The 144179-nt window shown below is 44.4% G+C and overlaps 2 protein-coding genes across 2 annotated transcripts; both read left to right on the forward strand.

Moving 5' to 3' along the window:
- The first annotated feature begins 33696 nt into the window (after positions 1-33696).
- LOC311222837 (uncharacterized protein) lies at positions 33697-51857 on the forward strand. The gene is made up of 9 exons (XM_084307472.1): positions 33697-33837; positions 36604-36646; positions 36761-36910; positions 41067-41187; positions 44235-44447; positions 45319-45402; positions 46155-46296; positions 48781-48943; positions 51418-51857. Coding segments are annotated over exons 2-9 (1110 nt in total). The 5' UTR covers positions 33697-33837; positions 36604-36644; the 3' UTR covers positions 51653-51857.
- A 7849-nt stretch (positions 51858-59706) lies between these two features.
- eef2l2 (eukaryotic translation elongation factor 2, like 2) lies at positions 59707-98515 on the forward strand. The gene is made up of 15 exons (XM_084307528.1): positions 59707-59825; positions 67327-67541; positions 71930-72111; positions 75771-75982; positions 78327-78502; positions 78868-78973; positions 79080-79193; positions 80537-80675; positions 82075-82270; positions 83483-83741; positions 83961-84068; positions 86007-86360; positions 86703-86885; positions 91203-91335; positions 98103-98515. The coding sequence occupies exons 1-15, from the start codon at positions 59823-59825 to the stop codon at positions 98294-98296; spliced, it is 2574 nt and encodes an 857-aa protein (XP_084163654.1). The 5' UTR covers positions 59707-59822; the 3' UTR covers positions 98297-98515.
- The last annotated feature ends 45664 nt before the right edge of the window (positions 98516-144179 follow it).

Raw genomic sequence — 144179 nt, forward strand, 5'->3', positions numbered from 1 at the left:
AAGCGCTCGCCCTGTTTGATCCGCTCGCTTCACGCACAGCGCTCTGGTGAGTTTTTGCAAGACAGTCTTTGGACTCAATCATTTTTCGTGTGTGTAAAGCACTGAAGAGATCCTGTTTTTCGTTCAGACTGTCTCTCACCCTTTTTGCCTGTTTTGGATATTCACTTGGATTTATTATTGTTTGGACATTGCTCACTGTGTGTCTCACACCGAAGATTCTGTCACTTGGATTTATTGTTTTGGACATTGCTCACTGTGTGTTTCACACCGAAGATTCTGTCACTTGGATTTATCTGTTTGGACAAGTCACTTCACCTGTCACCTGTCAGTTTCCAATTGTTCGCTGAGCTAACCCGCTCTCTCTCTCTCCCTGTTCCGCCACCACCCCGGAATACATGCTGGGAGGATTCTGCAGAGCGGCTCTGACGTCACAGACAGATTCCTCAAACGTAACCCCCCGGGAGAAGCTGCAGAGCAGCAAACATTCCTCACATGCTTGTTTCCCAGTTTGTTCTGTTCTCCACCAAGTTCTTTCTGTTTACTCTGTAAATAAACAAGCCATAGATTTTGGCTAACTCTGAAACTACTCTCTCTGTGCCGTTTGCGTTTGGGGTCGGTGTCAAACCATAACAAGTACAGTACAGCTCAATACACACAATTGTTAAGGGGATGCAAGACTTTCATCTTGTTTACATCAGGGTCCCCCATTTTCAATTCATGACATTTATGACATACACAACATACAGATATAAGAATCTAATCTAATCATCTAAACAAATCTAATCATGACTTAAGAAATGCATGACATACATATATATATATATATATATATATATATATATATATATATATATATATATCTGACTCTGAGCACCTGAAGACTGTGCTATTAAACCAGGAAGTGCAGCACTACGTCAGCAGAGTAGACCCTCAGGGTGCAAACCATGGGGGAGTTGGGGGAGCCATGGCTCCCCTATATGAGACATCAGCCCCCCTGAAAACATGATTTGTGAATTTTTGGGGGGGTCTCTAAAATACTGACAATAAATGCTATTTTTGCCATGCATTTCTCATTTTTCTGTAATTTTCTGTATCGTCATCATCGTGTATAATAATAAAATTAGGCTATTTTGATGTATGATTAATGATTTGCGCACTAATTCACCGTAATATACAATAGCATAAATATATGGGGTTGCGGCACTGCAGATATATCCTACTCGTAATAGATGGCATGCTATTATTGCGTTTACCATTCGGAGCGTGGCGGTGCTGCAGCCTGCAGGCACAAATCAAACTTCACCCGCCGTTTAAAAAAAACAAAATACAGGTATTCAGGTCAGATAATGTCGAAAGTTAAAACGAAATATCAAAGAGGTAAGCCTTCTAACCAATTTTGGTTTTACAAAGAAGGCGAAGCAGCCTGCTGCGGGGACTACTGTGACATGCAGATTTTGAGAATTGGGCAGATCTTCACCATCAGGTGGGTGGCGATAATGTTGCATTTGCCTAGTATAATAATGTTAGACTCGATGTGTTTGGTCGTGGACTTGTTGTTCGGTATTGGTTCATCCATGTGTTTATGTGTAAATAGGACTGTTGTGTGTGAATTTTTGTGTTGGATCAGAGGGGTTAATCTGAGCATGTGTATTTCAATATGTGCATCTTCATCATGCATGCAGACCTGTGTGGTGTGGACTATGTGTGGTTCTGTAACGTTACTCATACCTATAGCCTATGTCAGCAAGCGTCACAGTAAAATACTCCCTGTGGATTATTTGGCCGCCAAACAAACTATCAAAACGTACACGGACCGCGGTCTCACGTTGACTGAGTCGCTTGTGTTGTGGCTGTGTCAGACTCTGGAGGCAACCGCCCACCTCTACCTTTGATTGGCTTACCCCAATCGCGCTGAGGTTGGCTGAGAAGGACAGAATGCCTCTCGGCGCAGAGTAAGTAAGTAAGTAAGTAAGTAAGTATTTATAAAGCACCTTTCATACATGTCATGTAGCTCAAAGTGCTGTACACAAACATAGGTGTTGTGAAGGATCAGATTAAACCGAATATATATATTTATTTATGGATATATATTGAATAGTATTTGTATATCGTTTGATATCCCTTGTATATTCCTTGTACATATACACGGAATATCCCTTTAGTCTACTATAGCCCATAATAGTTCATTCTCTTATTGGACAAGGACCTGGCGCCAGGAGACAAGCCCCTTTGAGTCAAGTTCAATGGTACCAACGAGACATGTCCCTACTAGCCCCGGCTCTGCGCAGGAATACGGCTACCGAAAAGAGAGTGGCACTATTTGTTCACCGTGCATATAAATATGGCGCAAGTAAATGTAGAAGTCCTCTTATCCCTTAGTCCTTTACCCTTCTACCCAACTAAGTAACAGAACGTGAAGCCTCACCCGACGATACCGCGTGCGGTGTAGTATGGCCTGTTTGGCCTTAGAATAGCATTGAGACCTTGTGTGAATTAATAGCTGAATTGTCAGAGTTTGGCACCGTATTTCTATTAAGTAATAATAGTCTATTATGTATGGTGCATCGTGCGGTTAGAGTTCTAAAGTGAGCAGCACCCCCATCGCTTCCTCGTGTTATCTAGAGTCTTAACCAGGTTGGGCAGACCACACGTGGTGCTTTCATCCGAGGAGTTCTAGGCGAGGACCGAGTGGACCTGTACATTGGATTACCTACCCGACGACTGCTGAGCCCTATGCGGCATGGAATATATATTTGCTTTGGTACTTTGATTTGTGGAGCGGATAATCGCCAACACCGGTGAGTGTTGGATTTACCCCGAGAGGAGTCAAGGTGAGACGGCGCTCAGACCAGACTGAGGTCGCCTCGCTTCTTCTTCACTGTGGAGCTACAGCTACAGCTACAGCCTACAAGAGAGCCAAGGTGTATTCATCTGTGGATCAAGATTCTACTGCACTGTCTTCTGTACCTGAAGTCTCCCTAGACATCGTTGACCAGACGGGATACTGCCGACGGCTCTCCTACCCCCCCTACCGGCTTACAACCGGGAGGACCCCTACAGTATATCCAGCTATAATCATTAAGTGTGCCATCGTTATAATTCCCTAAGAGCCAGGTTGTATACTTGCTTCCTGCGTAACCAGAGATTGGACATTCAGTGTTGATTTGCCTACGAGTACTCATTTGCCTTACAAGTGCATTCAAATCATAAACGTAATAGTAACTATTATATGTACCCTTTGCTATATATTAAATATTTGATTATTACCTTTGTGTGGACCCGATTTCATTGTGGGAAAGTGTTCATCATATTTAGATATCGTGTACTGTATGGCCAGTAGTTAAAGTACATAAAGCGGTAGTGGTTTAATGATACCATACTTATCAATACAGTCAGGGAATTGTACCCCTCAGTTACAATTGGTCCTTCGAGCCGGAGGGTAATTAGCGTAATATTAATATAGTGGTATTAATATTGAAATGGCCTATGATGAACACTCCACGAAACGGTCCTCCTAAAGTAGAACGCCCGCAGCGTAGACGACAGCCACCTCAGTACTTAGAGGATTACGCTGCCAGTATACTACCTAGCCTTCTACAAACGGTAAACGCGGTAAAAGTAGAAAGTAAAATTATGTCCGACCCTATCAACCAGGATACCCCGAACACAGAGGCCCTAGTGGGTTCTAATGTAACTGACCAAGCTCACGGTGGGGACCAGGAGGGAACTGACACGACTTTACCCCCCGCCAAGACCGAAGAAGTAGTCCCCCAAGAGCTCCGGGAGGAAGACAACCCTTCAGAGATGGAACTCTGCACGGAACAAGATGAGGAGAGCGCCGAGGAGATAGAACTCCAGGACTCCCCGCAGGGGAACGCATCCCCAACGGGTACTGCCAGGAGCGGATCACCTCAACAAGCGTCTTCCCCCAGCGAGGCAGAGAGGATGCTGTCACAGGCGTTCCTCGCCACCCTGGCAGCCTCTACCGAACGCGATCGACTTCAGGGTGAACGCGATCAACTTCAGGGTGAACGCGATCGACTCCAAACACAGCAACCGAGCGAAGAAGAGCACATACGTCTGGAGCTGAGACGCCTTCAGACGGAAGAGAATATGGCAAGAGACCGAGCCGACACCCAGCGTGCCGCTGCCGGTGCCCAAAGAGAAGCAGATCTCACCAAGCGCGAAGCCAAGCGCGACAGACTACAAGCGCAGCTAATGGAGCAGCTGATCACCAGGGCAACACCCCCTCCCTCCACAAGGGGTTCCAGGGCCTCGTCAAGACACGGGTCGAGGGCACCCTCCCCTAACCGATTAAGCGACCCTGAGCCCGACCGCCAGAGAGAGCCCACACCCCCCTCCGAACTCCTTCCCCGACCGGTCCAAGTGAGACCCAGCTACAAGGAAGGAACAGCGGACACCGCGGAGAGGCTAAATAGACGACTACAGGATCTAGAAGACCTGGCAGAGGAAGAAGAGGGAGAAGAGGAGAGTCAAGCCCGACAGCAGCACATTACTCCACAGGACCAGGAGGTCCAGTACAGCCCAGGCTATACCCCCGCGGCTCTGCGCTACAGACCCCCGACTCGATTCACGGGTGAGCATGACGCACGACCAGTCCCGAGGAATAGCACCTGGACCAGCGGGCCATGGTACCCTGCCAGTACCAGCCCACCGAGAGGCGTAAGAGGAGACTCGCCCAGGAGGCCTCTCTTCCAACGCTCACCGATGTGCCAGCCATCCACGGCGTCATACATTGGCACACCGACGTTTCCAGACTTCACCCATGAGAACCGAGCACAGTACACGGAGCTACGGATGTGCTTAGAGACAATGATGGTGGATGTAGCTGATGAACGCCACAAGTATGCGATCCTATTGAAGCACCTGAAAGTGCCCAGAGCGCACAACATAGCGCTGGCCTATGCCACCTCTACTACCCCATACACAGCGGCTCTAGCAGCACTAGACCAAAGATATGGACGTATATGGGATTACGTAATACAAGAGATAAGGCATATTGACCGCCTACCCCCAGCAACAGACAATCGCTCACTAGACGACCTGTCTATCAAAGTACAATCCCTGGTAGGGATGCTGGGGGCGCAACGAGAAAAGGGTATGCACGAACTATACGCAAACTCGAACGTCGAGAGGATTTTAGAGAAGCTGCCGCCCGCCCGACAGGAGCGCTTCAGGCGGCAAAGAGACCACCGTGATCCTAACGGTCCCGAGCCATCCCTCCTAGACCTAGCCGACTTCCTGGCGAGAGAAGTCAGCAGCCTACGGCTGGATACGTTCGTGCGGAGCACACCAAGCTCCAGAGAGGGACCTAGGAGAGTAAACGATGGCCGAAGATCGGTGACTGTCATGCACCAATCAGAATCAGTACCGAGCAGCAAGAACCACAGTACCCCCTCGATGAAAGAGAAGTGGAAGATGGTGTGCCCGTACTGCGAGAAGGAACACTGGTTGTCACAATGTGACCAGTTCAAGAACATGACCGCTGAAGAAGTGAGTCACTGGATAAAGTCCAACAGGCGCTGTTACCGATGTGTGCGCAGTCACATGGCAGCCGAGTGCCGCCTCAAGAAGAGGTGTAGTCGGTGTGACGGAGCCCACCTAGATGTCCTACACGACAGTAACAAAAGAAAGCCTGCACCATCCAGCAGCACAAAGGCAAGTGTTATGTACATTGACCCCGCTAGCAGCAGCGGCGCCCAGGTGCTCTTAAAGGTGGTCCGTGTAACACTGAGTTACCAAGATAAGGTCATGGACACTTACGCCGTCCTTGATGACGGGTCAGAGAAGACCCTTCTCCTCGCGTCCGCTGCGGCCCAGCTGGGGCTGCGGGGGAGCGAGAACCAGATGACGATTCGGACAATAAGAAGAGATCTAAAGACGATAAAGGGCGAGAATGTATCCTTCACTATCGCAGCAAGCGGGCAGCCCGAGAGACGGTATAGGATTACTAATGCTTTCACCAGCCAAGAAATAGGACTATCGCAGTACACCTACCCCATCGCCAAGCTGATGGATAAATATGTGCACCTGCGTCAACTCCCTATCCCGCTCATAGACGGTGCCACCCCGACCCTGCTGATAGGCTCCGACCATGCAGACCTCATAGTCCCGATAGACCGGGTCCATACAGGACCCCGAGGTTGCCCTGCAGCAGTCGAGACCCGCCTAGGATGGACATTACAAGGCCCCCTCGCCAAGTCTCTTAACCGAACAGCAGCCACTAGCTACCTCCACTCCAGAGCGACAGAAGGAGACACCACACTCCTGCAGCATGTCGAGAGGCTATGGACACTAGAGACAATGCCCTTTAAGAACGAAAAGAAAGACATTCGTTCTAAGGAAGATATCTACGCTATAGCCCTCCTCGAGCACGGGACAAAGAGTCAACGTCAACGGAGTGATGAGATACGCAACTCCACTCCTGAGGCGAGAGGGAATGCCCACCTTTCACGCCACAAAAGAGGCGACGGAGCGGTATCTATTGAACACAGAGCGGCGCCTAGCCAAAGACCCCGCTCAAGAGGCTGTGTACCGCGCTGAGATTAACAAGCTAATCACAGCGGGACACATAAAGAAAATTGACTGGCGACGTCGTGCACTGCTCCGCGCCTCCCTGATCAAAGACGGCTTTGATCTCCGGCAGCGGGCCAGCAGCGACCCCCCAGTATTGCGCAGCCTCTCCCCCGAGGACAAGGCAGCGAGCAGCGACACCTGGATGGCGACCATCCCAGGAGAAGCCCAAGAAATGACACTAGGACTAGTCTGGCGCTTCAAAACAGACTCGCTCCATTATAGACACAAACCCCTGACCAAGGAGCAGGGAAGGTCGACGGCAATACCGACCACCAGACGGAGTGTATACAGAACACTCGCCAGACAATATGACCCGTTGGGATGTATTCTACCTTACACCACCAGGGCAAAGATGATTGTAAGAGCGCTATGGGACAAGGACCAGGGCTGGGACGATCCCATACCCGAACACCTTGCATCCACATGGAGAGAGTGGGAGACGGAACTCCGCTCACTCCCAGGTGTTAATATACGCCGCAGCTACTTCCCACCCACAGTGAGGCCAGAGACATGCAAGATCGACCTGCACGTATTCAGCGACGCCTCCGAAGTAGCCTACGGTTCGGTGGCCTACTTGCGTGCCCGAGAGGAGGGAGGAGAAATACATACTGCTTTCATCCTGGCTCGCTCAAGAGTAGCCCCACGAAAGCAACAATCTATCCCGCGTCTAGAGCTCTGCGCAGCCCTAGCAGGAGCGCAGCTCGCCACGTTAATCCAACGTGAACTCACCATCCCGGTGCAAAGAACAATCTTGTGGTCAGACTCCACGACCGTACTCACATGGATCCGGTCTGATTCGTGCAGATACAAGGTCTTCGTGGGAGTCAGAGTCACCGAGATTCAAGAGTTAACAGAAGTAGCGAGCTGGAGGTATGTGGACACCAAACACAACCCAGCTGACGTCATCACCCGGGGAATGTCCCTGGATGACCTCACCCGTCACAACCTCTACAGTGACGGACCAGAGTTTCTCAAGCTCCCCGAAGAAGAGTGGCCTACACCCACCCCACGGGAGGCGAGTAAAGAGGAGGCAGAAAACAAGAAACCTATGTTCTGTGGGTTGACACACACACTCGTCCCCACAGACCCCGATCTAGACGATTGCCTCACCCTACAGAGTGCGCAGCTAAAGACATTTCTGTGGCACCACCCAGAGGTTCAGCCCACCACTGACATTTCAGCAGCTGACTACGAAGAAGCAGAACTTCTTCTATTACAACGAGCCCAGAGAGACTCGTTCCCCGATGAGCTAGCCTGTCTACAGGGAGCAAAGCCCGTCCCATCAGACAGCAGACTGCTCCACCTAGCCCCCGAGAGCGACGCCCATAATCTCATCAGAGTGGGTGGTCGTCTGCGGAGAGCCCCAGACTTACCGGATGACGTCAAGTACCCGATAGTCTTGAACAGCCGACACAAGGTCACAGAGCTGATCATAAAGAAATACGACGAGGATGTGCACCACGCAGGGGCAGAGAGAGTCTTCGCGGAGATCAGACGTCGTTATTGGATACTGCAAGGGAGAGAAGCAGTGCGGCGCTTCCAGCGAACCTGTCTAGACTGTCGTAAGTGGCGAGCCCAGCCCAGTATACCCCGGATGGCTGACCTACCTCCCTGTCGCCTCCGACTCGGCGACAAGCCTTTTCACTCCACCGGTATGGACTGTTTCGGCCCGCTGTATATAAAGAAAGGAAGAGGAACCGAGAAGCGGTGGGGTATTGTATTCAAATGCATGACCACCAGAGCGATACATATCGAACTCCTTCCAACCATGAGCACAGACTCATTCCTTATGGCCTTCCGAAGATTCACATCACGGAAAGGAAAACCGTCTACATTATTGTCTGATCACGGGACAAACTTCAAAGGCGGAGAAAGAGAGCTGAGAGAGAGCTTCCAAGCTATGGGCCCAGAACTTAAGACCCACCTCGCTCCATCCCAGATTGACTTCCAGTTTAATCCCCCGAACGCACCTCACTTCGGTGGAACCTGGGAACGAGAAGTACGTTCCATAAAGACAGCCCTGTACGCCGTGCTTGGGGCCCAGACCGTGGCGGAAGAAGTCCTAATGACAGTCCTCACGGAGATCGAGGGAGTATTGAACTCAAAGCCCCTCGGTTACGTCTCAAGTGATGTAGCAGATGTCGACCCAGTCACCCCCAACACACTCTTGATGGGGCGGCTGGACCCCGCGCTACCCCAGACAATGTACAGGCCTGAAGAAGCGAACGGCCGAAGAATGTGGAGGTACAGTCAAGTACTGGCTGACAAGTTTTGGAACAGCTTCCTACTCCACTACCTACCGTCTCTACAGACCCGCCAGAAATGGGTGAAAGAGAGAGACAATTTGACAGAAGGAACAGTCGTCATGATTATCGACCAGTCACTACCCCGAGCTATGTGGCCGGCTGGCCGCGTAAGCAAAGTGATCACCGGTGCCGATGGAAAGGTCCGAGCAGCTGAAGTGCTCGTCCAAGGACGGACTTACACCCGACCCGTGGCGAGGCTAATAGAACTGCCAAGGCTCCCCGATACTATCGATGACGACCATGACCCCATGACTTTGTGAGTTGACTGACCCTCACAGCGGACATTGAGTAGTGGACAGTGCGGTTAATCTGTCTCTGTTTAGCTAATTAGGTGGGACTAATTAGGGGGCGGCTGTTGTGAAGGATCAGATTAAACCGAATATATATATTTATTTATGGATATATATTGAATAGTATTTGTATATTGTTTGATATCCCTTGTATATTCCTTGTACATATACACGGAATATCCCTTTAGTCTACTATAGCCCATAATAGTTCATTCTCTTATTGGACAAGGACCTGGCGCCAGGAGACAAGCCCCTTTGAGTCAAGTTCAATGGTACCGACGAGACATGTCCCTACTAGCCCCGGCTCTGCGCAGGAATACGGCTACCGAAAAGAGAGTGGCACTATTTGTTCACCGTGCATATAAATATGGCGCAAGTAAATGTAGAAGTCCTCTTATCCCTTAGTCCTTTACCCTTCTACCCAACTAAGTAACAGAACGTGAAGCCTCACCCCACGATACCGCGTGCGGTGTAGTATGGCCTGTTTGGCCTTAGAATAGCATTGAGACCTCGTGCGAATTAATAGCTGAATTGTCAGAGTTTGGCACCGTATTTCTATTAAGTAATAATAGTCTATTATGTATGGTGCATCGTGCGGTTAGAGTTCTAAAGTGAGCAGCACCCCCATCGCTTCCTCGTGTTATCTAGAGTCTTAACCAGGTTGGGCAGACCACACGTGGTGCTTTCATCCGAGGAGTTCTAGGCGAGGACCGAGTGGACCTGTACATTGGATTACCTACCCGACGACTGCTGAGCCCTATGCGGCATGGAATATATATTTGCTTTGGTACTTTGATTTGTGGAGCGGATAATCGCCAACACCGGTGAGTGTTGGATTTACCCCGAGAGGAGTCAAGGTGAGACGGCGCTCAGACCAGACTGAGGTCGCCTCGCTTCTTCTTCACTGTGGAGCTACAGCTACAGCTACAGCCTACAAGAGAGCCAAGGTGTATTCATCTGTGGATCAAGATTCTACTGCACTGTCTTCTGTACCTGAAGTCTCCCTAGACATCGTTGACCAGACGGGATACTGCCGACGGCTCTCCTACCCCCCCTACCGGCTTACAACCGGGAGGACCCCTACAGTATATCCAGCTATAATCATTAAGTGTGCCATCGTTATAATTCCCTAAGAGCCAGGTTGTATACTTGCTTCCTGCGTAACCAGAGATTGGACATTCAGTGTTGATTTGCCTACGAGTACTCATTTGCCTTACAAGTGCATTCAAATCATAAACGTAATAGTAACTATTATATGTACCCTTTGCTATATATTAAATATTTGATTATTACCTTTGTGTGGACCCGATTTCATTGTGGGAAAGTGTTCATCATATTTAGATATCGTGTACTGTATGGCCAGTAGTTAAAGTACATAAAGCGGTAGTGGTTTAATGATACCATACTTATCAATACAGTCAGGGAATTGTACCCCTCAGTTACAATTGGTCCTTCGAGCCGGAGGGTAATTAGCGTAATATTAATATAGTGGTATTAATATTGAAATGGCCTATGATAAACACTCCACGAAACGGTCCTCCTAAAGTAGAACGCCCGCAGCGTAGACGACAGCCACCTCAGTACTTAGAGGATTACGCTGCCAGTATACTACCTAGCCTTCTACAAACGGTAAACGCGGTAAAAGTAGAAAGTAAAATTATGTCCGACCCTATCAACCAGGATACCCCGAACACAGAGGCCCTAGTGGGTTCTAATGTAACTGACCAAGCTCACGGTGGGGACCAGGAGGGAACTGACACGACTTTACCCCCCGCCAAGACCGAAGAAGTAGTCCCCCAAGAGCTCCGGGAGGAAGACAACCCTTCAGAGATGGAACTCTGCACGGAACAAGATGAGGAGAGCGCCGAGGAGATAGAACTCCAGGACTCCCCGCAGGGGAACGCAACGTTTAATGATACCATACTTATCAATACAGTCAGGGAATTGTACCCCTCAGTTACAATAGGCATATAACGATAAAAGCAATAAAGTCACAGTGATCAGTTAAGATCAATGGTTAAAAAATGTTTTTTTTTCTTTTTTTCTTTTTCTTTTTTTTTAAAAAGAGATCAACCTTTTAAAGGAACATGAAAAGGATACCTTAAAGGAAACATATGAAAAGGATAAACCTTTCAGGAAACATATGTAAAGATAAACCTTTTAAGGAAACATATGTAAAGATAAACCTTTTAAAACACAAGCTAAAACGCACCACACAACATGATCTGTCTGATGAAAAAAACAGCTTCAATCATAGACAGTAACGCGCCGCATTTTTTGGCAGTAACGGTAACAGCGTTATTAAGATTGGAAGAGTAATCCGTTAGATTACTCGTTACTGAAAAAACTAACGCCGTTAGTAACGCCGTTCTTTATAACGCTGTTACTCCCATCACTGATAGCCTACGCACGTAATGAATGAACGCAGTATAGGCTTATTATTCCATTAATGACTTGTTTCATTAGGATTTAGTACTATATATATGCTCTGCCCTACGTACAGTATAAGTACAGACTGTACTTATACTGTATGTAGGGCAGAGCATATATAGTATCTACTAAATCCTAATGAAACAAGTAATTAGAATAATATAAGCCTATATACTGTTCATTCATTAGACACGTAGGCCATGGCGCACACAAGACTTATGGAATATTAATGCAGTCTGTTTCCACATGATTAGCTTTAGTTCTTATTTATTTATTTATCCAGTCATTTCAGTGTTGGTGTATAGGCTATATAGTGTATTTCAATATAAGTTTAATTGATTAATGATATATTCGAAGGAATGCAGGTTTATAGCTATATCAAACAAAGGTATGTCCCATTGTATACCAATCAATGGGATATATTGCATGTTGACCTGCATTCTTTCAAATGTATATAATTAATCATTAAAACAGATAATGTAACAAATAAGAAATACAAATTCCACAGAAGGCATTAAATAATTATTATTTTCAACCATTTCACAATAATTGCATAATTGTGTTTGAATATCTGAGTAATTAAAGTAATTATACATTTGTCCAAAATAGCTGGTTCAGATATGGTCAATCCAGCTGCCCTGTGATCAGATGAATCCATATTATAAATTTTTCCGACATCAAATGTGTAATTTCTTATCATACAAATATTGTCATATTTATTTTAATTATGATTAAGTAATTAATTCCAAAGAGGCCTGTAGCGTTGACATGAAGGAATCACTATGAGAACACAGTCTGTCAAGTTAATAAAATGTTCAATTAGTCAATCAATCATAAGTGTGCTCCTCAGCACTCTTAAATCTGCTCTCAGCCACGCTCAAATCTGATCTCAGGAAAATTTGGGGAATCGCGCTACCAGCCCTAATATGTCTTAAAATTCTGTATAGCCTACGCATACGCCCGTAATGAATGAGTGCAGTAGGCTTATTATTCCATTAATGACTTGTTTCATTAGGATTTAGTAGATACTATATATATGCTCTGCCCTACGTACAGTATAGGTACAGTCGTAGGGCAGAGCATATATAGTATCTACTCAATCCTAATGAAACAAGTAATTCGAATAATATAAGCCTATATACTGTTCATTCATTAGACACGTATAGGCTATACTGGCGCACACAAGACTTATGGAATATTAATGCAGTCTATTTCCACACGATTAGCTTTAGTTCTTATTTATTTATTTATCCACTGTCATTTCAGTGCTGGTGTATAGGCTATATAGTGTATTTCAATATAAGTTTAATTGATTAATGATATATTCGAAGGAATGCAGGTTTATATCAAACAAAGGTATGTCCCATTGTATACCAATCAATGGGATATATTGCATGTTGACCTGCATTCTTTCAAATGTATATAATTAATCATTAAAACAGATAATGTAACAAATAAGAAATGAAAATTCCACAGAAGGCATTAAATAATAATTATTTTCAACCATTTCACAATAATTGCATAATTGTGTTTGAATATCTGAGTAATTAAAGTAATTATACATTTGTCCAAAATAGCTGGTTCAGATAGGGTCAATCCAGCTGCCCTGTGATCAGATGAATCCATATTATTTATTTTCCAACATCAAATGCGTAAATTCTTATCGTACAAATATTGTCATATTTATTTTAATTATGATTAAGTAATTAATTCCAAGGAGGCCTGTAGCGTTGACATGAAGGAATCACTATGAGAACACAGTCTGTCAAGTTAATAAAATGTTCAATTAGTCAATCAATCATAAGTGTGCTCCTCAGCACTCTTAAATCTCCTCTCAGCCACGCTCAAATCTGATCTCAGGAAAATTTGGGGAATCGCGCTACCAGCCCTAATAGGTCTTAAATGGGCAGAAATCTGCCTAAGAGGACATTTTTGGTCGTAAATCCGTTCGGGAATGAGACCTGTTGTTGTTGTTGTTGTTGTTGTTGTTGTTGTTGTTGTTGTTGTTGTTGTTGTTGTTGTTGTTGTTGTTTTCGGGTGGGGGGGGGTGTTACATCCTTGTGAACCAACTTGTGAACTTTGTGAAAATGTCCACTTACGATGTTGTGAAAACCATAACAGAGAGCCCCGTTACAAAAAAGTTTTGTACCTGGCAATCGACAGCTTGGGCACTGGATGGCAAAAAGGGACATTTCCCAAAGAAACTATTTTCTTGTCTTGTGAGATTTAAAATGTGAAAATAAAGTACCTTGTTATACTTAAGATAATATATTCCTTTATTGATCCCCTTCAATAAAGGAAAGACATGTTGGCATCATACCAGCACAGGGGAGAGGAGGTACAGGTATGGGCAGGGGAGGGGAGGTATAGGTATGGTCTGGGCATCATACCAGCACAGGGGAGGGGAGGTACAGGTATGGGCAGGGCAATAGTAGAAATACATAAAGATAGGCAATAAGAAACACTTTGATCGCCGGGGTTAAATTCATAATTTACCATCCCTCGCCAGCCCTATTTAACATGGAGAAGTTCCCCTTCTTTGCAGGGCTATAACTTTTTAAATTGTATTGCTAAATTGACATTACTATGGCCCATTCAACGTCCTATATCTATTGTTCAGGGTGTAGCAACGTTATACTTTTTCATTCACATATTCATACTAAAATACGGTCTAAAGTATAAGTATGTTTTTATCGTTTTCTGCAGATTTCTCCAGAACTTGATTTATAGCCCTAAATGCATTATATTGATGATCAAATACAGTTTGGTAGGAATCTGTGCGAGATAAAAAATGTCAACTGGATGTGCTTCTAGGAGTTACTACGTATGATCTGATGTTGACCGGATGGGGGGGGGGGTCGTTTATAATTCCGTGGGCAACGTTATATCATTCATCTAGTGTGGGTGATATGATCATTAGAGCAGTTAGTATCGAAGACGTTAACAAATAACGCTGAAACTCACCGTAGCTTCCTCGTAGCGTTGGGAGATGAGCGTGGAACAGACATTTTTCTATTATGGGATGTCGAAATATCCGATCCATTTCCAGGTTGTATAATAGTATATACGTCCAAATCATGTTGTTTATCGAGTTATTGGTAACGGATCACTATCCGTTGTGATCAGCTCGAGTCCTGGGACTATTAGCGAGTGATCGGACCGAATTGAAATGAGCACCAGCTTCCACTTCCTGTTTCTGCCCTGGGCGATCCACCGATCGGCCACCAGATGGCGCTCTTGAACCGTTGTAGAGTTGAGAGGGGCTCAACAGTACACCTCATGTCTCCGGGGGAGAAATATGATTTCGATCACAGATTTTTGAAATATTGATATCAAAGACGCTGTCCAGCGTCTTCGGCAGAATGAGCATGGCGGGGAAAGACGTGTTTCAGCGTTTCCGGCGATTAAAGTGTTTATGAGGAAAATAAACAATATAATTAGCTCTGAATATAAAATACAAGACAAATAAACATAAACAACGTAAATAAAGGTGCAGAGATGAGGGTCTGTGTGCCCTATTGGTTATAATATACGTTACAATAAATATAGGCAATACAAAATAAATAATCTGGATATATACTATGAGTAAAAGTAAACAGTATGAATAACAGTATTCCTTTCATCTGCTGTGTCTGTGTTGCTGTCAGGGAACCTACTACCTGGGGATTCTTTTTAAGTACAAAGGTCGATGGTCGACCTGTGACACAAACACAAGTTTTAACAAACGACAACAAAAGCAATAGTTATCTAAATCACATTTAACATAAATGTAACCAGATTATTTGTTTATTTTCTATCCCTACAAGATCATCAAAAGCCAGACTGTAACTTCCGCACTTTATAAGCAGCGAGTGAAGCACAGATTTTGAGTTGATATAATGGGCATTTGAATTTGTGTGTATAAATGAATGAACCTAAATATGTAGTTTGACTGATAAGATACACAAAATGGGTTTATTTATGTTGATTTAATTTAGTTGTGTTGATATTTCCATTTTTGCAAAATGGGTATATTCTGTTTGGTTTTACGCAATAAGTCTATCAGTGTGCTGTATGTGTGTAGGGGCAGGTATATGATTTTTTCTTCTTCCTGTTCCTTTCGGCCATGGGATTTGGTGGATTATATTAATATGTACTGTTGGACTGTGGTAATTCCATGTACGAATAAATAAAAATGATGATGATGATGATGATGAATTTAAATAAACGCGACGGTACGATGAGCAAAAGATTCAACAATGTCAAACTAAGCATGTTTTTTTTGCCATGTGGGTTTTGTTAGGGTACTTGTTGCAGGTGCACAACAGCATTGAAATAGACTGTAGAAACAGAAATACAGAAAATATTATTTCCCATTGTATGTTATTATCCCATTAATATATCCCATTGAGCATATATTTTGCATTTAGCATTTTTAGATTATATATATTAGATTAGATAGTAGTTATTAGATTATATATATATATATTGTAACTATATTGATTGTAGGGCAAATATAACTGAGAGGGCATACATACCCTCATCTTGCACCTTGACCTTTTTACACTGCCTACTTGCCCATATGCACATGTCCAGAGTTATATATATACATATATATTATATTGTTATATTGTTTACACTGCCTATTTTTATTCTATTAAAATGTTTACTTCTCCACTGTACTATAATTCTATGACCTGTATCATGTCTTCTACCTGTACCCCCCCCCCCCCCCTCCCCCTCCCCCATGCTGCTATGATGCCTGAATTCCCCCCAAGGGATTCAATAAAGGAATATCTTATTTTATCTAATCTTATGTTGCCTCACTTTCATATGTACAAACTTGTATTATCATGGAACTTAAAAAAAAAAAAAAATACAGACCGAATGAAATGTATGTCTGTAAATATCGGTTATAAGTCTTAGGTCTCTGAAGTTCTACTAAAGTGAAATATACCTTTAAACCTTTTTTTATTTTTATTTTAATTGAAAGAATTTAATCATTCTCGATTATTAAAGAGAATGAAGATAGACACTAATCAGAAGCAGTATAATCTGAAACATCATATACAGCTGGACTGAGATCACTTTCTATCAAATCACATCAGAGAGTATTAGAGATATTCTTCAAAATTAAAATATTGAAATACTTTTAGGAAGAAGACGATTATATTGAGAAGCATGCAGCTGCAGAGCCGCAGAGCCAGCGGCGCTCTCAGGGCCACGCTCTGACGGCCGCGCTGTGAGGGCCGCTCAGTGTGTAGCCTTTTTACAACGCATCCGCGTTTCCGGCGTTCTGATTGGCCAGGTCATGTGACATATGCGCCCAATAGCGCGTTTGCCCATTTCCGCGTCGAACAGCCTGCAAACTACCTGGCGTTCTATCGCCATGCTCTAAGACAAACTCTAACCTTAACCAACTTCGAAAGAGTGCCTAAGCTTAACCGTCGAAAGAACTTGCCGTCACGCTCTAAGACAAACTCTAATCATAACCAACTTCGAAGAGTGCCTTAACCAGTGTAGAAACTTGCCGTCCAAAGATTGGCGCTCATGTCACATGACCTGGCCAATCAGAGCGCAAAACGGGAACCCGAAAACGCGGATGCGTTGTAAAAAGGCTTCAAGCGGTCGCTCAGCAGCGCCACCCACCCAATAGACCACCGCAACACTTCCGGGATTCGGAAATCGGGGAGGAGATAGCGGGGGGAGCAAATTAATGAATGTGGATGAGAGCCTTGATGTAAGTGATTGCAGATACGGCTGTGGGGGTGCTAGAGACATGATCAAATAGACTTGTATGCGCCTGAATCTCCTGAACACGGTGCGACCCATTCCTAATCGATCAGAACTAAATCGGCAGAGAAAAAGCCCATTTTTAAGCACCTATTCCCCATGCACATGCGCAGATTGCCCACGGATTGTGACGCCACGCACACCTGCCCTGGAATGTTCCATTAGAGGGGGTCTTGTGGTGAGAATGTGAGCGGCAGGTTACGATATTTAAAAAATGGCTAGCTATATGAGTACCTTGCCAGCTGCTGAAAAGTGCCGGTATTTGAACAAAATTGCCTGCTTTGGTTTGTTCTGTTGTTAGTAGTTGATGCTCCGATTGCCGCTCACATTCTCACCACATGCAAGACCCCCTCTAATGGAACATTCCAGGGCGCCTGAATACTTTCGACAACAAATGTTTGTTTCCGCGTCTCTGATTGGCCACACGCGTTTCTGGTCATGTGACATGTGCGCCAATCGTGGGACCGCAAGTTTCTACACTGGTTAAGCTTAGGCGCTCTTTCGAAGTTGGTTATGGTTAGAGTTTGTCTTAGAGCATGGCAATAGAACGCCTGCCCTTCTTTCGACGGTTAAGCTTAGGCACTCTTTCGAAGTTGGTTATGGTTAGAGTTTGTCTTAGAGCATGGCGATAGAACGGCAGGTAGTTTGCAGGCTGTTAGACCCAGAAATAGGCGCAGAACTTGCTGTCCCACGATTGGCGCACATGTCACATGACCTGGCCAATCAGAGCGCAAAACTCGATCGCGGAAACAAACATTTGTTGTCGAAAGTATACACGCTTCCAGGGCGGGTGTGCGTGGCGCAGGCCCGGACTGGCCATCGGGAGCACCGGGAGCTTTCCCGGTGGCCTGGCCTGCACAGATAAAAAAACAAAAAAAATCCTGGTGGGGGACCCCCAGACCCCCCGCTTAAAAAGTGGCCTGATTGGTGCTATATTTCGCGCTATATCTCCCGGTATGAATTATTTCCCCAGTCCGGCCCTGGCGTGGCGTCACAATCCGTGGGCAATCTGCGCATGTGCATGGGGAATAGGTGCTTAAAAATTGGCTTTTTCTCTGCCGATTCTGATCAATTAGGAATGGGTCGCGCCGTGTTCAGGAGATTCAGGCGCATACAAGTCTATTCGATCATGTCTCTAGCACCCCCCCAGCCGTAGCTGCAACCACTTACATCATGGCTCTCATCCACATTCATTCATTTGCTCCCCCTGCAATCTCCTCTCCGATTTCAATGTAACGCGGAAGTGTAGTATTCTATTTTAATTTTTACTTCTCCACTACTATAATTCTATGACCTGTATCATGTCTTCTACCTGTACCCCCCCTCCCCCTCCCCCATGCTGCTATGATGCCTGAATTCCCCCCAAGGGGATCAATAAAGGAATATCTTATCTTATCTAATCTTATGTTGCCTCACTTTCATATGTACAAACTTGTATTATCATGGAACTTAAAAAAAATAAAAATACAGACCGAATGAAATGTATGTCTGTAAATATCGGTTATAAGTCTTAGGTCTCTGAAGTTCTACTAAAGTGAAATATCCCTTTAAATTTTTTATTTTTATTTTAATTGAAAGAATTTAATCATTCTCGATTATAAAGAGAATGAAGATAGACACTAATCAGAAGCAGTATAATCTGAAACATCATACAGCTGGAATGGGATCACTTTCTATCAAATCACATCAGAGAGTATTAGAGATATTCTTCAAAATTAAAATATTGAAATACTTTTAGGAAGAAGACGATTATATTGAGAAGAATGCAGCTGCAGAGCCGCAGAGCCAGCGGCGCTCTCAGGGCCACGCTCTGACGGCCGCGCTGTGAGGACCGCTCAGCAGCGCCACCCACCCAATGGCTGAATTGCCAATGGCTGAATTGGAGTATTGCACTGTGCGGGCACAGCTGTGAGATCCGCGCGAGGCCAGAGGATGTACATACTGTATGAGTAAATTAACTATACTTTTGCTCACACAATATCTTGAATGAATGCGTTTATTTATTTCGAACATAAATTGAAAATAAATAATAATAAAAAACAAGTAATAAACAGATTAAAAAACAAACAAGCAGGAGTAGGAGGATGAAGTGTAAATGTATGTATTCCTTGATTGATTGATTGATGGATTGATTGATTGATTGATTGATTGATTGATTGATTGATTGATTGAAAACTTTATTAACATATTGCAGAATGGGTACAATATACAGTACGGCTCAATACACACAATTGTTAAGGGGATGCAGACCAGAGAAAGACTTTCATCTTGTTTACATCAGGGTCCCCCATTTTCAATTCATCATAACATATAATCAAAGCAGGGTAGCCGGACCAGCACTCACAGGTTCAATGTTTTTTATTGGCAGCCTGAATCAAAAGCAGACATGTTTCGGACAATGTCCTTCATCAGTGGTATGGCTAGCACTGGAAATGCATTCAAGGTGATGGTTAAATACACCTGGCAGGTAAATGACATGGCAGGAAATTACATCACAACGCAGGTGTGCCTATGCTATGCAATATGACTAAATGGATGACCTATCAAATAGAGTCCAATCATAATTTATACATATGTATAGATATATCTATATCTATCATCAATAAATATTTATAAACAATACAATACAAAACAAAACAAAACAAAATTACCAGAAACTTGATAACATATAGCATGCCCTTTAATTTATAGGGCTAATTGAGCCACTTTACGTAATTGAATTAATTAATTTCAAATTATCCATTGGGCATCTTTGTGAATCATGCCTCTAGTTTGGCAACAAACAACATCTTTAATCAGACCAGAAATAACAATGTGGGAGTAAGGAGGTTAAAGGAAACAGGTTAAGACGTTTTCTTCATTCATTCCTTTAGGTTCGATACAATTGAACAGGTGGATATAATAACATTCACGTTGCAGCAGCAGCTTGTGTCTGTCTCCACCTCGCGCTGGCCTGAGTACTAACTCTAGTCCTATATATTTGAGGTTGTTGACGGTATGCTTACACTTAGAGAAATGTCGAGCTACCGATGACTTGACATCTGAATTCCTCACAGCACATTTGTGTTCACTTATTCTTGATTTAAAGGCTCTCGTTGTTTTGCCCACATAGGAAAAATTACAAGGACATTTTAGCAAATACACCAGATTGGACGAATTACACGTAATCCGTCCTTTGACTGGGATATTTTTCCCCGTTTTTGGATGTGCGAAAAATGTATCTTTAATCATACCCTGGCACTGAACACAGGATTGGCAGGGAAAATTTCCATCTGGGATGTTGGACATAAAATGAGAAGGTTTCTTTAAGAGCAAATCAGTTTTGACTAGGAGATTAGATAAATTCGCTTGTCTCTTGTAAAAATAGTTAGGCGAATGCTGAAACGCTGTCCCTATGAGAGGGTCGGACTGCAGAATACTGCAGAATATAAAGAAAATGTTTATTGACAATACTCCGCGTGTCTCTCGTAATAGGGCTGTAAGTAGACACGAAAGATACTTTGTCAGGTTTATCTTCTTTCTTTCGTGTAGTGGTTAACACTGTCGCCTCACAGCAAGAAGGTCCAGGGTTCGATTCCCGCTTGGGGACCAGGTTTCCATGATGCCAGGTACCCAGGTGGGGTATCTCCCAGGCCTTTCTGTGTGGAGTTTGCATGTTCTCCCCGTGCTCGCAAGGGTTTCCCCCCCGATAAGATAAACCCAATGGAAAAACATGCACAACAACAGATTGTTAACGCTGTGCCGTCCTTGACGAAGACGGACAGGAGCACTTGGATTGGTCCCCTGGCGCGGCTCACGTTGACGCCTGTCTGCTCCCGGCTGCCCTTGGGGGGGAAGGACGACGGGATGGGTTAATCGCAGAGACGAATCGCATCGGCGATTCTAAAGAGACAATGCATGCGTGTGTGTTCCGGTGTGTGTGCTAAAAACTAACCGCTGTGTGTACCACTAAAACATTGAGTGTCGTTGCATGCCGAATAAAGACCTCTGCAACAGGTCCTGCATTAAACGTGGCCCTGTCGATATGCTTGGTTTTATTAAAGGCTTTTAGTGTCAAATCAGCACTATATCCTCTCTCGTGGAAACTGCCATAACATATAATGACATACATGACAGATAGACAGTATTCAGTATACCTTCACACTCTATTATCTTATGCAACTCATATTCACTCCACAAACTGAAATATACATACATTGTTGAATGAACAGCCTGTTTCTTGAAGTTAGACTCTCCTCTAAATTGTAGCCCCCCTCTCTATAACAGAATTTTTGGATGTTACCCGGGAGTGAATTGTTTTGTGCTTTAAACATGATTTGTGCAGTCTTAAATTCAGCCAGGTCCCCGAGTTTCATGGCATGTGATTTAAAAAATAGTGTGTTTGTGTGTTCCAGATATCCTACCTTATTGATAATCAAATCAAAATCAAATGTATTTGTAAGGCCCGACAACACACGTGAATGTCCCCATAGGCCAGGTAACAGTATACTTTTGCTATGCTATACACTAGAGTCTATGTGATGTGGGTATGATGGTAATTAAGGAATGGTGAATATTATGTTTAATGTAAATATGTGTATACTGGATATGAACAGCAGTATTATAGGCCTACAGCAGTATTGTACATCAGTATTGTACAGCCAGCAATATTATACATTATTATACATGACTATTCTATGCAAGTAGGCTATATCTAAGCTATTTTACAATGTTATACATGAACTATGTGCAATTATGCATAAGACACTATATGTGGGTATGTCAGGTGGTCAGGTGGTCAGAGTTATGTCTGTGGAATAAAAATTGTTGGTGTTGTGAAGGATCAGATTAAACCGAATATGTATATTTATTTATATATATTTAATTGTATTTGTATATCGTTTGATATCCCCTGTATATTCCTTGTACAATATGCATTGAATATCCCCGTTTCTACTAAACAGCCCATAATAGTTTCATTCTACCATTGGACGAGAACCTGGCGCCAGGTTGCCATACCCCTAGGTCCAAGTTCAATCGTGCCGCCTAACATGTCGAGGCAACCCCCGGTTCCGCGCAGTAATATGCCGGGCGAAATACGAATGGTACTATTTGTTCATAGCGCATATATATATGGCGCTCGTAAAGTAGAACTTTCTTTTAGTCCAGTTCTTTACCCTCCAACAGAGTGACAGACGCAAAAGCCTCCCCACGACGCACGTGCGGTGTAGTAAGGCCTACTTGGCCCAGAATAGGCATTGAGATATCGTGTATATTAATAGTTGAATGGTCATAGTTTGGCACCATACCGTCGAGTTGGACGTATTCTATTAAGCTAATAATAGTCTATTTATGTATGGTGCATCGTTCGGTTAGAGTTCTACAGTTATCAGTACCCCCCATCGTTCCTGACGTTATCTGGACGCTTAACCAGGCTGGTCAGACCCCTAGTGGTGATTGCATCCGAGGAGCTCCGGGCCAAGAGCGACTGGACCTGTATATTGGATTACTCTACCCAGACGACGGCGAGCCTTCCACGGCTCTTGGATTATGCTTTGTGTGCTTTGATTATTCCATGGATAAAGGCCAACACTGCCGAGTGTTGGAATTACCCCCCGGAGAGGACTCCAGGTGAGGCGGCGCTCTACACGTGAGGTCGCACCACGTCTCTCCGTTGTGGACCGGCAGATACCGTTCCACAGAGGGTCCAGCTGTATTCGTCTGCGGCCCGAGGTTCTGTGGGCACCGTGTCCAATACTTTGGATTCTCCCAAGACACCGTCGGCCAGATGGGATACCGCCAGCGGCTTCTCTAACCCCCCCCCCCTCCTACTGTCTTACAACCAGCGGGACCCCCCCCCCCCCCTTTAGTGTATCCAGCTATAATCATTTAAGTACCATCGCTATCGTTTCCTAAATATTCCAGGTTGTATACTTACTCCCTGCGCAACCAGAGATTGGACATTCAATGTTGATTTACCTACGAATACTCATTTGCCATAAAAGTGCATATTCCATATTTCAAATCATAAATGTAATTAAGTGATCGTTGTATACACCCTTTGCTGTATTAAACTTTCGATTTGGTACATTTGTGTTGGTTCGTTTCATCAGGTGGGAAAGTGTTCATCATACTTATATCTTGTACTGGGTGGCCAGAAGTTAAAGTACATGAGGTAGTGGTATTAAATATCATATCTAACAATACAGTCAGGGAATTGTACCCCTCAGTTACAATTGGTCCTTCGAGCCGGAGGGTAACTAGTGTAATATTAATATAGTGTTATTAATATCGAAATGGCCTATGATGAACACTCCACGAAACGATCCTCCTAACCTAGAACGCCCGCGGCGCAGACAACAGACACCTCAGTACTTAGAGGCTTACACTGTCAGTCAACTACCTAGCCTTCGACAAACGGTAAACGTGGTAAAAGTAGAAAGTAAAATTATGTCTGACCTTAACGACCAGGTTTCCCCGACCACAGAGGCCCTAGTAGGTCCTAATGTAACTGACCAAGCCCACGGTGGGGACCAGGAGGGAATTGACATGCCTTTACCCCCCGCCACTACTAAAGAAGTAGTCCCCGACAAGCCCCGGGAGGAAGACAACCCTACAGAGAGAGAACTCTGCACGGAGGAAGAGGAGGAGAGCGCCGAGGAACTAGAGCTCCAGGACTCCCCAACGAGTACCCCCAGGAGCAGCTCACGCAGGAGCGGCTCACCTCCACTACCGCCTTCCCCCAACGAAGCGGAGAGGACACTACAACAGGCGTTCCTCGTCAGCCTGACAGCCTCCGCCGAGCGCGATCGGCTCCAAGCACAGATGCTTGGCGAGCGCGAACACCTCCAAGCGCAGCAACGGAGCGAAGAACAGCGCACATGTCTGGAGATGAGACGCTTCCAGATGGAAGAGAATATGGCAAGAGACCGGGCCGACGCCCAGCGCGCCGCTGCCGGTGCCCAAAGAGACGCAGAGCGCGACAGACTACAAGCGCAACTAATAGAGCAGCTGATCAAAAGGACAACTCCCTCTCCCTCCGCCAGGGGCTCAAGGAACTCGTCGAGACAACAGTCAAGAGCAGCGTCACCGCAACGAGCAAGCGACCCTGAACTTGACCAACAGACCGAGTCTAGACCCCCCGCAGATCCCCTTCCCATACCGGTCCAAGCGAGACTCAGCTACAAGGAAGGAGCGGCCTACACTGCGGAGAAGCTAAATAAACGATTACAGGATCTGGAAGATTTGATAGAAGAAGAAGAGGGAGAAGAGGAGAACCAAGCCCGACGACAGCACAGTACTCCACCGGACCAGGAGGTCCCATACAGTCCAGGCTATACCCCCGCGGCGCTGCGCTACAGACCCCCGACTCTATTTACGGGTGAGCACGACGCACGACCAGCCCCGAGGAACAGTACCTGGACCAGCGGGCCATGGTACCCTGCCAGTACCAGCCCACAGCGAGGCGCAAGAGGGGACTCGCCCAGGAGGTCTCTCCCCCAACGCTCGCCGATGTATCAGCCATCCACGGCGTCATACAACGCCACGCCGTCATTCCCAGACTTCGCCTATGAGAGTCGAGCACAGTACACGGAGCTCCGGATGTGCTTAGAGACAATGATGGTGGATGTCGCTGATGAACGCCACAAGTATGCAATATTATTGAAGCACCTGAAAGTACCGCGAGCGCACAATATAGCGCTAGCCTATGCTACCTCCTCGACCCCATACACAGCGGCCCTTGCAGCGCTGGATCAAAGATATGGACGTATATGGGATTACGTAATCCAGGAGATAAGGCATATTGACCGCCTACCCCCAGCCACAGACAATCGCTCACTAGATGACCTGTCAATCAAAGTGCAGTCCCTGGTGGGGATGCTGGGAGCTCAACGGGAGAAGGGCATGCATGAGCTGTACGCCAACTCTAACGTTGAGAGGATTTTGGAGAAGCTGCCACCCGCAAGACAGGAGCGCTTTCGGCGGCAGAGGGACTACCGAGATCCCGACGGCCCCGAGCCATCCCTCCTTGATCTGGCCGACTTCCTGGCGAGAGAGGTCAGCAGCTTACGACTGGACACCTTCGGGCGGAGCACGCCAAGCTCCAGAGAGGGACCCAGGAGAATAAGTGATGGAAGAAGATCGGTGACTGTCATGCACCAATCAGAGTCAGTACCAAGCAGTAAGAGTCACAGCACCCCCTCGAGAAAGGAGAAGTGGAAGATAGCGTGTCCCTACTGTGAGAAAGAACACTGGCTGTCACAATGTGACTCATTCACAAAGATGAATGCAGAAGAAGTGAGCCAATGGATAAAGTCCAACCGGCGCTGTTATCGATGTGCGCGGCCCCACATGGCAGCCGAATGCCGCCTAAAGAAAAGGTGCAGCCGGTGCGATGGAGCCCATCTAGATATACTACACGATAGTAACGGAAGACGGCCTATACCTGCACCACGGAGCGGCACCAAGGCAAGTGTCATGTACATTGACCCCGCCAGCAGCAACGGAGCTCAAGTGCTCTTAAAGGTAGTCCGTGTGACATTGAGCTACCAGGATAAAGTCATGGACACTTACGCCGTCCTTGATGATGCGTCAGAGAAGACCCTTCTGCTCGCCTCCGCTGCGACCCAGCTGGGACTGCGGGGGAGCAAGAACGAAATGACGATTCGGACAATAAGAAGAGATTTAAAGACGATAAAGGGCGAGAATGTCTCCTTCACTATCGCAGCCAACGTGCAGCCAGAGCGACGGTACAAGATCACAAATGCTTTCACCAGCCAAGAAATAGGACTATCGCAGTACACCTACCCTGTCACCAAGTTGATGGATAAATATGTGCACCTGCGCCAATTACCTATCCCGCTCATAGACGGCGCTACCCCGACCCTGTTGATAGGCTCCGACCATGCAGAACTCATAGTCCCGATTGACCGGGTCCATACAGGCCCCCGAGGCTGTCCTGCAGCAGTCGAGACCCGCCTAGGATGGACATTACAAGGCCCCCTCGCTAAATCTCTCAACCGAACAGCAGCCACTAGCTGCTTCCACTCCAGAACGACAGAAGGAGACACCACACTCCTGCAGCCTGTCGAGAAGAAAATAGACTGGCGACGCCGTGCGCTGCTCCGCGCCTCCCTGATCAAAGACGGCTTTGATCTCCGGCAGCAGGCCAGCAGCGACCCCCCAGTATTATTTGCACTACAGAAACACGTCACAGAGGACCCAGCAGCAGATGAAGAGGTCCAACACAGTGTGAAGAACAGTTTCTACGTGGACAACTGTCTACAAAGCGTCTCGACTCAAGAAGAAGCCGAGGCTCTCCTAATCAAGTTACGCGCCTCCCTAATCAAAGGAGGCTTTGATCTCAGGCAGTGGGCCAGCAGTGACCCGCACGTATTGCGCAGCCTCTCCTCCGCAGACAAGGCTGCCAGCAGCGAGACCTGGATGGCGACAATCCCAGGAGAAGCCCAAGAAATGACACTAGGATTAGTCTGGCGCTTCAAAACAGACTCGCTCCACTATAGACACAAACCCTTGGCTCCAGAGCAAGGAAGGTCGGCGGCGATACCGACCACCAGACGGAGTGTGTACAGAACACTCGCCAGACAATATGACCCGTTGGGATGTATTCTACCTTACACCACCAGGGCAAAGATGATTGTACGAGCACTATGGGACAAGGACCAGGGCTGGGACGACCCAATACCCGCACACCTTGCCTCAACATGGAGAGAGTGGGAGACGGAACTACGCTCACTCCCAGGTGTCAATATACGCCGCAGCTACTTCCCATCCACAGTGAGGCCAGAGACATGCGAGATTGAGCTACACGTCTTCAGCGACGCCTCCGAAGTAGCCTACGGATCGGTTGCCTATTTGCGTGCCCAAGAGATGGGAGGAGAGATACACACTGCTTTCATACTGGCCCGCTCAAGAATAGCCCCACGTAAGCAACAATCTATCCCACGTCTAGAGCTCTGCGCAGCCCTCGCAGGAGCGCATCTAGCCACGTTAATCCAACGTGAACTCACCATTCCGGTGCATAGAACAATCTTGTGGTCAGATTCCACGACAGTACTCACATGGATTAAGTCTGATTCATGCAGATACAAAGTCTTCGTGGGAGTCAGAGTCACCGAGATTCAAGAATTAACAGAAGAAGCAAGCTGGAGGTACGTGGATACCAAACACAACCCAGCTGACGTCATCACCCGGGGAATGTCCCTGGATGACCTAACCCGTCGCAACATCTACAGTGACGGACCAGCATTCCTCAAGCTCCCGGAAGGAGATTGGCCTACGCCCACCCCGAGGGAAGCAAGTAACGAGGAGGCTGAGAACAAGAAGCCTATGTTCTGTGGACTGAGCACTGTCGTCTCCACAGACCCCAACATAGATGACTGCATTACCCTAGAGTGCGCAACAAAGAACATTCCTGCGGCACCACCCAGAGATTCAGTCCACCACTGACATGTCAGCAGCTGACTACGAAGAAGCAGAACTTCTTCTACTACAACGAGCCCAGAGAGACTCGTTCCCCGATGAGCTAGACTGTATACAGGGAGGAAACCCCGTCCCATCAGACAGCAGACTGATTCACCTGGCACCAGAGAGTGACGCACATAATCTCATCAGAGTGGGTGGTCGCCTGCGGAGAGCCCCCGATCTACCAGATGACATTAAGCACCCGATCGTCTTGAACAGCCGACACAAGGTCACAGAGCTGATCATAAAGAAATACGACGAGGATGTACACCACGCAGGAGCAGAGAGAGTCTTCGCGGAGATCAGACGTCGTTATTGGATATTGCAAGGGAGAGAAGCAGTACGGCGCTTCCAGCGAACCTGTCTAGACTGCCGTAAGTGGCGCGCGCAGCCCAGCATACCACGGATGGCTGACCTACCCCCCTGTCGCCTCCGAATCGGCGACAAGCCATTCCACTCCACAGGCATGGACTGTTTTGGCCCGTTGTATATAAAGAGAGGAAGAGGCACCGAGAAGCGGTGGGGTATTGTATTCAAATGCATGACCACCAGAGCGATACATATCGAGCTCCTTCCGACCATGAGCACAGACTCATTCCTTATGGCCTTCCGGAGATTCACATCACGGAAAGGAAAACCGTCTACATTGTTGTCTGATCACGGGACCAACTTCAAAGGCGGAGAAAGAGAGCTGAGAGAGAGCTTCCAAGCTATGGGCCCAGAACTTAAGACCCACCTCGCTCCAGCCCAGATTGACTTCCAGTTTAATCCCCCGAACGCACCCCACTTCGGTGGAACCTGGGAACGAGAAGTACGTTCTATAAAGACAGCCCTGTATGCCGTATTCGGAGCCCAGACTGTGGCAGAGGAAGTCCTAATGACAGTCCTCACGGAGATCGAGGGAGTATTGAACTCAAAGCCCCTCGGTTACGTCTCCAGTGATGTAGCAGATGTCGACCCAGTCACCCCCAACACACTCCTAATGGGGCGGCTGGACCCCGCGCTACCCCAGACAATGTACAGGCCCGAAGAAGCGAACGGCCGAAGAATGTGGAGGTACAGCCAAGTACTAGCTGACAAGTTTTGGAGCAGCTTCCTACTTCACTACCTACCGTCTCTACAGACCCGCCAGAAGTGGGTAAAAGAGAGAGACAATTTGACAGAAGGAACAGTCGTCATGATAATTGACCAGTCACTACCCAGAGCTATGTGGCCGGCTGGCCGCGTAAGCAAAGTGATCACCGGTGCCGATGGCAAGGTCCGAGCAGCTGAAGTACTCGTCCAAGGGCGCACCTACACACGTCCCGTGGCGAGGCTCATAGAACTGCCCCGACTCCCAGATACTACCGATGATGACCATGACCCTATGACTTTGTGAGTTGACTGACCCTTACAGCGGACCTTGAGTGGTGGACAGTGCGGTTAATCTGTCTCTGTTTAGCTAATTAGGTGGGACTAATTAGGGGGCGGCTGTTGTGAAGGATCAGATTAAACCGAATATGTATATTTATTTATATATATATATTTAATTGTATTTGTATATCGTTTGATATCCCCTGTATATTCCTTGTACAATATGCATTGAATATCCCCGTTTCTACTAAACAGCCCATAATAGTTTCATTCTACCATTGGACGAGAACCTGGCGCCAGGTTGCCATACCCCTAGGTCCAAGTTCAATTGTGCCGCCTAACATGTCGAGGCAACCCCCGGTTCCGCGCAGTAATATGCCGGGCGAAATACGAATGGTACTATTTGTTCATAGCGCATATATATATGGCGCTCGTAAAGTAGAACTTTCTTTTAGTCCAGTTCTTTACCCTCCAACAGAGTGACAGACGCAAAAGCCTCCCCACGACGCACGTGCGGTGTAGTAAGGCCTACTTGGCCCAGAATAGGCATTGAGATATCGTGTATATTAATAGTTGAATGGTCATAGTTTGGCACCATACCGTCGAGTTGGACGTATTCTATTAAGCTAATAATAGTCTATTTATGTATGGTGCATCGTTCGGTTAGAGTTCTACAGTTATCAGTACCCCCCATCGTTCCTGACGTTATCTGGACGCTTAACCAGGCTGGTCAGACCCCTAGTGGTGATTGCATCCGAGGAGCTCCGGGCCAAGAGCGACTGGACCTGTATATTGGATTACTCTACCCAGACGACGGCGAGCCTTCCACGGCTCTTGGATTATGCTTTGTGTGCTTTGATTATTCCATGGATAAAGGCCAACACTGCCGAGTGTTGGAATTACCCCCCGGAGAGGACTCCAGGTGAGGCGGCGCTCTACACGTGAGGTCGCACCACGTCTCTCCGTTGTGGACCGGCAGATACCGTTCCACAGAGGGTCCAGCTGTATTCGTCTGCGGCCCGAGGTTCTGTGGGCACCGTGTCCAAGACTTTGGATTCTCCCAAGACACCGTCGGCCAGATGGGATACCGCCAGCGGCTTCTCTAACCCCCCCCCCCTCCTACTGTCTTACAACCAGCGGGACCCCCCCCCCCCCTTTAGTGTATCCAGCTATAATCATTTAAGTACCATCGCTATCGTTTCCTAAATATTCCAGGTTGTATACTTACTCCCTGCGCAACCAGAGATTGGACATTCAATGTTGATTTACCTACGAATACTCATTTGCCATAAAAGTGCATATTCCATATTTCAAATCATAAATGTAATTAAGTGATCGTTGTATACACCCTTTGCTGTATTAAACTTTCGATTTGGTACATTTGTGTTGGTTCGTTTCATCAGGTGGGAAAGTGTTCATCATACTTATATCTTGTACTGGGTGGCCAGAAGTTAAAGTGCATGAGGTAGTGGTATTAAATATCATATCTAACAATACAGTCAGGGAATTGTACCCCTCAGTTACAGTTGGACTTTATGGTGTTCTTGTTTTGTTCTTGACTTATTTACTTGTCATAATGCAACATTCTAGAACATTTGTGATGTCACAGTATGATGTCATAATCAAACATTCTAGGACATTTGTGTATCTATTCTCTCAGAAGATCTCATTGTGCATCTTGAAACAGTACTGAACAGTACTGAACAGATAGACTAAACAACATAGATTGAAGCCATGCATTTCTCAACCAAGGTGCCTTGCCTATACCGGTTTGCTGTGGAAAGAGACAATACAGAGACAATACAGACCCTCTCCTGTTGGCCGGCGGTGCAGGCATCACCCACACTTTCACAATTTCCCTGCGTGGAATTGTCTAGCTTTTTATTATTATTTATTTTCAATTTATGTTCGAAATAAATAAACGCATTAATTCAGGGGCGTCGTTTTGGTATGGCAAGGTACCTTGGCAAATTAAAATTGTAAAATATATATATTTTTTTTATAATTACAATTTTTTATGTAAGCTTCAAACTATTTTTTATGTAAGCTTCGAACTATTCGGTACAGCCCTAGCATGTTTTGATATAGTCAATTATCTAACTTTTACTAGGTGACTTTTACTGTGACTAACTGAAATATGCCCAAAAAAAAGGAAAATGGACATACAGAAGTTTTTTAATCAAAGGGCAGCAGAGACAAGTGATACAGAGACACAGGTAAGGTCTTACAATGGCTTAGTAATTATAACAGTGCAGTTCAGCATTCAGTAACCCATACATTTTGTGAACCTGCATTCTGTTGAACACACACCTCAGAACCATACCTAATGAAAATTGGCTCAATTGCAGTTATGATATTATATTCTGCATAATTTGTATGCAAAATATTGTGGTTCCCTGCTTTAGTCTGTTGACACATTTGTATACTAAAAATGCTTGTGTAGTCCTGTGTCATACCTAAATGTCATATAAGTGAATTGTATAGAAACAACTCACCAAAAGTGACTATTGCACAACTGATTTGACAATCTTACCTTGGCTTTTACTGAAATGACGCCACTGCATTCATTCAAGATATCTGGCCTCGCGCGGATCTCACAGCTGTTCCCGCACAGTGCAATACTCCAATTCAGCCATTGGGTGGGTGGCGCTGCTGAGCGGCCCTCACAGCGAGGCCGTCAGAGCGCGGCCCTGTTGCCTGTTACTGTTCCGCAACTGTAGCTACTTCCGGGGTAGGCCTGATTGGCCCCGACAGGCACGTGACAGGCGCGGCCACGCCCCGCGGCAGCCTCAGGACGCGCAACGAGTTCACAGGCTTTCCGAGATGCTTCCAGCTGCAGCACTGTACCCATTCTGCAATCTGTTAATAAAGTTTTAAATCAATCAATCAATCAATCAATCGGTCAGGTCACGTGTACCCATTCTACAATCTGTTAATAAAGTTTTCAATCAATCAATCAGGGCCTGTGGTGGTCACGTGTACCCATTCGGCAATCTGTTAATAAAGTTTTCAATCAATCAATCAATCAATCAATCAATCAATCAATCCCGCAGTGCAACGTGACCCAAATCATACGGCAATCTGTTAATAAAGTTTTCAATCAATCAATCAATCAATCCCGCAGTGCAACGTGACCCAAATCAGCCAATGTAGCGAGGGGTCTCTAAGCGCGGGGGACCTCAGCCATTGGGTGGGACCCAAATCACGTGACCCAAATCAGCCAATGGAAGCGAGGGGTCGCTAAGTGCGGGGCCTGTAAGCGCGGGGCTTCTAAGCAGGCATGCGTTGTTCATGGGACGGGGTAGCACGGTGTGCAAGCTCACTGAGTATTAAAGATTTGAGCAGAAGCGCGTGCACGCACATGCATGGTTGTGCGCGCATGCGCGTGCACTCAAGAACACGCTGCGCTCGACTCGGCTCGTCGTGTTTACCTGCCTCCCGGCGCTACCTCGCATTATCATAACAATAGCCGCTAGGCCGGTGTCTTCAACCACGTCCGCACATACAATGTATAAGTTAACAGTATCTGACTACCTGTCTTCATTCACCATCACAACTGCAAGGATCATGCCATCCAAGAAGAAGATGAGGACGAGTGCGACACTCGTTCAAAGCAAACTTAGTTTTGCTAAACCAGGAGTGGACGCCAGGAGCAGGAAGGCAAGTAACACTAACCTAACAGCAACAGCATTTGAACAGCTTTAATTTTTTAATATAGGCTTTTGTCCAGATTGACTAGCTAGGTTATTTGCCTGTTTTGTTTCTCTTGAAAATAATCGTGGTTCATGATTGATGAGACATGACAAATGCGTGTTTACAGTCTTACAGAGTCCATCAGACATCAAGACATAATCATGTTATTATTCAATGTGATTCACTGCTTAATCTTGTACTGAATCAAACCATAAACAAGGTTGCCTGTTGGGATGTTAGATCCTAATGTGAAAAACTGATTTTATATGTCTGCACTTTATGTGCTCATTTTATGCCTGTCTTTCTTCTGTTGTGAAGCACTTTGAGCTGCAGTTTCTGTATGAAAGGCTATACAAACAAAGTGTATTATTATACATGTGCGCGAGGGAACATATGCGCATGCGCGCGGGACCGCGCGTGCGCGCGGCGTCATTATCCTGCGTGCCGGCTCAGTCCATATTAACAACGCACCACTGCTTCTAAGCGCTGCGGTCTGACGTTCTGCAGCTGCATACTATTGGGCTTTCCGCCTTCAACGCCGCCCAGGAAGAGGCAGGAATAGTTCTACTTTGACGTTTTAATGTTGGACCAAAGCCGCTCTGCGGCTCTGCAGCTGCATACTATTGATTATATTAGCTAACGAGAAATTATAACTGTTAGTATTTACACCACTGGCCACCGGAGGCGCCACACACACAGTAGACATGTAATATGATCCTCCAGTAGAGGAAGAACAGTAGTGTATTTCCGGGTTTGTCGGCATTTTATTACAGTAGCACAGCGGCTAGAGTTACTACTGTATTGTTTAGTACAGTAGACACTGATAATTCATCCAATAAAACAATCTGCTGTGAATTAACTACAGAGATGATATGAAATATGAATGTCTCGCCGCTCTGGGATGAGAGGATATAAGAGGCTGCATATTCTCGGTAGCTATATCTTATATGTCTTCATTGTATTCGCGGATGCTCTCATTGTAACCTTGACTGAACAGAACAGCGAGACACCGTTTTTACTGACATAGATTACATTCGATTAAAATGTATTGTCATTAAACAGTACAACGAAAATTGAGTTGTACGTTTTGAATGAGTGAACATTTAACTAAGTGCAATAGTAATATACAATGTATTAAACCGGGTATAAAATAATACTATATTATATGAGTACTACTACTGAGTAATAGTGCTAATCGGGTGCATGTACTGAGTTGTATTATTATTATTATTATTATTATTATTATTATTATTATTATTATTATTATTATTATTATTATTATTATTATTATTATGTGATACAGGTATAAAGACACTAGTAGTCATACAGGCCAGCAGCGTAACTAATAAGAGTAGCCTACAGATATATGCAGGTATGTACAGACAGAATGCGGGTATACAGCATTATTGTACATGCTATCATACAGAGTGACATAGCGGTGATTTATCATCCGCAAACCAAGGCGACACCGAGCTGTTTACCAAACAAACGACGTTGCAGTCATAGTTAGAAACGTTCATTGTTGTGTTCTCCGGTTGCAACATTGTATCAATATGTAGCCTACGGTCACAACATTGTATCAATATGAATTATTGTCACAACATTGTATCAATATGTAGCTACTGTCACAACATTGTATCAATATGTAGCTACTGTCACAACCTACTGTATCCCAGCAGGGGTCGCATGCACTGCTACACTTAATGCAACTTCACATACAGTAGAGAGAGGCTACATCTTTTGTAAACTATCCGAGTGTAAACTAGCTTAGCTTTACACAAATCAATGGAAGCGGATACGGATCTAAAAAAACAACAACAAGAAAACACCTTCATAACTCTCACAACATGCTGTAGTAACCTGTAAAGAGCCATTTACATTTTTACTTTTAGTTATTTAGCTGATGATTTTATCCAAAGTGACTTAGAAATTGTGAACAACAAGTCAGCAGGAGGGTGGGTTTCTTCTGCCCTGAGATTGTGGTGGGAAGTTCATTCCACCATCGTGGAGTGAGGAGAGAGAATAGCCTGTGTTGTTTCGATGACCTCCCAGGAGCTCGGATAGGAGTGGGTCTGAGGTGGCCAGAAGATGCAGAGCGTAGGGGTCTTGAGGGTGTGTGTAGTTAGAGACCATTGACCAAAGGTAGGAGGGAGCCGTTACCCCCAGTTGCACAGAATGCCAGGTCAAGAACCTTGGTCAGGTTTGGGTCCCTTTTGAACAGCATCACAAACAATGCTTGATTGATTGATTGATTGATTGATTGAAAAGTTTATTAACAGATTGCAGAATGGGTACAGTACAGCTCAATACATACAATTGTTAAGGGGATGCAGACCAGAGAAAGACTTTCGTCTTGTTTACATCAGGGTCCCCCATTTTCAATTCATCATAACATATATGACATACATGACATACAGATAGACAGTACTGCTACATCTATACATTTATGACATGATTTGCAAATACAGTACTGTTTGTGATACAAAAAGTGTCCAGAAAAAGAGTGTATATACATTTTACGTAGAAACTGTTCATTGGGGGAGGTTGGGTGGGTGGGGTGGGGTTGGGTGGGTGGGGGCTGTACATTGGAGGTGGGGGGGGGGGGGGGTTGGGTAGGGGGGGGGGGGGGCGACACTGTACATTGTAATACTGACAAAGCCATACTTGGTCATTTACTGTACAACTGGGTTAGGACATTTGTAGGGGCCAGTTTTGAATTGCAGTCTCCCGTAGGTGTTCTTTGAGAGTGTTTTTGAAAGTGGGTAGTGATTCACATTCCTTTACAGCTTTGGGTAGGGCGTTCCACATTGATGTGGCATAATTGCGAAACGTGTTTAGTCCCTTGTTTGAGCCGAATCTGGGTTTAACATGATTTGTGGAGCTCCCTCTGGTGTTGTGATCGTGGTATTCACTGACCTTTGGGAAGTATTTTGACATGTACATGGGTACCTTGGTCGCGTAGTGTATCTTGTAGACCAGGCCCATTGCAAGTTGCTGTACTCTGTCGTCTACTCTAAGCCATCCTAGGTTGTCAAAGTGGGCAGGGGTGAGGTGGGTTCTAGGAGTCAGGTCAAGCAGTAGTCTGACTAGCTTGTTTTGAGATGTTTGTAATTTGTTTTTTAGTGCCTTTGAGGTGCTTTGGTACCATGAGGTGCAAGCATAGTCGTAGTACCCTTGAATGAGTGCTCCTGCCAGAGTCTTCAGGGTATTCTTGTTTACCAGAGAGGAGATCCGGTACAAGAATCGAGTTCGTTGGTTGACTTTTTTTATTACATTGGATGCCATTTTGTTACAGGAAAGATTAGCCTCTAGGATGGAACCCAGGTAGGTAATTTCATCTTTCCTTGTGACAATATTGTCACCCACTGTAACCGAGAAGCCGTCGGTCTTGCTGAGTTTGTTATTTGAACCGAAGAGAATGGACTCTGTTTTGCCCATGTGTAATGATAGTTTGTTGTCGGCGAGCCATATGCAGATTTTGCCTAGTTCCGAGCTGAGGGCTTTTTCAACCTGTAACTTGTTCTTGTCAGAGACCAGCAGGGCTTATAATTCCCTCTTCCATTATCTCAACTCTGATGTAAGAGTTGAACTGGGGGATGAACTGAAACGATTCCCAATCTGTGACAAGAGACAGGCCACACTAAAAGTATACAATAGGGCCCTTAATTAACCAATACATTCATGTTGTTTTTCTATAGAACTCAATCCCAGAGACAAAGCATCATAACCAAGTTAAAACATGTAAGAAGTTTTTTATGTTTTCATCAATTCCCTGCAAATAAAATATACATTTCTAAAAGAGTTTCCTGAAATCAACATTGAGTACTAAGATGTCCTGTGCTTTTGTACTTAAAGGCTTGGGGGGAAATGCCAGATCTCCCTGCCTGTGGCAGCCGGTGCCTTGCTCGTGGGTCTTCCCTACTCCATCTCGCTAGTTGCCCAGTGGCTGTACGGTTGGCCCAACAAGCCTGGCTACAAGAAGTACATAGAGGCACTGAAACCAAGGTAATAATCATCCCCTATCGGAGTAGTACAACTATAGTATTCCTGTGTTGTTTTATTCCGCTCGCATCATTTACTACAGAACTACACTTGTGAATCACTAGTATAGACTCAATGCCCGCACCAGGTTTTTGGCTAGAAAGGCCAATCTACTTGACAAGGAATGCCTTACTGGCCAACAGCCTGGTGCAGTGTCATTTTGATTATGCTAGTGTAGCCTGGTTTGGGGGACTGTCAGCTTCATTAAAGATGAAACTACAGGTGTCACAGAATAAGCTGATCAGGGTTGTGATGGGCCTAGGCCCTCGTGATCATGTTGGGAGGAGACATTTTCAGGAGCTCAACTGGCTACCAGAGTAACCCAGCTTAGGCTCAACATGGTACACAAAATAATAAATAACAGGGCCCCCAAATATTTTAGTAACTATTTTCCGTAGTGTTAGTGAATCACACAGCCACAGAACGAGATCTAGCATAGCAAACCTGCATCCTCCAAGGTGTAGAACAAAGATGGGACAGTGCTCATTTGCTCACAAAGGAGCACAGGAGTGGAATGAGTTGCCTTTGACCACCAAACAGATCTTGAACCTGTATAGTTTCAAGGTGAACGTTAGGAAATGGCTCCTAGAAAATGTCCCAGAGTAACTAAGGAAGGTTCCAGTTTTAATGTAGTGTAGTTTTAGTGTGTCTGTACATTTTGTACATATTTTATTAATAATGTTGTATTTTACTTTTTAATTATATTTTTTAGCAATATACTGTAGGCTGATGATAATATGTGTAATACATGTTTATGTAAATACCATGTGCTGCTGAGACCAAGGACCACAATGTAAATAAGTCTGTGACTTTTTTGTGCTATCCTTGATCATTTTAGGATGCATGACTTGTTGTAACATGTAATGTATTTTAATAATTATTAAATAAACTAAATCATATACTACACCTACATTGTAGTATACGAGAACACAGGAATACTATACACAGTCACACTATACATTTCTGTAATATTCCACTACAGAAATACTGTAGAGAATAATATATGTTTCTGTGGTAAATCTTTATTGTGTCTATGAAAAAATAACATATTGTACATGGATACTATGAATCACTAAGGTATTTGTGTGTTAAGTATCTAGTGTGTAATAAAGGGAACAGTAGAGGTTCTACTGTAGTTCAGGCAATGTGATGCAGCCTATGGGTGGTTTCAGTTGTGGTCTCTCTGTGTTCCAACTCACAAAACACAAAACATCTGCTATCGCTGACTTTACAGAACAAGCTTGGGCTAAAAGAAAGATATTTATTTACCTATTATGTTTTATTATTTTTGTCTGTGTTTACTGGTACTAGAGATGCACCAATACGGATACTGGTATCGGATATCGGACCGATACCAGGTTCAAGTAGAATATTGGTATCTGAGAATTTCCCCAATACTAAAATCTGATGGCAAGAAACACGTCTAACGTGCCATAAATAAAAGCAAAGTGACTTGATTTGCTGCATTTGTTACATGTTAACTCTCTAATAACTCACTCTCTCTAATGGAGAAAAATATAGTGTTGTGGAAAAATCATTATACTGTAAATACTCTCTCTCTCTCTCTCTCTCTCTCTCTCTCTCTCTCTCTCTCTCTCTCTCTCTCTCTCTCTCTCTCTCTCTCTCTCTCTCTCTCTCTATATATATATATATACACTGTATACTTACTTCATCTGAGCATATTTTTAGCATTTAGCATTTTTTTATTATTAGATCTTATTACATAGCGTTTTAACATTCGCCAAAATGCTTGATTGTGATTGGTCAATAGCGCTCCGTTACCCCTAGCAGCGGTCAATTATTTCTCGATAACGGACCGCTGCTATGGGCAACGGCGCAATAATGACCGCTGTTATGGGCAACAGAGCGCTATTGACCAATCACAATCAAGCATTTTGATCGCAGTCACGAAAGCTATAACCTCGTTCCCAGCTTTATCTCGCACAGCTGCACTACATCAGGTTCAATCACGTCCACACCTGCCGATGACAGAGGAGCCACAGAACAACTGCGTCTGCATTTGATCTCGTCTTGTCGATGGTGTAAAATGAATTAGGTATATTGTTAGTAAGTTAGCCATGTAATAAGTGGGATAATGTATAGCTATACTTGGTCATTGTCACAAAATAATTGACCTTCACTGCATTTAGAACACCTCGGCTGCGCCTCGGTGTTCCAGAACTCTGTGTCGGTGTCGGTCAATTATTTTGCGACAATGACCTCGTAGCTATACATTATCCCTTACATATATACAGTATATTTTTACTATATTTATTGTAGGGCAAATATAACATACATACCCTCATCTTGCACTTTGACCTTTTTACACTGCCTACTTGCCCATATGCGCATGTCCAGAGTTAATTATATTGTTATATTGTTTACACTGCCTATTTTTATTCTATTTTTATTTTCACTTCTCCATTGTACTATAATTCTATGACCTATATCAGGGCCCAGGGGTTCTCAAACTTTTTCATACCGCGACCCCATTTTATTTAGGATTTTTTTTAAGACCCCACACTTAACTCATTCAGCGCCAGGGGTCGCTGTCTACCTTCTGGGTAGAACACCAGCGCTGTAAGTCAATGGGGCGCTTTGTTCACTTGTGAGTGCTTAAAATATATTTTATATTATAGCTATGGGTCTAATAACACCGTCGATTGTGAGAGTAGCTTCCAGTCAACATGCACAAAACAGATTGTTTTTTCATCCGTACATTTCCGTTTTATACCGTATTGAATATGAGTATAGTTTGGGTGATTCTTAGTAATCCCAGGAAAAGACGCGATAATAGCCACTATACACGTTGTCATTTTTCGCCTGATTATCGAATCTTCCTGAAATCAATGCTAGATTATCGTTATTATCCTTCCTCATGCACCCATGAAATGGGGCTTGTAGCAGGGCGCTCCCCCCCCCCCCCACCGCCACCAACGGTACACAGCACAACACAGTCCACACAGACAGCTTCGATCGCAGGAGAAAGAAATATCAGATCAACGCAAGATTTGATATATAGTGTTCTTACCTTGTCTCTGATGTAATGCAAAAAAAATAATCCAATTATCTGATCGCCATTCCAAATACTGTCCGCGGAGGTCCATCCCACGTTGTCCGGCATTGCATATGAACGAGGGGGGGGGGCATCCTAGTAGATGTACGCTCATCCTGCCGGAGTATTTAAACCCCGCCCGCACGGCTCAGATCGGCCCAGAAAATAAACGACATCGTTTCTAATGGAGTGCAATACCGACTGGAAGGCGTAGGTGGCGGTATTTGCCCTTTGCGAGCTCAGACCCATTCCCAATGATAACATCAGGCTGGATGGATGAAAAATGAATGGATATAGCTAATAAAAGAAATAACGATTAAAACCCGAGATTTCTCGTGATTGGTGCTCAATGCATGGCGAGTTAACCCAACTTTTTTCGTGATTGGCGCAGAATGAGTTAATGTAATTCCACGTAATTTCAACGTGGAATTAAGAAATATCAAAATAAAAGCACACGTTGTTGAACTTGCTCATACATATTTATTAGAACATTTTATTACAGCACAGCACTATGTTATCAATACACATTTATAAAACAAGGCATATTTAGCCAGAATATGTTGCCAGAACATTTTTTTTATTTTTTTTTATACTTGCCAATGCACTGTCACCTACCCGCAACCCCAATTTGCGTCGCGACCCGTAGTTTGAGAACCACTGACCTATATCATGTCTTAAGTTCTACTACCTGTACCTCCCCTCCCCTCTCCCCCATGCTTCTATGATGCCTGAATCATGTCTCCTACTACCTGTACCTCCCCTCCCCCCTCCCCCATGCTTCTATGATGCCTGAATCATGTCTCCTGCTACCTGTACCTCCCCTCCCCCCTCCCCCCCCCATGCTTCTATGATGCCTGAATTTCCCCAAGGGGATCAATAAAGCAATATCTTATCTTATCTTAATGTATAGTGTTTATAGTCATGGTACTGGAAGCTGAAATATTGTTTATTGTATTGGTGTCTCGTTTGGTCACTTGTGTGTTGTGACACGTAAATCAAATCATTCATTAATTCATTTATAAAGGAATATTATTTGATACAGTATGTTGTCTTCTTCCCCCTCAGGCGAATATATTGTTTGGCCAGAGCTGTACTGGAGACACTGAAATACCTGCAGTACGGAAAACTGTACTTTCAGTGGAAGTCGTGGTACAAGAATGAGGAAAACAGTAGGCATTATGAAAAGGTGTGTACTGTGTAATGATGCCCTAATACAACAATTAAAGACGAGATATGAAAATAGCACTGGTACATGTTACTATGTATAGAGACTCTTTGTGTACTGGTAGATTATGTGGGACAGGACTGGCTAGACTTCAGGGTCTGTTTGAGACAAGTCCCGTTTGAAGCCACGTGTCCCAGATATCAGAAAAACACCAATATCTCCCAGTTATCCCAGTTTGCCCAAAATAAGCATCAGACTAGTGCTGGGAGGTCTATTGAATATGAAGGTATACTGTTATGGATCCATGTAGGACTAGGAGGTCTACTGATTATCAAGGTATACCGTCATGGATCTATGTAGGGCTGGGAGGTCTACTGAATATGAAGGTAAAAACCGTCATGGATCCATGTAGGGCTGGGAGGTCTACTGAATATGAAGGTAAAAACCGTCATGGATCCATGTAGGACTGGGAGATCTACTGAATATGAAGGTATACTGTTATGGATCCATGTAGGACTAAGAGGTCTACTGATTATCAAGGTATACCGTCATGGATCCATGTAGGGCTGGGAGGTCTACTGAATATGAAGGTAAAAACCGTCATGGATCCATGTAGGGCTGGGAGGTCTACTGAATATGAAGGTAAAAACCGTCATGGATCCATGTAGGACTGGGAGATCTACTGAATATGAAGGTATACTGTTATGGATCCATGTAGGACTAGGAGGTCTACTGATTATCAAGGTATACCGTCATGGATCCATGTAGGACTGGGAGATCTACTGAATATGAAGGTAAAAACCGTCATGGATCTATGTAGGACTGGGAGATCTACTGAATATGAAGGTATACTGTCATGGATCCATGTAGGACTGGGAGGTTTATTGAATATCAAGGTGTACCATCATGGATCCATTATGTATACATGTATACAGTACATGTGTATGTATACAAGTCTTAAAAATATACACTGTACATTTTAAGTAAAAAAAAATCTGAACAGATAATTTTGAACGAAACAACACCATGACGATTGTTGTGAAGGATCAGATTAAACCGAATATATATATTTATTTTTGGATATATATTGAATAGTATTTGTATATCGTTTGATATCCCCTGTATATTCCTTTTTTTTTTTTAATTTTTTTTATTATTGCAAAACAAAACTTATTAAAAGTCAGTACTCAACACACAATGTATAATGAAACTTTCAGTAAAGGTGGTTAAAATATATGCAAGTACAGAAACAGGATAAAACAAAAATAGTCAATAATAACATTTTAACCGTATACCGTGTATATCCAGCAAAGTTACAATTATATAAATGTTAGTATATAATATACCCCGAATACCTATTTTCTAAAACCCTACACACATATGCTCCAGCTCAAATCCCCCCCTCCCGGACCCCCTCTTGGATAGTACCTCCATTATCCCTCACTCCTAACCAGACATCACCATTATAGGCTAGCTTTTATTCTCTCCACCACTTCTAACCACATTAACATTTTGGATTCATTGAGCCCTAGAATTCTTGCTGTTCATATTTCTTGATATATCACCCTGTATATTCCTTGTACATATACACGGAATATCCCTTTAGTCTACTATAGCCCATAATAGTTCATTCTCTTATTGGACAAGGACCTGGCGCCAGGGGACAAGCCCCTTGGAGCCAAGTTCAATGGTACCGACGAAACATGTCCCTACTAGCCCCGGCTCTGCGCAGGAATACGGCTACCGAAAGGAGAGTGGCACTATTTGTTCACCGTGCATATAAATATGGCGCAAGTAAATGTAGAAGACCTCTTATCCCTTAGTCCTTTACCCTTCTACCCAACTAAGTAACAGAACGTGAAGCCTCACCCCACGATACCGCGTGCGGTGTAGTATGGCCTGTTTGGCCTTAGAATAGCATTGAGACCTCGTGCGAATTAATAGCTGAATTGTCAGAGTTTGGCACCGTATTTCTATTAAGTAATAATAGTCTATCGTGTATGGTGCATCGTGCGGTTAGAGTTCTAAAGTGAGCAGCATCCCCGTCGCTTCCTCGTGTTATCTAGAGTCTTAACCAGGTTGGGCAGACCACACGTGGTGCTTTCATCCGAGGAGTTCTAGGCGAGGACCGAGTGGACCTGTACATTGGATTACCTACCCGACGACTGCTGAGCCCTATGCGGCATGGAATATATATTTGCTTTGGTACTTTGATTTGTGGAGCGGATAATCGCCAACACCGGTGAGTGTTGGATTTACCCCGAGAGGAGTCAAGGTGAGACGGCGCTCAGACCAGACTGAGGTCGCCCCGCTTCTTCTTCACTGTGGAGCTACAGCTACAGCTACAGCCTACAAGAGAGCCAAGGTGTATTCATCTGTGGATCAAGATTCTACTGCACTGTCTTCTGTACGTGAAGTCTCCCTAGACATCGTTGACCAGACGGGATACTGCCGATGGCTCTCCTACCCCCCCTACCGGCTTACAACCGGGAGGACCCCTACAGTATATCCAGCTATAATCATTAAGTGTGCCATCGTTATAATTCCCTAAGAGCCAGGTTGTATACTTGCTTCCTGCGTAACCAGAGATTGGACATTCAGTGTTGATTTGCCTACGAGTACTCATTTGCCTTACAAGTGCATTCAAATCATAAACGTAATAGTGAATGTTATATGTACCCTTTGCTATATATTAAATATTTGATTATTACCTTTGTGTGGACCCGATTTCATTGTGGGAAAGTGTTCATCATATTTAGATATCGTGTACTGTATGGCCAGTAGTTAAAGTACATAAAGCGGTAGTGGTTTAATGATACCATACTTATCAATACAGTCAGGGAATTGTACCCCTCAGTTACAACGATTGTATTACAGGAGATAACGACATAAAAAATATGTTGTATCACATTGTACTGGAAAACGAAATGCCATCAAATACCTTTATACCGCAAAAAACGATGGAAAATGTAGTATTATCTGAACAACTCTGTCCGTCTGGACTCCTCACAGGGCATCGAAAAATGTAGTATTATCTGAACAACTCTGTCCGTCTGGACTCCTCACAGGGCATCATGTTTGGCCGAAGAGGCAACAAGCTGGACCTGTACTACTCTCCCACGACGGAGCGGTCCGGGGACTCCTCGGTGCCCCTGGTGGTCTTCATATACGGCGGAGCGTGGGGCTCTGGAGACAGGACCATATACTGTCTGCTGGCCATGCAGATGGCCAAGGAGCTGAGCGCCACGGTCGTCTGCCCCGACTACTGCACCTATCCAAAGGCAAGCACGCCACAGCACCACACCATGTTATTGTTTATATATATATATCACATTTAATCACTTGTACATTGAATGTTGTTAATTCACTTTACTGTTACATTTGCACTCTGGTTGGATACCAAACCTCTTTTCGTTGTACTGTACTTGTGCTGTTATGATGACAATACATTTGAATCTAATCTAAGAGACACTAAGAGGGCGATCAGCAGTGGTGGAAGAAGTGCACAGTTCCTTTACTTAAGTAAAAGTAGAAATACTCTGATAAATTCTCTGGTAAAAGTAAAAGTCCTCCATTCAAATTCGACTTAAGTAAAAGTAGAGAAGTATTTGCTATTGAATGTACTTATGTATCTAAAGTAGAAGTACACATTCTACACCTCTATAGGTTGTGTTAAAGTGGTATGTGGTCCAGTTATGCTGCTCTGATAACGTCCTCTTGAAGTTGACAGGCTTCAAATGTGAAAGTATATAATCTTCATACATTTCTTATTTTGTATATATTATGTATATATTATAAAAGGTACAATATTTCCTTTGAAATGTAATGGAGTAAAAGTATAAAGTTCCCTAAAATGAAAATACTCATAAAGTATCAGGAATGTAAATTTCGATATTGACTCAATTTGATGTTGAAACGAGCCAAAGTACTACCCTCCTCTACTTTTACTGGTATCAGCAATTCCACGTCTCACTCCATTCATTTCGAGTCACAGGTCTGCTTATGTTTCCAGAGCTGAGGATGGAAGTAGTCGGGGAGATCAATGTTTGTCTGATAGCACTCTTATCTGAGAAGTCTTATCCTTGTCTGATAGCACTCTACTTAGAAGTAGAAATGGTATTGTGTGGGTTTTAAACAGTCCTTTCCTCGCAGGGTAATGTTTTATGTATGGTCCAAGACATCGCTGACTGCCTGGTCTGGGCAAGAGAGAGCGGGCAGAAGTTCAACTTTGACAAAGTGAGTGATTTTCATGAACAGGAGGAAAAACAGGCTGATTGTCATAACAACCTTGATTATTCGTTATGATTGTTACCAAGTAGAATAAATGCCTTACAACTCCTCAACTCCTGACTAAACTTGTGGCTTAAAGGGGATTGTCACCCATTTTAAGAATGCACATTATGTTATTCCTTTGCCCCAGGACAGTTCAGTATCTGTGAACATGCATCACTCTCTCCTAAAGCTAGAATTCAGAGAGAGAACCCTCCAATCCGTGATGTCACTGGGATGTAAAATCTGGTGCTGCTCCATAGACAGTGACTGGGCTCTGACTTTGTGAAGCCAGAAAATATTTATGTGAGCTCTTACACACAAATGAGGTTTATATTCTAGCATTGCTAGAAGGCCTGAACCAGAATGAAAACCTCACATAGAGCTCACATAAACATCTTATGGCCTCTCAAAATCATGTATGTGAGGTATACCTTCAACACACCCTACAGATACTCTCACAGCCTTTGTTTATAACCATGATCACAAACCATTCTGTTTCACTGTGTATTTGTTCAGATTATGCCTTCTTTTATTTATTGTTTCATCTTGTGTTTTGTCCTGTTTATTTAAAATGTGTGTATCTCGACGTCATTGTAAAAAAGTACGGGCAACCTCAATGATCCTCAATGATCCCATCAACACTTAAATAAAGGTTTGAATTAATTCAAGAGTTATTGGTCATCAAATGCACTTTTGACCCTTTCCTCTCTCCGTAGGACAACATAGTGCTAATCGGTCATTCGGCAGGTGCACATTTGTGTGCACTGACGAGCCTCTTCCTCATCGACAGCCGAGAAGAGCTCTTCATAGAGACGGTCAAGCAGCAGGAGCTCACGCTGGCATTAAGAGGAGTTATCGGTAAGCGGTGGCAGAACCCTCCAATCCGTGATGTCACTGGGATGTAAAATCTGGTGTTGCTCCATAGACAATGAATGGAGCTGTGACTTTGTGAAGCCAGAAAATGTTTATGTGAGCTCTTACACAATGAGGTTCACATTCTAGCATTATTAAGCAGTGGGAGCTCACGCTGGCATTAAGAGGCGTTATTAAGCAGTGGGAGCTGACTCTGGCATTAAGATGAGTTATTAAGCAGTGGGAGCTCACGCTGGCATTAACACTTTCTGCACCAAAAATTTGTATACTCTTGTTTTGCCGCCAACGCTTGAGCGCAATAACGAGTGTCCTTTGATCCCCGTTCTATACACTCAGCCGGAGCTCCCTGGGCCTCCCTGGCTCATCTGCCTACGTTACAATTGCAATGACGATCGAATCCTGCCAGGTGGCAGTATCGCCTACCGTTTGAACTGGAATGGTTTGGTGTGGGAACACTTTTTATCTAAACAATATCTAGTGTACTGCTAAATACCTAAACAATATCTAGTGTACTGCAAAATACCTAAACAATATATAGTGTACTGCAAAATACCTAAACAATATATAATGTACTGCAAAATACCTAAACAATATCTAGTGTACTGCAAAATACCTAAACAATATCTAGTGTACTGCAAAATACCTAAACATTAACTAGTGTACTGCAAAATACCTAAACAATATATAATGTACTGCAAAATACCTAAACAATATCTAGTGTACTGCAAAATACCTAAACATTAACTAGTGTACTGCAAAATACCTAAACATTAGCTAGAGTTCTGCAAAATACCTAAACAATATCTAGTGTACTGCAAAATACCTAAACAATATATAGTGTACTGCAAAATACCTAAACAATATATAATGTACTGCAAAATACCTAAACAATATATAGTGTACTGCAAAATACCTAAACAATATATAATGTACTGCAAAATACCTAAACAATAACTAGTGTACTGCAAAATACCTAAACAATAACTAGTGTACTGCAAAATACCTAAACAATATCTAGTGTACTGCAAAATACCTAAACAATATATAATGTACTGCAAAATACCTAAACATTAACTAGTGTACTGCAAAATACCTAAACAATAACTAGTGTACTGCAAAATACCTAAACAATATATAGTGTTCTGCAAAATACCTAAACAATATATAGTGTACTGCAAAATACCTAAACAATATCTAGTGTACTGCAAAATACCTAAACAATATATAGTGTACTGCAAAATACCTAAACAATATCTAGTGTACTGCAAAATACTGTTGTGGCTGAAGGTTGTTTAACACAGCAGGAGACGATATTTCCAATTGTAACAAGTAGGTAATTTATTTAAGAAAAGAAGTTCTTAACAGCAAGAGCTATGGGTCGAGCAGAGGATCACCACAGCTTGAACAAAAAACACTCTACTCTCAATCCCTCTGCCTGTCCCCTAAATCCCCTCTCAGTCCTGCCCCCCCATGACAGATATGATGACGTATCATATCATGTCAGATCTGACATGACGTACATTAAGATGATACGTAGATTTAACATCGGAGAGAGATAAGAACATTAAGAACATGAAGAGAGATAAACAAGATATGATGTCCACACACGATATGATGTAAAACATTTAAGAACATTGAAGAGAGAGTGAGATGTGTGTGTGTGTGTGTGTGTGTGTGTGTGTATGTGTGTGTGTGTCTGTGTGTGTGTGCGTCTGCGTACAGACGTATGTGTATTGTATGTGTGTATTGTGTGTGTCTGTGTGTCTGTGTGTGTGTGCTGTGTCTGTGTGTGTGTGCTGTGTATGTATGAAAGAGAGAAAAGAACAAGATATGAAAGCGATACGATGTCCGAGATTACCAGCACACAACGTGCCGTACTGAAATGTCCCTCTGTCCAAGTTGTTTTAAGAACGTCAGCCAGACCGTCTTTCAGCACTGCTAGTTGACCTATATTAAACTAGTCCACCCCATACACATTTTCCCCAACAATACCTAAACAATATCTAGTGTACTGCAAAATACCTAAACAATAACTAGTGTACTGCAAAATACCTAAACAATAACTAGTGTTCTGCAAAATACCTAAACAATATCTAGTGTACTGCTAAATACCTAAACATTAACTAGTGTACTGCTAAATACCTAAACATTAACTAGTGTTCTGCAAAATACCTAAACATTAACTAGTGTACTGCAAAATACCTAAACAATATCTAGTGTACTGCAAAATACCTAAACAATAGTTAGTGTACTGCAAAATTTCTCTACTTTTACTTAAGTAGAATTTGAATCGAGGACTTTACTTTTACCAGAGTACGCATTTATCATTAAAGTAGTATTTCTACTTTTGCTTAAGTAAAGGAACTGTGTACTTCTTCCACCACTGAGTGGCCAAAAAGACGTTGTTGGAAAGAGAGACTTCTTGTTAACGTATCTCTTCCATCTTCCTTTTGTTGTTGGTGTGACCAGGTCTGAGTGGTGTGTACAACATCATGGATCATTATGAGCATGAGCGGATGAGAGCAGTGGAGTACGTCTCCACCATGCACAAAGCCATGAACGGAGTGGAGAACTTCCCCTACTACTCACCCACTCACTTAATGAAGACGTTCACCGAGGACAAACTGAGAAGGTAGGATGATGCCATGGTCTCCACTTCATCAGAGACAACGGGGACTGTATTAAATATGCCCCCCCCCCCCCCCGTGTTTGATGTCAGTCCTCCTCATCTAGCCCACAATGCAAAGCATCTTAACGTGTCTTCTTGTGTCGCTGGCTAACATTACCGCTAATATTAGCTACACAAAAATCTAACATCAGCTACCGAATGTTGCAGCTAACGCTAGCTACTGTCAATCAAAGAGAGCACTCTTGATTATGAATTCATGTTCAAATGATACTTTTATAAAAAGGTATTTGATTTTTATAAACGGATTTAAAGGCCCCATGAAATCAAAATAGATGTTTATGATCTTTTATCAAACTCGTTTTAGTAAACTCGTTGTTATGACCGTTATTTCTCTTATTTGCTATTCGCATTCATAATTCATCCAGGAAGCCTCCGGGAGCCAGCTGGACCTTGTCTGATATTGCAACGCCTCAATACCGCCGCCTGGTGGATTTCGGGCGAGTTACACTCCACTCTAAACCGGAAGTGGCGCTCGGTGCATCGGGGAAAAAGCTCCGCCAGAGATATGTTGTTACGTGGATCAATATACACACCTCGAGTGCATTGGATCGCTTTCGAGACACAAGAATCAATATGCTTTCGGCGTTTATTGCGTCATACAAATGGAAAATGGATCTAGCAGATCGACGTCAAATAATTGGAATTTTTTTTCTCCAGACGCATCGGCCAGAGGTAAGAGGAATCTAACGTTATTTCCAGCTCGATTGTCCATTTATTTCATTGCAATCTATCCGATCAACGTATGGTGTCTTACTAAAGAAAGCCGTTAGTCACAATCAAGGAATCATAAACGACCCCCCCCCCCTTTCCTTCACGCATGATGGAGCATAATGTATAGCGATCATATGCTTTTGAAATTTTTTATATAGCGTGTATAGGGACGAAACGCCAAACGATAATGTATAATACGCGTCGGGGCCTATAACGCGCGTTCTAGGAATGACTGCTATACAGTCTAAAAACATACTTATATTCTCGACGGTACTAACACGACAATGTATGAATGGAAAAATATAACGTTCCCAAATCCGGAACGATAGATACCCGATGTTGAATGGGCCATAGTAATGTCGATATAGCTATAATATTTAAAAAGATATAGCCCTGCAAAGAAGGTGAGCCACTCCATAGGGTTACAGCGGTGGCAGAGAGTGGTAAAGATGGGCATACTGACTGGCACCCAATGTGTTAATGGTATCTTGTGTTTGTAATTTCCTGGAAACCAATTTTAAAATATGTTTAAGAGTCATCCTGCACAGGGCGTATACAAATTTTGCGTCCAATGAAATGCTTTCCAGAATGAAATGTACAGCACATTGTAACTAAGCTAGCACTTGGCCTCTTTAACTAAATTGAACAAATGTTCAATGTTGCGTAACATTGTTAATGTACAGTTTGAACATTAGCTCGCTAGCTAATGGATTGACCATAATTCACATTCAGCACTATTTGCTACTTTAAACCTCAAAAAACTAAACAAAACCATATGTTAACGTGGAAGCTCAGACATTTCAAGCATCAATGATGTAACAGAATGAATGCTTTTGTTCCTGGAAATAATGTTAGCGACTCCTAAATATCTAGCTGTTAGCAATGTCCAGCTAGTTCGCTTGTTTGAATATCTCACGTTTGCTATTAAGTAAAACCAAAATCATTATTTTATGAAAACTACAGCTGTTTATAAGCCACTTTAAACTCTGTACTAAGGAATCCTTTATGTCCCTGAGTCTTAAACAATGGGTCAGGACCCAATATTGGTCCTCGTCTGCACCTTCCGAGTCTGAATGCAGTCAATGCTTGAGTCCAAGTCAGAGTCATCAGTGCTCAAGTCCAAGTCGAGTCACGAGTCCTGAAAATCAGTCAGAGTCCTGGACTTGGGTACTCCAACACTGCTGGGGCCAGATTTTTCTTTCAAACCCTCAGCCCTCGGAAACAAACAAAGACTTTGTCATAACGAGGGTCACTGTGCGTGAGGGTGCAGCAGGTGCGGCAGCGAACTGAGACGACCAGCCACAGCTGTGTGAAAGTGTGAAACAAGAGTCCTCGCTGCATGCTTCCAGCCTTGGCAGAGAGACACATCGAATATCTATATGCATATTGTGCTCCTGCTAAGACAACAGCTGGTCTAGTCTATGGAGGAGAGGAATCTTGTGATACTCTGACAACAGCTGGTCCGAAGCCTAGCTTAGCACAAATTAATGGAAGCGGATACGGACCAGCTAGCTTAGCTGTTGGCCTAAAAACACCTCTCCCGAGTTTTAAGCTAAGCTAGTGGTCCGTATCCGCTTTCGTTCATTTGTGCTAAGCTAGGCTATTTCGTAGTCACATTTCCCATAATGCTGCTGTGTTCCTTTAGTGTGCGATGTATTTGATGTTTGTTTGGTTTATTTATGAAGTATTTCTCCTCTTGTTCTCAGGGTTCCACCCTTCGTTTTGCTCCATGGAACCGTTGACATTATTGTTCCTGCGGAATCTTCGACCAGGTTCTGTGAGCTTCTCGACTCGCTCTCGGTGAAGGTCTCCCTGTTCCTCCTCCCAAAAGTCGACCACACCGAGATCGTCACCGACCTCATGGCACCGGACAGGCACTTTTACCACGCTGTGTACGGCTGCATCAAACAAGAATACGGCAAATTCATGGGAACCTGTTGAAAGTCGGCGACTCCCTAAAAACTTGGTATCTCATGTATAAACCCAATCCCCCACCTTAACACTAACCGTAACCTCATCGGTCCTCACGCCTCACCTTAACCGTAACCCTAACCGTAAACTCATCGGTCCTCACGCCTCACCTTAACCGTAACCCTAACCGTAACCTCATCGGTCCTCACGCCTCACCTTAACCGTAACCTCAACCTCAACCTCATCGGTCCTCACACCTCACCCTAACCCTAACCTAAACCTCCTTGGTCTTCAAGCTGGGCGATTCATTTAGTTAAAATGTTCAATTATGAATTTGTCTTCCCACGATCATGAAAACAAGAAAATCGTTAAAAAGATGATTGAATTCATATATTATTATTAGTATGCCGTGTTGCTCTCATTTTGTCTTGTGTTGTAAACGCAGCGCACCCTTCCTTCACAGCTGTGTGCTCCACCCCACCGAGCCCAAACAGTAGTTTCAGCTGGTGTTGAGGGGGAGGAGGGAGCCACGGCGCGTTCCTCCAGTTATTTTGAAATGTCTTCCTTGTAGATGATGACAGAAAGGCAGCCTTCGGTCGAGAAGAAAAGTAAAACATTCAGTCGTCGTCATATGATGTGCTCAAATCAATGAGTAATTGTGTTTAATAATTGTGATTTCAATATAAATCTAAATAATCATGATTATGATTTTTGCCATAATCGAGCAGCCCTACCTCATACCCCACCTTAACCTCATTGGTCCTCACGCTCCACCTTAAAGGGGTACACCAACATTATGGGAAACACCAACATTATGTCTGACTCCAGAGTCAGACAAGAAGATATATACCAATTTCCTCTCTGTGTGTTCAGTAGAAAGCTATCCGGCTGCAAGCTAGTCTAGTTTAGCACAAATGAATGGAAGCGGATATGTTGGTGTTTCCCATAATGTTGGTGTACCCCTTTAAGGTGGAGCATAAGAAGACGGTAAGCACATTTCCCATAATGTTGGCGTGTTCCTTTAACCCTAACCATAACCTTATTGGACCTCACGCTCCTTCTTGACCACTCATTGGACGCAGTGCACGACGCGGTACATGAGATGCCAAGTTGTAACGAATCCGGTCAAAGTCCTGCCAGGTCGACCGCCGCTTGTCACAGACGAAGGTGAATCGTTTGATTTGAATCACAATGACGTGCCACTACGTGACTTTGTTTACATTCTCTATTTCTAATACCTCAAACTCAATTAAATAGGAAGTTACTTCAAGGTTAAAGGTTAACCTGCTCCACGGTCACACCCACATTATGTTTCAGCATTTATTCTCACCGCTTGTACAGAGTGGAGCGTGGCCCCATTGACTTAGCATTAGCTTGGTGGCTAACTTAGCGGGAGCTGCGGGTGTATAGTATGACAAACTGGACTACTGGTAAGTAGGACACAGGGCTAGGGGTCCAAAATTCTGTACTTGCCCTTTAACTCGATCTATATTATTCTGATTCCATAATGATGATTTAGTGTTTCGATTGTTCTTTCTGTTCTTTGGTCCACGGTTGTGAACGGAGTAGGGCGGATGAATGCTAACGCCGTCCTGACGGGTCGGAGTGTACTATGTGTGTCGTCTAAATGAAGTGCATCACTAGTGACATCACTGGTGACAATGCTAGTATTAACATAAGAGTATTGTTTTTTAAAACCTGTATTGTTTTCTACTGATATCCGCCTCACTCATACCTGTTCCGTTGAAGACGCATAGCATTGTCATTCTGTTTCATATCTTTCATCTGCTTCTGGTGAATCTAATTTATTGTTGTTCTCAACTACAGATATTTATTGATTCATTAAAAAGTATTGAAATATAAAAACGGTTTCTTTTTTTTCTCCCGTCTGATTTCTCCATTGACTTCTGTCACTGAAAGTACACCTCCCTGTACTTTTACTTACATTTACGTCATTTAGCTGACGCTTTTATCTAAAGCAACATGTACAACAGGTCAGCAGGAGGGGTACATATCTGGTGGCTCAAGGGTAAGTGGTATTGTTCATCTAGCAGTGCTGAGCTTGAGTGCTACACTCTGAATTTATTGTTTCTAGTCTTTCAGCACTAGCAGGTTGTCAGGCTCATCTTTATGCGGATGATACAGTTGTCTACTGCATTGCGGATACTGTTCAGGAAGCTATTGTGAACCTGCAGCTTGCGTTTGACACTCCAAAATGCTCTAGCTAAGCTCAAGTTAGTGCTTAATGCTAGTAAAACCAAGTCTGATGTTTTCTAGAGCCAGGGTTATAGATTATGACATGCTACACCTAACAACGGCAAATGGTTTGTATATTGAAAGAGTTAGTGAGTATAAATATCTTGGTATATGGCTGGATGATAAACTTTCTTTTAAATTCCATATAGATAACCTAGCTACAAAATTACGGCAAAAGATTGGTTTCTTGTACTGTAATCACGCTAGTTTTCCTATGTTCTGTAGGAAAAGAATTGTACAGGCTGTTTTTTTGTCAATATTGGACTACAGTGATGTCATTTACAGGCATGCGTCTGCGTCTACAGTAAGGCCTTTGGATTCTGCCTACCACTCCGCCATAAGATTTATTACGGGTGACAAATATCATACTTACCATTGTCTTTTGTATGAGAAGGTAGGCTGGCCATCTCTCTCGTTGCGACGTAGTTATCATGGGTATCTTTTTATCTACAAAGCAATTATTGGCAAACTTCCACCTTATATTACATCTTTGTTGGTCTGGAGTGCTGTCACCTACCAAACTCGTTCGAATGATCGGCTTGTGCTTAGGGTGCCTCGAGTTCGGTCTGAGCTTGGAAATTCTGCCTTCTCCTACGATGCTCCATACACATGGAATACCCTACAACAGACTCTAAAGCTCGGAGCATTCCCGTAATTCATGGAGTTTAAAGGCATTGCACTTGACCTATGTACTGAATCATGTAATTGTTTTTAATCCATCATTGTAGTAATTGTAATTCATTGTAATTAATAACTTATGATATTTGTGTCCTTTGTTAACTCGTCATCACTGTAAATGAGGGAAACCTCAGTGCTTTCACAAGTATAAATAAAGGTTTGAAATTAAATGAATGCATAGTAGTAGATGTAGTAGTATAGGCATAGTAGCATACAGTAGCACATACTGTAGATAGTATAGACAGCATAGTAGTATAGACATAATAACAGTAGATGGTAGTATGGACATAGCATAGTACCTAGTAGAAAGTAGTATACATAGTAAAATAGTAGATAGTAGTGAAGATAGTAGCACAATACATAGTAAATGGTAGTATCGACATAGTAGATAGTAGCATAGTAGGTAATAGTATAGTACATAGTAGACAGGAGGGTTATTTGTGTTGTGTTTGAACCCTCAGGGACTAAACAGCATGACACTCAGAAGTCAATACATATACTGTGATTGAACCATCAGGAACAACATGACACTCAGAAGTCAATACATATACTGTGATTGAACCATCAGGAACAACATGACACTCAGAAGTCAATACATATACTGTGATTGAACCATCAGGAACAACATGACATACAGAAGTCAATACATATACTGTGATTGAACCATCAGGAACAACATGACACTCAGAAGTCAATACATATACTGTGATTGAACCATCAGGAACAACATGACATTCAGAAGTCAACTACATATCATACATGTGTTTGAACCCTCAGGGACTGAACAACATGACACTCAGAAGTCAACTACATATGCCGTGTTTGAGTATTCAGATGGAGAATTCATTGTAATGCAATATCAATACACCTACTGTAAAATCCCATTAATGAAATGATAGCAGAACCATTTAAAGGGGTCCTCTGCTTTGTCAACAGGAAAGACTAAATCAATAATATCATTAATGACCACTTAAGAGTATAATTTTTTTTTTTGAAAAATAACAATTGTCTGTCTGTCTGTCTGTCTGTCTGTCTGTCTGTCTGTCTGTGTGATGTGTGTGTGTGTGTGTGTGTGTGTGTGTGTGTGTGTGTCTGGAGAAGGGTTCGTGGTTGTAGTCAAACAACGTTCCAGACAATGTGTCGCTACACTAATACACGGCCAGAGAAAGACGTTTGTCTTGTTTACATCAGGGTCCCCCATTTTCAATTCATAGTGACATTTATGACATACACAACATACATGACATTTATGGCATAGGGACATATAGGTATTTAGTACTGTTACAGTTGTGACATATACGATATTCAAATATACAGTACTGTTACCCATAGATCCTGACAGAGTATATACATATGATGGGGAGTGGTCTGTACATTAGGAGGGGGTGGGTGGGTGGGAGAGAAATATACATACGGTGGGGAGAGAATATATACATACGGTGGGGAGGAGACTACATTTGGAGGGGGTGGGTGGGTGGGAGAGAAATATACATACGGCGGGGAGAGAATATATACATGCGGTGGGGAGGAGACTGTCTATTAGGGGGGGGTGGGGGGGGGTTTGGACATTTACGGTGGCCAGTTTCTAATTGCAGCCTCCCGTAGGTGCTCTTTAAGAGCGGTTTTGAAGGAGCGTAGGGATTCACATTCCTTTACAGCTTTGGGTATAGGGCGTTCCACATTGATGTGGCATAATTGCGAAACGTGTTTAGTCCCTTGTTTGAGCCGAATCTGGGTTTAACATGATTTGTTGAGCTTCCTCTGGTGTTGTGGTTGTGGTATTCACTGACCTTTGGGAAGTATTTTGACATGTACATGGGTACCTTAGTCGTATAGTGTATCTTGTAGACCAGGCCCATTGCAAGTTGCTGTACTCTGTCGTCTACTCTAATGAATGAATGAATGAATGAAAACTTTATTTAACAGATTGCAGAATGGGTACAATACAGTACGGCTCAATACACAGTTGTTAAGGGGATGCAGACCAGAGAAAGAAGTTTGTCTTGTTTACATCAGGGTCCCCCATTTTCAATTCATATTGACATTTATGACATACTCAACATACATTTATGGCATAGGGACATACAGGTATTTAGTACTGTTACATTTGTGACATATACGATATTCAAATGTACAGTACTGTTACCCATAGATCCTGACAGAGAGTATATACATATGATGGGGATGAGACTGTACATTAGGAGGGGGTGGGTGGGTGGGAGAGAAATATACATACGGTAGGGAGGAGACTGTACATTTGGAGGGGGTGGGTGGGTGGGAGAGAAATATACATACGGCAGGGAGAGAATATATACATGCGGTGGGGAGGAGACTGTCTATTAGGAGGGGGTGGGGGGTTTGGACATTTACGGTGGCCAGTTTTGAATTGCCGCCTCCCGTAGGTGCTCTTTAAGAGCGGTTTTGAATGTGGGTAGGGATTCACATTCCTTTACAGCTTTGGGTAGGGAATTCCACATTGATGTGGCATAATTGCAAAACGTGTTTAGTCCCTTGTTTGAGCCGAATCTGGGTTTAACATGATTTGTTGAGCTTCCTCTGGTGTTGTGGTCGTGGTATTCACTGACCTTTGGGAAGTATTTTGACATGTACATGGGTACCTTAGTCGTATAGTGTATCTTGTAGACCTAAGCCATCCTAAGTTGTCAAAGTGGGCAGGGGTGAGGTGGGTTCTAGGGGTAAGGTCAAGTAGAAGTCTGACCTGTTTGTTTTGTGATGTTTGTAATCTTGTTTTTAGCGCCTTTGAGGTGCTTTGGTACCATGAGGTGCAAGCATAGTCGTAGTACCCTTGAATGAGTGCTCCTGCCAGAGTCTTCAGGGTATTCTTGTTTACCAGAGAGGAGATCCGGTACAAGAATCTATTTCGTTGGTTGACTTTTTTTATTACCTTGGATGCCATTTTGTCACAGGAAAGATTTGCCTCTAGGATGGAACAGGCACGCGGGAACTATAAAACGGCAGGAGGTGCTGGGGGGTCGCCAGATTAAAAAAAACAATTTTTTTTTTTTTTTTTGGTCAGGCCACTGAACTTAGAAGCAGGCCAGGCCAGTGTTTCTATTTGCACCAGCGCAATAGTTAGATAACCTAGGTGGGGAACAACCAGGAGATCACTGCAACTCACACAAGTTGGAGAACTATCTCTCTCTCTCTCTCTCTTGCTCTCACACACACACAAAGGGAGCCGCATGTGATTGGTGGAGGCGGGATCCTTACGAAAAACTGCTAATCATTGACACATGCTAGCCTGTAATAATCCCCCCCAGAAAAATGTACTTTGCATTTGATATATTGCAAATATATGCCATCACACACACTGGCATTTAAAGGGTTAGAATTATAAAATGAATATGTGGTGTTATGATCAGGGCTGAAGTTGAATAAAATATTGTATTTATCAATTAAAAAAAACTGAAAATCCATAAAAATCTGTGTTGTTGCTAATCATACATATGCTAGCCTGTTTTTTAACAATAAGTTGTGATGCCATCACAAACACTGGCATTTAAAGGGTACAAATAAAAAAAATGCCTGCACCAGAATGCAGGAAATTAAGTCTTTGTAACAAAAAAAATCCTGGTGGGGGACCCCCAGACCCCCTGCTTAAAAAGTGGCCTGACTGGGGCTATATTTCCTGGCCTGAATGATTTCCCCAGTCCGGCCCTGGTTAAAAGCCTCCAATGCTTATTAGTGTGTGTGCGTTTGAACGTTTGCATGTTTCAACCATACATTTCCATTTAAAATATTTTTTTTTTACCTCCTATAATAGTGGGGGTCGCGGCTCTCTGACACCGTTTTTTTTGGGTCGCGGCCTGAAAATTTTGGGAACCCCTGGTCTAGCCTGTACCCCCCAAACATGTTGCTGGCCCCGTCAAAACAGTATCCTATCAGCCTCTCCATGGGCAGGTTGAGGCGTAAAAGTATTTTATACACAAAAACAGCGTCTCGGCTGTTGTGTCTGGGCCGGGCATTGTAAAAACCCCAAAAGAAGTTCTGAGCTTCCAAGTTGTCATCGGCTAACTGTATATTACACGAGAATTGACATCAGTGGTTCCGTCAGCGCTCAAGCCAAAGATTGGGCTTTTGGATGCTTTGCCTCTAATTTGTCGCTGAATATCATGGGCAAGCAGCTGTAAGATTTCGTTTTGGATGTTGTTGGACATCCAGTTGTCTCTCTTTTGGAGCCAATTCTTCAACTCGGGATCAGACTCGGTGCGCACTCTTTCCATCATGAGCTGCCATAACACCCCATCCCTATTTGCATCACCCCTCAGTGGAAGCCCCTGGCGCCCGAGGGGGGGTATAGGGGAACAGACTCAGTTAACTCTTCAATACCTGATGCTGAGGCTGAACCTGTCGTCTCTGTCTCTCTCTGACGTTTATCAGATTTAGTGGGACTGTCACTGGGACCGGCGGGACGTTTCGAAAATAAATCTGATATTTTTCTTTTCTGCGAGTGAGACATTCTGTGCTAGCAAAGTCTGACTACTAGCTCAAATCGACTGACTGCGCAAGCACTGTATCACAGTAGCTCAGTGGTTCGTGGCGCGTGGGAAGGGCGGGAGACGGGAGGTGAATACAATTAGTTGTTTCACCTGTCATTCAATCAGTCTGTGACAGTCTGTCATCACTCGAAAATCTACTCGGTTTTACACGTATGATTGTGTACATACAGTAGTGTAATGAATGAATGAAAACTTTATTTAACAGATTGGAGAATGGCTACAATACAGTACGGCTCAATACACACAATATTAAAATGGTGACGTGCTTTGAGCAGGATAAACTTATAATATACAGTGTTACAGTTATACAGTTACAGTATATATAAATATATAAATACTGCCATAAAAAAAATATAATAATTTGCAATAATTGAGAGGGGGTGCTGCAGCAGTGCAGCACCCCCCCGCACCCCCCCTTCCCGCGTCCCTCATGGGACTATAATAGATAGACTATAATATTTTGTTTTTATTTATGTATTTACTTATTTATTTATGTATGTATTTAGGCAGGCAGGTCCCATGCACGGAGACACCTATGGGAGACAGACACCAGATCTCTCTCTCTGGGGTGTGAGTGACATCTCACATGACCTCCTCTGAGCGGAGCGCACAGCAGGCGCAGCAACAAAACGGAGAGTCGCGCGTCATAGTCTTTCCTTTTAACCCAAGTCCTCCTTCGGAGAGGAGCCGGAGCACTGACCGTTCAACACCAGAACCCGCCGTGAGCCGCGGAACAAACCACCAAAATGGTAGCTACGACATTTCATTATTGTGTCTTATATAAATGTATACATTTGTGGATCTTTCAGACCTCTCCGCCATAACAGTAATAATAATTATAGGCTATGATGACGCAGATTTGACTGCCAGGAAAGTGATGATCAAAATAATATTAATAATAATAATCATCATGATGATAATAATAATAATATTCCTATAGGTCCAGTCATTATCTCAACAACAGCTGTGCCTGAATATCACCAAACAAGCTGACAACACGCTGATAAGACTAACTACGCGTTGCATTTCGAAGTGAAGCGCAAGTTGCGCCTGTATGTCTGTACTGTAATATGTATGTCTGTGCGCTACGAGGCGCAAGTGGACGCGTTTGGAACGGAATTATTTGTAATAATTATACTAAACCCTCCGACCTTATAGCGTTAGACTTCATGAGACTATCGACTTGTGTTATATGTTGTGTTTAAGTTTCGGTGTGCCCATTTCGTTACTGGGGGTGCAGCTATTGAAATAACCTTACCGCCTGTTATAAATAACCTTACCCCCAGTTATATATAGCATCGACACAAGCACGCCCACTGCTCCCTGAGATGGCCGTATTAAAGTTTCATGCGCCAAGGTTGGGTGAGCACTTTCTGCCATGCACGCTGTTGTATAGGATACATAGTAGACTGTATGTGTTACTCTAAACACAGTAAACAAAAACTACTACACTTGCTACAATGACAGCAGGTGTGCGACACCCAAATATATTTTAGTATTGTTGTCTCGGGTCACGTGCATCACTGCACTGCAGCAAATAAGGCCACTAAAACATTAATGAAATGAAGTTGTGTATGACTACAAACTGCCATCAAACATTCCTTCGCAGCATTGATAGGGCTTTGATTTATATAGCCTATACGTGGCTGTACTTTGTTCTTTTTTATGCTTATATGCATTTGAAGGGTCAAAATGTAGGGGTCACCCTACATCAGTTCTACGGTAGAACTTCTACCTCAACTGTACCTCAAACTACTTCAACTCTACCTTAACCTTACCTCAACCCATGGGCCGGACTTGGGAAATAATTCATACCGGGAGATATAGCGCGTAATATAGCCCCAGTCAGGCCACTTTTTAAGCGGGGGTCTGGGAGTCGCCCACCAGGAAACTTTTGTTACAAAGACTTAATTTCCTGCATTCTGGTGAATTTTAGTGCATGTGAATCACAAACTATTGAGCCAACAATTGCTTAGTACACAATGTACTGTTATGAACCTCAAATAAAACTGTTGTGGCACTAAAAAAGCAAGAGCACAACATATTTTTCTATTTAGTGTGGGTGACCCACACACTATTGTAATCTATACTATTTATTATTTATTCCGCCGATTTTTGTCCGCTAACTGCTCCCAGAGCTTTCGCACCACATGTGTAAGGTATCAAAACGACCGGCTTGGTCCAACTGGAGTTGCTATTAATTATTGGAAAGTTTCACCGCACCATTTGGCTACAAATCGACTTTAAACAGGAAATTTCTGTCCATAGGGAATGAATGGCGGAATGTAATTAACTAGAGTGTAGAAGCTGCATTTTTTTGTTTTACCATCACCTTTTGTAAATTGCGACAGTGATCTAAATTTTGGACGTAGATATAAAAACAACACATCAAAACGATGGCACGACTGTGCCTTCGCTCACAAAAGAAAAATAAATGGAATTGGACATTTCTATCTCAACTTATGACCATTTCTTTGAAAGTCATGCTCCACATACACACGAATGGGGTTTGCGCTCTAGCAGAAATCTGTGATTTTACTGTTTCCCCCCTTGTTTTCAGATCGCCACCCAGGCCACAATTGTCGTCGGAATTACACAATATCACACATAACCCTTCATTCAGGTCCTCAAGTGCTCATATTAAGACGACTAAGGAGGCTTTCACACTAGCCATCGGGGTCGAATCGGGGTCGAATCAGAGCGCGATCGCACCAGAATATCGCGTGATGAGAACGCTCCCCCCGTCCCCGGGGACGCTGATTCGCTCCAAACCTGGACCCCTGGAATAGGTGGTCTCAGGTGCGCGCCAGTGTTCCCGACAACGGAGCGGGGGGCGTGGTGTGCAAGCTTACTGTAATGCTTTCATGCTTGCTTGAATTTTGGGCAGATAAAAACATACAGCAACAACTGGACAATACCCACAAAAACGATAATTATGGGCAATTTGGCGAGTTCAGACCTCAACCAAACAAGCATGTTGAGCCTCACGGCTCAGTGGATGAAAACTTTGAGATGAAGCCACGTTACAAGCACAAGACTTCCCTGGCTCGCATTAGGCTTGGCAATTTTTTTGCCATTGCTATGTCTACTACATTGGTTTCTTGTTCGAATGCATTTATTTCTATAGACCAGTGGTGCCCAACCAGTCGGCCGTGATCGACCGGTAGATCAATGACATGCAATATAATTGACACGAGCAATGGGCTAACGTTAGCTGCTAACTAGTAATAACCAGGCTAAGCTAACTAGCGTTAGCCGCTAACCCTGGAAAACGCTCAAAGCGGACTCCACGACACCAGTTCCATTCGTGAGAAAAGGGGGTGGGTTATATTGACAAGGCTTGACAACAGAGGTTCAAATATAACTTCATATTTATTAGTTATTTGTTTCCTTATATCAGCATCCAGTTTCCACCACCGTATGTTAAACTCTTCCTGTGTTGACGTTAGAGTGTGACATCATCGCCTACGGCAGCTTACACGCTCAAAACGCAAACCGTAAACAAAACCCGGAGCACACCAAGACTGCAGTGTGTACGCAAACTAGAGGGGGGAGCGGGAGGCAGCAGGTCCGGACGGCATCCCCGGCCGCGTCCTAAAAGTCTGTGCCGACCAACTGGCCCCAGTATTCACTGACATATTTAACCTGTCCTTAGAACAGGCTGTCATCCCCACCTGCCTGAAGAAGTCCACTATTATCCCTGTACCCAAAAAATCCAAGCCTGCTTGCCTCAACGACTACCGCCCTGTAGCTCTCACCTCCATAGCCATGAAGTGCTTTGAGAAGCTAGTAAAGGGCTACATCTGCTCCTCCCTCCCCATCAACATGGACCCCCTGCAATTTGCATACCGCCCCAACAGGTCCACGGAGGACGCCATAGCCCATGTGCTGCACACAGCAGCATCACACCTGGACAAGAGGCAGGGGAACTATGTGAGAATGCTATTCATCGACTACAGCTCGGCATGCAATACCATAGTCCCCTCCATACTCATAGCCAAGCTCAGGGACCTGGGCTTGAACTATGACCTCTGCCAGTGGGTCTTGGACTTCCTGACTGGCAGACCCCAGGTGGTGAGAGCAGGCAACTGCACCTCCTCATCCATCACCCTCAACATAGGGGCCCCCCAGGGCTGTGTTCTGAGTCCCCTCCTCTACTCCCTGTACACACACGACTGTGTGGCTCAGCGGAGTAGCAATACAATCATCAAATTTGCTGACGACACAGTGGTGGTGGGCCTGATCTCTGCCAACGACGAGAGGGCCTACCTGGAAGAGGTCAAGGTCCTGGCGGGATGGTGCCAGGAAAACAGCCTCTCCCTGAACGTCAGCAAAACAAAGGAGATGATTGTGGACTTCAGGAGGTCGGGGGTCAAGGACTACAGCCCGCTCAGCATCGACGGGGCACCGGTTGAGAGAGTCAACAGCTTTAAGTACCTCGGAGCCTACATATCCGAGGACTTGACATGGACCACACACATTGACAGTGTTGTGAAGAAGGCACGACAACGCCTCTACTTCCTCAGGCGCCTAAGGAAGTTCCAAGTCAGTCAGAAGATCCTTAAGAACTTCTACTCATGTACAATAGAGAGCATCTTGACCGGCAACATCACCTCCTGGTTTGGGAATAGCACTGCACAAGACCGAAGCAGACTACAAAGAGTGACACGTTCAGCCGAACGCACAATTGGAGGGGGGCTCCCCACCCTCCAGAACATTTACAACAAGCGTTGCAAGGGCAAGGCTAAGAGAATCATTAAAGACTCCAGTCACCCGAACAACTGCCTCTTTGAACTGCTGCGGTCAGGCAAGCGATACCGGAGTCTCAAGGCGAGCACAGAAAGACTCAGAAGAAGCTTCTATCCCCAGGCCATCAGGCTGCTAAACGAACAATGAACACTACACAACAACAACCACCAAACGCACATAGCACACACATCCACACGCACACACTCACTTTAAACAAACACACTGTAGCACCCACTCCACACACTTTATAGCACACACCCACTTTAAACAAACACACTGTAGCACCCACTCCCCACACTTTATATTTATTGATGAAGGATTGCACTACAACTCGTACACCTTACTGTAAATTGTACCTAAATTGTACCTCATCCCATTTCTGCTTTGCACTATATAGTACTGTACATTAGTACACTGCATAGTATTGTATATTATATGGTAACTCAGAACATTGTACATATGTCTATACCGAACACTGTGACCTCATTTTCTTCTTCTAAATTACATGCTATACTATGTTATTTGATACTATCTTGTCTAGCACAGTCTCTGGAGCGTAACAGTAAGAAGCATTTTGTATGAAAGTATTCTGTACTTCTGTATGACAACTATTAAAGAAACTTGAGGGAGGAAGTTCGCACCCAAGGACGGAGCGGAGCTGATTCGACCCTGAATGGCTAGTGAGAAAGCCCCCTAAGCTTCATCTCTTATCGTTTTGCTTTAATCATCGTGAGACTGAAGGACGCCTCAGCCCTCATTGAAATACTTGGGGATAGAGTCTGCCGTCAGTTAGGATTCAAATCAATTAAGGGGAGCAGGTGTGCATGACTCAGAGGGAGCTGTCAATCAACTCAGTACTGCTGACCTAGCAATGACCTCTCAGGGCATTAACCCTTGATGTCCCCTTTTTGTATCTTTTGAACCGTTTGTCGTAGAGACTTGCGGGTTGTGTCATTGTACTCAGTAGGGATATCCTCTTTCATTGGTCTATGTTGACCACTCCCCCGATCCGTAGGCCACACCACCTAGGCCACGCCCCCTTTGTGTATCTTTTGAACCGTTTGTCGTAGAGACTTGCGGGTTGTGCCATTGTACTCAGTAGGGATATCCTCTTTCATTGGTCTATGTTGACCACACTCCCGATCCTTAGGCCACACCCCCTTTTTGTATCTTTTGAACCGTTTGTCGTAGAGACTTGCGGGTTGCGCCATTGTACTCAGTAGGGATATCCTCTTTCATTGGTCTATGTTGACCACTCCCTCGATCATTAGGCCACACCCCCTTTTTGTATCTTTTGAACCATTTGTCGTAGCGACTTGCGGGTTGTGCCATTGTACTCAGTAGGGATATCCTCTTTCATTGGTCTATGTTGACCACTCCCCCGATCCTTAGGCCACACCCCCTTTTTGTATCTTTTGAACCGTTTGTCGTAGAGACTTGCGGGTTGTACCATTGTACTCAGTAGGGATAACCTCTTTCATTGGTCTATATTGACCACGTCCTTAGGCCGTGCCCCCTTTTTGTATCTTTTGAACCGTTTGTCATAGAGACAATACAGACCCTCTCCCGTTGGCCGGCAGTGCACAGGCATCACGCACACTTTCACAATTTCCCCGCGCGGAATTGTCAATTTTTTGTCTATTTGTCTATTTCTTTTATTTAAATTGTTTAATTAAAAACAAAGGTTCGAACGTCCGTTCAAAAAACCCTGACGAAGTTTGAATCACTTTATTCAAATTGAGGATTTAGTTTGAGGATATAAAAAAAAGAATTTATAAAAAAGAAGATCTCATTGTGCATCTTGAAACAGTACTGAACAGTACTGAACAGACAGACTAAACAACATAGATTGAAGCCTGCATTTCTCAACCAAGGTGCCTTGCCTACCGTTTTGCTGGGGAAAGAGACAATACAGAGACAATACAGACCCTCTCCCGTTGGCACATTTAGTCCCCTAATATGGTAAGAGTATAACACTTTAGTTTTCAGACACAAGGGTTAAATTATTTATTTGTTTCTTGGCAGATTTAACATTGGGCTTTTGACAGGGGAGATGATGATGCATTGCATGGTAACGTTAGCTAGCTAACATCCACATGTTTATTTTTATCACTGACTAACCTGCTGGTCCCTTGACTTTGGTGCAAGAAACATTTGATAAATGTTGCCGGATTTAGCAGCATCTCCTGTAAGGGCCTTTCTTTTTTTGTTTTCTCCCTCTCTGCTCCACCCTTTCTCTTTCTTCCACTGTCCATCTTGACATCAACGTTAATTGACTTTCGCTCTATCTCTCCCGAGTCCCTCACTACCTGGCTCACTGGCTGTTATTCTGCAGAGTGCCATCTGCCATTCCATTCGCCGTCTCCGCTGTCAATCAGTTGTATCGCCTGGTCCCGCCTCCACCAATCACATGCGGCAGTGCGGCTCCATTTGTGTATGTGTGAGCCGCGAGAGGGAGAGAGTCAGAGAGATAGTTCTCCAACAGTGAAATCCTGGTTGTTCCCCACCCACCTAGGTTATCTAACTATCACGCCACCGCAACTAGAAACAATGGCCTGGTAAAAAAAAAAAAAAGTTAAATATATATATTTTTTATTTACAATTCTTTTTATTTTTTTTATGTGCAGGCCAGGCCACCGGGAAAACTCCCGGTGCTCCCGATGGCCAGTCCGGGCCTGCCTCAACCCTACCTCATCCTTACCTCAAGCCTATCCCAACTATACCTATACCCCAACCCTATACCTCAACCTAAGAAAGATATGAAACAGAATGACGATGCTACACGTCTTCAATGGAACAGGTGTGAGTGAGGCGGATATCAGTAGAAAACAATACAGTTTTTAAAAACAATACTCTTATGTTAGTGATGTCACTAGTGATGCACTTCATTTAGACGACACACATAGTACACTCCGACCCGTCAGGACGGCGTTAGCATTCAGCCGCCCTACTCCGTTCACAAGAACAGAAAGAACAATCGAAACACTAAATCATCATTATGGAATCAGAATAATATAGATCGAGTTAAAGGGCAAGTACAGAATTTTGGACCCCTAGCCCTGTGTCCTACTTACCAGTAGTCCAGTTTGTCATACTATACACCCGCAGCTCCCGCTAAGTTAGCCACCAAGCTAATGCTAAGTCAATGGGGCCACGCTCCACTCTGTACAAGCGGTGAGAATAAATGCTGAAACATAATGTGGGTGTGACCACAGTGGGTGTGGAGCAGGTTAACCTTTAATCTTGAAGTAACTTCCCCTTTAATTGGGTTTGAGGTATTAGAAATAGAGAATGTAAACAAAGTCACGTAGTGGCACGTCATTGTGATTCAAATCAAACGATTCACCTTCGTCTGTGACAAGCGGCGGTCAACCTGGCGGGATTTCGACGGGATTCGTTACAACTTGGCATCTAATGTACCGATCTCACTCTAATCTCTGTGTCTCCTCAGGTGAACTTCACAGTAGACCAGATCTCACTCTAATCTCTGTGTCTCCTCAGGTGAACTTCACAGTAGACCAGATCCGTGAGATCATGGACAAGAAGGCCAACATCAGGAACATGTCCGTGATCGCCCACGTGGACCACGGCAAGTCCACCCTGACCGACTCGCTGGTGTCCAAGGCTGGCATCATCGCCGGGGCGCGTGCCGGCGAGACCCGGTTCACCGACACCCGGAAGGACGAGCAGGAGAGGTGTATCACCATCAAATCCACGTAGGTACCGGCCGAGCTGCACCGGAAGCTCCTAACCCCGCTGACGCTGCGGCAACGCATGTCAGCATCTCACCGCGCGTTTCGTGCTGTTGTGTTCCTTGACATCCGCTCGTCGTGAAGATTAAAGGAACATGCCAACTTTTGGGAAATTAGCTTACCGTCTTATATATACCAGTTTCCTCTCTGTGCGTTCAGTAGAAAGCTATCTGGCTGCACGTTAGCCTAGCTTAGCACAATGAATGGAAGCGGACAGTGCCGGTTAGCCTTCGGGAAAGGTGTTAGTTATGTAATCACTGCTAATAATTAGCCCTCTGACTCGAAAATGAACTTTGCTTTTATTATTTTATAATTTTTTTCATGCTTTTTAATCTTTAAATTGTTTCAATGTGAATGAAATGTGTTAATTAAACTTGCTTTGCCTCCACTAGAGAAACCCAGTCCACTAATAGTCATACATTATCATACATTAAACAATTAGTTGATTGAATCAATATGTCTGTAAAACTGTGCTCACATGCAATCATGCATGAAGACCTCTTCAAATCACTGGCTTACCAGAGAGGGTCAGATTTAAATAAATAACAAAATAAAATAAAAAGCACCAAGCTCATTGACTAACTGACTAACACTTAGTCTTGGTCGACTCGGACTGAACTGAACAATTAACTGAGGTGAAGAGAAGGGTCGCCCTATTCTTCTATTCCCCTATTTACTTGAGTTTTGTTTCTAGACAAGAGAGTAGAGAGGACATTAAGCTCAGTCATTCATAGTTAGACATATTATGGACGTGCATAGAACCTTAACGACTTTCATTACAGTTAGACATAGTTATGGACGTGCATAGAACCCTAATGATTTTCATTACAGTTAGACGTAGTTATGGACGCGCATAGAACCCTAATGATTTTCATTACAGTTAGACATAGTTGTGGACGTGCATAGAACCCTAATGATTTTCATTACAGTTAGACATAGTTATGGACGTGCATAGAACCCTAATGATTTTCATTACAGTTAGACGTAGTTATGGACGCGCATAGAACCCTAATGATTTTCATTACAGTTAGACATAGTTGTGGACGTGCATAGAACCTTAACCATTTTTATTCTAAAATAATTATATTAGAAATATATATGTATTCTACTCCTTTCCTTTTAACTAAGCAATTTCCCAGACAAGTACTCTAAGTTGAATGAATGAATGAATGAAGTTTATTTCGAGTCATTTAGCATGTAGGGAAAAAAAGTGGTAGTCCACAACCTCCTAATTTTTGTTTGTTTTGGCGACATCTGCTGGTGATAAGCGGTCGTTGCTGTTGCATTTCTGCACCATATTGACTTGCTTTCCACTACTGAGTTAGTCTTCTATTCATTCCAAACAAACTTCTGTTGCTGCTGGTGATGTAAAACGTATCACTCCCTGTGTGGTGGATGATTTTCCTGAGAATGTCCTACCAGACACCATTGTTTAGAACAGGGATATCCTAGGCGGTTAGGTGGCCGAGCGGAGATTGCGTTCGTCACCAGCCCCGGAGCTGAGCTGGATTTGCCTGTTCGAATCCAGCTCACAGCTCCGGGGTTGTCACCAGCTTGGCTGGCCGTCTGCACTGATACAATTGGCTGTATCAGAGGGTGGGAGAAGCTGGCGGGGTGGGTCCGGGTCGTTGTAAACAGCGACTCCTACAGTTCGGTCGGGGCGCCTGCTAAGCGCGGATTGGACGTGAGGGGGATAGTGTGGTCCTCCCACACGCTACGCCCTCTCAATGAGAATCCGCGCTGCCAGGTGAAAAGAAGCGGTGATTGGCTGGACGTGTGTCGGAGGAAGCACGTGGTAGCCTCCACTCTCCCAGATGATCTGACTGTGGGGGGTAAGTGCGCAGCGACCAGGAAGGGACTGGGAATTGGCATACGACTAACATTGGGATGGGAGAAAATCGGAGGAAAATGGAGAAAAAAAAAAAAAAAAAAAAAAAAAGAACAGGGATATCCTATCAGACACCAGTGTTTAGAACAGAGATGTCCTACCAGACACCAGTGTTTAGAACAGGGATATCCTTTTTTTTTTTATCCACTTTTTCTCCCATTTTTCTATATTTTCTCCCATCCCAATTTTCGTATCATCCAATTCAACCCTCCCCTGTCACGGACGCTGTTTCTTGCCTCCCACAAGCCGGCTGCAATGTGGACTAAGTCATACATAGCACAAGTCCCCTCCGGTACTTGAGGTAACAGCAGTCGCATCTTTTCACCTGCGCAGCTCGATCTCTCAGTGGCGAGGAGTAACGCGTGGGAGGCTCACGCTGCCCCCGACACTTCCTGATTCTACTGCGCAGGCGCACCAACCGACCTGTAGGAGTCGCTGTCCACAACGCCCGATCCCCACCCATCAGTTTCCCACCCCCTAATACGGCCAATGTGTATTAGTACGGACGACCAGCTAAACTGAAAGCAAATGTGGAGCGCTGGGCTCGAACTGACGAGCCCAGCGTCTCCAGCATTTCGTGGCGAGCGCCTTGCCCACTACAGAACAGGGATATCCTATCAGACACCAGTGTTTAGAACAGAGATGTCCTACCAGACACCAGTGTTTAGAAGAGGAATGTCCTACCAGACACCAGTGTTTAGAACAGAGATGTCCTACCAGACACCAGTGTTTAGAAGAGGAATGTCCTACCAGACACCAGTGTTTAGAAGAGGAATGTCCTACCAGACACCAGTGTTTAGAAGAGGAATGTCCTACCAGACACCAGTGTTTAGAAGAGGAATGTCCTACCAGACACCAGTGTTTAGAACAGAGATGTCCTACCTGGTCCAGACACCAGTGATTAGAACAGAGATGTCCTACCAGACACCAGTGATTAGAACAGAGATGTCCTACCAGACACCAGTGATTAGAACAGGGCCGTCCTACCAGACACCAGTGTTTAGAACAAGGATGTCCTACAATTTTCTTGCAAAGCTTAGCTTTATACTTATAGCACATGCATGAGCCTGGTCTCTTTTGAATGAATGAATGAATGAATGAATGAATGAATGAAAACATTTATTTTTGAACATGTATTCTTCATATTCCTTCAAACAAATCACGGTATCTAGCTCCGTCAAACAGAACAATCATAACAACAACAAATAAAAAGAAAATGTAAAAACAATACAAAAAAACATTCAAAAAAAGGAATTATAAACAAAAAGTCAAGAGCAATGTATTTAGTTAGCAGACATGTCCAAAAAAGGAGTAGAGGGAAGCTAAGCTTATAGATCCCTACCCCCTTACATTAACTTCACTCCACAAACAGATATGCACATGCTTTTCAGCGTAGTGTGTACCATTGGTTGTTTAAGATTCCCTCTCCCTTTTAAGTTATATTCTCCTTCCCTGTCTCTGAACCATTTTTGAATGTTGCCTGGGATTAGTTTTTATCTGGCTTTGTATACAATAAGGGCAGTTTTGAAATCAACTAGGTCCATACATTTCAATGTTTGTAGCTTTATAAATAAGTTATTGGTGTGTTCATAATATCCTACATTGTTGATTATTCTTATTGCTTTTTTTTGCATGGTGCATATTGGCTATAGAGTGCTTTTGTAGGTATTACCCCACACCTCCGCACAGTAGTTCATATGTGGTAGGAAGAGTGTACAGTACAGTGTATACAGTGTTTTTTTGTTTAGAATGTGTCTTATCTTACATAAAATACCAACACTCTGTGCCAATTTAGTCCTGACATATTTGACCTGAGGTTTCCAGTTGAGTTTGTGGTCTACTATTATTACACCCAGAAATGTATTCTCAAATACCCTTTCCAGTTTAATACTATCAATCATTAGTTCGCCCGGTGTGTTTTCTTGTATATCACGTTTACCAAATATCATGAATTTTTTATTTTTTTATATTTAATGATAATTTATTTGCATCAAACCACACTTTCAGCTTGGATAGCTCAGCTGCGACATTTCTTAACAGCATTTGGAGGTTCTCTCCCTCACAGAAGACGTTTGTATTGTCAGCAAAAATAAAAATTTTCTATATTTTTGACGCATTACCTATATCATTTATATACAGTATGAATAGTTTCGGGCCCAGAATTGACCCTTGCGGCACACCACATAGTATGTTTGACTGAGTGGACCTGTACTCCCCCAACTGCACAAACTGTTGTCTTTGTTCTAACAGTTCTTATATCCAGTGTGTTTCAGAAGCAGTTCTTGTATCCAGTGTGTTTCAGAAGCAGTGCTTGTATCCAGTGTGTTTCAGTAACAGTGCTTGTATCCAGTGAAACAGTGCTTGTATCCAGTGTGTCTCAGAAGCAGTGCTTGTATCCAGTGTGTCTCAGTAACAGCAGTCTTCTCAGACCTCCAGCTAACTGAAGGTCATTCCCTCCCTGCAGAGCGATCTCTCTGTACTATGAGCTCAGAGAGAGCGACTTGGCCTTCATCAAACAGAGCAAGGACGGTGCCGGCTTCCTCATTAACTTGATTGACTCTCCTGGCCACGTGGACTTCTCCTCCGAGGTCACTGCCGCTCTGAGGGTCACAGACGGAGCACTTGTAGTGGTAGACTGTGTCTCAGGTACGAGACCTGCCTGCCCGCACTGCTTGTCCTGCACCTGTCAAGTCTCATACCCACAAACACCCACAAACACCTGTGACCGCCGCTCACGTACAACCATGTTCAGACACAGGTCATATTATGAAGACACTGTCACTTATTTAGGTGTATATTAGTGCCTACACACACACAAAGTATAAACTGTGAGAGTTGTAAAACGGTTGGTATTTTTTTATGAAATTGGTTTCTTTTAACACTTTCAGAGCCACCAGGGGGTGTCATACTTACCTGGCTGAATGCCAGCACCCACTTCAATGATAGCGTTGTGAACGCATAATCTCTGTCTTAAATTATGGCTATGTGTCTAATCTGCCCGTCGCTTATCAATGACTTGTTTGCAGTCAACATTGTCGAAACGGATTGTTTTTTAATCGCTTCATTTCCGTTTGATAGCATTTTGAAAAGCCCTCGTTTTTCAGGAAAATATAAAGATTCCGTGATAAACAGCATTTACTGGAATATTCGGGCATACACAAAAACGTTGTAATTTTTCGGCCTATTTATGAATAGTTTTCAAATAAACGCTAGATTATCGATAGTATATGGGTACTTATGCACGCTATAGAAGCGGGCTGAAATATCGATTCTCTCATTTCCTGATCAGCGGCACACACACACACACACACACACTGGACACGTTGATATATCTGTGAAAAAAGCTCTGATTATCCCAAGACTGGTAAAATAGATTCCTTACCTCAGATCAGATGTTATCCAAAAAGATTATTCCAATTCCTGATCGCCATTCCAAAGATCGATCACGTTTATTGATTCAGCGTTGGGTGCTGGAAATACATAATCCACGCTGTTCTGGGGTCGGCGATCAACTTGGCTTGACGGAAAAGTTAATTGAGGAAACTGGCCCGCCCCCCCCAACAGTCTAAACTAATGGGGTGCAGTTACACAGGGAGAGACGATAGGGGGCGGTATCTTCCCAATTGAGCTCAGAGAGACTCTGCAGCACTAACCTGAGGCTCGATTGATGAAATATCAATTCAAATCGCCAATAAAAAAAAATACGACAAACAAACGCTATATAGCGTTGGTGGCATTCATTCATAGGTCGGCATAAACTAACGACAAAACGCGTCGCTGGCATCCAAAGTGTTAACAGTGATTTAACCTGTTCCACCCCAGGTGAAAATCTGCATAAAATGTATACCTAGGTAAATGGAATATTGCTCCACTTCTACAAGGGCTATTTGCATATTCTTGGTATCTAGGTACATCTATGGACCTCAGTGAATGTATTCACAGTGTCAGAAATATTGTGTCTATTACTAGGCTTGCTTAAATTGTGATGAAACAAAGGAAATATGAATTATGATTTTTCTTTTCATCTTTGACAGTGAATAACACCATGATGATAATGACCAGACTTAAAAAACTGCCACTGACCTCGTTCAGTACCCTCTTGAGATCATGTGTACAAAAAATCTAAGGAAATTAATAAAGGGAAGATGATAAAACCAAAGGTTCTGTATATACAGTACTGAATTCTCCCATCCGGACCAATGCAAGTTGAAATATTATTATAGAATATAGAATATATGCTTACCTTATTATAGCCAATTCGCACATTTATATATATATATATACATATAGTATCTTTCAAATGCCTCAGTTCAATTTGGATTTAGTATCACCAGGCGTGCATAATAACATAATGATTATCTACTGTAATTCACTGTAGTTTTAATTGTTCTCACAGTGCAACCATTTTGAAACTAATTTCAGATCTAATTGTTCCCACATGCTAACAATAGGGAGGAGAAACTAACTGCGTTTCAATATTTGTCAAATCGTTACCTTTTGTGGCTCATTATGGCGAATTATTATAATTATTGCCATTATTCATAATTCAACTCTGAACTTTGAACCCCCGTAAAACTTGAAGGGAAATGTAGTTCGGAAAAATTTCAACGCTGATCTACACCTATGAATGCCCTCGACAAAATGGCCGCCATCAAACTACAATTCAGTTTTTTCTAAATTTTCAAAATGGTCGCCAGCTCGGATTCAGCTCGGATTATACTTCTTCAAAACGAGAAGGTAAAACCATATTATGACACTTATAACCTATTGCTAACCTATTGCCAACCTCACATTTTACATTCTACATGCTTTTGTGACATGTGTGTGATGTTAATACTTGAAAACGGTTGACTTTAAAATCGCAAATTATTTCCATCACTCATAAAAATATGGATCTATGATCATAATGGCAAAAGGGGTCGGTACCGACCCTGAGGGGTGGAACAGGTTGACGGAAAAGTAAAATGAGGAAACTGGCCCGCCCCCCCCCATCAGTCTAAACTAATGGGGTGCAGTTACACAGGGAGAGACGATAGGGGGCGGTATCTTCCCAATTGAGCTCAGAGAGACTCTGCAGCACTAACCTGAGGCTTGATTGATGAAATATCAATTCAAATCGCCAATAAATAAAAAATACGACAAACAAACGCTATATAGCGTTGGTGGCATTCATTCATAGGTCGGCATAAACTAACGACAAAACGCGTCGCTGGCATCCAAAGTGTTAACAGTGATTTATTTTAACAGTTAATCAGAACCAGAACTGTTCCCGCAGATGTAACTGGATGCAAAAATGATGTGCATCTAAATACAACTTTAGTGGACGTGTTGAGTTTGTAGGTTTAATCTGAATACAACTTTAGTGGACGTGTTGAGTTTGTAGGTTTAATCTGAATACAACTTCAGTGGACGTGTTGAGTTTGTAGGTTTAATCTGAATATAACTTCAGTGGACGTGTTGAGTTTGTAGGTTTAATCTCAATACAACTTTAGTGGACGTGTTGAGTTTGTAGGTTTAATCTGAATACAACTTCAGTGGACGTGTTGAGTTTGTAGGTTTAATCTGAATACAACTTTAGTGGACGTGTTGAGTTTGTAGGTTTAATCTGAATACAACTTCAGTGGACGTGTTGAGTTCATAGGTTTAATTTGAATACAACTTCAGTGGACGTGTTGAGTTCATAGGTTTAATCTGAATACAACTTCAGTGGACGTGTTGAGTTTGTAGGTTTAATCTGAATACAACTTCAGTGGACGTGTTGAGTTTGTTGGTTTCATCTGAATACAAATTTAGTGGACGTGTTGAGTTCATAGGTTTAATTTGAATACAACTTTAGTGGACGTGTTGAGTTTGTAGGTTTTCTACAACATTCTAGGACATTCTACAACACTATAAATTACTTTTCAGAAACAATTCATATTAATTCATGCAACACATATTGAAAATTATAACAGTACCCCTTAAACGTGTATTTACAGCTAGACATCAAACACTAGGATTTATAATGACTGTTTTAATTACTAAATGTGTTATACAGAATTAAAATGACTCCACACCAACATATGGCCTATAGTGTCATTCTATGTTTGTATCTGCTTGATATCCCAATGTGATATAGATATCCCTTTAAGCTGGTCATTATTTCCATAATTCCACATTTAAACTTGTGAATCAGTAAAAAAAACTAAACTAAACTTGACGGCTGTCGACTTTTGCATTCCTTGCTGCCGTTGTGTTTTGATGTCTAACCTAAACAGACTAGAACCTGATGAGACCCCCCCCCCCCCCTCACCCCCTCCCCACAGGCGTGTGTGTCCAGACAGAGACGGTCCTCAGACAGGCCATCGCCGAGCGCATTAAGCCCGTCCTGATGATGAACAAGATGGACCGCGCCCTGCTGGAGCTGCAGCTGAATCCCGACTCGCTCTACCAGACCTTCCAGCGCATCGTGGAGAACGTCAACGTGATCATCTCCACCTACGGAGAGGGAGAGCACGGACCTATGGGGACCCTCATGGTCAGTATAGAAGGGGGGAACGGAACCATTGGTAACATCACGGTCAGTATAGAAAAGAGAGAACGGAACCATTGGTAACATCATGGTCAGTATAGAAGGGGGGAACGGAACCATTGGTAACATCATGGTCAGTATAGAAGGGGGGAACGGAACCATTGGTAACATCATGGTTAGAATAGTAAAGAGAGAACGGAACCATTGATAACATCACGGTCAGTATAGAAGGGGGGAACGGAACTATTGGTAACATCATGGTCAGAATAGAAAAGAGAACAGAACCATTGGTAACATCATGGTCAGAATAGAAAAGAGAGAACGGAACTATTGGTAACATCATGGTCAGAATAGAAAAGAGAACAGAACCATTGGTAACATCATGGTCAGAATAGAAAAGAGAGAACGGAACTATTGGTAACATCATGGTCAGAATAGAAAAGAGAGAACGGAACTATTGGTAACATCATGGTCAGAATAGAAAAGAGAACAGAACCATTGGTAACATCATGGTCAGAATAGAAAAGAGAGAACGGAACTATTGGTAACATCATGGTCAGAATAGAAAAGAGAACAGAACCATTGGTAACATCATGGTCAGAATAGAAAAGAGAACAGAACCATTGGTAACATCATGGTCAGAATAGAAAAGAGAACGGAACCATTGGTAACATCATGGTCAGTATAGAAGGATTTTAAAACAAGATGGTGCTGAGTCAAAAACAATTAGTAATAAAGAAAGCCATTTGCTGTAATTTCCTGCAACTTAAAAACATAATTTCAATAAAATTGCAAACAAACGTTATTTATTTAAGTACAGTGTATAAGGTATAAGCTGGCCCCAAGCCTTCACTGCAAAAAAAAGGAAATATATATATATATTCTTTATTTTTAAACACATGGTGGCGGTGGCGTGTTGTCATGGTGGTTCTGTTTAGGGAAAGTCCATCTAACATCATGGTCAATATAGAAGGGGTGGAACGGAACCATTGGTAACATCATGGTCAGTATAGAAGGGGTGGAATGGAACCATCGGTACCATCATAGTCAGTATAGGGTTAACTGGAGCAAGCTGCCCTCCCCTAGCTGGTATGCTGGCCAAACATATACAGTAAACCGAAACAAATGTTCAGCAACATTTCAGAAACTTTTTTGTGATAAATCGGACCTACATTTAGCTTTTTAGCATTGATTTACAGCAAAATTACATCACAATTCACATTCACCCATTGACTCACACATTCACACACCATGGCAGAGGCGACCGTGCACGGTGCGACTGCATGCTGGAACTTGTGTAGGAAGTTTATTTTTTTAATAAATGTATTTATTTATATATGTAAAAATGTTGTGTAATTAATTATTTTGTTTATGTCTATGATCTTATCTGTAACTCTACTGCAAGCATGAATTAATACAGTCAAAGTCAACCTGCTCATCAGGAGCAGTTAATAATAATAATAATAATAATAATAATAATAATAATAATAATAATAATAATAATAATAATAATAATAATAATAATAAACTTAATTTGTAGAGCACCTTTCATACAGGAATTGCAGCCCAGGGTGCTTCACAGCAGTAAAATAGACATACAATAAACAGACATAGAATTACCATAGAATTGGCAGAATAAAAGCAATGTATAAAGTTCACATCATCACAGCCTTCTGAGTCTCTGGCTCTTCATCACAGACCCTTTGAGGTTAAGTGTCTTGCTCAAGGACACCTCGACACGCTGCCGGTGGAGCCAGAATCAAACCGGGAACCTTCCGATTACCAGACGACCGCTCTGAGCCACTGTCGCCCCCTGGCTAAATGAGAGGATATTGGATAGATACTGATGCATGGTCTGGTTGTGGTCGTGTCAGAATCAGAATCAGAAAGGACTTTATTGCCAAGTAGTTTTCACATACAAGGAATTTGCTTTGGTCGTTTTCGGTGCGACATTAACGGACAGACAGCGGACAGATAATACAATAAAAAGGTGTAATAAAATAAAATGGAATATGAACACAATTGTAAGATAGAAGCACAATAGAATAGAATAGAATTGTGACATAAAAATAGGCCAGGGCTGTACAACTGTAAAATAAAAAGGTGGAATAAAATAAAATGGGATATAAACTCAATTAAATAGGAGCACAATAGAATATAGTATAATTATAAGTAAAACATTGAATAGAAATAGGCCAGGGGTGTACACTGTGGTCAAGTAACTAATTCTAATAAAATAACAATACAGTGGGATGGGATATTTAGCAGGGCTGTGCAATTGGGCAGTTATGTGCAAAAAGTATGAACAGTGAAGTATGAACAAGTGTGTTTTGATTGTATGTGTCTCCAGGTGGACCCAGTGGTGGGGACGGTGGGCTTCGGCTCAGGGCTCCACGGCTGGGCCTTCACGCTCAAACAGTTTGCTGAGATGTATGTGGCCAAGTTCACCGCCAAAAAAGGAGACGCTACTCCAGCTGACTACGCCAAGAAGGTGGAGGAGATGATGAAGAAACTCTGGGGAGAGAAGTGAGAGAGTGCACACACACAATAATAATAATAATAATAATAAACTTTATTTGTATAGCACCTTTCATAAAAAATTGCAGCTCAAAGTGCTTCACAACAGAAAGAAGACAGGCATAAAATGAGCACATAAAGTGCAGACATATAAAATCACAGTTTTTCCACATTAGGATTTAACATCCCAATAGGCCACCTTGTTTATGTTTTGATTCAGTTTTAAAAATAGACAATAATAAAAAGAATAATGATATGAACTCAATAATATTTGTACACATGGTTAGGTTTGTTTCTATAATTCTGAGAGAGTCTATAACTATGCTTTTGATTAGCAAAGGATAATAATGCAGGAATCATTCGTCTCTGCTCAGGTACTTCGATCCATCAGTTGGTAAATTCAGCAAGACAGCCACCAACGCCGCTGGTGTCAAGCTTCCCAAGACCTTCTGTCAGCTGGTGTTGGACCCCATCTTCAAGGTAGGTGTCATGGAAACCGCTGCTATCAGGGTAACTGATGGTTAGGTGCTCTATAGGCCTCTGTTGGCTCACAAAGAGTTAACTCCTCCTTGTTGTTTCTCACCAGGTGTTTGATGCCATCATGAACTTCAACAAGGAGGAGACAGAAAAGCTGATCAAGAAACTGGATGTGAAGCTTGATACTGAAGACAAAGACAAGGAAGGAAAGCCCCTTCTGAAGGTACAAAGAACTTTAGAAATGCATCAAGGCCTTGTTCGGAAGGTACAAAGAACCAAAAAATGTCAGCAATGCCTTATTTTTTTTATTTTTTTATTTTTTTCTCCATTTTTCCTCCGATTTTCTCCCATCCCAATGTTAGTCGTATGCCAATTCCCAGTCCCTTCCTGGTCGCTGCGCACTTACCCCCCACAGTCAGATCATCTGGGAGAGTGGAGGCTACCACGTGCTTCCTCCGACACACGTCCAGCCAATCACCGCTTCTTTTCACCTGGCAGCGCGGATTCTCATCGAGAGGGCGTAGCGTGTGGGAGGACCACACTATCCCCCTCGAGTCCTATCCGCGCTTAGCAGGCGCCCCGACCGAACTGTAGGAGTCGCTGTTTACAACGACCCGGACCCACCCCGCCAGCTTCTCCCACCCTCTAATACAGCCAATTGTATTAGTGCAGACGGCCAGCCAAGCTGGTGACAACCCCGGAGCTGTGAGCTGGATTCGAACAGGCGAATCCAGCTCACAGCTCCAGGGCTGGTGACGAACGCAATCTCCGCTCGGCCACCTAACCGCCCCTAGCAATGCCTTATTCTGAAGGTACAAATAACTTTAAAACTTCATCAATACCTTGTTCTGAACACAATTGCACTTTGAAACATTTTGAGAACCATTCAGCTTCCTGAGCACCATTAAACCCTGCCCACCTGTCTCTCCAGACATATCCAATCAAATGCTACCCTGCCCACCTGCCTCTCCAGATGTACCCAATCAAATGCTACCCTGCCCACCTGCCTCTCCAGATGTACCCAATCAAATGCTACCCTGCCCACCTGTCTCTCCAGATGTACCCAATCAAATGTTACCCTGCCCACCTGCCTCTCCAGACATACCCAATCAAATGCTACCCTGCCCACCTGCCTCTCCAGACATACCCAATCAAATGCTACCCTGCCCACCTGCCTCTCCAGACATACCCAATCAAATGTTACCCTGCCCACCTGCCTCTCCAGACATACCAAATCAAATGCTACCCTGCCCACCTGCCTCTCCAGACATACCCAATCAAATGCTACCCTGCCCACCTGCCTCTCCATACATACCCAATCAAATGTTACCCTGCCCACCTGCCTCTCCAGACATACCCAATCAAATGTTACCCTGCCCACCTGTCTCTCCAGACATATCCAATCAAATGCTACCCTGCCCACCTGCCTCTCCAGACATACCCAATCAAATGTTACCCTGCCCACCTGCCTCTCCAGACATACCTAATCAAATGCTACCCTGCCCACCTGCCTCTCCAGACATACCCAATCAAATGTTCAGTCATTTTCACTTGGTATCCAAACAGGCAGTGATGCGTCGCTGGCTGCCAGCAGGTGAAGCTCTGCTCCAGATGATCACCATCCACCTGCCATCTCCGGTCACGTCCCAGAGGTACCGCTGTGAGCTGCTGTACGAGGGACCAATGGACGACGAGGTCGCCATGGGTGGGTCACTGCTTCTCACTTAACCCTAAAGAAAAGGGGGTTATCCTTAACACTTTGAGAGCCAGCCGTGTTTTCCTTTTTACCCCCTTGAATGCCCACATCCACTCCAATGTTAACGTTAATATCGCCTAATCTATGTTTTAAATTATGGATATGTGTCTAATCTGCCCGTTGCTTATCAAAGACTCACTTTCCAGTCAACATTGTCATAGCAGATTGTTTTTTTATCGCTTCATTTCCGTTTTCTAGCATTTTGAAAATCACTCGTTTTCACGGAAAATATAAAATTCTAGAACGTTGTCATTGTTCGGCCTATTTATGAATCGTTTTCAAATAAACGCTAGATTATCGATAGTATATGTGTGCGCATGCACGCTCGTACCGCAAGCTGAAAATCGATTCTCCTATTTCCACAGTGAAACAGCAATATCACATAATCACATAAAAGCTTATATCTCTGTGAAAACGAGTCTGATTATCCTAATACTGGTAACATAGGATACCTGAGATCAGATGGTATCCAAATGGATTATTCCAATTCCTGATCGCCATTCGAAAAAATCTATCTTTTTATTGATTCACCGTGTATACTGTAAAAACACATAATCTCCGCTGCTCTGAAACTCCAGAGTGAAACTGGTCGACGGCGGTTGCATGAGTGAGAAGTAAAATGTGGAGTGCATGTTTTTTTTTCTCATTCATTTTCATTGAGTTCAATCCAAAAGGGTGAATTACCATCTGGGAGACGATAGGGGGCGCTTTTTTCACATCTGAGCGCCTGAGGTAGCTGAATTTCCAACGGTAGACTCGGTTGATGAAATATGATTTCAGATCGCTAAAAAAAAGAGAGAACAAACGAATATTCTCGTGAGTGGGCATTCAACCCGCGGGGGGTAAACCCGAATATTCTCGGGCGTGGCATTCAAAGTGTTAAAGGTAGAATCTTTAATGCTGTCAAACAGCAACCTCAAGGCAAAATAGCCCCTCTTGGTATTAATAATAATGAGTTACTTTCTACATCTAGACAACCTCTCCTTCTCTCTTTACTGTTTCATAGGAGTGAATCACTGACCTCTCCTTCTCTCTTTACTGTTTCATAGGAGTGAATCACTGACCTCTCCTTCTCTCTTTACTGTTTCATAGGAGTGAATCACTGATCTCTCCGTCTCTCTTTACTGTTTCATAGGAGTGAATCACTGACCTCTCCTTCTCTCTTTACTGTTTCATAGGAGTGAATCACTGACCTCTCCTTCTCTCTTTACTGTTTCATAGGAGTGAATCACTGACCCCTCCTTCTCTCTTTACTGTTTCATAGGAGTGAATCATTGATCTATCCTTCTCTTTACTGTTTCATAGAAGTGAATCACTGACATTTCCTTCTCTCTTTACCGATTCCTAGGAGTGAAGAACTGTGATCCCAAAGCTCCTCTAATGATGTACATCTCTAAGATGGTTCCCACCACGGACAAAGGCCGCTTCTACGCCTTCGGTCGCGTCTTCTCTGGCGTCGTGTCCACCGGACAGAAAGTCCGCATTATGGGTCCAAACTACACCCCTGGGAAGAAGGACGACTTGTACCTGAAACCCATTCAGAGGTTTGTCCAACTCAGATGTGATCAGCTGTAGTCAAAGTCTGGAGGACGACTTGATGGTTCAACTTGAAGATTATTTGTCTTCACCAGGCGTTTGTTATGTAACACACCTACCCATTGGTTTCAATAAAGACCTTTTATTTAATTTTAAGAGTAGAGAAAATTATTTACATTTGAAATCTCACGGTATCCCTAAACCAGTGTTGTAGTTGAGTCACTAAATCTCGAGTCTGAGTCGAGAGTCCCCAAAGAAGAGCCTGAGTCGAGTCCCCATTACCCTAGTCCAAGTCCAAGTCATCAAGGTTGAGTCCAGTCCACTCTGGCAGTCAAAGAGCTGACATACAAATAATAATAAAAAAGGTACATTAAACATAAATGACACAGCAGTCACCATTTCAAAAGGGAGTTTATTTTCTTTGTGACACAGTAGCCTAACAAATGCACTAGCCATCATTATTACATGGCGTTTTAAAATTCGCCAAAATGCTTGATTGTGATTGGTCAATATCGCTCCGTTGCCCCTAGCAGCGGTTAATTATTTCTTGATAATTCACTGCTGCTAGGGGCAACGCGCAATAATGACCGCTGTTAGGGGCAACGGAGCGCTATTGACCAATCACAATCAAGCATTTTGATCGCAGTCACGAAAGGGGCTAAGCTTTACCATTATGCACAGCTGCACTGCATCAGGTGCAATCAAGCCCACACACCTGCCGACGCCAGAGGAGCAACAGAACAACCGCGTCTGCATTTGATCTCGTCTTGTCGATGGTGTAAAATGAATTAGGTATATTGTTAGTAAGTTAGCCATGTAATAAGCGGGATAATGTATAGCTATACTCGGTCATTGTCGCAAAATAATTGACCTTCACTGCGTTTAGAACACCTCGGCGGGCACCTCGGTGTTCCAGAACGCAGTGTCGGTCAATTATTTTGCTACAATGACCTCGTAGCTATACATTATCCCTTACATATCTTATGCCAAATGAGTAGGGCCTATAACAAAAAAATAAATAACAATTTATTATCAATTAACAAGTCAGAGTCTTCGTCTGCACCTTCCGAGTCCGAATACAGTCAATGCTCAAGTCCGAGTCCAAGTCCGAGTCATCAGTGCTCAAGTCCAAGTCAAGTCACGAGTCCTGAAAATCAGTCTCGGACTCGGACTTAAGTACTACAACACTGCCCTAAACATCTTGTGTTTTGATCGCACAGGACCATCCTGATGATGGGACGGTACGTGGAGCCCATTGAGGAGGTCCCCTGCGGGAACATCGTGGGCCTGGTCGGAGTCGACCAGTACCTGGTCAAGACAGGAACCATCACCACCTTCGAGCACGCTCACAACATGAGGCAGATGAAGTTCAGCGTTAGCCCCGTGGTCAGAGTGGCTGTGGAGGCCAAAAACCCAGCCGATCTGCCCAAGCTGGTAGAGGGCCTGAAACGTCTGGCCAAGTCTGACCCCATGGTCCAGGTAAGGGAAAGTGGGAACTGTATTGTTCAATACTTACCAGCATCTCTACACATTTGAATGAAAGGATCAATTAACCTATCATGGGCCAATATGCATTGCTTCTAAGCCAATTTCAGTAGTTTATTGAACGATATGGTGGGAAAAACATATTTATACAAATTGTTCTTGGATATATAACATGTTTGTGTTCTCAGACTTGCTCTCTCTTGTATCAACCAGTGTATCATTGAGGAGTCAGGGGAGCACATTGTGTGTGGAGCAGGAGAACTTCACCTGGAGATCTGCCTGAAGGATCTAGAGGAGGACCACGCTGGTATTCCCCTGAAGGTCAGCTTCCTGTTCCTTAGTCCGATTCTAGTTCCCCTGAAGGTCAGCTTCCTGTTCCTTAGTCCTATTCTAGTTCCCCTGAAGGTCAACTTCCTGTTCCTTAGTCCGATTCTAGTTCCCCTGAAGGTCAACTTCCTGTTCCTTAGTCCGATTCTAGTTCCCCTGAAGGTCAGCTTCCTGTTCCTTAGTCCTATTCTAGTTCCCCTGAAGGTCAGCTTCCTGTTCCTTAGTCCTATTCTAGTTCCCCTGAAGGTCAGCTTCCTGTTCCTTAGTCCGATTCTAGTTCCCCTGAAGGTCAACTTCCTGTTCCTTAGTCCGATTCTAGTTCCCCTGAAGGTCAGCTTCCTGTTCCTTAGTCCTATTCTAGTTCCCCTGAAGGTCAACTTCCTGTTCCTTAGTCCTATTCTAGTTCCCCTGAAGGTCAGCTTCCTGTTTCCTAGTCCTATTCTAGTTCCCCTGAAGGTCAGCTTCCTGTTTCCTAGTCCTATTCTAGTTCCCCTGAAGGTCAGCTTCCTGTTTCCTAGTCCTATTCTAGTTCCCCTGAAGGTCAGCTTCCTGTTTCCTAGTCCTATTTTATTTCTCCTGAACACAAAAATGGAATACACACAAATAATAAAATCACAATCTTTTTTTTTTTTTTTTTTTTTTTAGCATTTTTACAGCTTTATTGGTCACGCAGGACCGACAGAGGAGAGGGCGAATGGGAGGAGAGGTGGGGAGGACATGCGACAAATAACGACGGGAGCTGGGATCGAACCCGGGTCGGCCGCGTAGGTGCGCGAGGCACTATGGTATGGGCCACGAGGGCGCCCCATAAAATCACATCTTAAATGGCTGGTGCACCTTCAAGTCAAGTCAAGTCAAAGTCAAGTCAAGTCAAGTTAAAATGGCTGCTGTAGAACGTTTCATAATGTTGCCAATGCCATGGAGTAATTTGGCTGGTACACCATAAAATAGCTGCTGTATAATGTTTTATAATGTTGGTGCACCTTAAAATAGCTGATATTGGTCCGACACCAACCTGATATCGTTCTGACCCCAGCTGATATCGGTCTGCTGACATGATAATTCTGCAGGCTCAGTTTCATTGCTACTGAGGAATACCAGAAATAGTGGTTTGAAAATGGATCACAAATAATCCATAAATACCAACCAGGTAGCTTATCAGGAAAGGGGCTAAATATTGCACCAAAGTTGAACAATTATCTATTTAATTGTCTAATGTATTATTTATTTAATTGTATAAATAAATAAACACGAATTGAATAAATGATTAATTTAAAGGCAGTACCGTAATCCATTTTTGGCGGCATCGACTATCGTCACAAAATATGGGCCATTGGCAGTTGCGATCCAAGTTCTGTTGTAGCCACACTCCATACATGCCTTAGTTCTCAAAACCGGCGACATCTCACCCGTGTACCATTTAATATATATATATATAATTGTTTTCTGTTTCAGATTTTTCTCTGATTTTTCTCCCCGTCCCAATTAGTCGTTGTGCCAATTCCCCCCCCCTCCCCTACCTGGCGCTGTATGCATGTTCTTCTACGAGTCGGTACAAGGGCGTCCCGAGTCGATCGCACGCTTCCGCCAAGGCGTGCGCCGACAGCCAGTGACGTCTTTTCACTTGGCAGCGAGGGCTCTCATTGGTGAAGCGTAACGCGTGGGAGGGCACGCTATCTCCACCAAGTCCTGCCCCGCTGAGCAAGCGCCGAGACCTGACCTGTAGGCGTCGCTGTCCACAACGCCAGATTCCCACCCTCCAGCTTTCCCACCCTCTAATACTGCCAATTGTATTAGTGTGAACGGCCAGCCAAGCTGGTGACAACGCCGGGAGCTGGATTCGAACACGCGAATCCAGCATCTCCGGCGTTGGTGACGAACGCAATATCCGCTACGCCACCTGACCGCTCCGTGTACCATTTAATTTGACAGAAATCGGACCCTGTGGTGTCCTACCGCGAGACTGTGGCCGAGGAGTCGAACCAGGTCTGCTTGTCCAAGTCACCCAACAAGCACAACCGCCTGTTCATGAAGGCACGTCCGATGCCCGACGGCCTGGCCGAGGACATCGACAAGGGGGAGGTGACCGCCAGGCAGGAGCAGAAGCTGAGGGCCCGCTACCTGGTTGACACCTACGAGTGGGATGTGACGGAGGCCCGCAAGATCTGGTGCTTCGGGCCCGACGGGACGGGACCCAACATGGTGATGGACGTCACCAAGGGAGTCCAGTACCTCAACGAGATCAAAGACAGCGTGGTGGCCGGCTTCCAGTGGGCCTCCAAGGAGGTGACGCCCCTCATAATTTTCAGTTTCTAGTTAGTAATGATAGGGGACATATTGTGGAAAATGGTCTTTGTATGGGTTCGGCAGTCTGCAATGATATATTGGCACTACACAGAGTCCTTTCTCAGCACAATTCATGCTGTTCCTTGTACTAGCTCCTGCTAGTTAGCCACTATACACTGTGGAGTACATTTTGTTTAGCTTCACTCCGCTTGTACAGACGGGAGCTTGAACCTATTGACATTGCATTGGTTGTGGCTAACTATCCAGAGCTAGTATGAGGAACAGCATGGATTGTGCCGAGGACTCATCTGAAATTAATTTGTATTTTCTTCCCGTTGCCAGGGGGTGCTGTGTGAGGAGAATATGAGAGGTATACGTTTCGATATCCATGATGTCACCCTCCATACAGATGCCATTCACAGGGGGGGTGGCCAGATCATCCCCACGGCTCGCCGTGTCATCTACGCCTCCATGCTCACTGCTCAGCCCAGGCTGATGGAGCCCATATACCTGGTGGAGATCCAGGTACGCTACATAATGACACGTACACCACCTGATGACACGTACGCCACCTAATTACACGTACACCACCTAATGACACGTACACCACCTGATGACACGTACGCCACCTGATGACACGTACACCACCTGATGACACGTACACCACCTGATGACACGTACACCACCTGATGACACATACACCACCTGAGGACACGTACACCACCTGATGACACGTACACCACCTAATGACACGTACACCACCTGACACGTACACCACCTAATGACACGTACACCACCTGATGACACGTACACCACCTGATGACACGTACACCACCTGATGACACGTGCACCACCTAATGACACGTACACCACCTGACACGTACACCACCTAATGACACGTACACCACCTGATGACACGTACACCACCTGATGACACGTACACCACCTAATGACACGTACACCACCTGATGACACGTACACCACCTGATGACACGTACACCACCTGATGACACGTACACCACCTGATGACACGTACACCACCTGATGACACGTACACCACCTGATGACACATACACCACCTGATGACACGTACACCACCTGATGACACGTACACCACCTGATGACACATACACCACCTGATGACACGTACACCACCTAATGACACGTACACCACCTAATGACACGTACACCACCTGATGACACGTACACCACCTGATGACACGTACACCACCTGATGACACGTACACCACCTAATGACACGTACACCACCTGATGACACGTACACCACCTGATGACACGTACACCACCTGATGACACATACACCACCTGATGACACGTACACCACCTAATGACACGTACACCACCTAATGACACGTACACCACCTGATGACACGTACACCACCTGATGACACGTACACCACCTGATGACACGTACACCACCTGATGACACGTACACCACCTGATGACACGTACACCACCTGACACGTACACCACCTGATGACACGTACACCACCTGATGACACGTACACCACCTGATGACACGTACACCACCTAATGACACGTACACCACCTGATGACACGTACACCACCTGATGACACGTACACCACCTGACACGTACACCACCTGATGACACGTACACCACCTGATGACACGTACACCACCTGATGACACGTACACCACCTGATGACACGTACACCACCTGATGACACGTACACCACCTGATGACACGTACACCACCTGATGACACGTACACCACCTGATGACACGTACACCACCTGATGACACGTACACCACCTAATGACACGTACACCACCTAATGACACGTACACCACCTGATGACACGTACACCACCTAATAACACGTACACCACCTGATGACACGTACACCACCTGATGACACGTACACCACCTAATGACACGTACACCACCTAATGACACGTACACCACCTAATGACACGTACACCACCTAATGACACGTACACCACCTGACACATACACCACCTGATGACACGTACACCACCTGATGACACGTACACCACCTAATGACACATACACCACCTGATGACACGTACACCACCTGATGACACGTACACCACCTGATGACACGTACACCACCTAATGACACGTACACCACCTGATGACACGTACACCACCTGATGACACGTACACCACCTGATGACACGTACACCACCTGACACGTACACCACCTAATGACACGTACACCACCTGATGACACGTACACCACCTGATGACACGTACACCACCTAATGACACGTACACCACCTGACACATACACCACCTGATGACACGTACACCACCTAATGACACGTACACCACCTGATGACACGTACACCACCTAATGACACGTACACCACCTGATGACACGTACACCACCTAATGACACGTACACCACCTAATGACACGTACACCACCTAATGACACGTACACCACCTAATGACACGTACACCACCTAATGACACGTACACCACCTGAGGACACGTACACCACCTGATGACACGTACACCACCTGATGACACGTACACCACCTGATGACACGTAAACCACCTGATGACACGTACACCACCTGATGACACGTACACCACCTGATGACACGTACACCACCTAATGACACGTACACCACCTGATGACACGTACACCACCTGATGACACGTACACCACCTGATGACACGTACACCACCTGATGACACGTAAACCACCTGATGACACGTACACCACCTGATGACACGTACACCACCTGATGACACGTACACCACCTGATGACACGTACACCACCTGACACGTACACCACCTGATGACACGTACACCACCTAATGACACGTACACCACCTGATGACACGTACACCACCTGACACGTACACCACCTGATGACACGTACACCACCTGATGACACGTACACCACCTGATGACACGTACACCACCTGATGACACGTACACCACCTAATAACACGTACACCACCTGATGACACGTACACCACCTGATGACACGTACACCACCTAATGACACGTACACCACCTGATGACACGTACACCACCTGACACGTACACCACCTGATGACACGTACACCACCTGATGACACGTACACCACCTGATGACACGTACACCACCTGATGACACGTACACCACCTAATAACACGTACACCACCTGATGACACGTACACCACCTGATGACACGTACACCACCTGATGACACGTACACCACCTAATGACACGTACACCACCTGATGACACGTACACCACCTAATGACACGTACACCACCTGATGACACGTACACCACCTGATGACACGTACACCACCTGATGACACGTACACCACCTGATGACACGTACACCACCTAATGACACGTACACCACCTGACACATACACCACCTGATGACACGTACACCACCTGATGACACGTACACCACCTGATGACACGTACACCACCTGATGACACGTACACCACCTAATGACACGTACACCACCTGATGACACGTACACCACCTGATGACACGTACACCACCTGATGACACGTACACCACCTAATGACACGTACACCACCTAATGACACGTACACCACCTGATGACACGTACACCACCTGATGACACGTACACCACCTGATGACACGTACACCACCTGATGACACGTACACCACCTGATGACACGTACACCACCTGATGACACGTACACCACCTGATGACACGTACACCACCTGATGACACGTACACCACCTGATGACACGTACACCACCTGATGACACGTACACCACCTAATGACACGTACACCACCTGATGACACGTACACCACCTAATGACACGTACACCACCTAATGACACGTACACCACCTAATGACACGTACACCACCTGATGACACGTACACCACCTAATGACACGTACACCACCTGACACGTACACCACCTGATGACACGTACACCACCTGATGACACGTACACCACCTGATGACACGTACACCACCTGATGACACGTACACCACCTGATGACACGTACACCACCTAATGACACGTACACCACCTGACACGTACACCACCTGATGACACGTACACCACCTAATGACACGTACACCACCTAATGACATGTACACCACCTGACACGTACACCACCTGACACGTACACCACCTGATGACACGTACACCACCTAATGACACGTACACCACCTGATGACACGTACACCACCTAATGACATGTACACCACCTGACACGTACACCACCTGACACGTACACCACCTAATGACACGTACACCACCTGACACGTACACCACCTGAGGACACGTACACCACCTGATGACACGTACACCACCTAATGACACGTACACCACCTGATGACACGTACACCACCTGATGACACGTACACCACCTGACACGTACACCACCTAATGACACGTACACCACCTGATGACACGTACACCACCTAATGACACGTACACCACCTGACACGTACACCACCTGATGACACGTACACCACCTAATGACACGTACACCACCTGATGACACGTACACCACCTGACACGTACACCACCTAATGACACGTACACCACCTGACAGGTACACCACCTAATGACATGTACATGTTAACACATAACTGTTACCATGGCAGTATCATGGTGATACATAACTGTTACCATGGCAGTATTATGGTGATACATAGCTGTTACCATGCAGTATCATGGTGATACATAACTGTTACCATGGTAAATTATTTATACAGTACATGCCACAGTAAAACTGAAATTACCATCAATCTATCATGATACAAAAAGGGAAACTTTTTTGAATGTACGCTCCAATGTTCTAAAAGCAGCTTAAATCTTGCTCTGCCACCAGTGCCCAGAGCAGGCAGTGGGAGGGATCTACGGCGTGCTGAACAGGAAGAGGGGACACGTCTTTGAGGAGTCCCAAGTCGCCGGAACACCCATCTTTATAGTGAAGGCATTCCTTCCCGTCAACGAGTCATTTGGTGAGTTCCACAAACACCAGCCAACAGGACTCCAGTCTCTGCTACGCTGTACTTACTAGGCTTTGGGAAGCTGACGGCAATGCTTATGTGTACATAGTATATAGAGAGAGATCAGAGGAGACTGGTTCTAGTTAATGAGAGAGATCAGAGGAGAATGACCAGACTGGTTCTAGTTAATGAGAGAGATCAGAGGAGAATGACCAGACTGGTTCTAGTTAATGGAAGTGATCAGAGGAGAATAACCAGACTGGTTCTAGTTAATGGAAGTGATCAGAGAAGAATAACCAGACTAGTCTAATTTCTAGTTAGTGTGCCGTCTTTGTTTTATGCAAGATGTCCTCTGCTGTGTACGCAACAGAAAACCTAGTAAAATTCTGATGTGTCCCTCCCTACACTGGCAATTCTGATTTTGAAAACTTCTGTGGAAAGCCTTCATATGTAGAGGTGAGCTGGTCCCTATTCCATTTCTCTACTCAATAGAAGTGACCCTCAAACAGACTAACTTACCCAGACGACCGATTATCCAAGTACCTTTGTGTAGTAAAATCCTTTCTCAATGGAAGACATCACTGTCTGGTAATGAAGGGAGAATCTCGGTAAGAGGTTTGATTGTTTGGAATGAGGACTGTTTAAACTCAACTACGTACGACCACCAGGTGGAATAAGCGTGTTAATTTAAAAAGGTGCTATAGTATAGAATAGATAACATTCAGCCGCTAGATGTCGCACTAGAGCACCAGCATGTCATTTATTCAATCAAGTGCATTCCACATGAAATGGGAAGTAGGGAGGGGATACATGCAGGCAACATGTATGACATGTGTAGGGACCTGCCAAAATGTTTTAAATTATAAATTCATTAACCTGTTAAACCCTAGCCATATTTTCAGAAAGTTTGCCTAAAAGTATATACCCAAGTAAAGAATTGCTCCACAACTACAAGATCCATTTACATGTTCTTGGTATCTAGGGACATCTATGGACCTCAGGGAATGTATCCCCAGTGTCAGATATATTGTGTCTGTTACTATGCTTGAGTACATTGTAATGAACCAAAAGGAGAATATAAATTATTAGTTAGTTTTTCCCCCATCTTTGATGGTGAATAACACCATGCTAACATTGACAAAAAGCAAAAAGATCCTTCTTGAGATAGAGTATAGTAAAGAGCTAAGCAAATGAACAAAGGGCAGATCATTTACAGGTTTCTTTTGTAGACACAGTACTGAATTTTGCCATTCGGACACATGCAATATTAAATATGAATATAGAATATCAGTCAGGGGCGGCTGGGTGGCGCAGCGGACATTGCACTCGTCACCAGCGCAAGAGACACCGGGTTCGAATCCGGCTGTCGGCATTGCCTCCAGCTTGGGCCGGCCGTCATACTAACTCAATTGGCAGTTAGCGGGTGGAAGTCGATGGGTGGTAATTTGGACGTTGTGGACAGCGACTCCTACAGGTCGGTTGGGGGACGCCTGCACAGCAGAGACAGGAAATGGCGGGGGTAGTGTGAGCCTCCCACACGTTACACCTCGCCAATGAGAGTCCGCGCTGGCAGGTGAAAAGATGTGACAGGCTGCCTCCTCGTGTATTGGAGGGGACACGTGATGGAAGGCTTCTATCCTCCCTACAACTGGCCAGTGGGGGGCATATGCGAGCAACGTTCAAGACAGGGGAGGGGACAGTGTTAGAGGGTGGGAAAGCCGGTGGGTGGGGATTGGATGTTGTGGACAGCGACTCCTACAGGTCTGTTGGTGCGCCTGTACAGCAGAATCAGGAAGTATCGGGGGCGCGTGAATGCCTTCTACAATGCTGTTCCAGTTCCGCTTTGCCGTTTTGCGCTCTGATTGGCCCCTGCTAGCACACCCCCCGCGCTGCCCTGCGCTAGCACGCCCCCCTCGCTACGCCCGTAAACCCTACGACTTGACTTTCACTTTAGTTTCCTGTTGTCGTCTTTATGCATTCGCAAATATGAGAGCTCAGCTCTGTCATTGAAGTGGGTGGTGGCACGCAACAGCGTTCACCCTGATGTAAACAAAACAAGTCATTGATAAGCGACGCCCATATTAGACACATAGCCATAATTTAAAATATAGTTTATGCATTCGCAAATATGAGAGCTCAGCTCTGTCATTGAAGTGGGTGGTGGCACGCAACAAAAATTTGGCCGGTTTTGGCCGGTTTGTGGGCGAAAATGGGTGGATTTTGTAACTATTTTTTTAAAACTTTATTTCGGTTTTAGGGTTAGGTTAGGGTTATGTTATTTAATTATTTGGGGGAGCCAGCCCCCCAAACTCCTGAAATGCATAGAAATCTATGAAATAAATAAAACAATCTGACATTTATATTAAAAAGAGCTAGCCCCCCAAACCCCTAAAATACATAGAAATCTATGCATTTTGGAACAGTTACTATATATATAGTCAAGAAAGCATTTAGTCATACTTAAAGTTTAAAGTGCTTTACTTGCATTGAACATTGCATTGAACATTGAACATTGAGGAGACATCATTAGAAAGCACAATGTATGTTTCCATAGTTACGCAGATTACACACAATTGTACATCTCCGCTGAACCAAATTATCACACAGCTATAAACTCCATTTCCGCCTGTCTCTTAGCAATAAACAAATGGATGACGAACAACTTCCTAAAATTAAATGAGGGCAAAACTGAAATCCTACTAGTCGGTCCTATAACAAAAAGAGAAATGTTACAGAGCAATATGGGGCAACTTACTCCTTGGATCAAACCCAAAGTTACAAGTAAATAACCTACACTGGCTTCCGGTAACATTTAGAATTGATTTCAAGGTCCTCCTCCTTATATACAAAGTATAAACATTGCGATCATCTACTATTGAAGGTTCCAAGCCACAGTCTAAAGAAAATCGGGGATGCAGCCTTTGCTAACTATGCACCAAAGTTATGGAACACATTACCTATGGACATTAGGGAAGCTAGATCTCTTAATATTTTCAGAAATAAGCTAAAAACGTACCTCTTCACCATAGCCTTCTAATACACCCCGCTGTTGATTGTACTGTAGCACTATTTTACTCTGGCCATTCTATTGCATAATTTTACTATCTATTCTACTATTCTATTATTGCACTGTATTATTGGTGTGCAAACCAGTCAACTTACAAAAAAGAGCCTGTTGGAGGATTTCAACAAGATAAATGCGACAACATTGCAAAGTATTTCACTATAATATTTCAAAGTGAAGTAAAAAATATCATTTGATCATGTTAAAAAAGGGAAAATAAAAAACATTTGTAATTTTTTTTTCTTTTTTTTTTTAATCACTGGGGCACAGATGATCATCAGTAGGGCACGTGCCCTACTGATAGTGGTCTAGATACGCCGATGTTAGACACATAGCCATAATTTAAGATATAGTTTATGCATTCGCAAATATGAGAGCTCAGCTCTGTCATTGAAGTGGGTGGTGGCACGCAACAGCGTTCACCCTGATGTAAACAAAACAAGTCATCATAACAGCTGTTCGCGCGTCACAAGTCATAACAGCTGTTCGCGCGTCACTCATAGTGAGCGTTTAGCGGGCGTAGCGAGGGGGGCGTGCTAGCGTAGGGCAGCGCGGGGGGCGTGCTAGCAGGGGCCAATCAGAGCGCAAAACAGCAACGTGGAACTGGAACAGGGTTGTAGAAGGCATTCACGCATCGGGGGCAGCGTGAGCCTCTCACGCGTTACTCCTCGCCACTGAGAGATTGCGCTGTTCAGGTGAAAAGATGCGACAGCTGCCTCCTCGTGTACCGGAGGGGACACGTGATGCAAGGCTTGGTCCTCACTGCAGCCGACCAGTGGGAGGCATAGTCTAGCAACGTTTGAGACAGGGGAGGGGAGAATTGAAGGGAGAATTGGCGAGGCGAAATTGGGATGGGAGAAAATAAGGAGAAAAAGTTGATAAAAAAAAGACAGGTGTAAGATCCTGATCAAACTGGCCAGTATCACGTCTTCGTCTGTTTGGCCCTCCATCCAATTCCTCTGCGTTGTGTCATTTTAATGGTCCTGACGTCTCAGATACTGGTTGATAAGATCCTTATCTCCCCCGTTAGTGCAATCCATAAACCATCCTAATTCTCCACCTCCGTAAGAATTCGACACTTCGACACCGTGAGATACCTTATGAGGAAAAGCGTTGTTTTATTGCTATAAACAGAACCTCATAATCAGATGTTGTCAAATTGTATCATCCTTGAAGAGTCTATTCTAATGATCTTTCGGTGTGTTCGTCCATCGTCCTTTTGTTATTCAGTCCAATAGCGGTCAGGCCTGTTCGTTAGCCAGGACCATCCTCGTGGTAGCCGAAGCTATTGATGTGGTATTCTTCCTCCCCCCCCCCCCCCCTCTCAATGAGAGGAGAGAGTGTCCTCTGTGTGATCTCAGTCCTACTCGCTCTTGGTCAGATTCTAGTCTGGCTTACACCCGGAAACACCGTTCGACTTATAGATGTTCGTCGTCGCAACGACGGCCCCGCCTTCTGGTTGTCATGCGACGTGTTGTCATGACAACTGCGTTAATAACCTTTACACACATTAAACGTTTCATTCACTGTTGCAAAAAAGAGGTCACCCCTCTCCCTCCTGCTCTGGGAGACACTCTCTTATCTCAGATGTTCTTACCAGGAATGTCAACAAACCCCCTCGCTGGCAGTGTATTCAATCCACTGGTCACCGTTCTATCACCGTCTTCCATGCACATTTCGAGACACTCGTTTTAGCTGTGATCATCTCCCCCAAATCTATACGTCACATACATTGGAAAAGCACCCCAAATCCTTCACAGGGGAGGGGAGAATTGGCACAGCGAAATTGGCATGGGAGAAAAATAGAAAAAGTGGCTTTATATGGTCAAGTGATACGTCTTTTTAAAGGCCCAGATCTCGTCTGTCAGATTCCTGTCATTACTTATGGATGTAGTACCACCAGGCAGGCAGAGGGCAGCAAAGACTGAATACAATTTACTGTAAGTACAGTTACTTGCGGATTATGTCCATAGTTCCGGATTGAGATGCGTTTTTTTCCTAGACGTTCACAAAAAGGAAAGAAACAATAGATGTTTAGATGATTTTATGGCAATAACGTTGAGGTTTGTTCGACCCGTTAAGATATAAACACGACATTCCAGTCAATGCTTGTAAGAAAAAACCACGGCTGGTGTAAGTTGGGTAATGTAGTTTTATGAAATGTAGAAGTCCATCGAAAGCCCTGGGTCTCCTCTTTCTTTTGAAGACCAAGATTTCATGACTTCCTGTTCTCACGTATAAATTGTCCGATTTCCAATGCAGAGATTTTTTACAAGCTAATATTTAGCTAATAACACTTAAAATCATTGCTAAACAAACATAGTGCTGAAAATATACACTGTGACTGCTGTTTTGATAGGGTTATGGTCTTTACGCTTGGCTACATTTGAAAAAGAAACCTCACTTATATGGACTGTATTGATCTATTTGTGCAGCGTTAAATAAATCTACCAGGCTGATCGGGCTTAAACAGGAAAAGCAATACTTTTATTTATACCTTTCTGTTGATGTGTGTATATATATATTTAAAAAAAGAATTATCTATAGCATTAGCACCTTTAAATTAACAGTTGAATCTACATGGTCCTCATGCCAAACGATGATCGTAAATCTTAACACATTGGACGCCAACAACGTCATAATTCGTTATTGCCCGCCATGCGTTGAACGCCAACAACGTGATCATTCGTTGTTGGGATCAATATTTCATTTTTTCGCCATGGCATTCATAATTGATCCAGCCTCCCTGCGGGACTGCAGCTGCACCCTGTCTGATATTGCAACGCCTCAATACTGCCGCCTGGTGGATGATCCGGCGAGTTACACTCCACGCCAAACCGGAAGTGGCGCTGGTGCATCGAGGAAATCCCTCCGGCAGTAATATCTTGTTACATGGGTCCAGACAAACACTCGAGTGCATGGGATCGCTTTCTAAACGCAATAATCTATATGATTTCTGCGTTTATTGCGTCATACAAACAGGAAATGGATCTAGCAGATCGACGTCAAATAATTGGAATATTTTTCCTCCAGTCTCATTGGTGAACGGTAAGAGGAATATAACGTTATTTTCAGCTTGATTGTCCATTTCTTTGTTTGCAATCCATCTGATCAATGTATCAACCCATACTAAATAAAGCAGTTACTGACGATCAAGGAATTATAAACGCCCCCCCCCCCCCCCCCCTTTCCTTCACGCATGATGAAGCATAATGTATACCGATCATATACATTTGAATTTTTTAATATAGCGTGTATAGGAAAGAAACGCCAATCGATAATCTATCATATGCTTCAGGGCCTATAACTCGCGTTTTTGGAATTACAGCAGAAAAGCTTAAAAACATACTTATATTCTTGACGGTATTAACACAACAATGTATGAATGAAAAAATATAACGTTCCCACATCCGGAACGATAGATACCCGATGTTGAATGGGCCATAGTAATGTCAATATAGCTATAATATTTAAAAAGTTATAGCCCTGCAAAGAAGGTAAACATCTCCATAGGCTTACAGCGGTGGCAGACTGGACCCAATGATGGGCATACTGCATGGCAATCAAAGTGTTAACCGACCACACTTTTGATTTTGTGGGGGAAATAATCTACGCTGGTGACTGGAGAGAAATAACTGAGAAGCTTCAGAGACAAAAAAAAACGAGGGAAGTAGAAATTAAACGAATGTCTTTTCTTTCTCGTTCCACCGCCCAGGTTTCACAGCTGACCTGCGTTCCAACACCGGAGGCCAGGCGTTCCCGCAGTGCGTGTTCGACCACTGGCAGATCCTGCCCGGTGACCCCGGTGAGGAGAACACCCGGCCGGCGCAGGTGGTCAACGAGATCCGCAAACGCAAGGGCCTGAAGGAGGGCATCCCTGCCCTGGATAACTACCTGGACAAGATGTAGCTCGCTGTTGCCATACTGCTTTTCTCCAGTGCAAAATCACTTTAAATGATCAAAACATTCAAATGGTAACCAATAAAAAAAGAAAACAAAAAAAAACATGTATACACAACATTGTAACTGAACATAGGATGCGTTTTTACAGATTGAAACAATAAAAACATGATACAGCTTTGTAAGAAACACTTCTATGACATCTTCATTCTGACAGAAAATAAAATCAAGCACCTTCAATTTGTGAGTCTTTGCTTTACGAGACGGCAACTTCAATATGTTGACGTTAACAAGGTGTGTTGCTATGGTATCAAAGTGGTTTGCAAGGGTTGAGCTGCGCCTTTAGACAACTGGCCTTCGGAAATCATGGAAAAGGTTTCAGTGCAGCAAGGGACTCGAACAGAGAACAAAAAAATCATTCATTGATGGGCGGCTACGTGGCATAGTGGGCAAGGCGCTCGCCACGAATGCTGAGACGCTGGGCTCGCCTGTTCGAGCCCAGCGCTCCACATTGCTTTCAGTTTAGCTGGTCGTTCATACTAATACACATTGGCCGTATTAGGGGGTGGGAAACTGATGGGTGGGGATCGGGCGTTGTGGACAGCGACTCCTACAGGTCGGTTGGTGCGCCTGCACAGTAGAATCAGGAAGTGTCGGGGGCAGCGTGAGCCTCCCACGCGTTACTCCTCGCCACTGAGAGATCGAGCTGCGCAGGTGAAAAGATGCGACTGCTGTTACCTCAAGTACCGGAGGGGACTTGTGCTATGTATGACTTAGTCCACATTGCAGCCGGCTTGTGGGAGGCAAGAAACAGCGTTCGTGACAGGGGAGGGTTGAATTGGATGATATACGAAATTGGGATGGGAGAAAATATAGAAAAATGGGAGAAAAAGTGGATCAAAAAAAAATCATTCATTGATCAGTCTGGATTTAAACATTTCTATATTTTACATTGCAGGGCTGTACGCAGTAAAATGGGACAAACCATGTAAATCAGCTGTTGAACAGATTCTAAATCATCTGTTGCAAAACTTTGCAGACAGCATTGATTCAATCTCTGACATTGATGTGATGAGTCCTAATCGTGTTGGAAATGAGCATCCGATTTGAATCCAATGTGAATGCAAAATATCTTCACTGCACCCAAGGGCTTAAATGAAGAATGACGGACCTGTTTTCTGTGACTCCCATCTCATTGTCTTTCTATACCAGAGGCTCCCATTCCCAGCGTAAAAGCTAACATCTGTATATATATATATTATTACTCTTATGTGTTTGTAATGAACTGACCTGCTGTTAAAAGGCTTCATGTGTCAATCAAGCCCTAGATCACAGACTAGTTGCACCTGTAGAGAAACCTACATCATAATGACTCATCATGAAGGCCTCATTCTGCACTAAGGAAAGTCCAACATGGACTGAAACAGCCATGTGTACAGCCCTGCAATGTAAAATATAAGAGAATCCAGACTCTAGTCCGAATCCTTTCTTGCTACTACGGCATAAATGAGCAGATGGATCCATATTCCCCAATCAGTTTGCATTTGAACAAATAATACAAAATGTAAAAATGTACTGGTTTAAAGGTGGTACTATAGATAACATTCAGCCACTAGATGTCACCCTAGAACATCAGCATATAATTTATCCAATCGGGTGCATTCCACGTGGGAGTGCACAACATATTTGATTTTTGATTTGATTTGAAGTCTTTATTTCGAACATGCAATGAATACAACAAACAATAACAAAAAAGAAAAACAACTCAATCTGCATGTTCGAAAAGGAGTAGGAAGAAGTATACACTTATTTAATCCTACCCCTTTTCCACTACTCAAATGAGTACTATTTTAAACATAAAAAAAAAATATATATATATATATATATATGCAAAACAAAAAACAAAAACTATATATGTATAAAATAAAATAGAAAACAAAATAAAAATGTAAACACCCGTGAATATCAAGTCCCTTCTTCATCCCTGTACCTTGTGAACATAATTTCCTTATACATCAGTTTGAATTGTCTCATGTTTGGACATTGCTTTAGCACCACATTTAGACTGTTCCACAGTTTCACTCCACATATTGAGATGCAGTGTTTTCTCATGGTAGTGCGTACGTTTAGCACCTTTAAATTGTGTTCTCCCCTCAGATTATAACCCCCCTCCCTATCAAAGAACAATTCTTGAATGTTTCTTGGAAGTGCATGACTTTTTGCTTTATACATTAATTGTGCCGTTTTAAATTCCACAAGATCATTTAACTTCAATGTCTTTGACTCCAGAAACAATATGTTAGTGTGATCACGATAACCTGCAATGTGAACTATCCTTATGGCCCTTTTTTGGAGTATAAAAAGTGGTTGTAGTGTAGACTTATAATTGTTTCCCCAGACTTCAGCACAGTAATTTAAATATGGTAAAACTAGTGAACAGTAGAGAATGTAGAGTGATTTTCTATCCAGGATGTGCTTTACTTTACTCATGACTGAAATGCTTCGTGAGAGTTTAGATTGGACATGTTTTATGTGAGGTTTCCAACAGATTTTATGGTCTATTATTACACCTAGGAATTTATTTTCATAAACTCTTTCAATAATCACATCATTTATTTTAACTTGTACCTGAGTATCCAATCTACAGTTTCCAAACAACATAATTTTAGTTTTGCTCAAGTTCAATGATAATTTGTTTCTATCAAACCATTCCTTCAATTTCTTCATTTCAGATGTGATGACCTCTAAAAGCTGCTGGACATTCTCACCAGAAAAAAAAAAGATTAGTGTCATCCGCAAATAAAATACATTTAAATATATTGGATACTTTACATATCTCGTTAATGTACAAGATAAACAGTTTTGGACCCAACACTGACCCCTGGGGGACACCACAAGCAATGTCTAAACATTCAGATTTATAATCTCTCATCGTCACAAATTGTTGTCTTTTATTTAGATAGCTTCTTACCCAGTCCAATACTACCCCCTGATCCCATATCTCTCCAATTTCCTGATTAATATATCATGATTAATAGTATCAAATGCTTTTTTTAGGTCAATGAATACTCCAGCTACATGTTTTTTTTGATCTATGGAATTTGTGATTTTTTCAATGAGTTCTATTAACGCTAGTGATGTTGACCGGTGTGTTCTGAATCCATACTGGCTATCGGTGAGTAAATTATGTTTATCAATGAATTTATCTAATCTGTTGTTGAAGAGTTTTTCTAATATTTTTGAAAACTGAGGAAGTAGAGAAACAGGCCTATAATTTGTGAAGTGGTGTTTATCTCCAGTCTTGAACAGAGGTATGACTTTAGCTATTTTCATTTTATTCGGAAATCGACCAGTTTTGAATGATAAATTGCAGATGTGCAAATGCATTAATCAATTATCTTGTGGGGGGGAAAGCAAAAACGCACCTAACTTGTTTTGAGGTTCACATAAAATAGATGTAGGATAGAAAATCTTACCAGCAGTATCAGGCCTGTGGAATATGTCATATTAGGGGTGAGGTAGGCACTTAAATTTTTTTTAAAAATAAAAACATTTTGGTAATATTTGTTGAAATTCTCAACAATAAATCAAACACACCAGTCTCTGTGATTGTCTGGTTGGTGAGATTCAGGATTCCTGGGACAATCAGATTGTTTTGAGCCTTCCAAGCGATGTTCCCAGGGTCACATCAATAACTAACACCACCATCATGTACCTCGCTGACAAATACACACATAGAAGAAAACCGTATTCTAGTCAAGAGACTGGGAAATAGCTTTTATTAATTAAAAAGAAAACGATCCAGCTGGAAGCTGCCGCTACCTGGACTTAAGTGATTCAGAGCTTGATCTGATTTCAGATCAGTTCACTGTTGCTCATTCCCTACCCCACCTTAAAAGGAACATGCCAACATTATGGGAAAACCACTTTCTCCAGTCGGACAAGAAGATGGATACCAATTTCCTCTCAGTAGAAAGCTATCCGGCTGCAAGCTAACATAGCTTAGCACAAATTAATCAGATAGTGGTCCGTATCTGCTTCTAGTAATTTATTCTAAGCTAGGCTATCTTGCAGCCGGATAGCTTTCTACTGAACTTAGAGGAAATAGGTATCCATCTTCTTGTCCGACTCTGGAGAAGAATGGAAGCGCATTTCCCATAATGTTGGAGTGTCGTTTTAAGTGAATGTAGGTACTTCCTTTAATCTACACCTGGGGAACCACACCTCTGACCACAAACAATAAAGCCTGGAGAAAGTCATGAACTGTGGCAGCACTGCAGCAGTTTGATTGGCTCAAGAGTACAAATGGCGTACTATAAGTGTAAAGTATAGTATTTTGGTTTGCAAAAAAAGTATGCAGTCCTCAAAAACGAAAATGGCCATGGGAAATTCATTAAAAGTTGTTTATTATTTATTGTTTATCATGTAGATCTAACCTTCACAGATCCATCATGTAGGAACCCTAACCTTAAACAAACTCTGACCTTTACCTTACAGGTCCATCATGTAGGAACCATAACCCTGACCTTTAACTTTACAGGTCCTCGCCAATGTCTTTCTGGGCTATGGGATCTAAAAAGCACAAATAAAAACAGGATGATCAAAAAGGAAAGTACTAGAGCACACAAATCATTGTAGAAAGACTTCTTAATAAAACATAAAATAATTAAACATCTTCAAGTTTCAAGTTTCTTTAATAGTTGTCATACAGGAGTACAGAATACTTTTATACAAAATGCTTCTTACTGTTACGCTCCAGAGACTGTGCTAGACAAGATAAGTATGAAATAAAATAGTATAGCATGTAAAATAGAAGTAAAAATAGAGGGTCACAGTGTTCAGTATAGACATATGTACAATGATCGATGCAGAATAGAAGTAACTGAGTTACCATACAATATACAATATACTATGCAATGTACTAATATACAATACTATATAGTGCAGAGCAGAAATGGGATGAGGTACAATTTAGGTACATTTTACAGTAAGGTGTACGAGTTGTAGTGCAAATCCTTTACCAATAAATATAAAGTGTAAAGTGTGTTTAGGTGATCTAAAGTATGGAGAGTGGGTGCTGCAGTGTGATGTTTGTTTAAGTGAGTGTGTGCGTGTGGGTGTGTGTGCTGTGTGCATTTGATGGTTGTTGCATAGTGTTTATTGTTCGTTGAGCAGCCTGATGGCCTGGGGATAGAAGCTTCTTCTGAGTCTTTCTGTGCTCGCCTTAAGACTCTGGTATCGCTTTCCTGACCGCAGCAGTTCAAAGAGGCAGTTGTTTGGGTGGCTGGAGTCCTTGATGATTCTCTTAGCCTTACCCCTGCACCGCTTGTTGTAAATGTTCTGGAGGGTGGGAAGCCCCCCTCCAATTGTGCGTTCGGCTGAACGTGTCACTCTTTGTAGTCTGCTACGGTCTTGTGCAGTGCTATTCCCAAACCAGGAGGTGATGTTGCCAGTCAGGATGCTCTCTATTGTACATGAGTAGAAGTTCTTAAGGATCTTCTGACTGACTTGGAACTTCCTTAGGCGCCTGAGGAAGTAGAGGCGTTGTCGTGCCTTCTTCACAACACTGTCAATGTGTGTGGTCCATGTCAAGTCCTCGGAATTGTGGGCTCCGAGGTACTTGAAACTGTTCACTCTCTCAACCGGTGCCCCGTCGATGCTGAGGGGGCTGTAGTCCTTGACCCCTGACCTCCTGAAGTCCACAATCATCTCCTTTGTCTTGCTGACGTTCAGGGAGAGGCAGTTCTCCTGACACCACTGTGACAGATTCTCTACCTCTTCCAGGTAGGCCCTCTCGTCGTTGGCAGAGATCAGGCCCACCACTACTGTGTCATCAGCAAATTTGATGATTGTGTTGTTGTTCCGCTGTGCCACGCAGTCATGTGTGTACAGGGAGTAGAGGAGGGGGCTCAGAACACAGCCCTGGGGGGCCCCTATGTTGAGCGTGATGGATGAGGAGGTGCAGTTGCCTGCTCTTACCACCTGGGGTCTGCCCGTCAGGAAGTCCAAGACCCACTGGCAGAGGTCATAGTTCAAGCCCAGGTCCCTGAGCTTGGCTATGAGTTTGGAGGGGACTATGGTATTGAATGCTGAGCTGTAGTCGATGAACAGCATTCTCACATAGTTCCCCTGCCTCTTGTCCAGGTGTGATGCTGCTGTGTGCAGCACATGGGCTATGGCGTCCTCCGTGGACCTGTTAGGGCGGTATGCAAATGGCAGGGGGTCCAGGTTGATGGGGAGAGAGGAACAGATGTAGCCCTTCACTAGCTTCTCAAAGCACTTCATGGCTATGGAGGTGAGAGCTACAGGGCGGTAGTCGTTGAGGCAAGCGGGCGTAGATTTTTTGGGTACAGGGATGATGGTGGACTTCTTCAGACAGGTGGGGATGACAGCCTGTTCTAAGGACAGGTTAAAGATGTCAGTGAATACCGGGGCCAGTTGGTCGGCACAGACTTTTAGGACGCGGCCGGGGATGCCGTCCGGTCCTGCTGCCTTCCTGATATTCACTTTTTTAAAGGTCCGCCTCACCTCATGCTCTGTTACCCTGAACACTGAGTCTCCATCAGCAGACCCCCCCCCCCATTGCCGTGGCTTGTAGGCTGGTGTTGTTATTCACAGCCTCAAACCTCGCATAGAAGGTATTGAGATCATTTGCTAAGGAGATGTCACTGTTCAGTTTGAGGGAGGTGCCTTTGTAATCTGTCATTGTTCTGAGGCCCTAAACTAAGGGTGGTTTCCCACTCACTGCTCTGTGTCGAATCAGAGCCGGCTCGCATCAGAAAAGGGTGTGTCTGTCTGAGTGAGAACGCTGTCCCCCGTCCCCGCCCCCCGCTAATTCGTCCCCGGGGGCGCTGAACCTGGACCGCTGAAATAGGTGGTCTCAGGTGCGCGCTGAGTGGGGGCGGTTAGGCCTGGCAATTTTGTTTGCCATTGCTATGTCTATACATTGTTCAATGCATTTATTTCTATAGACCAGTGGTGCCCAACCAGTCGGCCGTGGTCGACCAGTAGATCAATGACATGCAATATAATTGCCACAAGCGATGGGATAATGTTAGCTTCTGAACAGGCTAGCTAACTAGCGTTTAGCCGTTAGCCATTGCTGTATACTATACTTTCTTGTTCGAATGCATTTATTTCTATTAGACCAGTGGTGCCCAACCAGTCGGCCGTGGTCGACCAGTAGATCTCTCAAAACGCTCAAAAGCGGACTCTACAACACCATCCATTCGTGATAAAATGGGGTGGGTTATATTGACAAGGCTTGACAACAGAGGTTCAAATATAACTTCATATTTATTGGCAATTTGTTCATTTTATATCAACATCCAGAGTCCGCAGTCGTGTTAAGACATTCCCGTTTACATTTTCGGTCGACCAGTAGATCAATGACATTCAATATAATCGATGCGAGCAATGTTACTAGTAAAAGGTTATAAAGCTAACTAGCGGTAGCCGTTAGCTTAGCGTTATTGTTAACGCTGCAAAATGATCAAAAGCGGACTCTACAACAGAGTTCCATTCGTGAGAAAAGGGGGGTGGGTTATATTGACAAGGCTTGACAACAGAGGTTCAAATATAACTTCATATTTATTAGTTATTTGTTTCTTTATATCAACATCCATTCTCCAGTCTCCGTGTTAACACACTTCCTGTGTTTACATTTCGAGCGTGACATCATCGACTACGGCAAGCTTACAAGCTCAAAACGCAAACCGTAAACAAAACCCAGAGCGCACCCAGACTGAAGTGTGTACACAAACTAGAGGGGGGAGAGAGTTCGGATCAGATCTCGGAACGGGCAGAACGGAACGAAATAGAAACGAATAGAGTGAGTGAGAAAGGGCCCTAAGTCTTTCTGAGATGATCCGTGTCTACAGTACCTTCCCTTGCTCAAGTCTGAGCAGCACTGGCCGCCGTCTGACGAACAGGTTTAGCATGTGAACTCTGACTTCTTGGCTAGAGCAGTAGGTGTGGCTCGGTAGGTGAGATGACATAATGTACTATCTGACCATTTCACCAGACTGTGGGAGACCAAAAAAACTTGACATGGGGACACTCCTATTCTTAAAACCTCGTAAAGATGAACAGTAATTTAATAAACTATTATTGCTGTGACTGAATTTGAGAGAAACATAAATACACTTTGTTAAATCAGTTAGTAGAACTACAGTGAGCTGCCTCATGACGCTCCCCTGTCACGGTACTGACAGGCAGCCGGTACGACCAATCAAAAATGCTTGTTCGCCTTCCACGTCTCGATTTGTCCAATTAAAAAGGGAAAGAGAAGGCCAGTCAAAGCCAACAAGAAGTACAGTATATAAAAATAATAATAATAAAAAAAAAAAAACAGTCCCAATCTCTCATGAGACGTATGAAGAGGCCAAGCTCGGGGAACAGAGTCGTCATGGCAAGTCCAAACTTTATCGCTCGTGGCTTCCACCTCGCCAGCCTCCTGTCTAGAGGTGAGGTGAAAAGCGAGGAGTTTGTTAAGAGCTGCACGTGTCCAGAAGAACAGTCTTCTTTCACCGGTGATCTTCAGATCACTGAAGGGCTGAAGAGCAGAGACATTCGTGAAGGTCTGCTGTTGGAGATGTGGCCAGCTGGTGGTGGACTTTCGGAGGGGCAAGAAGAGGCCCCCCCCGATTCCCATCTCCATCCGAGGGGTGGATGTGGAGATGGTGGACTCATATAAGTTCCTTGGGGTACACCTGAACAATAAACTGGACTGGTCGGATAACACAGAGGCCCTCTACAGGAAGGGACAGAGCAGGCTGTTCTTCCTGAGGAGACTCAGGTCCTCCAATGTGTGCAACAGACTGCTGCAGTCTTTTTACCAGTCTGTAGTGGCCAGCATCCTCTTCTATGCTGTGGCATGCTGGGGAGGCTACATCAACTCAAGGGACACCAACAAGCTCAACAAGCTGGTGAGGAAGGCTAGCTCCGTGGTGGGAGTCGAGCTACCTAGACTTGAGGTGATGGCAGAGAGGAGGATGATAAGGAAGCTGGCTGCCATCATGGAGAACCCCTACCACCCCCTCTATGACGAGCTAGTCAAGATGAGAAGCTCGTTCAGCCACAGACTCATTCCCCCCCGACACTCAACTAACCGCCTCGGACAGTCCTTCATACCAGCGGCCATCAGGCTCCACAACAGTGGGCAGCGACTAGCAGCTTCCAGGCTCCACAACAGGGGGCAGCGACTGCTACCAGACATTGACCTGGGACTTATAGGAACCCAAGGAGGACAACCTACACTACCTTAGGCTTACTGCACCTTATGTGGATACTGTGATACTGTGAATAATGTATATTTCAGTGGCTACTGTGATACTGTGAATAATGTATACTCAGTAGATAGTGAATTATAACACTACCTTATGCATACTGCACCTTATGTGACACTGTGAATAATGTGAATATTTTCTTCAGCTAGTTAGATAGTAAATTATATTGACCAAATTGACCAAATTGTTTACACTGCCTGTGTTGTTTTTTTACTACCTGTACCCCCCTCCCCCCATGCTGCTATGATGCCTGAATTTCCCCAAGGGGATCAATAAAGGAATATCTTATCTTAGTCTGTACACATCAGGCCAGCATGGTGTCATCAGCACAGCATGGTGTCATCAGATCAGCATGGTGATCTGGCCACGCCTCTTTTAGGGGGGAAAACTTGGGACAGTAAACAAGGGGACAGGGGGAGGTTGGGGAGCCAACAGACTTATCAAGCTCCATACAATCTATTACCTCGTCGTTTTAAGTCACCCAGAGATTCATAAATGTAATGTTATATGTCCAGGGAGGGAAATGGGGAAAACTGCAGTTGAATGGGGGAAATACCACAACTTGGATAGCGTGAACGCTCCACGATGGCCAGTGTTGAAAAGTAATTGCTTGGTGTAAGAAAACAAACGTTCAAAGCATCCTGCTGACCAAATACAATAGCGGTCAACAGGAACGGCATTCGTGTTTCCCCCCAAAAGTAGGCGTGCTGGCAAGTACTGCCAAAGTCCCCGGATCTAGCGGCAGTCTGGCGTATCCTGTGCTCAGTCTAGCGAGATGATGTCCGATATGCTGTTGGGACCGCCTCCTCCGCCAACCCCTCCTCCTCCTGTGATGACACGGGTCTCGTGAGTGGAGCTGGCGACGTGGGCGCTGGCCTCGTAGTGGCTGGTTAAGGAGGAGACCAGGGAGGAGCTGGTGGTGGCGGCTTCTCTTTAAGAACACTCTGACATCCCCCCAGCCATAACTTCTTTGTTGTTGTTCCCACTGACTGAGAACCATTTTTGTTTACCTTCATCATCATATCTGATATTATGTTATGACTGACAACTGTGTATTTAACATATGTCTGAACAAGCGCTCGGGGTCAGTCTATGGCCAGACGCTAATGTGTTAACATGTTGTCTCTGACTGTAGGCTGTCCTTTCATTTGTGGCCACGGTGAAATAAACTTTCTTATTATTATTAATAATGACTCAGAATGATTTGTAAACGGCTCATCGTTTAGTCCTTTAATATTTCCCATTACAGATGGCGACGAGTGCAATTATGGGATTTTTTTTTTAACTAGTTTATTAGATTTTAAAGCGATGGGTGTCGAGGTGGCCGCAGGACGGACTCTGCAGACAGGGTGAATCTTGGGATTCCAGGGAAGCGCTGCCCTGTCTCAAACTCCTCCGCGCACTGGGGGGGGGGAGAGGACAGTCTGCGCCGTCCGTTTGGCTGTCACCTCCGGCTTGAACCTTGGGAACGCGTGGGGAACATTCGGTGAGCTGTTGGCATTCTGTTTAAAGCGTTTTTGCTTTGCATCTATAGAGTAGTTATGTTACGATTAGATTAGGGTGTCTAGATTGACCAGACAGCGAATGACACAGAGTGGTGATTGCCGACGAGCAATCCAGGGGAGAAATAATATCCCTTGCCTCAATCCTCCGGGAAAATCAAGGAGAAGGGGGACGCCTGTCTACCGACTGTCTTGTCAACTCTGGCAGGTAAACCCATGGGGATGCGTGTGGGAGTTTGAAGTTATGTTGGGGTTCTGGGTCTAGATGGTGTCTAACACTAGAACATAGTATTTTTAGAGTTGTTGAGTCTCTGGGTCCAGGGCGGGGGACGAACACTAAAACATGCAGGTTGTTTTTCTTTTTGTGTGTTACCCTCTTGTTTTGTTTTCCTCTGAACACTTGGAATTAAAAGGTACGTTCCGATAATTAGGCGGGAATTACATTTGTATCCGATATTATAGGCGTGAGCAAAGGGTACTGTGGGTATGGTGGGAATTACTTTAGTTCATGCAATAGTCCCGATATTTAGGCGTGGGTTATCTTTTAGGCACTGATTCTGGTTTTTTTTGGGTTGTTTTTCTTTCACAAGGAGGCGGGAAGTGAGGCCGTGCGTGGGGAATACCAAGAGAGAGGAGACAGGTGCTGTGTTGTATGATTAGTTTCTACCACCTATCTGGTCAAACTGCAGTTTTTCTGAAAAGAAATAGGATAGGGGCGTTGTTAGTACGCTGTTCACAGAGCTTTTTTCCCCAAGTGATTAGAGGAAACTATTTTTTGTTTACTACATATTTTATTTTTGTTTTGTTTTGTTTTTGTCTGTTAAACAACCTGACACTTTGTTTTATTTCTCTTCCCCCACGGCGGTGCTTTCCCGTCTGCAGGTTCCCGGGTGCGTTATCGGCCCTCCCTCCACGACAACTGCCTTGTTACGAGGAGATTGGACGGTCGGGCAGTCACAGTTAGCCCTGGTGAGGACTTTTCTCACAGCCTCCGTTGGGCAGAGCATCCCATCCGAGGGGTGGATGTGGAGATGGTGGACTCATATAAGTTCCTTGGGGTACACCTGAACAATAAACTGGACTGGTCGGATAACACAGAGGCCCTCTACAGGAAGGGACAGAGCAGGCTGTTCTTCCTGAGGAGACTCAGGTCCTCCAATGTGTGCAACAGACTGCTGCAGTCTTTTTACCAGTCTGTAGTGGCCAGCATCCTCTTCTATGCTGTGGCATGCTGGGGAGGCTACATCAACTCAAGGGACACCAACAAGCTCAACAAGCTGGTGAGGAAGGCTAGCTCCGTGGTGGGAGTCGAGCTACCTAGACTTGAGGTGATGGCAGAGAGGAGGATGATAAGGAAGCTGGCTGCCATCATGGAGAACCCCTACCACCCCCTCTATGACGAGCTAGTCAAGATGAGAAGCTCGTTCAGCCACAGACTCATCCCCCCCCGACACTCAACTAACCGCCTCGGACAGTCCTTCATACCAGCGGCCATCAGGCTCCACAACAGTGGGCAGCGACTAGCAGCTTCCAGGCTCCACAACAGGGGGCAGCGACTGCTACCAGACATTGACCTGGGACTTATAGGAACCCAAGGAGGACAACCTACACTACCTTAGGCTTACTGCACCTTATGTGGATACTGTGATACTGTGAATAATGTATATTTCAGTGGCTACTGTGATACTGTGAATAATGTATACTCAGTAGATAGTGAATTATAACACTACCTTATGCATACTGCACCTTATGTGACACTGTGAATAATGTGAATATTTTCTTCAGCTAGTTAGATAGTAAATTATATTGACCAAATTGACCAAATTGTTTACACTGCCTGTGTTGTTTTTTTACTACCTGTACCCCCCTCCCCCCATGCTGCTATGATGCCTGAATTTCCCCAAGGGGATCAATAAAGGAATATCTTATCTTAGTCTGTACACATCAGGCCAGCATGGTGTCATCAGCACAGCATGGTGTCATCAGATCAGCATGGTGATCTGGCCACGCCTCTTTTAGGGGGGAAAACTTGGGACAGTAAACAAGGGGACAGGGGGAGGTTGGGGAGCCAACAGACTTATCAAGCTCCATACAATCTATTACCTCGTCGTTTTAAGTCACCCAGAGATTCATAAATGTAATGTTATATGTCCAGGGAGGGAAATGGGGAAAACTGCAGTTGAATGGGGGAAATACCACAACTTGGATAGCGTGAACGCTCCACGATGGCCAGTGTTGAAAAGTAATTGCTTGGTGTAAGAAAACAAACGTTCAAAGCATCCTGCTGACCAAATACAATAGCGGTCAACAGGAACGGCATTCGTGTTTCCCCCCAAAAGTAGGCGTGCTGGCAAGTACTGCCAAAGTCCCCGGATCTAGCGGCAGTCTGGCGTATCCTGTGCTCAGTCTAGCGAGATGATGTCCGATATGCTGTTGGGACCGCCTCCTCCGCCAACCCCTCCTCCTCCTGTGATGACACGGGTCTCGTGAGTGGAGCTGGCGACGTGGGCGCTGGCCTCGTAGTGGCTGGTTAAGGAGGAGACCAGGGAGGAGCTGGTGGTGGCGGCTTCTCTTTAAGAACACTCTGACATCCCCCCAGCCATAACTTCTTTGTTGTTGTTCCCACTGACTGAGAACCATTTTTGTTTACCTTCATCATCATATCTGATATTATGTTATGACTGACAACTGTGTATTTAACATATGTCTGAACAAGCGCTCGGGGTCAGTCTATGGCCAGACGCTAATGTGTTAACATGTTGTCTCTGACTGTAGGCTGTCCTTTCATTTGTGGCCACGGTGAAATAAACTTTCTTATTATTATTAATAATGACTCAGAATGATTTGTAAACGGCTCATCGTTTAGTCCTTTAATATTTCCCATTACAGATGGCGACGAGTGCAATTATGGGATTTTTTTTTTAACTAGTTTATTAGATTTTAAAGCGATGGGTGTCGAGGTGGCCGCGGGACGGACTCTGCAGACAGGGTGAATCTTGGGATTCCAGGGAAGCGCTGCCCTGTCTCAAACTCCTCCGCGCACTGGGGGGGGGGAGAGGACAGTCTGCGCCGTCCGTTTGGCTGTCACCTCCGGCTTGAACCTTGGGAACGCGTGGGGAACATTCGGTGAGCTGTTGGCATTCTGTTTAAAGCGTTTTTGCTTTGCATCTATAGAGTAGTTATGTTACGATTAGATTAGGGTGTCTAGATTGACCAGACAGCGAATGACACAGAGTGGTGATTGCCGACGAGCAATCCAGGGGAGAAATAATATCCCTTGCCTCAATCCTCCGGGAAAATCAAGGAGAAGGGGGACGCCTGTCTACCGACTGTCTTGTCAACTCTGGCAGGTAAACCCATGGGGATGCGTGTGGGAGTTTGAAGTTATGTTGGGGTTCTGGGTCTAGATGGTGTCTAACACTAGAACATAGTATTTTTAGAGTTGTTGAGTCTCTGGGTCCAGGGCGGGGGACGAACACTAAAACATGCAGGTTGTTTTTCTTTTTGTGTGTTACCCTCTTGTTTTGTTTTCCTCTGAACACTTGGAATTAAAAGGTACGTTCCGATAATTAGGCGGGAATTACATTTGTATCCGATATTATAGGCGTGAGCAAAGGGTACTGTGGGTATGGTGGGAATTACTTTAGTTCATGCAATAGCCCCGATATTTAGGCGTGGGTTATCTTTTAGGCACTGATTCTGTTTTTTTTTGGGTTGTTTTTCTTTCACAAGGAGGCGGGAAGTGAGGCCGTGCGTGGGGAATACCAAGAGAGAGGAGACAGGTGCTGTGTTGTATGATTAGTTTCTACCACCTATCTGGTCAAACTGCAGTTTTTCTGAAAAGAAATAGGATAGGGGCGTTGTTAGTACGCTGTTCACAGAGCTTTTTTCCCCAAGTGATTAGAGGAAACTATTTTTTGTTTACTACATATTTTATTTTTGTTTTGTTTTGTTTTTGTCTGTTAAACAACCTGACACTTTGTTTTATTTCTCTTCCCCCACGGCGGTGCTTTCCCGTCTGCAGGTTCCCGGGTGCGTTATCGGCCCTCCCTCCACGACAACTGCCTTGTTACGAGGAGATTGGACGGTCGGGCAGTCACAGTTAGCCCTGGTGAGGACTTTTCTCACAGCCTCCGTTGGGCAGAGCATCCCGAGACAGAAGAAAACAGAGTTGCGAGGCGGGGGGGGGGGGGGGGGGCCTGTACGTTAATGCCAAGCAAGCAGTGCAAAAATGCTTCCGCATTCGTCACCGCACGCTAGTGCGGTAAAGCGCCCTTCTTTTCAGACAAATGCTACCGTGCGTGCACCGGCGGCGGCGTGCTCGCTCAGGTGCGTGCGTGCGCCGGCGTGCTCGCGCGAGGTGCCCGCGCATGCGCATGAGATCCCGCCTTGAGCGGAGCTCAATATATATAAGTCACCGCCCCTTATTCAGTATCTACCAATAGCTCAATTGGCAAGGACACATGGCTGTGGATCCTATGGCTTGTTTGCTGGCGAGTTCGAATCCCATCGAAAATATTTTTTAACGTGATTTTTTTTTAACGTGTATTATTTCGCCGGTTAAGGTTATTTCGCCGGTTAAGGTTAGGCATGGTTAAGGTTAAGGTTAAGGTTAGGCATTGTTTCGGAGTTGGTTAAGGTTAGAACGGTTAAGTTTAGGCGCTGTTAAGGAGCTGGTTAAGGTTAGAGTTTGTCAAAGAGAATGGCAATATAATTTCTATGGTTAAGGTTAGGCATGGTTTCGGAGTTGGTTAAGGTTAGAACGGTTAAGTTTAGGCGTTGTTAAGGAGCTGGTTAAGGTTAGAGTTTGTCAAAGAGAATGGCAATAGACAGCCTATTTCCGCGCGACCTGGGCGCTGGGCGGCGGAAAATGAAAGGCGCATTACTGCATGCCACTACGGTAAATTTTTGCACTGCTTGCTTGGCATAAAGCTACACGCGGGGGGGGGGGGGGAGCCGGCAGCGCATTGGCTGGGGGGCACGGCTGGAAGGCATCGACCTAAGGACATGATGATGGCAGGCAGAGTATATGACACACACATGTTTACATGCAGGCACGTTATGACAGGGCATAGTTTGTATGTGTTGACATTGGCATGGGTGAATTTACATCATTTTAGTATCTTGTTATTGAACTAAGAAGCTGGACTGTCTTTGCTCATCATCACATTGTACCAGCCACCAAAATACTCATCAATATTTCTGTAGGAGTTCTTAGTGACGATGGACATTTCTCTTTACATAAATTAACACTCATGTCGGTGATCAATACATAGAACTATCCTACATGTCTGTGATCAATACATAGAACTATCCTACATGTCTGTGACCTATCCTACATGTCTGTGATCAATACATAGACCTATCCTACATGTCTGTGATATTAGAGTCGAATGTGTTATCATTGTACAGCACAAATACAGTACAGTGGGAATACATGTGGCAAACAGAGCGTAGATGAAATGGTGAAGTGCAGTGGGTCAGAGTGAAAGGTAACAGTAGAGCATGGGACAACAGTAGAAAATAAAACAGGCATATGATCAGAGATACGAGCACGTATCACATAGAGAGACGACACTAGGTACAGGTGTATAGATATAGTATCTACAGATATGTAAGGGAGAATTATGTGCGTGCTATCACAGGGAGAACTATGTGCGGGTGTGTACAGATGTTATTGTACCTTACTACAGAGCACAGCATGGGAGCTCGCCTATAGCAATGCCACATATAGCTTAACTACATTTCTCAGTAGTGTTGCTCTTTTGAACCAAGTAGCGTTATGTGTAGTGTACCGTTAGCTGTTTTTAGACCCAAGTAGTTACTCGCTACTGCCGGAGAAACTGGACTGCTAAATAAAGATTAAAGATCTAGCGTTCGTTGATGCGCATTCAATGCGAACAACATTAGCTAAATAGCTAACAAACTAAATACAACGTATAGCATAGCTACAACACAGAATAGCGTTAATACAATTACATGCATCATTGTTTACAATGAACGGGTGGGGCTGGTCAAAGGACTGGACACAGGGACAAGTTAAACATGTATTAATTTATTATAACAGGTAGTTTCGAGTCGTGCCTACGCACCACAGGGCTTACTATTCTAGTATATACGGATTTGACGCTTCCTCCTCATCGTTGATTGCCTGTAGTAGCTGCATCTAACGTTAACGTTAAAACTAACCTAAAGTTATTGTACACCAACAATCTCAACATTTGTTTTATCATTAGCTCAAAAACACAGAACCGGGCGAGACAAGTGGTCCGCGCATAGGTTCTGCTAGGATAATCACACAACAATACTTCCGGTCCGGTCGGTGGGCTTCAAAATAAAAGTCTAAAACACCGGAAAAGACGGAGCGGTGGGCTTCAAAATAAAAGTCTAAAAAACACCGGAAAATAAATTTATTTTGTACAGCGTTTTCCTCCACGAGTACTCGAGTACATCATGTGATCGGTCGATCTGGATTATTTTTGCCCATCCCTAGTTTATCCTGTGCTGAAGTCTCCATTCCAATAGAGATAGTGTATATTTTGGTCTTTATTTGATTATGGGCACTGCCTTTTTATTTATTAGGTTTCCAGTTTGTTTCCTCACACTTTATTAACATTTTGTACATGGTACTGCGGCGCAAGGTACATTAATAATACATGTACATGTTATAAGGATGACACAAAAAGCCAGACAGAGGGCTTGTGTCCAGTTTCAGTTTGTTTTATAATAAACAATCAAATTAACAAGGTAGCTGGCCAAAAACACACTTATGAGTAAGTGTCAAGAAATCCTACTTTTGAGTGTACTTAACTACTGAAAAGTAAAAGTACATTGTTTTTTTTTTAAAGGGATAGACCAGGGGTCTCAAACTCATTCAATCATGGGCCAAGGGTTCATTTTTGCTATACATTGAGACAGGTATAATGGGAGCAGAAGGAGGGGGCCTATTTTTGGGTATAATTAATTGAAAAACCAAATAATGATTTATGATTCTGAGGGGTGAAGAGAATCGAAGGGGGGGAATCGGAGAGTTTTTCAATGTATATTTGGTTTATAGACTGATATAAAGAGACGCTTCACTATGGCAGCAAGTCATATTGTTTATTGTTGTTGTTTATTGTTTAAAAGGATCCCCATTAGCTGTCACCTAAGTGGCGAGCTAGTCTTCCTGGGGTCCACATAGAAAGACAACAGAAGACACAAAACATAACAACATGAGATACATATGACAATCACAATTAACAATGATAATCTAAAAACAGTAAAACATTGTAGACATCATTATCAACATCAGAATATTTTGCTCACATATTTAAGTAGTGCATTCTCAGGTGGTATTTGAAAGACACTTTACTATTCAATTTCTTATGTTCAGTGGGCAGTTATTCCAATGATTGATGGCACGATAAACAACAGTCTCTTTAAAGCATTTGATTTTGGACGTGGTAACATAATCTGTCCATCATCAGCTGACCTAGTAAAATAAGAATGAACCTGGTTGCATCTGACAATTTGTTTGTATAAGAAAACAGGTTGAGACGAAAAGACAGTGTTCCTGAAAAATGTAACTGTGTTGAAAACCAGCATTAAGATGATGGTGTTTGTTCTCATGGAACAATGTAAAACTAACCTTGCCCTCTCACTTTCAAACATGCTTCTGAGTAATCAGACTACAATCACTTATAATCACTGCCTTTTGGTCGTTATTAAAAGAGTGATAGACAGGTCAGAAATGTGCATGGTGATGGTGGTGGTTTGAACGGTGAAGGAAGCAGTCTAGTGGCTGGCAGCTCACGGCCAGCGAGCTGAATGTTGACATTCCTTTAGAACATCAACAAGATAAGCTAGGTAGCAGGCAGAGACAGCACATGACAACCAGGAGAGGGGCGGGGCCTGTCGTTGCTATGGCCAGATGAGACACAGAGAAAAATTGTTGCGATGTAGGAGTGTGTTTTGAATAACAGCAGAGTGGCACGGTTTTTGTTTTGAAACCTGAGGGTTATCTTTAGACAAACAAAAAAAACAGTGCCGTTTGAGCGGTGAAAAATATGTAGAGCTTCTGAGCTGTCAAGGGCTAATAGCAGGACACTGCAACAAGGACAGGCAGTGGAATGAATGAATGAATGAATGAAAACTTTATTAACAGATTGCAGAATGGGTACAGTACAGTACAGCTCAATACATACAATTGTTAAGGGGATGCAGACCAGAGAAAGACTTTCGTCTTGTTTACATCAGGGTCCCCCATTTTCAATTCATCGTAACATATATGACATACATGACATACAGATAGACAGTACTGCTCCATCTATACATTTATGACATACCAGATTTGCAATTACAGTACTGTTTGTGATACAAAAAGAGTCCAGAAAGAAAAGAGTATATACATTAGGCGTGGAAACTGTACATCGGATTGGGTAGGTGGGGACTGTACATTGGAGGTGGTTGGGTGGGTGGGGGGGGGGGTTGGTTAGGAGTGGGGGGGGGGGGGGGGGGGGGTTGGGTAGGAGTGGGGGGGGGGGGTTGGGTAGGAGGGGTGGGTGGGTGGGGGACACTGTACAACTGTACAAACAACACTGTACATTGGTTTATTGACAAGACCATACTTGGTAATTTACTGTACATTGGAGGGGGTTGTGTTCGGACATTTACAGGGGCCAGTTTCGGGTTGCAGTCTCCCTTAGGTGTTTTTTGAGAGTGTTTTTGAAAGTGGGTAGTGATTCACATTCCTTTACAGCTTTGGGTAGGGCGTTCCACATTGATGTGGCATAATTGCGAAACGTGTTTAGTCCCTTGTTTGAGCCGAATCTGGGTTTAACATGATTTGTGGAGCTCCCTCTGGTGTTGTGATCGTGGTATTCACTGACCTTTGGGAAGTATTTTGTCATGTACATGGGTACCTTGGTCGTGTAGTGTATCTTGTAGACCAGGCCCATTGCAAGTTGCTGTACTCTGTCGTCTACTCTAAGCCATCCTAGGTTGTCAAAGTGGGCAGGGGTGAGGTGGGTTCTAGGAGTAAGGTCAAGCAGTAGTCTGACCAGTTTGTTTTGAGATGTTTGTAATTTTGTTTTTTTGTTTTTAGCGCCTTTGAGGTGCTTTGGTACCATGAGGTGCAAGCATAGTCGTAGTACCCTTGAATGAGTGCTCCTGCTAGAGTCTTCAGGGTATTCTTGTTTACCAGTGAGGAGATCCGGTACAAGAATCGAGTTCGTTGGTTGACTTTTTTTATTACATTGGATGCCATTTTGTCACAGGAAAGAAGAGGTACATGCGCTAAAACAGTCAGAAGAGTGGAAAAAAGACAGCAAGGTTGACTGCATGTTTTGTGGGAAAACACATGAGAGGAACAAGGAAAAATGCCCAGCTTTTGGGAAAAAGTGTAAAAAGTGTGGGAGAGAAAATCACTTTGCGGCTAAATGCAAATCAAAACAGGAGAGCAGCAAGAAAACTAGGAAAGTGCATGCAGTAACAGAACAGCACAGTGATAGTGATTCTTATGAGGAAGACCTCTGCTGCATAACGGAAGTAAATAGAGAGGATGAAAATGTTAATCAGTTAAAAGACAGCCACAGGCAGGGCCAACAGCTTTTTGCAGGGATGATGTTGGGGGAAACACTAGTTAACTTCCAAATAGACTGTGGGGCCACCTGTAATGTCATCCCCATGCATTTGTTAAACCCTGACACACAGCTAGAACACACTGAGAAAGTGCTGGTGATGTATAATAAGACTAGGGTGATTCCTCTGGGTACATGTGAGGTTAAGATCAGAAACCCCAGAAACAACAAGCGTTGCAGGCTAGAGTTTCAAGTGGTAGACCAGAGTAGCAGAATTGGAGAAGTAAAGAGTTTAGCTGGCGAGCTGTGGCTAACACGGACTTCGGAGAGAAAACTCTTACTAGCTAAGTGCATGCTGACGGTGGAGGCAGGTGACGAGGATTCAGTAGAGCAGGGTGATTGTGAGCAGCACACTGCCAGCGAGAGAATGTTTACGTTCCTAGCTAGAACATCATTCGATATAAACAAACGCTCTTCTAAGAAAGAGTAGCCATAGGGCGGCTAGGTGGTGTAGTGGGCAAGGCACTCGCCACCAGTGTGGAGACGCTAGGATTCGCGTGTTCGAATCCAGCTCTCCACATTGTTTTCAGTTTAGCTGGTCGTCCGCAGTAATACACATTGGCCGTATTACGGGGAGGGAAACTGAAGGGTGGGGATCGGGCGTTGTGAACAAGCGACTCCTACAAGTCGGTTGGTGCGCCTGCGCAGTAGAATCAGGAAGTGTCGGGGGCAGCGTGAGCTGCGCAGGTGAAAAGATGCGACTGCTGTTACCTCAAGTACCGGAGGGGACTTGTGCTATGTATGTCTTAGTCCACATTGCAGCCGGCTTGTGGGAGGCAAGAAACAGCGTTCGTGACAGGGGAGGGTTGAATTGGATGATACGAAATTGGGATGGGAGAAAATATAGAAAAAAATGGGAGAAAAAGTGGATAAAAAAAAATAAAAAATAGTAGCCATTGGATTATGAGCGAGACAAGATGGCCGCAAGGAGAGAGCAGGAGGATGAGATAAGATGAGAGGAAAGGTCAACAAATTTGCACCAAGACAAGATGGCTGCACAGAGCCACGAGGAGATAACGGATTAAGAGTGGGAGAGTGACGTCAGCTAAAATACTCTAGACTGAGTTTGCCACCATCTAGGGGGGACAGTGGGATAATGCAGGCACATTTTTGAAGATAGGTCTGTACTGGAGTGATTAGAGTCTAGGATCTACCAGGGGATTCGGGTGAATCTATTATAATAATAATATTGATATACAGATTCAAGGCTGTCAGGTTTTAAGACTGTCATGTTTTATTTTTTATTTTATTTTTATTTTTTACTGGGATACCATACACGGGTCGAGATGGCTTTTGAACTGTTTGGCAACGTTTCAAAGCAACATTGCTGCACTGTATGATTTGGAGGAAAGAAATGGGATAACGAGCAAAGATTTTTATTTTTTGCACGCTTTAACACTTTGGTCGCCAGGCTTATATTCACAATAAACCATCCCACGCCAGCTCTATTTGTCTATGGAGAAGTTCCCCTTCTTTGCAGGGCTATACTTTTTTAAATTGTATGGCTAAATTGACATTACTGGGGCCCATTCAACGTCAAGTATCTATTGTTCAGGGTGTAGCAACGTTATACTTTTTCATTCACATATTCATACTAGAATACGGTCTAAAGTATAAGTATGTTTTTATCGTTTTCTGCAGCATTCTCCAGAACGTGATTTATAGCCCCAAATGCATTATATTGATGATCAAATACAGTTTGATAGCAATCTGCAATTAGATAAGTCTTGGGGAAAAGCAAATATATTTGTAGAGGGGACATTGCATTGTGAGATTGTTATTTGATTCTCTAGCATGGCCTACAGGGAGCATGTTTTGTCTGTGACAACTAACAACCAACTCTCATAACAAAATGCAGAGCTATTTGTTTTGGGTATATTAAGATATTGTTTTTGGTGGTTTTTCTGTAGTTTTCTCAATATTGGTACGTCCCAGATGTATGAGAGGGGTGGGGTGTGGGCTTCAATATTATATATATATATATATATATATATATATATATATATATATATATATATATATATATATATATATATATATATATATATATATATATATATATAGTTTGTTTTTTTTGGCCAACGAGACTCTTGAGGGTATAGTATAGAATGTCCTAACTTTAAACCTGAGTGGACACCTTTTTTACTATTTTAGTGTGTAAAATGTTACCGGACAGCTTTTTATTTTTATTTCTTTCTCTCTCTCTTTTCCTTTTGTGAGTTTCTCGCTGGGCGTGTCTCTCTTCAGTCTCCTGTGCCGGTCCAAGTACCTCGTCTCTGCCCGAGAAGAGGACACTCAGCTATGGGGCGCAAAGGACACTGACCACTGACATGTGCTGGCCCAGCTGACCACTGAGAGAGGAAGCTGAGGCCCACTGCTCTAGCATGGGGAGACAAGTGCTGGCCCAGCTAATCTACTGAACCAGAGCTCCACTCTGCAGCTACAGCATAGACACTGAGACAGTTTCTAGCAGGCCTGTTCCATCAGGGCCACAACCAAGGGCCTGAGTGGGGGAACCGACTACAGCTGATTTCTGAGAAAGTAAGCTGTCCCAATCTGCTCCAGAACTAGGAGGCAGAGGGCATATCGGCTAGTGAACGCATACACCCAGCTGATGGGACGCTAAGACCATCAACCGACAGCTGACCCCAGTCTGATAGGAGCAGTGGTCCAGAGATAAAGATCTTAGAGACCGTTTCCAGCAGGTCTAAGCCATTCACCGGACAGGCTCCTTGCATCAGAGGGGAGGATCATCAGGACCGAGCCACGGCATACATGGACTGCAGAGGGGGGTGTTTGGACTGCGGGCAGAGGAAGGAGGAGAGACCATTCCGGGATTCGTCACAGATGATAAATGAGGCAAGTTTGAACCAAAACACATACAGATATTACGGTATCATCCTAAGAGATATTAGGTAATAATGTACTGAACTTGGTTCAGAATGAAGATGTTTTTGAATATGCTGTACATTGCAATGGTAAACTTGGGTTATGTGTGACTTCCCTGAGATTATATTTCATTCTTTGTGAAGAGTCTGCAAATTTTGTTTTTGTTTCTTGCTGTTATCTGTTCTTCGCTACTGAATAAGTTTGTATGGGAAATGCTCTTTTTGGCGAGATTTGGTTTTTTTTGTGATTCTATTTTTCAGCTTGGTGGTGGGAGAAATATGGCCTTGACAAAACCAGAGACTGGACTGTACTATTGAGTCCTTCGACCACCGTCTGGACATTTGCAAAGAGACACTAATGATGGTTGGCTGTTATGGCAACTTCTCTTTTGCACGTGACACAGGGTCAATCCAGGGGACCTTTTGTTTTTTAGATAATAAAAATAGTTTGTGCTGAGTTTTTATTATTTGTGTTATTTTTGGTTTGAGGATGATAATATTTTTTGTTGTCTTTATGAAGTGATAATGATTATGATTAATTATCAAACGGGGGAATTGTCGTGGAATATATTATCATGTTCTTATAGATCTGTGTTGAGACATCATGTTATACAGCGTGACTTTCAGTATGACCAGCTTGACTGGTTAATGTGTGTATGTCTCTTTAAGAACACTCTGACATCCCCCCAGCCATAACTTCTTTGTTGTTGTTCCCACTGACTGAGAACCATTTTTGTTTACCTTCATCATCATATCTGATATTATGTTATGACTGACAACTGTGTATTTAACATATGTCTGAACAAGCGCTCGGGGTCAGTCTATGGCCAGACGCTAATGTGTTAACATGTTGTCTCTGACTGTAGGCTGTCCTTTCATTTGTGGCCACGGTGAAATAAACGTTCTTATTATTATGAATAATGACTCAGAATGATTTGTAAACGGCTCATCGTTTAGTCCTTTAATATTTCCCATTACAACCCCATTTTATTTAGGATTTTTTTTGGGGACCCCACACTTAATGTATCGTGGAATTTCAACGTGGAATTAAGGAATAAAGATAAAAGCACACGTTGTTGAACTTGATCATGCATATTTATTAGAAAATGTAATTACAATACTATGTTATCAATACACATTTATAAAAGAAGGCATATTTAGCCAAAATATGTTGCCAGAACATATACAAAAAAAAATACATATATATATATTTTTTTTTAAACAAACATTTAAACAAACATGACAACACACGATAAGATATACAAGCATTATTAACAGTGCACATCCAATGAAATCACCATAGTTAAATGTCTTATACAGGATATACCCCCAATACCTGCTATCTAATACCCTACACACATATGCTCTAGCTCGTACCCCCCCTCCCAGACCCCCCATTGGATAATCCATCCATTATCCCACGCTCCTAACCAGACACTACCATTATATGCTAGCTTTTATTATCTCCACCACTTCTAACCACATTTTCATTTTTGATTCATTGAGACCCAAAATTCTAGCTGTAGATATTTCTTGATAAATCACATCGAGATATGTAATAATCCAGACCTTTCGGCAAATTTTTTCCGGTTGGAACCATCGTGATGCTATCAGCTTTTTAGCCACTGTGATATCCGATAACCAATCTCTTTAGCTGTGGATGTACTGCATTCTCAAAAACATCATTCAGCAGTAATACAGAGGGGTGTACAGGTATATTCAGAGTTAAGAGATTTGATAATTGCTGGGTCACCTCTTTCCAGAATATTTTAACTGGTGGGCAGTCCCAGTACATGTGCATAAATGTCCCCTCGTCCCCATTTGTACATAAGGAGCATTTGGAGTCTTGTTTAAGACCCATTCTGTTCAGTCTTATAGGAGTCAAGTATGTCCTATGGATATAGTTAAGATTGATTTGTTGATGGTCCGGGTTCCTTGATGCAAGTCGAACATTTGCCCAGGCTTCTTGCCACTCAAAATCTATTTCCAGGTCTGGTATATCCCTCCTCCAAATAGAGTCTAGGTGGAGGGTTTCATACGAGGCCGTAAGTAATTGATGATACAAATCTGATACAAAACCTCTTGATGTCTCTCTTTCATAGAAAAATTTGTGGTATCTGTGGTGTGCAATTGGTATCGTTAATGGAACACCGTGAGCCTTCAAACATGCCAATAACTGTGCGTAAAAATAATATGTGGACTTGGTGAGATTAAATTTTTTGCGTATTTCATCGAAACTACAAAAACCCTGTTTGTTGAAAACGTCTCCTAATGAGTGTATGCCTTGCTTTTCCCATCTAGGGAATCTTATAGGTTGTTTTCCAATCAAGAGTGCATTGTTATTGAATAAGGGAGTATGATTATGCCATTTATGTGGGATAGAATCTTTTTTTTGTGTTTCACGCCATATCCGGATCGCATGAGTGATTATGGGGCCAAATTTCCGTTCGCATTGCTTAATTGATAATTTGGTGTATACTATGTCCTTCAGCCTATATGGAGCTACTATATCTATCTATATATCTATACTATATCACGTCCAATCTTTCGCCGTCGACTAAAGACGCACTTCTTCAACCATTATCTGAATTAAAAAAAAAAAAAAAAAAAAATCTAACCCTAACTAACCATACTGTCATGCACTTGTCCTAATAAACTAACCTACACTGTAGCACTCAACACTTTGATGAACATTGTTACTCAGCTGATAGAGTTGTGCTCTTCCTGATGGCTTGTCGTACAGAACTTGTAAGTCGCTTTGGATAAAAGCGTCAGCTAAATGACTAAATGTAAATGTAAATGTATATTTTCTTCTAAATTTCTCCAGGATACTGATGCTTGGGGATTAAACCATGTTGTCAGTGGTCTTAAAGTGTACGCCTTAAAATAGTGGTAGAAATCTGGAAATGCCATACCACCGTCTGCTTTGTTTCTCTGTGCGGTGGATCTTTTTATACGTGGTGGTTTGTTATTCCAAATAAATTTGTATGTGGAGGAGTGTAATTCTTTCCAGTAACCCTTTGGAGGGGGTAACGGTAGCATTGAGCTGAAGAAGTTGATTCTAGGTCCATCTTAACTATTGATATCCGTGCCTGTACTGAGTTTTTAAGTTTTGACCACTTGACAAGGTCGTATTTGATTTTGTTTTGGATTTTTATGTAATTGTGCTTCACCGTTTGGCTTATGGTAGGAAATATTTCAACTCCCAAGCATCTAAAGTGTTTTACCATAGGTATCTCTACTGGGAGGGTTATATTTCTTTTTGCAGGGGCGTTAAGTGGGAGGAAGGCCGACTTCGGCCAATTTATCCTAAATCCTAAAATATATATATATATATTTCACCTACCCGCAACCCCACTTTGGGTCGCGACCCCTAGTTTGAGAACCGATGCTCTAGCTCAGGGGTGCCCAACCTTTTTTGAACCAAGATCTACTTTTTAATTTGCCACCTAGCCGAGGAATTGTTTTTTGATTGTATTCCACTTTTGCTTTGGCAATGTAAACATATTTTCTTTTAATTGAATTGACTGTGTTTGACTGTGTTTGACCTACTCTCGGCTAGTATTAGTAGTAATAGTAATACCCATTCAATATGCACATGACAGAAAATATTATATGGCATAGAAAACATGTTTACATTGCCAAAGCAAAAGTGGAACAATACAATTAAAACAAAAAGGATATCTGTACAATTAAAAGGGAATAGGAATGATGTGTAAACAGAGCTGTCACATTGCAACTGACAACACGCAGTCAATTCAATTAAAAGAAAACATGTTTACATTGCCAAAGCAAAAATGGAATACAATCAAAAAAAAAATCCACAAAAAGGTCCGTCAGCAGTCACTGATAGTTCTCCTTTATCTTTAATTTTTAGTAGAATTAAATGTCAGTCTCTACTAGGGATGGGTATCGTTAGGATTTTATCGATATACTCTTATCGATACTGCTTAACGGTTCGGTACTTTATCGGTACTCTTATCGGTTCTTTTTGATTATTTTGCAAGAAAAAAATACAATTAATTAAGAACAGAATCGACATTGCTTTATTATTCTTTTATATAATTATATAAATATAAATAAATATTATTTCTTCAGCAGCAACAGCAGCAGAAATGTTTTAAATGTATGAATGAATGAATGAATGAATTATAGACTTTTTATAATTAACAACAAATGTAAGATAAAAAAATATACAGTTTTTTACTGTTTTACAGCAAAAGTTCAAACAAACAGTTGCATGGCAACAAATAAAATAATAATAATAAAATGAATAAATAAAATATTAAATAAATAAATAGGCTACACGTCTCTCTTTTTGTGTTACAAATTGTGCTCACTGATATGAACATAGGCCTCTTTACTTACTTAAAAAAAGGAAACATCAAGAAATATGTTTATGGTATTCCACCATGCCATGTGTGTTTTATTTTATAATGCTCATGATGCTGAAGTCGGAGTCATAGAATACTATTTTGATTGACAGTTGATTCTGCCAATTACGTCACACCGCTTGCACCCACCTCTGCTGTTCTTACCACCAATCGGAAGCTCTTATTCATTTTTTTACTTCCGGAATGTCGGCCATTACTCTACTCGAGAGACTCAACTACCGGAGCTCAGGCTAATAACGTTAGCTCCCCGCCGGCCACATTGACAAGTACCAGCGCTTATACATTACTGGCAAATGTCTTGTTGCACTTGTGGCAACGAGCGTTGTCAGCATTGACTTTAGTAAAATAGACCCAGACTTTTGAACGTTTCGTTCTGTCCGCCATGAAGAGAGCAGAGCTATCTGTAGCATACAACTTGAAAAAATTTCTGAAGTAGGGGTGGACGGTATAAACGGTATGAATTTGCGCTACGGTATGGATTTTGACTATACCTTCATACCTTGTGACCGGTAGACTAGAGCAGCTAGTCACAGCAGTAGCAATGACGTTAACGTTACTTGACGATTCACTCGACGTTTGCAGTGGTCGTTGCATAGTGAGTTTTTCTCCACTTGCTCACGGACCTTGCCATATAGTTTGGGCATTTCAATTTGGCTAAGGAGGCTGAGAGGAAACTTGCTTTAGCGCAGCAACGGGCTAACATTAGCCGCTAAGCTAACATTCTAACGTGACTCCGCGGCACCAGTTTCATTAGTGAGGAAAGGGGGGGGGGGGGGGGGGTTATATTGACGAGGCTTGACAACAGAGGTTCAAAGATAACTTCACATTTATTGGCTATTAGTTTCTTTATATCGCTTTATCCATCGGGCTGCTCTCGTTTCCAACTGTGTGTGTTGACAATGACATCCTGGTGTGACATCAACTACGGCAACTTAGGACGCTCTAACCTCAAACCTATTACATCACACTCTCTCTCTCTACGTTGTCAAACATGTACACTAAAGTTAAGTTATGTTGGAGTTTTAATGTGTTTGAGTTGTTTGAGGGAAAGAAACCTCCTGTCCTGCAGTAGTTTTTATTTTCACTTTTTGCCGCTTGATTTTATTGTATTTCATGAAAAAAGTGTTTTTCAGAGATGGAAGTAACTTGAGAAAAGGTTTTGCATTTTTCTATTGCAGTTTTGCACAATAAATGTTCTTAAAATACCTCTGTACTATGTGAAAAATGTCCTAGTAATACAAGAGTACAGTAATAGCTGCCAGTGTTTTACCCCTTCAAAGCATTTATATAGATATTTTAAGATAAATGAATATACCGTGATAAATACCGTTACAGTCTATGCTTCAAATTATACCGTGATATACATTTTAGACCATACCGTCCAGCCCTATTCTGAAGCACCCGTGTGTGTGTGTGTGTGAGTGAGTGTGTGTGCAAGAGCACAGCCCGCTCCTCGCGCAGGCAGAGAGAGACTGAGTGAATAGAGATATAGAAAACGGCCAACAATATTTAGATACATTAAGAGTTAACATTGCATATTACTGTAGTGTACAATAACAGTGCTTCCCACTTCCCAAATGCTGCAGAACAGTACCATACTGTAAATATGGCAAATCTTTACTGTAACACTACAATACAGTAAATCTGCTGCAGTAAAGCTGTAAGTCTAAATGTAAAATGTAAACAAGTTCTTGTCCCACTGTAAGCTTCGTGTATGACACAATAGTATAGTTTAGATACATTAAGAGTTAACATTGTATATTACTGTAGTGTACAATAACAGTGCTTCCCACTTCCCAAATGCTGCAGAACAGTACCATACTGTAAATATGGCAAATCTTTACTGTAACACTACAATACAGTAAATCTGCTGCAGTAAAGATGTAAGTCTAAATGTAAAAAGGTTCTTGTCCCACTGTAAGCTTCATGTATGACACAATATAATAGTTTAGATACATTAAGAGTTAACATTGTAAATTGTATATTGTATAGAAGTGTATATAGGAACCAGTTTCTCAGGAACCTAGCATGTCTTTTTTTTTACCATGCAGATCTCGTGTCTTGATCTATTTAATTTTTTTCTATGCCTATTTTATTATTGTATTTTGCACAATCAATGCGGGCATGGCCACCCGCATTTCACTGTATGCCCTGGTATGATGTGACAAATAAACCTCTTGATTCTTGGTTGTAATCAGATATACTAATACGAATACGATCGAAACTAGTGTTGCTCACTTTAACAACGTCAGTATGGTAACGTTATCTAACTGCATTTAGAATCTAACAAGCTATTAACTTATGATAAACATTAACTAAAGATTGCTACATAAAATACAACTATTGACTACATACATGAGTGGTCTGCTAATGCGTTAAAATGTAAGAAAATGCAAGTAAACTTACCAGCGAGTGCCTACTCGCCGCCTCGGCAACAATGAAAATGCATGGCGTTGAGCTGAGACTTGAACTACGTACCCCCCCTGAGGCGCTTTACTTCCGCATTCCACGATAACAACGCAGTCCTATGGGAATGTCTGAACTCTCAATGATACGGCTCTGTGCTGACCTAGCAATGACCTCTCAGGGCATTAACCCTTGATGTCCCCTTTTTGTATCTTTTTAACCGTTTGTCGTAGAGACTTGCAGGTTGTGTCATTGTACTCAGTAGGGATATCCTCTTTCATTGGTCTATGTGATCCTTAGGCCACACCCCCTTAGGCCACGCCCCCTTTGTGTATCTTTGTCGTAGAGACTTGCGGGTTGTGTCTGTGAGGATGGGGTTCTTGCGGAGCCCAATAGCAAAACACAGGACGAGAGAATGGAGCGGTTTTAGGGTTCTTTAATTATTCTTCCCAACCAAGCAGAGTATAACAGGAATGTGAAACAGGAATGTGAACAACACGGAGGTTATAATGTTCTTGGGGGGAAGAAGAATGAGAGCAGGTGCACTTCAGTGCAGCTGTCGGCAGCGAGAGAGAGAGGACACAGGTCTTGCGCTTGAGAGCGAGCAGGAGTCCTCTTTGCTTGGCTCGAGACGTCAGGGTGGAAGGACGCTGGGGCTCGAGACGTCAGGGTGGAAGGGCGCTGGAGCAAAGTCCTGGGGCACAAGAAACAGAAGGTTAGGGAAAGCATAAACAGGGGTAGTTACAGCTGGTCTTCGGGTAGCGTCGTCATACCTCGGTAGGCAGTTTAACACTGCAACGTCGGATGACGGGATCTGCCAGTTGAAGTAGGGAACGCTTGATGAGGTGATCTCTTGCAGCCGCGCTGATTGCTCCTCATCTGGCAGACTCAAGCTCCGATCGTGACAGGACCCCCCCCTCGACGGGCGCCTCCTGGCGGGCCCCCAGGCTTGTCCGGGTGACGGCGATGGAAATCCCGGACGACCTCAGGGTCCAGGATCATCCCTCGGGAGACCCAACTGCGCTCCTCTGGCCGTAGCCCTCCAGTCCACGAGGTATTGGTACCCACGACCACGGGGACGCACGTCCAGCAGCTGGCGGACGATGTAGGCCGGGTGGTCATCGATGATCAGCGGAGGAGGAGGCTCTGGAGCAGGAGGAGACAGGGGACTGGAGGGAACCGGCTTCAGCTGCGACACATGGAAGGAGGGGTGAATGCGCATGATAGCGGGGAGCTGGAGCTTAACGACCGAGGGGTTGATAACGGACAGGATTTTATACGGACCAACAAAACGGGGGGTGAGTTTGCGGGACAAGGACTTGAGTGGAAGGTCTCGGGACGAGAGCCAAACCATCTGATCTGGTTGGTAGTCGGGAGCCGGAGTCCGGTGGCGGTCGGTGAAGTGACGGTTCTGCTCAGCGGTGCGGAGCAGCGCGGCCCTGGTGTCCTCCCATATCCTCCTGCAGCGGCGAAGGTGGTCCTGCACCGAAGGCACGGCGATCTCCTCTTCCTGTGCAGGGAACAGTGGGGGTTGGTAGCCCAGGGAGGACTCAAAGGGAGACTGACCTGTGGCCGCGGAGGACAGCGAGTTGTGGGCGTACTCGATCCACGGCAGGAACGTACTCCAGCTGGAGGGGTCCCGGGTGGTCACGCAGCGGAGCGCGGATCCCAGGTCCTGGTTGGCCCGCTCCGATTGACCGTTGGTCTGCGGGTGGAACCCGGAGGAGAGGCTGACCGTGGCCCCCAGGGACCGGCAGAAAGCCTTCCATACTTGGGAGATAAACTGCGGGCCCCTGTCGGAGACGATGTCCACCGGGATCCCGTGGAGACGGAAGATGTGGAGCACCATCAGGTCCGCGGTTTGGGGAGAGCGACAAAATGCACGGCCTTTGAGAACCGGTCCACGATGGTGAGAATGACAGTGTTACCGTGTGAAGGAGGCAGTCCGGTGACGAAGTCTAGGGCGACGTGCGACCAAGGCCGACCGGGAAAAGGGAGCGGCCTGAGGAGCCCGGCTGGTGGTTGGTGGGAAGCCTTTCCACGGGCACAGACGGTGCATGCAAGGACGAAGTCGCGGGTGTCCTCCCTCATGGTGACCCACCAGAAGTGTCACTTCAGCAGGGACAGGGTACGGTTGATCCCAGGATGACAGGCGAACCGGGAGGCGTGGACCCACTGGAGCACCTGGGAGTGGACAAGGTCGGGGACAAAAAGCCGGTTAGGTGGGCCGTTACCTGGATCAGGCTGGACGCGCTGGGCCTCCCGGACGACAGACTGGATCTCCCAGGTGGCGGCGGCCACCAGGCAGGAGAAGGAAGGATGGTGTCCGGGTGTGCGGAACCCTCCTCTGGGACGAACTGCCTGGAGAGGGCGTCTGGCTTGGTGTTCTTGGAGCCAGGCCTGTAGGTCAGGGTGAAATTGAACCTGGTGAAGAACAGTGCCCAGCGTGCCTGGCGGGAGTTCAGGCGCTTGGCCGTCTGGACGTAGGCGAGGTTCTTGTGGTCAGACCAGACCAGGAAGGGGGTCTCCGATCCCTCCAGCCAGTGCCTCCACTCCTCCAGTGCCAGTTTGACTGCCAGGAGCTCCAGGTTCCCGATATCGTAATTGACCTCTGCCGGGGTCAGGCGGCGAGAAAAGAAGGCACAGGGGTGCAGTCTCTGGTCGAGAGCGGAGCATTGGGAAAGGACCACCCCCACTCCGGTACTTGAGGCGTCTACCTCCACCACGAACTGGCGGGACGTGTCCGGCTGAACGAGGATGGGCACGGAGGTGAAGCGCTGGCGTAGCTCGGCGAAGGCGGAGTCCACTCTGTCCGACCAGACGAAGGGCACGGAAGGCGAGGTGAGTTGAGTAAGGGGTGCAGCGACCCGGCTGTAGTCCCTGACGAAACGCCGGTAGAAGTTAGTAAACCCCAGGAAGCGTTGGAGCTGCTTGACGTTGGTGGGACGGGGCCAGTCGGTCACCGCCTTGATCTTCTCGGGGTCCGCCCGGATCTTGCCGCCCTCGATGATGTAGCCGAGGAACCCGATGGAGGAGACGTGGAACTCACATTTCTCCGCCTTGACGAACAGCTTGTTCTCTAGTAGGCGCTGGAGGACCCGGCGGACATGCTGGATGTGCTCCTCCATGGAGCGGGAGAAAATCAGAATGTCGTCCAGGTAGACAAAGACCGAGCGGTTCAGGACATCATGGAGAACGTCATTGACAAGGGCCTGGAAGACAGCAGGGGCGTTGGTCAACCCAAAAGGCATCACCTTGTACTCGAAGTGGCCGAGCGGGGTCTTGAAGGCCGTCTTCCATTCGTCTCCCTCCCGGATGCGGACCAGATGATAGGCATTTCTGAGATCCAACTTCGAGAAAATGGTGGCGCCTTGCAGGGGTTCGAAAGCAGAGTTAATCAAAGGCAGGGGGTACTTGTTCTTAACCGTGATGTTATTGAGACCCCGGTAGTCAATACAGGGGCGAAGGGAGTGGTCCTTCTTGGACACAAAAAAGAAGCCCGCGCCGACAGGAGAGGAGGAGGGGGTGATAATGCCCGAGGCCAGGGACTCGTGGACGTACTTCTCCATAGACTCTCTCTCTGGGCGTGAGAGGTTAAACAGGCGGCTAGCGGGGAGCGGGGCTCCCGGGAGCAGGTCTATAGCACAGTCGTACTGGCGATGAGGAGGTAGGGAGAGAGCTTGTTGTTTGCTAAATACAGCCTCTAGGTCGTGGTAAATTGGAGGAACAGTCGAAAGGTCAACAGGTTCGTTGGGAACGGAAGAACCAGTGGCCCCCAGTGGTGACCGCGCCGACCGGAGACAAGAGGCGTGACAGTGAGCACTCCAGCTCGTGACTGAGCCCGTTGGCCAATTTATTACAGGGTTGTGTAGCTTTAGCCAAGGCATGCCTAGAACGATTGGGTTATGGGGGGAATCAGTGACGTGAAAACGGATCTCCTCGCTATGATTCCCGGAGAGTTGAAAGCGGAGAGGCGTGGTGTGGCGTGTTATTTGCGAGAGCAACTTCCCGTTTAGGCCTTGGGCATCTCAGGGAATGGGTAAGGCGTCGGTGGCAATGTGGTAGTGGGACACTACCCCAGCGTCAATGATGTTTTCGTCTGCGCCCGAGTCGACCAGCGCGGACAGAGGGAGGGATTGACCGTTGTGGTAAAGCGTGGCACTGAACTGCATATTCGGACCGGAACTGGGAACAAATTTAAGGCTTGTGCATGTGCCCAGCGTCACAGCCGAGCCCCGTCGTTTGGGCGAACCGAACATGAGGCGATGGAGTGGCCTAGTTGCCCGCAGTACAGACATGCCCCTGACCTCAGTCTGTGACGGCGTTCGCGGAGAGGAAGGCGAGAGTGTCAAGTCAAGTCAAGAGTTTTAATTGTCACGGCATACAGGTATACAATGAAATGCGGGTGGTCTTGCCCGCAACGATGTGCAATACAGTGGTACATATAATAGAATCAAAGGAAGGAAACAACATTGTGCAGTAACAGGTAGCAGGTAACATGGAGTGACATCTCGGTATCTGTACATAGTTATTTACAGAGCATATGGGACATGCTAGTTAGCTTTGGTAGTGCAATACACTGTTCCTGTTATTCTAATTTAAAGTGTCCTTTCCTTTGGCCATAAGTGTGCGTGTGTGCGACATGAGTGTGTGCCCGCTCATGTTAAAGTGTTAAGTGGCTGCTCGTGTGTGAGCGTGCACAGTGTGCGTGTCGTGTGTGTGTTCATGTGTGCTTGTGTGTGGACAGTTCAATGTTCTGAGCACTCAATGTTCATTGTTCATGGCTCTGATGGCCTGGGGGAAGAAGCTGAGCCTAAGCCGCTCTGTCCTAGTAGCTGGGGTTCGCAGGCGTCTGCCTGACCTCAGCAGCTGAAACAGGCTGTTATTGGGGTGGTGAGGGTCTTTCATTATCCTGCAGGCTCTGGATTTGCACCTCTTGTTGTATAGAACCTGCAGGGGGGGTAGTGCAATACCCGTGGTACGCTCGGCTGAGCGCACCACTCTCTGTAGGGCCTTCTTGTCCTGTGCCGTGCTGTTTCCATACCAGGCAGTGATGTTTCCGGTCAGGATGCTCTCTACAGCTCCTGAGTAGAAGGACTGGAGTATCTTTCCCGATACTCTGAACTTCCTTAACTGTCTCAGGTGGTAGAGACGCTGTTTCGCCTTCTTTACTACTGTGTCTATGTGTGTTGACCATGTCAGGTCCTCTGAGATGTGGACCCCCAGGTACTTGAAGCTGCTCACCCTGTCCACGGTAGCCCCGTTAATCATCAGTGGTGTGTGCGTCTCCTGCTGTCCTCTCCTATAATCCACGATCAGCTCCTTGGTTTTACCAATGTTCAGGAGCAGGCTGTTGTCCTGGCACCAGCGTTCCAGTACCTCAACCTCCTCCCGGTAGGCCTTCTCGTCGTTGTCCGAGATCAGCCCCACCACCACCGTGTCATCTGCGAACTTCACTATGGAGTTGGAGCTGAACTTGGCCACACAGTCGTGTGTGTAGAGTGAGTACAGCAGGGGGCTCAGAACACAGCCCTGGGGGGACCCGATGCTCAGGGTGATGGTGTCGAGCTAGGTCTGACCCCCCACCCTGACCGCCTGGGGTCTTTCGCTCAGAAAGTCCAGTACCCAGGCGCTCAGGGCGGAGCTCAGACCTAGCTCGATCAGCTTGTCCACCAGTCTGGTGGGGACTATGGTGTTGAACGCTGAGCTGTAGTCAATGAACAACAGTCTCACATAGCCCCCCTTCTGACGGTCAAGGTGCGAGAGGGTGCTTTGCAGTACCTGGGAGACCGCGTCGTCGGTGGACCTGTTTGTCCTGTATGCAAATTGCATAGGGTCCATATCACTGGGGAGGGAGGCACAAATGTGGTCCTTGACCAGCCTCTCGAAACATTTCATGACCACAGAGGTGAGTGCCACCGGTCTGTAGTCATTTGGACATGCTGGGGAGGGTTTCTTCGGCACAGGGATGATGGTAGACATCTTGAAGCAGGCAGGGACCACTGACTCCGCCAGTGATTGATTAAATATGGCGGTGAACACAGGGGCCAGCTGGTTGGCACAGGTCTTGAGTATACGTCCTGTTATGCCATCTGGGCCAGCAGCCTTCCTGGTGTTCACCTGCATAAATGCTCTTCTCACACTGTGTTCCGACAACGAGAGAGCGTCCCCCCCCCCCTCGCGGTTGCCCCCTCCCCTCCACAACAGCCGGCGCGCCAGTGACGTCACTAGCCGGAGAGCCAGCAGCGCCACTGTCTACACCAAACCGAGCGTAGAAGATGTTGAGCTTGTCCGCGAGGGAGGCGTCGTCGCTCCCCATTGAGGGGGCGCTGACTTTATAGTCAGTTATTGTCTTCAGTCCCTGCCATAATCCTCTTGTGTCGTTTTGTGCCATTTGTGTCTCCAGTTTATCAGCATATGTCCTCTTAGCAAGTTTGACAGCCTTGCGTAGAGTATAGACTGAAGCCTTATACTCCTCCATGTTTCCTGACTCTCTACCCAGGTTGTAGGCGGTGGTACGAGAGTTCAGAGCTGCTCTAATAGTGCTATCCACCCACGGTTTCTGGTTTGGGAAAATCCGCACCGTTTTCCTGGGGACAATACCATCGGCTATTGTTGTGATATAACTCACCACTGTGTCTGCTAGCTCACTGACGTCACTGGCGCTTCCTTTGAACATATCCCAATCCGTGTCTGCAAGCACGTCCTGGAGCGTGGCCTCTGATTCGCCTCGACTGAGTGGTCGAGGTCCATGGGCTCCGAATCGTCGGTTCTGCAGTGCTGCAGCGGGACACTATTAACGGGGTGCTCCTGCTCAGCGGCCCTGCAGCTCTGCAGCGGGACACTGTTGACGGTGCTGGCCTTTTCACAGCGGCGTTCCCGGAAACGCATGTCCAGCTCTCTGGCTAAGTTAATCAAGTTGTCAAGGGAAGTAGGCTTCTCTTTCGACGCCAATTCGTCCTTTAGAACGTTGCTGAGGCCCTGGCGAAAGGCTCCGCGTAATGGTTCATCATTCCACTGGGAACCCGCTGCCAGAATACGGAATTCGATAGCGTACTCGCTCACACTACGGTGTCCTTGGTGGATGGTAAACAAGGCGGCCGTTCTATCCGAACCACCGGGAGGATGGTCGAAGACCTTTTGCATGTCGGCGATGTACCCGGAGTATGAATTGCAGAGGGGGGAATTACTGAAGTGGAGGGCTGTCGCCCATTCTAACGCGGGCCCCGTCACCAAACCAGACAGGTAGGATATTTTGGATTTGTCGCTCTGGAATGTTAGAGGTTGTTGCCCAAACACTAAAGAGCATTGGAAGAGGAAGGCACGACATTTGGCAACGTTTCCGTCGTAGCGCTCTGGCGAGGGTACGTGAGGTTCCCGGGACTGGGATACTACAGGTGGGGATACCACGAGTGGAGAGACAGCAGGCGGAATTGGCTGGGCTGTTAAATATGCTTCGAAACGCTCGAATCGTTTGTCTCGCTCCGCGGCACTGAGAGGGGCAATAGTCTCATCCAGTATCTGTGAGTGTTGATTTACCAGACTGGCGTGTCCGTTGACGGCGGCCTGGAAGCTGGTGCTCCATTCACCGGCCTCCTGTGCTGCTGAGTCCGACATAATGGTTGCAGTGTTCTGTGAGGATGGGGTTCTTGCAGAGCCCAATAGCAAAACACAGGAGAGAATGGAGCGGTTTTAGGGTTCTTTAATTATTCTTCCCAACCAAGCAGAGTATAACAGGAATGTGAACAACACGAAGGTTATAATGTTCTTGGGGGGAAGAAGAATGAGAGCAGGTGCACTTCAGTGCAGCTGTCGGCAGCGAGAGAGAGGGGACACAGGTCTTGCGCTTGAGAGCGAGCAGGAGTCCTCTTTGCTTGGCTCGAGACGTCAGGGTGGAAGGACGCTGGGGCTCGAGACGTCAGGGTGGAAGGGCGCTGGAGCTAAGTCCTGGGGCACAAGAAACAGAAGGTTAGGGAAAGCATAAACAGAGGTAGTTACAGCTGGTCTTCGGGTAGCGTCGTCGTACCTCGGTAGGCAGTTTAACACTGCGACGTCGGATGACGGGATCTGCCAGTTGAGGTAGGGAACGCTTGATGAGGTGATCTCTTGCAGCCGTGCTGATTGCTCCTCATCTGGCAGACTCGAGCTCCGATCGTGACAGTGTCATTGTACTCAGTAGGGATATCCTCTTTCATTGGTCTATGTTGACCACTCCCCCGATCATTAGGCCATACCCATTAGGCCACGCCCCATTTGTGTATCTTTTGAACCGTTTGTCGTAGAGACTTGCGGGTTGTGTCATTGTACTCAGTAGGGATATCCTCTTTCATTGGTCTATGTCAGGGGTCAGTAACCTTTTTGACATGGAGTGCCTGTTTGAAATATAGTTGTAACTAGTGTGCCTCAACAATATTCCATGCATCGTAATTTTTTTTTCTCATAATCAGGTCTTTTTAACACTTTGATCGCCAGGCTTACATTCATAATTTACCATCCTCCGCCAGCCCTATTTAATATGGAGAAGTTCCCCTTCTTTGCAGGGCTATAACTTTTTAAATTGTATTGCTAAATTGACATTACTATGGCCCATTCAACGTCCTATATCTATTGTTCAGGGTGTAGCAACGTTATACTTTTTCATTCACATATTCATACTAAAATACGGTCTAAAGTATAAGTATGTTTTTATCGTTTTCTGCAGCTTTCTCCAGAACGTGATTTATAGCCCCAAATGCATTATATTGATGATGAAATACAGTTTGATAGGAATCTGCGCGAGATAAAAAATTTCAAATAGACGTGCTTCTAGAAGTTACTACTGATCATCTGATGTTGACCGGATGGGGGGGGGGGTCGTTTATAATTCCGTGGACGTTAGATGATTCATCTAGTTTGGGTGATATGATCATCAGAGCAGTTTATATGGAACACGTTAAAAAAAAACGCTGAATCTCACCGTAGCTTCCTCACAGCGTTGGGCGATGAGCGTGGAGCAGAGATATTCCTATTATGGGATGTAGAAATATGCGATCCATTTCCAGGTTGTATAATAGTATATACGTCCAAATCATGTTGTTTATCGAGTTATTGGTAACAGATTGCTATCCGTTGTGTCTAGCTTGAGTCCTGGTACTATTACCGAGTGATCGGACCGAATTGAAATGAGCACCAGCTTCCATTTCCTGTTTCCGCTCTGGGCGATCCGCCGATCGGCCACCAGATGGCGCTCTTGAACCGTTGGAGAGTTGAGAGGGGATCAACAGTAGATCTCAAGTGTCCGGGGGAGAAATATGATTTCGATCACAGATTTTTGAAATATTGATATCAAAGACGTGGTACGGCGTCTTTGGCAGAATGAGCATGGCGAGGAAAGACGTGGTACGGCGGTTTTGGCGACCATAGTGTTAATGATAATTTTTACATTATTACATCATTATTGTTATTGTTATTATTAACAATATTATTATGATGGTTGTATCAACCCTAAAGCTGAGTTGGGGGGGGAATGCAATGCAGACAAACAGCTGCATACAGTGCAACCATTTCACTCACATTTGCTCATTCATTTTTGGACACATCACACACCATCGGTGTGTGTACTGTACGTGTGCTGTCATAGCTCCACCTACAGGCCTAATGGAGAACACCAGGATGTGAATGGAGGGTGAATGTGAGGTATATTGTGTAAATACGTTTTGATTGATCGCAAGACTACACTGTAAGAAAATAAATAATAATAAGTTACCAGAACTTAAAAATATTGAGTTCAGTTACTGTGCATTAAGGTTTTCAGTTTTCAATCCATAATAAGTTAACAGAAAAAGAAGTACACAACCACATTATTTCAACCTAATAAAACTATGTTTATTGTCATTGTTTTAAGAACACAAGTTGACTTGGTAATACTCACATTTTGAATTAAAAAAATGGCTTTTAACATGTGCAATGTTCAATGAAATAGAAAAATAAATAATACAATTTGTTGATTAATCCCACTGGTCACAATGGTGACCGTAATAATGTTTTTGTTATAAGGCTCTGCAAATGTTACTGAATGATGTAGCAATGTATTTCCAGCTAAATTGAAATAATAAACAAATAAAGGGTCTCAATTAAATATGTGGTAGTAAAAATAACCTGTGGGAGGATTTCAACAAGATAAATGCGACAACAGTGCAAAATATTTCACTATAATATTTCAAAGCAAAAAAATTAAATAAAAAAATAATAATAATATTTTTTATATATATATATATATATATATATATATATATATATATATATATATATATATATTTTTTTTTAATGCTGCCCCCTGTGCCTATGAAAATGCCCCCGCGTGCCTATGCAGGTACGCGTGCCTAGGGTTGCCTACCCCTGGTCTATGTGATCATTAGGCCACACCCCATTAGGCCATGCCCCCTTTGTGTATCTGTCATGTACGAAGGTCTAATAATAACAACTGGAGGGCGGCACATGAGCAAAAGCAGCCTCTCTCAGTAAATACGTTCAAATCAAGGTCCCAGGTAGAGGTAAAAGAAGACACAACACAAGACGTTTTCCAAATAGTAAATTATATATTGAATGGAGGTAGGGATTTAAACCTCCTCCATGGTGCACAGGGGAAAAGGTAGGGGAGGACAAACAAGACATACATATAAGGCAACTCAACCAAGATAGACAAACCTTGAGGCTACTGTACTATGTGGCCGTGTGAACATCAAAGAGCACACGGTTCCATACATAATGTGCAGAAACAGGCTGGCACAATCATCAGTCCATCAGGTCTATGGCAATAGGGCTAACTGCATATCCATACTATATGAATATACATATATATATATATATCCCCACGCAGTGGCAAACAAAGGCAACCTCATACACTGAGGTCACTGGAAAATGACACAATGACGCGCCCCGACGTGTGTGTGCTGTCAGCTACTTGTGCACCCGTCCCTCTTGATGTGATTGCCATCAGCTGTCCCTCATTAGGCAATCAGCACCCTTCAGTATAGGGACGGGCAGCACCTGACAGGAAGAGAAGAAGAGATATCATTAGCTCTCATGTTCACACACACACACACATACAAACGATACTAATCTGATGTTCACATGGTCTTCCAAATACAGTAATAATGATAATGACCAACCCACGTACGTCACAGTATCTTTTGGACCGTTTGTCGTAGAGACTTGCGGGTTGTGTCATTGTACTCAGTAGGGATATCCTCTTTCATTGGTCATTTTTAAATTTCGTTGTAACAACTGTAACAATGACAATAAAAATCTATTCTATTCTATATTCTATTCTATGTTGACCACTCCCCCGATCCTTAGGCCACACCCCCTTATGCCACGCCCCCTTTGTGTATCTTTTGAACCGGTTGTCATAGAGACTTGCGGGTTGTGTCATTGTACTCAGTAGGGATATCCTCTTTCATTGGTCTATGTTGACCACTCCCCCGATCCGTAAGCCACACCCCATTAGGCCACGCCCCCGTTGTGTATCTTTTGAACTGTTTGTCGTAGAGACTTGCGCGTTGTGCCATTGTACTCAGTAGGGATATCCTCTTTAATTGGTCTATGTTGACCACTCCCCCGATCCTTAGGCCACACCCCCTTTTCGTATCTTTTGAACCGTTTGTCGTAGAGACTTGCGGGTTGTGCCATTGTACTCAGTAGGGATATCCTCTTTCATTGGTCTATGTTGACCACTCCCCCGATCCTTAGGCCACACCCCCTTTTTGTATCTTTTGAACCGTTTGTCGTAGCGACTTGCGGGTTGTGCCATTGTACTCAGTAGGGATATCCTCTTTCATTGGTCTATGTCAGGGGTCGGCAATTAGGTCTGGACGCAGGCCAAATTTTCCCCAAGCCATTGAATGGCGGGCCAGGACCAAAAACAATGGCTAATTTAATATAATGATAGTGAAAAATGCAGCACCGCGGCGAGTGCATACACATGATACACTCGCAAATGGGGGACCCTGATGTAAACAAGACAAACGTCTTTCTCTGGTCTGCATCCCCTTAACAATTGTGTGTATTGTACCCATTCTGCAATCTGTTAAATTAAGTTTTCATTCATTCATTCATGAACAGCAGATCAGTAGGATGGGCATTTGATGTTCATACAGCACCGCGGCGAGTGCATATACACATGAACAGCAGATCAGAATGCATGAAAAGTAAACACGACTCACCATAACTGCCCTGGGCTTGTTCAGTCCTCAAAATCCCTGCTAATGTTTGAAACATGTCAAATATCCACTCGCCGCCCTTCAATTCCAGATTGGCATTGAATGCAGCTACTTTATTTGCCAACTTGAACACAATTGTCATCATTGCCTCGTTTGCTCTCTTGTCGCCACATATTATGCAGAGGACCTCGGCACGCAAGAGTCACCTGTTGGCTGTTGCGATAAGCCCGTATTTTAAGTATGACTCCTGTTTATTAAAAGAAGCTTTATGTGTCTTGGAGGTCGTAGGCTCCTCTTCTGGCTCCTCAGTTGGTATTTCCCCATTGCAAAGAAGCTATCCAGCAGGTTGTGCCATTGTACTCAGTAGGGATATCCTCTTTCAAGTTTCAAGTTTCTTTAATAGTTGTCATACAGAAGTACAGAATACTTTCATACAAAATGCTTCTTACTGTTACGCTCCAGAGACTGTGCTAGACAAGATAGTATCAAATAACATAGTATAGCATGTAGATTAGAAGTAGAAAATGAGGTCACAGTGTTCAGTATAGACTTATGTACAATGTTCGATGCAGAGTAGACGTAACTGAGTTACCATATAATATACAATACTATGCAGTGTACTAATGTACAATACTATATAGTGCAAAGCAGAAATGGGATGAGGTACAATTTAGGTACAATTTACAGTAAGGTGTACGAGTTGTAGTGCAATCCTTCATCAATAAATATAAAGTGTGGGGAGTGGGTGCTACAGTGTGTTTGTTTAAAGTGAGTGTGTGTTATAAAGTGTGGGGAGTGGGTGCTACAGTGTGTTTGTTTAAAGTGAGTGTGTGCGTGTGGATGTGTGTGCTATGTGCGTTTGATGGTTGTTGTTGTGTAGTGTTCATTGTTCGTTGAGCAGCCTGATGGCCTGGGGATAGAAGCTTCTTCTGAGTCTTTCTGTGCTCGCCTTGAGACTCCGGTATCGCTTGCCTGACCGCAGCAGTTCAAAGAGGCAGTTGTTCGGGTGACTGGAGTCTTTAATGATTCTCTTAGCCTTGCCCCTGCACCGCTTGTTGTAAATGTTCTGGAGGGTGGGGAGCCCCCCTCCAATCGTGCGTTCGGCTGAACGTGTCACTCTTTGTAGTCTGCTTCAGTCTTGTGCAGTGCTATTCCCAAACCAGGAGGTGATGTTGCCAGTCAGGATGCTCTCTATTGTACATGAGTAGAAGTTCTTAAGGATCTTCTGACTGACTTGGAACTTCCTTAGGCGCCTGAGGAAGTAGAGGCGTTGTCGTGCCTTCTTCACAACACTGTCAATGTGTGTGGTCCATGTCAAGTCCTCGGATATGTAGGCTCCGAGGTACTTAAAGCTGTTGACTCTCTCAACCGGTGCCCCGTCGATGCTGAGGGGGCTGTAGTCCTTGACCCCCGACCTCCTGAAGTTCACAATCATCTCCTTTGTTTTGCTGACGTTCAGGGAGAGGCTGTTTTCCTGGCACCATCCCGCCAGGACCTTGACCTCTTCCAGGTAGGCCCTCTCGTCGTTGGCAGAGATCAGGCCCACCACCACTGTGTCGTCAGCAAATTTGATGATTGTGTTGCTACTCCGCTGAGCCACACAGTCGTGTGTGTACAGGGAGTAGAGGAGGGGACTCAGAACACAGCCCTGGGGGGCACCTATGTTGAGGGTGATGGATGAGGAGGTGCAGTTGCCTGCTCTCACCACCTGGGGTCTGCCCGTCAGGAAGTCCAAGACCCACTGGCAGAGGTCATAGTTCAAGAACAAGGTCCCTGAGCTTGGCTATGAGTTTGGAGGGGACTATGGTATTGAATGCCGAGCTGTAGTCGATGAATAGCATTCTCACATAGTTCCCCTTCCTCTTGTCCAGGTGTGATGCTGCTGTGTGCAGCACATGGGCTATGGCGTCCTCCGTGGACCTGTTGGGGCGGTATGCAAATTGCAGGGGGTCCATGTTGATGGGGAGGGAGGAGCAGATGTAGCCCTTTACTAGCGTCTCAAAGCACTTCATGGCTATGGAGGTGAGAGCTACAGGGCGGTAGTCATTGAGGCAAGCAGGCTTAGATTTTTTGGGTACAGGGATAATAGTGGACTTCTTCAGGCAGGTGGGGATGACAGCCTGTTCTAAGGACAGGTTAAATATGTCAGTGAATACCGGGGCCAGTTGGTCGGCACAGACTTTTAGGACGCGGCCAGGGATGCCGTCCGGTCCTGCTGCCTTCCTGATATTCACTTTTTTAAAGGTCCGCCTCACCTCATGCTCTGTTACCCTGAACACTGAGTCTCCATCAGCAGCAGACCCCCCCCCCCCATTGCCGTGGCTTGTGGGCTGGTGTTGTTATTACCAGCATCAAACCTTGCATAGAAGGTATTGAGGTCATTTGCATCACTGTTCAGTTTGAGGGAGGTGCCTTTGTAGTCTGTCATCGTTTTGAGCCCCTGCCACATAGCTCTGGAGTCAGCCTGTTCAAACTGGAGTTCAATTTTATCCCTGTAGCGCCGTTTTGCCTCTGTCACTGTCCTCCTTACGTTGTATCGCGCCACCTTGTGGTCATTCATGTTGCCTGCCACCAGGCCGTCGTTGTATGCTTTGGTGCGCGCTTTCAGAGCTTCACGGACGGATTTGTCTACCCAGGGTTTTTGATTTGGGTAAACTCTAATTGTGGTAGTGGGGATTGTTTCTTCCACCAAAGTACGAACAAAGTCCAGCACTGTCTCCGTGTAGACATTAATGTTATCTGTGTCGCGGAACACGCTCCAGTCTGTGCACTCAAACGCAGCCTGGAGCGTCTCCCCCGACTCCACATCCCATTTCTGCACCTCTCGCGAGACTACAGGAGTGCTCTTGATTCTTTGTTTATATTTTGGTGAAAGAAAGATGGCCGCGTGATCAGACTTACCAAAGCCACTAGCAGAATGAGCCTTGTAGCCACCCTTGAATTGCGTGTAACAGTGGTCTAAGATGTTACCGCCTCTGGTGTTACAAGTCACATGCTGATAGAAGTCAGGCAAAACCTTTCTCAGATTGGCGCTATTGAAATCACCCACTACTACAATGGCGGCGTTAACGTTCGCTGCTTGGATTCTATTTACCTCATCGTGGAGTCTGGAGAGCGCGGCACCAATATTGGCTTGCGGTGGAATATACACTCCGACCAGGATGATCGCCGTTAACTCCCTCGGGAGGAAGAAAGGACGACACTTGATGGTTATATATTCCAGGTCGGGGCAGCAGTGGTTCGATAATTCCTTCACGTTGGCTGGATCGCTCCAATTGTTGTTAAACATGAAGGCGATGCCTCCTCCACGCTGTTTGCCGGACTCTGCTGTTCTATCCTTGCGGTGGATGAAGAAGTGATCGGCCGGTTGGATGGCGTGATCTGGGATTCCTGGCGACAGCCACGTTTCAATGAAGCAGAGAACATTGCAGTCTCTAACGTCTCTCTGGAATTTAATCCTTGCTCGGATGTCGTCCAGTTTATTATCAATTGATTGTAAATTGGCTAGCAATATACTGGGTAGTGGCGTTCGGTGTCGTCTGGTTCTCAGTCTATTACGGATCCCAGCTCTCTTCCCTCTCCGCCTGATGATTCC

Source organism: Notolepis coatsorum, assembly GCF_963971535.1.
Source record: "Notolepis coatsorum genome assembly, chromosome: 2".
Classification (NCBI taxonomy): domain Eukaryota; kingdom Metazoa; phylum Chordata; class Actinopteri; order Aulopiformes; family Paralepididae; genus Notolepis; species Notolepis coatsorum.

Bases quoted from the DNA above. Each gene is read 5' to 3' on its own strand.
- eef2l2 (XM_084307528.1), top strand. The intron at 72,112-75,770 runs GTACGAGACCTG...CCCTCCCCACAG, and splicing joins AGTGGTAGACTGTGTCTCAG to GCGTGTGTGTCCAGACAGAG. The intron at 82,271-83,482 runs GTTTGTCCAACT...TTGATCGCACAG, and splicing joins TACCTGAAACCCATTCAGAG to GACCATCCTGATGATGGGAC.
- LOC311222837 (XM_084307472.1), top strand. The intron at 36,911-41,066 runs GTAATAATCATC...CTTCCCCCTCAG, and splicing joins ATAGAGGCACTGAAACCAAG to GCGAATATATTGTTTGGCCA. The intron at 45,403-46,154 runs GTGAGTGATTTT...CTCTCTCCGTAG, and splicing joins AGAAGTTCAACTTTGACAAA to GACAACATAGTGCTAATCGG.